The 127528-nt window shown below is 36.7% G+C and overlaps 8 protein-coding genes across 12 annotated transcripts; 4 read left to right on the top strand and 4 right to left on the bottom strand.

The window, feature by feature from the left end:
• The first annotated feature begins 30032 nt into the window (after positions 1 to 30032).
• On the top strand, positions 30033 to 32791 carry LOC113120982 (connective tissue growth factor-like). The gene is made up of 5 exons (XM_026291157.1): positions 30033 to 30338; positions 30512 to 30728; positions 30820 to 31071; positions 31264 to 31475; positions 31593 to 32791. The coding sequence occupies exons 1-5, from the start codon at positions 30279 to 30281 to the stop codon at positions 31887 to 31889; spliced, it is 1038 nt and encodes a 345-aa protein (XP_026146942.1). The 5' UTR covers positions 30033 to 30278; the 3' UTR covers positions 31890 to 32791.
• Positions 32792 to 35510: 2719 nt separating this feature from the next.
• LOC113037835 (uncharacterized) lies at positions 35511 to 38568 on the bottom strand. Of its 2 annotated transcripts, XM_026195180.1 has the most exons (8): positions 38519 to 38568; positions 38133 to 38185; positions 38012 to 38030; positions 37878 to 37924; positions 37574 to 37643; positions 37259 to 37387; positions 36827 to 37039; positions 35511 to 35635 (listed from the first exon to the last, which is right to left on the bottom strand). In XM_026195180.1, exons 1-7 carry the CDS (start codon positions 38524 to 38526, stop codon positions 36841 to 36843), a joined length of 525 nt encoding a protein of 174 aa, XP_026050965.1. In that variant the 5' UTR covers positions 38527 to 38568; the 3' UTR covers positions 35511 to 35635; positions 36827 to 36840. The 2 variants fall into 2 exon arrangements, with proteins under 2 accessions (XP_026050965.1, XP_026050964.1); XM_026195179.1 differs by having other exon boundaries at positions 37574 to 37924.
• Positions 38569 to 39815: 1247 nt separating this feature from the next.
• Positions 39816 to 44935, top strand: LOC113037834 (protein FAM228B-like). The gene is made up of 8 exons (XM_026195178.1): positions 39816 to 40040; positions 42631 to 42775; positions 42861 to 42938; positions 43019 to 43213; positions 44124 to 44204; positions 44314 to 44401; positions 44513 to 44657; positions 44752 to 44935. Exons 2-8 carry the CDS (start codon positions 42707 to 42709, stop codon positions 44822 to 44824), a joined length of 729 nt encoding a protein of 242 aa, XP_026050963.1. The 5' UTR covers positions 39816 to 40040; positions 42631 to 42706; the 3' UTR covers positions 44825 to 44935.
• A 280-nt stretch (positions 44936 to 45215) lies between these two features.
• On the bottom strand, positions 45216 to 87510 carry LOC113120981 (intersectin-2). Of its 2 annotated transcripts, XM_026291155.1 has the most exons (40): positions 87326 to 87510; positions 75052 to 75112; positions 70058 to 70150; positions 69872 to 69935; positions 69142 to 69305; positions 68224 to 68415; positions 67962 to 68022; positions 66211 to 66353; positions 66055 to 66118; positions 65530 to 65667; positions 65348 to 65442; positions 64231 to 64526; positions 63059 to 63196; positions 62784 to 62924; positions 62421 to 62505; positions 62132 to 62271; positions 61561 to 61641; positions 60525 to 60853; positions 59905 to 60152; positions 58706 to 58827; positions 58452 to 58615; positions 57262 to 57334; positions 56926 to 57104; positions 54026 to 54081; positions 53743 to 53909; positions 53521 to 53554; positions 53298 to 53419; positions 52955 to 53051; positions 52633 to 52824; positions 51204 to 51325; positions 50978 to 51084; positions 50652 to 50835; positions 50209 to 50307; positions 49319 to 49486; positions 48995 to 49204; positions 48786 to 48907; positions 48505 to 48587; positions 48347 to 48430; positions 46300 to 46473; positions 45216 to 46211 (listed from the first exon to the last, which is right to left on the bottom strand). In XM_026291155.1, exons 2-40 carry the CDS (start codon positions 75056 to 75058, stop codon positions 46054 to 46056), a joined length of 5196 nt encoding a protein of 1731 aa, XP_026146940.1. In that variant the 5' UTR covers positions 75059 to 75112; positions 87326 to 87510; the 3' UTR covers positions 45216 to 46053. The 2 variants fall into 2 exon arrangements, with proteins under 2 accessions (XP_026146940.1, XP_026146941.1); XM_026291156.1 differs by lacking the exon at positions 61561 to 61641.
• A 1401-nt stretch (positions 87511 to 88911) lies between these two features.
• On the bottom strand, positions 88912 to 91194 carry LOC113120980 (39S ribosomal protein L19, mitochondrial-like). Its single transcript, XM_026291154.1, has 6 exons — positions 91066 to 91194; positions 90737 to 90854; positions 90255 to 90373; positions 89998 to 90132; positions 89512 to 89693; positions 88912 to 89402 (listed from the first exon to the last, which is right to left on the bottom strand). The coding sequence occupies exons 1-6, from the start codon at positions 91142 to 91144 to the stop codon at positions 89181 to 89183; spliced, it is 855 nt and encodes a 284-aa protein (XP_026146939.1). The 5' UTR covers positions 91145 to 91194; the 3' UTR covers positions 88912 to 89180.
• A 527-nt stretch (positions 91195 to 91721) lies between these two features.
• On the top strand, positions 91722 to 107096 carry LOC113120978 (phosphoribosylformylglycinamidine synthase-like). The gene is made up of 29 exons (XM_026291151.1): positions 91722 to 91874; positions 92518 to 92645; positions 93072 to 93204; positions 93302 to 93407; positions 93494 to 93692; positions 96653 to 96758; positions 96853 to 96993; positions 97078 to 97202; positions 97676 to 97804; positions 97877 to 98008; positions 98100 to 98228; positions 98675 to 98748; positions 98931 to 99087; positions 99177 to 99238; positions 99323 to 99484; positions 99569 to 99673; positions 99879 to 100010; positions 100113 to 100343; positions 100925 to 101105; positions 101474 to 101557; positions 101669 to 101824; positions 102012 to 102131; positions 102888 to 103033; positions 103158 to 103365; positions 103451 to 103542; positions 103747 to 103861; positions 104113 to 104259; positions 104379 to 104519; positions 106323 to 107096. The coding sequence occupies exons 2-29, from the start codon at positions 92522 to 92524 to the stop codon at positions 106628 to 106630; spliced, it is 3945 nt and encodes a 1314-aa protein (XP_026146936.1). The 5' UTR covers positions 91722 to 91874; positions 92518 to 92521; the 3' UTR covers positions 106631 to 107096.
• LOC113120979 (E3 ubiquitin-protein ligase RNF170-like) lies at positions 106961 to 111164 on the bottom strand. 2 transcript variants are annotated; one of them, XM_026291152.1, is made up of 6 exons: positions 111051 to 111164; positions 110082 to 110148; positions 109655 to 109763; positions 108713 to 108786; positions 108245 to 108355; positions 106961 to 107786 (listed from the first exon to the last, which is right to left on the bottom strand). In XM_026291152.1, exons 1-6 carry the CDS (start codon positions 111077 to 111079, stop codon positions 107481 to 107483), a joined length of 696 nt encoding a protein of 231 aa, XP_026146937.1. In that variant the 5' UTR covers positions 111080 to 111164; the 3' UTR covers positions 106961 to 107480. The 2 variants fall into 2 exon arrangements, with proteins under 2 accessions (XP_026146937.1, XP_026146938.1); XM_026291153.1 differs by having other exon boundaries at positions 110082 to 110129; positions 111051 to 111093.
• A 2026-nt stretch (positions 111165 to 113190) lies between these two features.
• Positions 113191 to 125792, top strand: LOC113120972 (protein Hook homolog 1). 2 transcript variants are annotated; one of them, XM_026291143.1, is made up of 23 exons: positions 113191 to 113453; positions 114856 to 114941; positions 115494 to 115566; positions 115676 to 115726; positions 116276 to 116305; positions 116888 to 117020; positions 117148 to 117215; positions 117345 to 117407; positions 117523 to 117606; positions 119977 to 120140; positions 120326 to 120466; positions 120558 to 120759; positions 120847 to 120957; positions 121038 to 121125; positions 121459 to 121525; positions 121947 to 122087; positions 122179 to 122266; positions 122427 to 122458; positions 122563 to 122645; positions 122858 to 122958; positions 123244 to 123345; positions 123463 to 123531; positions 124144 to 125792. In XM_026291143.1, exons 1-23 carry the CDS (start codon positions 113409 to 113411, stop codon positions 124297 to 124299), a joined length of 2178 nt encoding a protein of 725 aa, XP_026146928.1. In that variant the 5' UTR covers positions 113191 to 113408; the 3' UTR covers positions 124300 to 125792. The 2 variants fall into 2 exon arrangements, with proteins under 2 accessions (XP_026146928.1, XP_026146929.1); XM_026291144.1 differs by lacking the exon at positions 116276 to 116305.
• The last annotated feature ends 1736 nt before the right edge of the window (positions 125793 to 127528 follow it).

The raw sequence follows: 127528 nt of genomic DNA, 5'->3' as shown, positions 1-127528 counted from the left end.
TAATTTCCACTGAGATTAAGATGATGGGCCAATGTTGACAGACATCCTGCACCAGGAGGTGGTCCAGACTCCAGATTCCTCAAATAATGCAGGTTTACATTGATGCTAATTCATTTAAGTTCACCATTAAGGCATGGCACAAAAGATGAATGAGAAGACAACAGAATTTGGAGGATCTCAATTTAGAACTGGTTCAACACTGCAGCTGGAATTGCTTGCCTATTTCGCAGTGACCAAGCCTTTGCTAAGGAGCATGTTGTTTGGAGATTAGTGATGAGGGCAAGTTTAATTAATTTGGATCTGATGGGAAATATTATGTTTGTCGTCAAACTGGGGAAAGACTGAAGCCGAAGTGCATAATCTGTGAAGAAGGAAAGGAAATTGGGAGATGTTTTCTTCAGCAGGAGTTGGGTCTCTTCATGTCATCTACACATTCATGTCAGGGTGAATGCAAATGTTTATCAGAAACTCTTTCAGAAACATGCAGTTCCTTCGCTGTAAGCATTTCCCAATCAGCCAGCAGTTATCATGTGAGACAATATTACTGTCACGCTGCAGAATGGGTAAAGCAGTTCCTTGAAGCCGAAAACACTGAAATGGTAGGGCCAGTATCCTGATCTAAACGCAACTGAAATTCTCTGGAAAATCGTTGGCGACTAAGTTATGGTTAAGAAACTGAACTGTGGAAGAGAGTAGAAGAGTGGACCAAGATCACACTAGAGCTGTGTGAGAAACTAGTGATGTCCTTCTGTTGCAAATGTGCTCAAGTCATTCAAAGCAAGGTCCTCTGCATTTCCTACAAATTTCTGACAGCTGTAACGCTCCAAATTTTAAATTGAAATCTTCTATGCTACAGCGGTTATTGTTAACTTAGATCACTGTGTTTTCCACAAAATAACGGTTTTTGTTGAAAAGCCTACAGCTGATACTGCTTCAAATTCTGAACAAAGAAAATGAACAAAATATATACATTTCTATAAATCAAGTATTTATAAATTGTTCTCTAATTTCATCGCCACTGTATTGGAGATGGTGAAGTTGAAGCTGAAGGAATGTGATTGTTCTGAAGGCTCGCAGTAGATTTATCCAGTGTTACAGTGGGGTACTGTAAGCCTACTGTTACCGCCTGGGAGTCCCTGGTACAGCACGGAACATCTCTTGTTAAGGCCTCCAGGCTCTCTCACTCTCACACACACCAACACAGCAAAAATGTGCCAATGTGTGCTTGAGAATGCCATAGACTGGTGTCCTTCCCTCAGTCTCTCATTTCCTTCAGAAACTCTTTCCAACCAGCCCCAAGATGTTCTTCAAGAGCGGTAAGATTTGTTATTTGTTTACTGTTTCCAGCTTAGCCCATGATGGCCCTAATGAAGGGCTAGTTGTGTTGAAAAGATGACTGTACCACAGTTGACAACCTGAGAATGAAAGAGGGAGAGAAAGGAAATATGATCTCACTTCTTTTTCCTTTCTCTTCCAAAGAATATTTTTATACCTCATGTCTTTTATGTTGGTGTGTTTAGTCATATTCGGCATATGGAAAACAACAGCCAGGCATCATGGGTCTTAGTAGTTCATGCTTAATAGTTAATGGCCTGCTACAGGAGGTTGCGGACAAATCAGAGTTTAGGAGAGGAAGTCACTGATGTAATACAAGTACAATAGCCTTTGGTTTGGGACTACACGTATTCTTCTTGTCAGCTGGAGCCGTGAAAAGAGTTTTTGTGACTGAGACTTTCCAGGCTTTGGTGTGGGAAAACCGATCTTCAGATCCTCAGTTGAGCCACATGACAGGAACCACAGATGCTTAGATGGTATCCAAAATATCAACTAATGTAAAGAAACAAGGATTAAAAGACAGAATTTTTAAACATTTACAGTATTTGTGGTTGAGTTATTGTTTGTACTGTGGCCTAAACTGAGTTATATAAAGTAGAAAGGATTAGTTGGAAAAAGTCATGTTTGGGAGTCTAACGGTCTGAACTGAACTTTAGCTGAGGTTTAGATTCTTGTAAAGGAACATCTCATACAGTTGAGATTATGGCAGGGTAATGAGAAAGCTAACACATCCTGTACTGCCAAGACAACTTCCTGTTGGTTTTGTTTCCATTTTGACTAAGGCTTTATAAAAGCTTTGCTTTGCTGACCTCTATGGTTTTAAAAATGCATGTCCTACCAACTGTTTGGCTTGAAAACATTGTGTAACATTAATGTTGTTGACGTTATTATTGATAAATTCTTAATATTTTTAAATTATGTGGACTACTGAAAACCTGACGAGATTTTTGGGCATTTTGTGTAGCTAAACGGTATTTCAGATCATTCCCATAAAAGCCAGCAGAGGGCAGTGTTTGCCAGGGATGAAATTTACTTACTGGTTCCTTTCCGTCTCAGTGATCTCTAAACTCTGAATTGAAGACTAGAGAAAAGTGTTTACTAGTGTTTACAGCATAATGTTTCTAGTATGTTTTATGTATAAACCTATATTGACATGATACTTTGTTAGTATAAAAATGGTTCCACTGTGTCTTTTGGACATGATACCATGTTTGGACATTAACCATGATATATTTTTTAAGTATGTTGGTGTACCATTTGAATACAATGGTATATAAATTGTACTATTTTATTTTTGTATTGCTATTTAAAATGGCACATGTCCAAAAAAAAACATGGTAGTACTATAAGCAAGTTCATTTAAATATTTAAAGATTGTTCAATGATTTTCTTACGCAACAATTCTACCTTTTATTAGTTGGCTTGTAATATCTACATAGTTTAAAGCTATTTTTTTGTTCCATCTAAAATCCTTTGCTAAAGTACGCTTGTAAATGACAAATCCTAAATGCTCCTTTAGTACATTCTGTCCCTGCTCATGTACTTTTTTTTATTCTGCCAGTAATTCATGTTGCTGAAACTCAGAATAACCAGATAAAAATATTCTATATGTCACTTTAAGGTTTAACTATGTTACAAAATATTTGAAGCATTACTATAATTCGTCCCTGAACAACAGTTGACTAAGACTGTTTGCTTAGAATAGATGTCATATTCATTCAACATTCTCAGAAGTTTATAACACACCATTAGATTTATATAAATATTATATGACTTTGGGAATTAGGAGCTTTGAGGCACAGCACATGCTCCAATCTACTGTCACTGAGGTAAAACCCACTGTTTGTCTCCCAATCTTGGTTTCCTCATTAGGAGTTTGAGGTCAGCGTTTAGAATGTAACCAGAATACTGTAGTCTGGGAGCACACTGACCTAAATATTCCTCTATAGACCTAAAACCAAACTTTTACTGTTTTCCAGTAAATGGTCCTGTTGATAGAGAAAGAGAGGGGGGGGGGGGATTTAAACCAGCCTAATTAGCTGGTCAAGCTAGTTTCCATAGACTAACTAATATTAAGGATATTTCACCCAAAAATTTTAATTCTGTCATAAATACTCACCCTCATTTCTTTCCAAACCCTGTAATCCATTTGTCATCTTGTATTTTATTTCCTTTTTATTCAGAACTTGATGCATGACATCCATCCATGAAACAGTATGAATGATAAATGGTATGAATATAGTGTTATCAGTACAGATTTGATACAAGACATGTCACAAAAAATGACTCGCAATAAGCGGTGCTGTATTAAAAGGACTTTTGTTTAGAATAGTGTTGTCACGATACCAAAATTATTCTTTCGATACCGATACCTAGTCAAGATTTCAATACTTTTTCGATACTTTTCCGGAAAAGGGAAAATACACTCTCAAATATCATTGATGTGCTTTATTTTAAAACCGGGACAACATTCTAATCATTTAACACACTAATAAATGAACAGATGAACAGCAGATATATTAAACATTTGAACAAAATATGAAATATAAAAATAGAAAAAATAAAATAGAGCAATGACATTCAAGGTAAAGAATAAATTTAGCAGCATTTTCTCAGTTATCATAAGAAACATAAGAGTAATACATTTATCTTGATTCTGAACTTTGAATAAAAATATGAACAGTGATTATATTAAACAATGTTTCTGAACTCAGAAGATTAAATGTCAAAAGGTAAATAATATCAATTTAAGCAATTGCATTCAAGTTAAAAAAAGAAAAATTAGCAGCAATATCTCAGATATTGTAACTTAGGAGAAAACTCAGCCAGTGACTGGCTTCAGTGTAGTCAGGTTGACCTTTGACCTCTGATCTCTTAGACTGTTTGTTATTCTCCATGTAACTACCCCTACAGACCTAGACACATGAAGTAACTGATGGAATAGAATAGAATAGAATAGAATAGAATAGAATAGAATGTTAAGTCATTTAAACACAACAAACTCTCACAGAAGCATTTGCCAAATTTCTAGGAGATGTGTGACAAATGAACACATTATGTGCTCTAAAATCATCTTGCACTTGCATTATGTGCTCTAAAACTTGTTTGATCTTTGTTGATTGGAAAAAATCATAGGGCAAAAAATCTGTGCCCGTCGTACACCACACAGTTTTCAGAAATCTGTCAACTCTGACCGCCCAAAACCTGTAGACTGGCTTTGACTTTTAGTAACTAACATTGTATAGGAGTATGACGTATAACTTTGAGTATAGGAGCATGGACATTATTAAAATCAACTATAATTGTATGAAGCACAATAAACAAAAAATATTCTCTTTGCTTCACGAAATTTTGGTTGAACCACTGATGCGACGTGACTATTTTAACAATGTCCTTGGTACGTTTCTGGACCTTGAGCATGGTAGTTGCTTTGCTGTCTATGAAGGGTAAGAAAACTCTCAGATTTCATCAAAAATGTCTTAATTTGTGTTCTGAAGATGAAGAAAAGTCTTTGGGGTTTGGAACGGCATGAAGGTGGGTAATTAATGACAGTATTTTAATTTTTCATATATAAATAATACTAAATAAAACAGCAAAAAAATAATTATAATAATAATATACAATAAGATATATGCCCCCCCCCCCAACCCCCCTTTTCATTGTGGACTTGAGAGCAGAACTCGTGCCCAGCTTCATTTGTCTTTGATTCCTGAATCCCACTGAGAGCTGGGCCAAATGTAGCAGAGTGTTCTGCCAGCCATATTTTTAGACACTGTGCCAGCCCACGGGAAATAGATTTCTGTATTTATCTTTATCCGGAGGGAAAGGAAATAACTGCAAACCAAAAAACTCGAGTTTGAAATGTACATTCCTCTACTGCCCAATGAAACGGTTCCAGCTAGGATTCGTATACGGGCGGATTCAAGGGGCTCCTACACAACACATTCTGTCAAATTCATTAAAACCTCCACGGAATGCAAACTTTACTTTGGAGCGATCGCGTTGTCCGTGTTGTAGCAGCTCCATGTGTGCAGAAACTGTGTATTTGCTTATGAAAGGGCATATTTGAGCTCTGTAAAAAAACAGTTTTCATCTTGCCTCAGGCCTCAAGCCTTGGTACTTGAAGGACAGGACCTTTGAGTTAAGTTTAGGACGAGGGTTAGTCTACTCCACAGTGTTTTTGAGTCTGGCAACATGGCCTCGGGATGGTCAGGATTCCTCTCAGGTCTGCAAGGAATGTGGAACATCTGATGTGCCAACGCTAGTGACGCACACGACTGACGGCAAACATTTCCTTTCACCTGTCCTTCTCCCTTCTAGCTGGGGGCCTGTCCAGAAAAAACATGTTGGATGGCATCGTTTTATTGTATCTTGTTCAGACGACTCAGCGTTGGAATTTATCTTGGATTAGGGAGTTAAATGACTCGTGTATTTCATGTTCGGCTGACTGGACTGCGCCACATAGTGCCAGAAGAAATCACGGCATATTGCGTCAAAGCAAACAGAAAAATGGATAGAAATGAATGATGTAAATCAGGTCCACCCTGCCAAATGAGTGACATCAACTTTGCCAGAGTAAACCATTATGGCCCATGTTACCATGTCAGCAGACACTGTTTGTTTTTAAAATCGCATGGTGGAAACTCAAAACACAGAGCGCCGCTGAGCTGTTGTCCTTGCAGAACCAGCTTACTTTCCACTTCCAGACAATATCACTTTCAGACTCAGGACCCAAATGCCCTGAGTTCAGCGCCTTAGGGCAATATTAACAAATACCACTTTTCCTTTTCCTGTTCTCCATCATGGTAAGAACTGCCTCTAACATTAGGCCAGACACAGCACTGCCTTGACCAGGAATATGCTTTAAGACAGTTCAGCCAGAAATGAAATTGCGGTCTTCATTTGCTCACTCTGATTTTGTTCCATATACATTATTTCATCCATGGAACACAAAAAGGAGAAGGTTTGTAAACTGTCAGTGCTGCTTTCTTGCGTACAATAAAAATGGATGGGGACCAGAGGAAATCAAGTTTAAAAAATAATGGCAAAAAGGCATTAAAAAAAAAGTTTATATGTGTGCACTATTCTGTCTTTGAAGCCATACAATAGCTTTCTGTGAGAAAGAAACTGAAATTTAAATAAAAAAATCTTGGCAACTAGACCAAACTTTTTGTTAATAATATTATTATTACTGACCCTTTCTTAATTTTGGGTTAACTTTTCCTCATATTTGGAATACACTATACAAATCTTTCCTAGATTTTTTTTTTTCTATTTCTTTTTTGACATTTTTGCCTTTATTATGAAAGGAAAGATCAGAGCTGACCGGAAGCAAGGTGGAAGAATGATAGGGGGTAGGATTGGGAAATGGCCTTGAGTTTCGAACTCGGGACACCCATAGCCCAACAGATTCCCAGATTTTTGCCCTAGTTTGTAGTCTTGAGGAGTCAGCATTAGTTACTGAAAGTCAAAGCCAGTCTGCAGGTTTTGGGCAGTTGGAGTTGACAGATTTCTGAAAATCGTGTGGTGTATGATGGGAACAGATTTCTAGCCTTAGACTATGATTTCTTTCCAGTCAGAAAATATCAAATATGTTTAGTATTTTGAGCTGATTTTAGAAAAAAATATAAAATGCTCAAAGGCAAATGTTTCAGTGAGAGTTTGTTGTGTTTTAAACTATTCTATTCTATTCTATTCCATCAGTTACTTCCTGTGTCTAGGGTAGTTACATGGAGAATAACAGACAGTCTAAGAGATCAGAGGTCAAAGGTCAACCTGACTACACTGAAGCCAGTCAGAAAGAAGTTGTTTTCTATGTCCGTCTCACACATATCAGATGCCTCTTATTAAGCACAACATCATATTCTAAACAAAAATCCAAATAATACAGCACCGCTTAGTGCGTGTCTTTTGTTGTGAGGTGTCTGGTAGCAAATCTGTACTGATAGCATAAACTATATTCATACAACGTTTCATTCATACTGTTTCGGTTTGCATCCATCAAGTTTCAAATAACAAGGCATATGATCCAGTGAAAGGAAGTTCTTATTTTTATTGGAAATGTGCAATAAATGTAAAAAAATAAAATAAAAATACACACACACATATATAAAATCTAAAAGTCAGTAAAAACAGACACTGAAGTTGCTTTCTGACCCCTGAGCTTTCCAGAGAGCCCTGTTCTAAGAACACATATTCAGGGTTCCCAGATGGACACACTCTCTCACACTCACACACAGATTCCCCCACAGCATAGAATTTATTGACTCACAGCATACTGTTACTTTCGTCATGTAACGCCTCCAAACTCACGCAGGCTACTCCGTTTCCGTTTTGTGGTTGTTTTCCATCTCTCTTACCTCCATCCAGACAGATTAACAAAAAATGCAGACGGGCTAGAAAGATCAAGATTGCGTGTCTGAGGAAGTGAGGTGGCATTGTGTGTGAATTCGACAGGTGAGTGTGTGCGAATACTGTACGTCTCACTTACATCCTGGGCAAACAGGGATGGATGGCAAAAATGCTCCATGAGCTCAAACCGTAGTTGTGAACTGGGCCTATTTACAGCCGCTTCGTTCATTCGCCACAAAGCGTTGTTTCTCCTCGCAAACCAGTTTGAGCCGACCCCACTGCTGGACATAGCTTCAGCATCAAAAGATATTTTTAATAAAGTGGTCAACAGCAGTTGCGCAAACATTCTAAAGTAGCTTACGAAAACAGCCGCTTGAACAGCCGTAGAGAGAGAAGCCTTCTAATGTCCGCTGGAATGTTCGTAGGGCCCCGTTTCACCACCCTCACAGACACAGGGGCTCTTTGTAACCGTTCACTGACCACACGGTACACCAGATCGCTCTGGAATTCTGGGGTTGTTTGTCCTGCAGCATGCAGGACCTGTTTATTTTCTTTGACATTTTTCAATACAGTATGTACTATTGGAGTTTGTCTAGCTGTCGCAGTTAATCCTGGGAACCTTATGAAGTAAAATCAGAAATAAACTTTATAGGGCTTCTGAAGTTAGCTAGGGAAATGTTTGCCTTTAGTTTCGAAGTTCACGTTTGAATATGGTGGCCTGCTATTAACGGCTCCAGAGGTGATGAGGAGAAATCAGTGTGACATTTCAGAGCTCTCACGGATGTTGTGTGTGATATGTGAAAAATCTTGGTTCTCGGAAGTGTTTTCTAACCTTTAATGCCCTCAAATTTTGAAAAAATCTCCTTTAAATCTTTAACACGAGAAAATGATTAGAGGGCCCCTGTCGGGCCTAATGCGAGTCATTCACTGACGGATAGACTCCGGAAGCTGGAGAGATACCAAGAGTTATCCAAAGGTGAACATATCATTTATACACTCCTTGCATATAATCAGGATTTTTTTTTTTTTTACTGTTAATTTACCATAATTATTTACCCAACCTGAATCATTTTTCATTTAAATACTCTGTGGGTGTATTTGGCATGTTGCAATAAACTAATTTGTGTGTGTATGCATATGTATATATATATATATATATATATATATATGTGTGTGTGTGTGTGTGTGTGTGTGTGTGCGTGCATGTGTGTGTATACGTATATAGGTATCATATATAAAATAATAAAAAGGACATTTAAATTAATGGTAATTAAAATACATTAATTAAAAGTTGACTTTAAATGTGTGTAGACTGATTTGATTATATAAATCGTATGATAACATAAAATCTTATGTACTTTTGGAATGTGCATAATCTTTCTTAATCCTGATTACTTATGGAGTATGACTTCCTAGTTTATTTTCTGTAAATGACTTCAAATCACATGTAAGATATATTGCTTCTCTGCGCCTTTGAAATAAACGCAGACATCTGGCGACGGAACTGTTGCTATCCGAGGTGTCTGGGGCAGTGAATAACTATTGAATGACATCTAAACAGAGTTGCTCTGATGCAAGGCCTGTTTTAAACTTCACCAATGATATACGCCTTAACGTCACATGCCTCTCTTCCTCGGTTCCTCTTTGGCAGCCTAAACAATTACAATGACTTCACCCCCTCTCAAGTTCTGCCATAATAATAGCAGGGTATGTGTGTGTGAGTGTCTGCACATCCTGGAAGCAGTCTGTTTGTTTTATTTGAACTGCATTAAGTGGGGCTAATACTTGGAGCAGTGACTAACCGATCTATGATTAAAGAATGCAGGGCTTTTAGTCCACATTGTTACTGTGTGCGCTGCAATGCGGAGAATTATCCCATTTCCCAAGCTTTCCATTCAGCACTGCGCCAAAGACGTTTGAAACAGCACGTACTCTAATCACGGGAGAACTTCGGTTGGGTTTCATTCCACAAAGAGTATGATAAATTAAAGAAGAACTAATTCCACAAAAAAAAGTGTTAGCTACAGTACTTGTTTTCATCTGGCTATGTAAGGTACTCCCATCTGGATTAATCAGATCAGGCACTACATGTATTTTTCAGGAACTCGGGGTCAAGAGGTGGCAGAGTTATTGAACGCACGGTTATCTCTGGAAATGAACGTGTGGGAGAAAATATGTTTTTGAGAGATTAAAATAGCCCATAAAAGACTGTTTTTTTCTCTTCTCTGCCAATCAGAGAGAGCAGATGTAAAGTACCCACACAGGGAGGCCGTAAATCACTCTCCCAAAGTCGGAATGTCCCCTTTCTGGGCAAACAGTACACACTGTAGTGCAAACAGTCCTGGCATTTACTATGAAGATTTTAACCTCATTGTGCCAAAATGTAAAAAAAAAAAAAAAAAAAAAAAAAAAATTTATCATGTCAAAAACATACTCGGGCCGTGCATGCTTATGTTTGCCCACTGGGGCCTGTCCTGTCTGAGCTTATCAGGCTGGGTCACTGTTTATTACTAAAACAATGCAAATATATAGATATTTATAATTATTTAAAACGAATTACTAAAACTAAATAAAATCAAAATGAAACTACATTTACAAAAAATTCCACACATGTCCCATGAGGCCATGAAAGAGGAGTTGTATGGCAGTTGTACAACACATAGGATACTGTAGGTCACTACTATAACATGACTAATGTCTAAATCTTGTTGTGAATATTTTTTTACATTTAGTGAAAGCCGGCCCTTACACACTAGACTAACTATATGAGGTTTTCCGATTCTATAGGCCTCCTGGTCATTTAAAACCTGTGTGAAATGACTAACATGAATGAACGAGTAATTTAACCTGGCAAAAATAAGTCCTTGTCTGGATGTTATTTATCAGACTTTGTCAGGCCTTGAAATCTTTTAATGGTTAGCAGAGCGATTTGGCTTAAAACTATAAACCCAAGCATCTTGATATGTTTCGAAGAGGATTTTGAACATTTTTCACTGCATGTCTGGAACTGAGAGATGTTCTTGTGCCATAGAGACTCAGTAACATTGCTGAATGAAGTGAGAGCCCCAGGGGTTTCACAGATGAAAGTTGTTTGTTTCAAGATCAGGGATCAGACTATAGGCAGGACGAATGAGTGGTGGTGAACTCACGGCATAACTGTTTTTATATTCTCACCCTCTTCTCAGGGATCCAGTTATTAAACTCTAAACGAATGAGACCCAGACCTGACTTCTAGCCGCCTTTTTATCTTGATCCCCAGGCACTGAGATATGAATCTGAAATATACAAGTCTCAGAGGATGCAGAGAGGGTATTTCCCAAGTTTCTGCTGACTTCTATTCAAGGTTCGCACCTCTGAAACAATGACTTCAACATGGAGGTTGATACGCACACACACAAGAAGCTGAAGTTCCATCTGATATTTTCATCTCAAATGAGCCTTTTTTATAAATTGAGCATCAGGCTGCTATGTTTAAGTTCAGTAATTTGACTCTAATGGCAATTTATAGATACATTTATATGCAATTAAAGTGGGGCCGGATAAAAATGCTAATTTTAGAAGAAAACTTTTTTTGCACTTTTTGTATTAATATGTATTAAATTATCTCAAAGTGCAAATGCATTCTTTACTAATGGTAAAAATAGACTGATTTGCCTTACTTCTGTGCCCTGACCTTTCAAAACATGCTGTTTGTGTTCTTATATCAAAATCTGTCTTCAGGTCCAGATGACTGTGACTGATATCAACCTTTAGTGGCAAACCAAAGACGACCATCAGAAAGCATTGCAACGTCATTGCATTACATCAGCTAAGTTCATAAGTTCAGAGTGCTATCTGGTCATTTTCTGAATCTCACCTACTTGAGCTCACAAAAATACATGCGTCATTGCGTCATGCGAATCGAAATGTGTTTAGAGTGACCTGAAGGCCCGAACTCTTGACACAAAGCAGAATAATCAAGACGAAACCCACATACACCGTGTCTCTGTAATGGCCATGTAACTAATAACAGCACAGCACAAATGTACTGGTACAGACAGTTCAAGAAGACCCAACATCTGCACTGCCGCCTGCACGTGTCCTTGCTTTTGCAAGACGACTTCTTTGGAGGTTGTTTCCGCCACCCACCGCCGCCGTGTGTGGCTGAGGAGGCCTCAAGACCTCCAGCATGTTCTTGGAACTGTTGCTTAGTAACTTGTGACATGCCTAGGAGAAATAAGTAACTAAAAGGACAGCATAGTGCTATTATGACAACAACAGTGGTTAAGGCTGCATGAAGCGCACTGTTTTATATGAAGTAACTTTATTCTTTTTGTCAAACATTGTTCTTGTTGGCATCTCTATATAAATTACACACTCAAGGCTCACGCAGCCTTCCTGTTCCCTTTCAATCTCTGCATCATCATACCACACACAGGTTTGCACAGATACTAAAACGCATACTGCTATTATTAGGACCGACAGACGCAATCACACGTATGCAAAACGCATTAGCACTTTTGCCAGTAATGTTACGATATATGGTTTTTACCCAAAGTGGTTTCAGGATAAAACCAAAGCAACATTTGCCTGCTATTATTCAGTCAGTCGTGTGTAAAAAAGGCAGACCTGCTGTTTAGTGTGCGACCAACTTACCACCAGCAATTCTATGGTGGAGAATGCTAACAGGCTGCTGAAACAGATGGTAACGCATGCACATGCTGCAGCAGACAGAAGCAGACATCCGTTGTGCATCCCCTGTGTGGGCCAATGGTTTCAGGTCAGGTAAGTGATGTAACGGATGTGAGCAGGAACTGTTCATTCATAGACAGCTGATGCCTTGGGGTCTTAAGACTCTAAAAATAGCTCTGTTTAGATTCAGCCGACTGACTGAGGAATCTCTTCTTTATTTTTATTAGTCTGTTTCGACCTCCCCTGCTGAGTTCCCTCTCTTTTATTCCATTCTTGCTCTCATCTGTTTCTAAGACTACGGATGTCCAGCTGAATATAAAAAGACAGTTGTGCACCAATTTAAAAATGTTTGCGCATTTCTGTACTTAAAAATTATGCAAAACTTTGAACTGAGTTAGCTAACAGATTGGAGAATTGAAATATAATAGAATAAAATTAATCGAAATTCCAAATAAATGTTTATGCTCAATTTAACAATTAAAGAAGCACGATCAAGTGAAGTTTAAAAGGAAAAAGTTAAAAAAAAAAAAAACTCTGCTGTTTGAAAGTTCATTGGCATATGGATGAAATGAACAATAAAAACAGTGAATGACAGAAATAATGAGCGAACGACAAATGGCTGGCTGGATGGTTGGATGGTTGGATGGATGGATGGATGGACTGACAAATAGGTACAGTAGATCAATAGACAGATCTTTGGATAGACAGGTAGAATGATAAACAGAATTAAATAATGAAATATTAAATTTACTTGTAGGCAGAGTGACAGATAGACAGAGGCAGTCCAATCCAGGGGACGGACGGACAGACGGACGGACGGACGGACGGACGGACAGATAGATAGATAGATAGATAGATAGATAGATAGATAGATAGATAGATAGATAGATGCCTACTGAGCCTGCCAAATGAATGAATATAAAAAAATACTAATAATATGAATGTGAAAAGTGTATACTGTATGGTTTATAGAAAACATTGCATGTGTGCATGCAATCCAAGAAATCCTCATGTGAGAGAGTATGTGATCTATTCAGGTGTTTACAGATCACAGAGGCAGTCTAAAAGTTTCATCTGTGACCTTTAACCTGTGGTGAAGGTGAGGAAGAGTTGAGTGAATGGTGTGGAAGCGCTCAATGAGGGGTGTGTGAGGAGTGCTGGGTCGTTAAAGCAGCAGTCTAGCCATACGCCACACAGCTCTAAGATTCCCATAAGGCAGGAAATTCCTCCTATGGGCCGTTCCACACCTGCACAAACATATCGTGCCATAGCGCGAGCAAAACTCTACTACTGACACCCAAACAGGTCATGCAAACCACACAGACTAGATTTAAGATATGTCTGCACTTTATTCTCACTCATGTAAACACACACAATGATTCTGAAGGTCCTAAGAGTATGAATGTATGCATTTTATACAGCAGAGTTTAAGAAAATGAATACATTCATTTTCTTTGCCATTACTGAATAAATGCTAGAAAAAGTAAATATTATTTTCTATATTTATGCTTTTAGCACGCTTTTCCAAAGCAACTTTCAGTGCATTCAAGTTAACATTTTTTACCTGTTTCCTAGGAATTGAACCCACAACCTTTCGCGCTGCTAACGCAATGCTCTACCACTGAGCCACAGGAACATTATACAGTCTTCAATTTATTTACCGTGATGTCAAAACCAGTATGACTTTTTTTCTCCCATGGAACACATGATTTCTATGAATATCCTGTCCATTCTTTTCAATATAATGACAGTAAATGAGGACTGGGGCTGTCAAGCATCAAAGTGATAAGAAATAACAATAAGGCTATCATAACAATAGCTCATAAGTCTCCTGAAATCACATGATAGGTCAATGAAGAACAGACTAAATTTTTTTAATGAAAATCTTGTTATCTGCCCTAGCTCTCCTTGGTAAATTAATGTGATAAATGGTGATGTCTGATTTCTGAACAGATCATTCTTTTAAATCAGATCTTTTCAACGAATCAATCGATTCAGTTCACAAAACATGACTGATTCATTCACAAATTGGATTTGCTTTCTCAAGTTTAACTCACTGACTCTGTTTCTCACACAAAGCTATAGTTGAACTTCAGAAGATTTTTAAATATATTGTTAAGTTAGTATGCAATACTTTTGTTACTTTTATGTCAAGTCCTTATCTAATCTTAAAAAACCCAATCCACGTGCTCTGCATTTGCACAGAAAATAACCAGCACATTCTTCAAAACAGGAAACAAATAAAATAAAATCATACAGTTTGGAATTACATAAAAATTATCGATTTATGACAATTTAAATGTATGGGCAAACTATACCTTTAACTTCATCTGCTATAGTATGTTTGTAATACAGCTGACCATGGAAGCTAAAATTTCCTTCTTTTTGAAAACACATTAAAGAATTTACAATTAAATAAACAATAAACAATTAAAGAAATTACATACGAGGGAAAAAGTTCCTGTGCAAATTAGAAGCAACTGACCGAGAAGAGTGCCAACGTTTCGTTATTTCTTTTGCTTTTAATTTAAATTTGACTTGTCAGTCAAACAATGACATTACAGTTTTTACATCATGTCAAATGTTAAAATGAATTTGCTTGCTGGTAAAATTTAAAAGCTGTAACACACCAAAATCCTGCAAAATGTGTTTTCTGAAACATAAACACTGCTTGCTATTTCCCTTCATATAATTTGCTATCAGGCCATTCCTCCGTCTCAGTCTCCCTTCTATATCTTTTTTTTTCTGTTATTTTTTTCCCTGTAGGCCCTGCTGTGAGTTATTAAGGCACTTGGGTCTGTCTGGTTTTATTTCCAGAGTCTCGTTTTTCTTCAGCAACAGCAGCTGGAAACAGTGCCGCCTGACACACTGCCAGCTCTCACCGACCGGTTCCTCTGCTTCCCTCTGACAGGAGCGAAGGCTACGGCTAGTAAGCCCAATGCTTACTCAGAAACAGAGACCCTGAGGTACCAGACATGGAGAGATAGACAGGATATAGGGATTCCAGACGTGTCTCAAAATCAGGAGACGCTACAGTATGGACCTAACCCGGAGCAGGACCTCCTTTACATGAAAATGTTTTAACCAAACAGCATCAAGTCCTATCTACTGTAATACAGAGTGATCGACATGCTGGCTTGGATAACAAGCATTGCTTCATCATTAAGTAATGTACAACATAAGTTAAGATGTTCTTAAGAGCATGATTTGTAATTGTATCGGAAATCCAGCTTAAGTCTTTTATTAACATTCCCTCTGATTCCGTCTGACCTGTGGATGGAGGGCCGTGTGAGTGTGGCAGTGAGTGAGTTTATGGTGAGAGAAGTCAACAGCGAGCTGTGAGAATGAGTGGAGAGTAAACACACATGCAGTATACCAACATCACTGCAGACGTCATTAGGACCAAACATGAGAAAGTGTAAAATCCCTGTCTCATCTCAAAAGTAAATGGTCCAATAAAGACAAGTTACGCATCAGTACAGCAGTATGGGATCAGTATGGGATCAGTATGGGATCAGTATGGGATATTTGAATAAAGAACTGGACAGCTGTGTGCATTTTTACTGTAGAGCTCATTGAGTTAATCATATATACCTTGTCAAATTAATATTAGGGCTGTAAATAAACGAATTAAATGACAGTGCATTACATAAAAAAAACACATTAACATATTTCTTCGCTTCTTGACTAAATAAAAATTAAATGTAGTATTTTATAAAAGAAAAGTATTGCATAATTTATAAAAATTGTATATTGTATAAAAATTTATAGTGTAAATTCTATTTTTTATGTTGTATAAATGTAGGAAATACCTATAAAATAAAATTGCTATTTAGCTTTTTAATTTGTTTTTATTTTAGTTTTAGTAATTTTAGTACTTAAACATTTTAGTTAGTTGCCACGACAACATTGCTGAGTTTGTTTTTTTAATTTAATATTTACATTATTTTATTCTGGCGTTATTTCAGTTAATGAAAACTAATTTGAATAGTTTTGAACTACAACTGCTTCACAAACTGCCACCAGGTATCAAGAACAGGACAAACTGTGTCCAACCTTAAAGCTTCACGTCATTTTGAGCTATTTCCAGAGCATAAATCTCAGGCTTTTAGCACCATTACACATATATGCACGCAAGAAAACAGGCAATTTGACTGAACCATGGGAGATCCTAAACAGAAACAGACCTGCTTTTCAAAAGCTCACGCAAATTTTACGTAACTCTCACCTAAATGCCATAGGTTAAATCTTGCTGGAGGGAGAAAAACCCCTTCGTGAGGCCCTAAGATTAAAAAATTGAATAAGAGTTGATTTTAAATCGTAGGGTCATATTAGCATTACCTGTAGCTCTATTCAATTCAATTCAATTCAAGTTTATTTGTATAGCGCTTTTTACTATACAAAGCAACTTTACAGAAAATTAAGTTTCTGCAGCATTTAGTAGTAGCTTATAAATGGTGACTGTCAGTTTATGTGCATATGACAGGAATTTTCAGAAGAATTAATACAAGACATAGTCAACCAGATGAAGAATACTATTAACAGCAATTATTATGTGATTGCATAGTAAGTATGTAGCAACATTTGTTAGTTCTCTAGAGCTCAGCTGTGACATCCACTGTCACATATTTACTGAGTCTTCACTAGATTCCACATTCCACAAAAAAAGAACATACTGTAGTGCACAATGAAAGATTTTGATGAGACTGTAGGAGGGACTCGGGGGGTTGATTTTTGCAGACCACTGACTAGGTTTAGTGAAGGTAAAAGCATACTGTTTAGTATGAGTCATGCCCAGACAGACAGTTCTGCTCTCAGGGGCTCCTTCACTGACACAGACAATACTACTCTGCATCCAAATGGGTGTCTGCCAGACACATCAGCCAGATAGATCCAGATTCCAAACAGGTCATGTAATCCACCCATTTGCCTTAGTCCCTGGCTTTGGCTGAAAAAGCAACACAAATAATCAGAGCCAAGCTTTATAAATGATAGGTTCACTTACACGACAGTCTCAGGCAACTTAAAAAATGTTTTAATTATGTGTATTTTTAGTATTATTTATTAATTAATTCAAATGTAATTGAACATTTTTTGGGACTGACCAAATTTGTGCATTTGAATAAATTGATTCTTTCATCGTTTTACACACACACACCAAGTTTTACATTTACAGTACATTTACATTTAGTCATTTTGCGGAGGCCTTTAATCCAAAGCGACTTACAATTGCGGAATACATAAAGCGATTCTCCTTAAAGAGGCAAACAGACACAGGAAGTGCTTGTAATACCAAGTTTTAGACATTCAAATAATGTTCAAATAAGTACAAGCTAGAAAAGGAAGGAATAAATAAAAGGGAAGGTTTTTTTATGATGATGAAGTCTAGTAGCTTCAAAAGAGATTAGTTTTCATTTGTTGCTTGAAAATTGCCAAGGATTCATCATTCCGTATAGGGGTGGGAAGATCTTTCCACCAGCCTGGAATGGTGAACGAGAATGTTCTGGAAATTATGTTTTTAATTCATTATGAAACATAATAGTTCAACGTATTTACATTATGTGATAGATTTTTTTAATGTTGTGTACATTATGGGACTTTTTATTATAAAAAAAAACAGTCAAATGGAACACAAAAAGTTTGAAGCTCAATATCTCAAAACTACTCGGAATGCAGATAGAACCTTATAATTCCAAGGGGACGATATATCTATCTATCTATCTATCTATCTATCTATCTATCTATCTATCTATCTATCTATCTATCTGTACATATATATATATATATATATATATATATATATATATATATATATATATATATATATATATATATATATATATATATATATATATATATATACATACATATGGTTATGACACTTCTGCTGGGTTTTAAGAAAAATAAGTTTTGTTAAGTTCTAAATTCACAGCTGTGTGAGTGTCAGTGGAATGTGCACATAATTATTCAGCTTTGTTTGACTGTGAGGAAAAACACACCTGTTAATAACCTCCAAAACCCAAGGTCAAATGCAATGGGTCAAAAGATCTATCTCTGTTTCCTCATCTCAGTGAATGTGATGAAACTTCACTCATCAGGTGGAAAGTTTGATTCCCTTGAGTTGAGACACAATATATTTAGAACCTTTCCATTCCAGGAAAAAAATAAATAAATAAATAATGAAGAGCAGTGAGTAAACTAGTGCTTAAGTCATAAAATGACTTATCCACTATTATCTAATATCAGAATTATCCTACTATTATTTATTTTTCTTAAAACCACATTACTGATTACTTATGTATGATAAACTTTTCCATTTTCTATTTTCCACATATCTATTTTGGAGGCAAAAATGCAGCCTCCAGAACTAAATTAAGACATAAAAACATATAATTTATGTAACACTTTTAGAGCTGATGGGGAGTTAATTCTATAGCCTGCATTTATGTCTATAATTATCTATAATTATTCAATTACAGAGCCATATGATGACATCTTGCATTTAACTTAATTAGTCAATTAAGACCCACAAACTCAAGTACATATCCCAGTGTTCATAGTGCAGCAAGAGTTTATCATAAAGAACACATGTACCTTTCAAAGGTCACATTTACCATTGTTCTGTAAATTTTGACAGGCAAAATTTCAATATAAATCCATGAGAATGAGAATTTTGCAAGAGGGTGAAAGATTATCCAAGATTTGCCAAAGTTTCTGACCAACAGAAAGCTGCTTGGTTTGAAAGTGACTTCTGTGGGAGCTGTGCTTTAATACATTTCTTCAAACTGACAATAAACAATGGTACTTTTTGCTGAGAAATGGACCAAAGATTTTGCCAATGTGACCGCACCTTAACTGTTTTGATATCAGGAGCTAAATGACTATGTTCGTTCAAGTCTTTCAACTTTCTTGTTTTGCCTTTAAAAATCTTCAAAGTATGTTGATGGTCAATATGAGCTGGAGTTAATCAGGCATTGTCAGGAAGATCTGAGAGGTGATATTACCACTGGAATGAGGGTGTTCAAAACAAAACATACTATGGACTTGGACGATGACTCAAAAACTCAAGGGCGGGCCCCTGGGTTTTTGATATTTTGCGGAAAACGTGCTATGCAATACCGTTTTTCAAAGGCTCATGATCATTCAAGGCTGAGTGACCACATTGCATTAAGACTTTCACCCGGTTACACCCTTAAGACACACAATCAAGCCTGTCTTCTCTTTCCACAGGTCTGGGTTCTAAGCCTATCACATCTCATCTGATTCAGCAGCAGTGAGGTGGAGCTCTAATCTGAGCGGTGGCACAAATGTGCAGCATCAGCTAATAAAGTTCAACATCTGATCCAGCATCTGTATCAGATTTGGGTCAGCTGCGTAGACTAAACAGGTGTCGGTTTTTCTCGCTCTTATGATTTTCAGTCTTAGAAAAAGATTCAGAAGGTGTCCAGCGTTATGACTATAGTTTCAGATGTTTAATGCTGACAATGCTATTAAAGCATGATGTCATTGTGTAACACTGTGTTGCCAAGCATTAAGCATGATATAACTGAGATTTTTATTGTGTTGTCGTAACTATGCATGATATAAACAGGAAACCATGCACAGAGAGCCACAAAAATGAGAGTATCTGTGTACTGTACTGTAGATGTCATATGCTATTTATCGTGTGTTTTTTCTCACAATGGCTATTTAAAACCATTTACTCTGCACAGTGCATGTTAGTTATATTGTATATGTGTTTGACGCTTTACAAGGCCTAGTTGCTAGTGCTTCCATTACTGAAAAAAAACATGATGTGCTTTATGAACAATGACATTAAGGGTTGTTTACACAGCCGCTCTCGTTAACTATATCCTCTACACATCCCTGAAGCCCAAAAGAGAGCTTATCTAATCAGGACAGTTGACTCTAAATGGTAAACATTTTTCAAATCATTAAAAATATATGCAGAAATAATTCAATCAATTGAAGAATGGGCTTGTTTTCTGTCATGTTTTAATACTCCACATATTATTGTTGTTATTTCCCATTTAAAATAAAGAAATAAAGAGCTTCAAATTGTCTGAATGTAAATTCTATTTCTAATATAATTCATAAAAGGTGTAAAAAAAAAAAAATAAAAAAATAAAAATAAAAAAAAAACCGACCTAATTTCTTTACTGTTAACATACCTGAATGTATTTGAAGTGAGAAGTGAATGTTATTCAAAGTCTGACTGTGACCATTAAATAAATAAGCCGTAACACCTGTAAGCCTTTTTAGGCTGTCAGACTCTGACAGCTCCTTCAGGAAAGGCAAAGCCACATGAATTTACTAGGTGAATGCAATGTTTTGAACTAAATATTCATTGGGGAAAAAAACAACATACCAGGTTCCTTTGATATCTTTGGATTAGGAGCAGTCAAATTGGGAAGGATAGCCGCGTATCACGCTATGAAACACCTGTTTTGGAAAAAATGGTAAAGACAAACAGTTAAGTCACACTCCCTATAAATGAAACATTTACCTTGGAACATAATGAAACAAAATAGGTAGATTTGACCAACAGTACTCAAAGGGTTTTCAGGAAATCAGTTAGGAGTACTTGCCAAATTACAACGAGAAAGAAAGAGAAAATGGTATTCCTGTTAAATCACCCAAAAGCAAACAACCGATGTCGGCTTATGAAAAACGGATAATGACTGTTTGGCTACACGGCTTCCTCGCTTCTAAACGAATGGGGCAAATTACAGAAATAAATGAAAGGAAGTCAAGTTTCCGTCTCTCTTATTTTCATGCAGTCCATTGAATGCCAAATGAAGTTAACACCTGGGCAAATTGGAGAACTTGAAAGAAAGAGAGAGAGGAAAAGGGTTATTTTTTGGAGCCCAGAAGACTGAACGTTCGTGACCTACTCTGCAACTTAATGTCTGAAGATGGCATGCAAGACTGAAGACACTGAAAGAAAACAGAGACTGTAGGATTGACATCTGGCAGGGTAGCGTGCAAGATTGGACGAGTTGTTAGTAGGTCAAGACTCGACAGCTGTCTGGAAAACGTCTCTTTTTTGGGGGGCACCGCTTTTGCCTGCTTTAAGATTTTTTCCACAAACATGAGTTGCAAGCTATAGCAGCAAGCGTAATGATCTAGGTCTGAACCATCACGAAGACAACTGCAAATGCTTTTTCATGTTGTTAACTCTTGACGCCACCTTCGTATTCGACATTCTGTTTTCGTTCTGTAATATCATGTACGGATAACACTGTGTGTCTTCTTTTGTACAGAACAGTAATCTTGGCCGTGGAAGCAATCCTGCCCATGAACCCACATGAATTGCCTTTTAAGGGAAAGTTAGGCACAAAGATGGCCCAAGCTGAATAAGATGCCTTTCCAATGAGGGATTCACCACAAGCAATGCTGCTAAAATAAAGACAAAGCTTTTTTGTGCACATCCTGTATTTTGATAACTTGGAATTTTCCAATTTTGTAACACACAAAGTCTAATCTGATCTGTGAATAAAAAGTTAACCACAGATACTTTAGGCATTTTATTGCATCAATATTGATTAAACAGGACAGAAAAAACTTAGCTCTGAATAATCGAGTGCACTAGCATATAAAACAAAAGTGCATAATTATGAGAAACATATCTTAGATTTCAAAACTGACAAATCAGATGTAACAGTAGTTGTGCTTTTAATATATTTACATCTCACTGTCTTGAAAGCCACGAGAATTGCTTTAACAAAGTTGCACTCAGGCTTTCAACTTGCTATGACAGTTTAAAGCCAGTAAACCAGCTAACGTTCATTGAATACAATACTAAAAGGGATATCATGTAAGGGAACATCATGCTATACAGTAGATGTGCTATTTACGTCCCTGCTAGAAAAAAAAACACAACAACAACAATAGAAACCATTGCAGAAATTCTAACGGTTTCCACTATAAACATCTATACAAACCATCAATTTTTAACCATTAAAACCATTGAAAAATTGTTTCCTGTAGTGTGTGTTGGGACATATTCCATTAGGATTTAGTGGTTTTGACAAACAACCAACAGAAGCCAAACAGTTACCAGTAGGATCCCTGTAGTCCACTAAAGTTTTCATTAAAACCAATTCTAAGTAAAACCATTACAAATATTTTGTTTTTTCAGCAGGGGAGGAATTATCTGGAAAGAATGATACAGTACAACCATGAAACACCATTATGCCTTTAAATAATAATACATAATAAATAACAGTTTTTTTTAAGTATAAATATAATTAACAACTACAACCAACACTTATTTTGTTAAATAATGTAAAGCCATTAAATATGGCTTAAGTGTACTAAAACTTTCAACATCAAGCACACGCTACATTCTGGCACTTTTTTTATTTTGCGCTTGGCTTAAAACACGTTTGTATAATAATTAAGATAGCTAGCATTTAGCATGTGTGGATAGACATTAACTTGTGTTGAACCCGGAACATTCCTTTACACAAACTGCTGAATGATGCAGTCGAGCCATGAATCATCAGGAAAATGCTGTTGAAGACAGGCCCCTGTGTTGAACGACAGGGCGAGGCGCATTTAAGCAGTCATGTTTGTGAGGATTAGCGGACAGTAAGCTAGCAGTGATAGATTCCTCACCGAATGGGCAGACACTTTCACTCTTTCCTAACCTCACCTCTGCTCTGCTCTGACTCATAAAATTTCTGTTATTCAGACTTTCTGCTTGATTATGAGTGGGGATATACTGGAAAATACTCCTCATTTGCCATGTTACCGTTACCTGTGTGACTGCGCTGTTTTGCTAATCTCCATTTTGGGCAGAGACTTTAAAACACTATGTGTGAGTTTGTATATGCTGTGTTAAATAGGCTGTGATGTGTTGTTAACTTAGCTGTTTGTCATGTTCTTTATGACTGATGTGGTTGTGTTATGCCACATGTTATTGACCTTCATTGTTTATTATTTTAACTGTAAGGTATGGATGCATCAGACCTGAGTTGGTGGCTAAGAGATGTGTGTTTTTGTGTGTGTTGTGTGTCACCCGTCTACTATTTTTGCCCTGTTTTGGAGTAACATTCCTGTTCTGCTTGTGTTGGCACTGAAACTCTGTCCTGTACTGGTCACATGAATCAGAGCTTTTCATGGCTGCTGCCACAGACATCCACCCTTCGCTCTCTGAACACACTCTAGAAGGCCAACATTACACATCTAAATGAAGATCCACAAAGAGCAATTATATAACAGCTAACAGAGAGAACGGACAGCAAATACTGTATGTACTGCAGTGAACTTAATGACTTACCAGAATCATTGCACTAAATACAAATATATATATATATATATATATATATATATATATATACACATATATATATATATATATATATATATATATATATATATATATATATATATATATATATATATAATTATTTTTTTTATTTTTTTGTACAAAACTTTTAATTAGAAATGTTTTCTGAGCGGTAAATCAGCATATTAGAAATATTTATGAAGAATCGAGGGTAATGGAAAACTGGAGTAATGGCTGCTGAAAATACAGCTTTGCCATCAATGAAATAAATTACATTTTAAAATATAATAAAATATTTCACTTATTTACTACTTAAAAATCATAATAATATTTCACAATATCAATTTATTTTTATTTATTTTTTTATTAAATATTACATTTAAGCGTGGTTACAGCAGACATACTTTTTATCCACTGAGTTTAAATAAAGAATGCCATAGTCTTACAAATTACAAATTAATAATTTTATGTGTAATTTACCTATACTTATACAATACGTCTCTTATCTTCCATAAACAGCCAATCACTGTCCAATTTAGAAGACCATAAGAGCAAAGACTGGGAAACAGCCTATAAATGTATAGAGTCCACTGGTACTAACTTATCTTCTTGTAAAAGCGTCTTTCATTATGGGTGTCTAAATACACACGGCTTCAGACGCCATAGGACAAAGCCATCCTATTTGCATGAGGTTTGCCGAGGCTTCTGCAAACAGCCGATCTCTCTGAGAGATTGAAAATATGAAGCCACATCTATAGAAGGTTCTAGTAACTGCTCTGTGGGGGCAGGAGGAGATGCATACCTTGGCGTTGTCTGGTGAAATAGTAATGTTGGTGTATGTCTAGGGGAATGGGCTGTTCAGAGGCCTATATTTGGATCATTGTTCTTTGTCGTGACAGCATTAAAACCACGACCTGAATTCCAGGAGAAGAGAGGACTCAATAAACTAAGTAAACTCAGTCAGGCGGCCGTATGGAATATCACTCAGTGTGATTGGTGGACAGCAGGACATTGCACTGGTTTATCACTGTTACTGTGGAGACTTTCCCTCTGCTGTAAATCGTACAAGAACACAAAGAAGACCTTTTTAACTTGAAAAATACCTTAGATGTTTACTGACCATGATCATATTTCTTCCAAGGACTCACATTTATCACCATAGCCAAAAGTAGTTTAACTACTGTAACTAAGCTGAAGCTATGAGGGGTCATTGTCTTTTGAAACAGAAATATTAAATGATGTACAAGATTTTGAAAACAGCTGAACTACTCAATGTAGTTAATTTCATAGTGTACTAGTGTCCCGAAGTCTCAACACTGCTCAGTAAAACTGAACTAAACACAAACAGATGGTTACTATAGTCCAAGGCCTTTAGAAACAAGAGCTTAGTTGCCACTGTTAAGTTTATTGGCTACTGTTATCCAAGCTATGAAAAAGATTTTCTCAAGTTCTGACCTAAACCCAATGCTTCACTTAGATGCTGGTAACAGTAGACACCTTCAAAAATGGGCTTGTGGCACGGATGAAACTTAACTGGTTTGCTCATATTCCAGCTTCCTCACTCAGATCAAACCTTTCAACAAATCAACCACTGTTTCCCACCACATTCCATCCCTAAAGTTTCAAACAAAACAAAACACTCAATCCTTGATAGCCTTTTCCACAACCCACCCACCCCATCGTGCCCCTTTACTTGTCTCATAAATCAAGCAACCCTTTCTGAGGGACCCAATTTCTACATTTTTTGCTCTCAGACTACCCTAAATGATCTAATGAGCAGTGTGGGTTTTTGCTTCTAGACATGTGATGTTGTACGGTGGGCTCGGGCCAGTCTGGACTTTGAATCAATGCAGTCTGACCCAGCCGCACCATTTCAAAGGGCCCAAACTGCAGCCCGTAACCACCATTAACTCCGTTTGCGGTGTCTGCCACATGTGGTATTTAAACTGAGGCTGAGGGAGGGTCAGTTTGAAGTTTCAAAGTGCGGAACATTCTTTTAACGGCCAGCCAGAAGCCAATTATAGAGTCAGTCGCTTTAGATGGGGTGGCTCAAATAATCTTTCTTAATTTCCTAATTTATGTTGTTACATTAAATCCCTCTGCAATATAGTTTGATCAAGCAGAAGCAATCAAATATGCAAACTGAAATGTACTCATGTAATAATTAATTACCCTAATTTATAATGGTTGGTTATTTGGCGTCTGCTGATACTTGCAATCTTCAAATCAATACAGTTCCAGTCTCTGTTCCGTTCCACTGTTCTTTTCTGCCACTGTTCAGACCCATTCTGTTGACAAAAAAAAACATACTTGTCACCTGAATTATGATTCATGTTACACTGGGAAACTTGGGCAGCAGGGGTGTTAAGTGTGGATTTTATGCCTTCCATATGGTCAATCCCACAGAAGCATTTGTCAATTGTTGTGGTTCAGATACCATGAGGCAAGTTGGAAAATATGGATCTTTTTTTGGCATTTCTATAAACATAAAGTTAGCATACTTAATCAAAGCTTGAACCTTCAACACATGTGAGCCCACTCAACCTATAGTAGACTCTTGTGAGAAATCATAAAATATAGGTATATTTAATGAATTCTATACAATTGTACAAAAAGTACACAATTTGCTGTCATATTTGTTGATTGACCACAAGGCTTCAACTAAGCCATCATCACAGATAGGATGGGCGGAGTGGAGAGCTGATGATGTAACTAGAGGAGAAGTGAGAGATGCATGGGCGCGAGGAACGTCAGGAAAATCCCATGAGGAATGCTCCACTGAATCCCACAGGAATGTGGCCGCAAAAACCTCTGCTGCACAACAACCAAGCAAATGAGGGCATCCCTCTACCACCACCACCTCGCCGGCCAGACATAGGAAGCTCTGAACAGGAAGTGACTTAACAAACCACAACATAGGATTTCCAACTGCTTCATTTCCAGTGTTTACCCTTTCAAACAGCATTAATCCTTCTTTGATACTTGCTAAAGTCCATGTCAAAAGCCAAATATCTGTTAAATAGGAACATTTGTGTATGGGAGTGGTTAATATATATAGCTTATCACCAGCACATGACCAGCTCATGACCAGCTTAAACCAGCAACCATGCTTCAAAACATACTTAACTAGCATATGCTGGATTTTTCAACAGGGTTATTTGTGAAGTTCTGTAGACTGTAGCCATAGCAGGCCTGTTTTCCATCTTTTCAGCCCTCTGTGCAATTATCTTGATACATGATCTCTTTACATGTATATTCAAACATCCTTGTTTGTTTTTTTGGACAGGTCCAATCACTTTTCACCCATCACATTATACTAGACAAAGAGCCAGTCCAAAACAAAGACTTGGTTTGGGTAAAAACACCAGTACTGTATAGAGGCATATTTTGGTTGAACATTGGTAATCCGAGCACTCAAATTAACTGGTCTGGGGGCTGTCCAGACAGAAAGAAAATGAGATGTTGGAATTTTTTAGCGATGGAAAATTGCTTCTGGCAGCCAGAATATGGCTCTAAAGTATTCAGGCTTTGTTCACTTTTGCCTAGAGAACAATAAACAGGCTCCAAATTATGTGCAGAACACCCACCTGCCTCCTAACCCTGACCCTACACGTCTTGGAAGAAAGTGAAATGAAGTCATGTGACCACACAGCCCACTGACTTCTGTCAACAGGTTTTCATTTCCCTAATGCCGGGAGTCTTTTCCATTACATCATTAGATAGTGACCTTTGACATTTCTCAGGGACTGATACATGCATACTGTCTTAGCTGCCCAAATTTAGTCCTGTTTGCTAGTCGCATTAATACCAGTTTTAGAATCGGGTGGTCATTTACAGGCACCTTTAACCCCCAGTCATCCAGCCCATTCTTTAAACAGTTACATTTTTCACTGTTTTATGACATCACTTTTCCATAATCTTTTTTGGAGCAGTGTGCCAGCTTGAATAAACTCTTTGAGGGAGGTTACATATATGTTTCTGTTCAAAGAGCTGGCAGAAAGTTGTTTCTGAAATATTCTGTTGGTGGTAAAGTTTCAGTCCTCCTTCATCCTCCTAGGGAGGTAGCAAGCATGACATTAAAGTTTAGCAGAGCTGAAAGTATTTATCTTTGCTTCATTGAGGCAGGAATGTAGCTGCAGGCACTAAAAGAGCTTAATGCAGAGTATACGAAGGTAAGAACGCGATTCTTACACACACCTGAATTGAACCACACACAGCTATGTTTATTTAGCCACCAGACTGTGGGCACAGTCCATCCTGCAAAAAATTAGCATGGACCAACACACGCATAGCACATTGGTACTGACAGTCAATAAGATATTATGCTTATATTAACCACATAATATGTACGTTAAGAAATGTATAAACTGATTGAACATGTACTTTCATCTGATGAAGCTCAAAAAAAGTAAGACAAAACCTGATGTGGCCTCTGTTAGTTTTGACTCAAAAAGCCATGCAACAATTTCATAACCTCATCAGTTCAAGAAAAAAATAAATAAAAAAACAAAAAAACTGCTGGCCCATTCGATTCAGTCAAACTGTACTTTACCATAAAAAACTGTAAATCCTTATGTAATTTTTAGCAAATGTCTTTTAATATGTACCATAAAAAAATAAATATTTATTTCTATCATTAAACTGATGAAAAATAATAATAATGTGGAGGAGCTACAGTAGGAATTCATAAAATGTATGATTTCTATATAATATAGCAGTTGCTGTATAGACTCATACTGATTCTGCTCATATGAACACAGTAATCTGCCATTTAATATTAAATTATAAATAAATGATATGAATAATGATCAATTGTATTTTATATTTAATTGTATGTAAGTATATTAACGTTAAAAAAATATTTGTGTTATCAGCATTTTGTTGTAGAACTCCATAGCATCATGATGATCACAATCTCATCTGTAAGTGGGGTGGAGGGGGGTGGCAGCAGCTGTCAGCCCTGCTGGAATGAGAAGTCGTTGACAGACGGGGCACATTACAATCCTCAACACCGGCAACACTGTTTTTTTCTAGACTAGAGATAAAGAGTATGGACAAGAGAATGAGCGGCGGGGGGAGCGAGCCTAGAGTGAAGATTCCCATATAAGGCAAGTCTTCCTCTGAGACTGTGTGCATGTAGTAACAGTATGTCTGCTGGCAGAGGGATAACATTCCTTTACCTCCCGTTTCTTCTCTGGGAGTTTTTCATTTCCGATTCGCCGGCTGGCAAGAAGCAGTGCTCCCTTTCATAAGAGTGAGGAAAGGAGTCTGGGGATCCTTCTTCTTTTTTTTCTTTTTGCTAAAAAAAATATGCAAACGTTAAAGTCTAGCCACTTTCCTGCTGCCTTTCTGTCTGTGCTCTGTCTGCTGTCTGAAGGCGCAAAATAGAATCGCACCTGCACTGTAAAACACACAGCTGACTAAACGTTATTAGCCAGGTGAAAGCATGCAATTGCAGAAAACTTTTTGATTAAAGCAATAGGTCAGAATTCGTTTCTTAAAAAGTTACGTTCAGTTTTATAAAGTTATGTTCCATAAGAATCCAGACAGAGATCAAGTGCCACAAGAAAACTTATGTAAGATGTGCAAAAAGTGTTTTATGCAAGTCTAATATTACTAATACATCACAAAGAATTAAGAATAAATATATTCAACATCTATGTTTAGCATTTTTTGTACGTAAAAGGATAATTCACCAACAAATTTAAATTGCTCTCATTGTGTTCTAAACCTGTGTGAATTAATTTTTTTTTGTGGAAAAAAAATAAAAATACATTTTATAAGAACTGTTTTTATAATGAAAATCAGTGGGGTCCAAAACAACACAAGACGCCACTGACTTTCATTGTATAACCAAAAAAAAAAAACATATATTTACATGTCTTCTTTTAAATTTCTTAGAAAAAAATGAAGGTGAGTAAATACCGAGCAGACTTAAATAATGATGTTCATTTATAGGTAAATTGTCTTTAACTGATGCATATCGGACATTAATAAACTAACAGTGTAGTTATCTTAAACTGTCCATCACCACATAGTAATTAAGAGGACAAGACATTGAAGGGGAAGATCTAGTCTTATTATCTAAAAATAAAAATAAATAAAAAAACATGCAGACATTTATTTATAAGACAAATTGCTTAGACTACAACCAAGCAACGCAAGGTAATGCCAAGACTGTACTTTTATTTTGCTATGTGACAGCCCAGGAATGTAGGATGGCAGTGGGTGCAGGTTTAGTGGAGGGGGAGAGGGGAGTGGAGAGTGGAGGGGGGCAGGAAACTAGGAAAGAATGCCAGGAATGCCCATGTTTATCCAGCGTTCCATTGAGGTGGAGGCAGTCCACCGCAGCGCAGCGTGTATAAAGGTAGCTCAGCTGCTGCTGGAGAATCAGAACACTCCAAGTCCTCCAGAGAGAAGCAACAGTCGCTCGACACGGCTCAGCCTAAACTCCATACCGAAGCTAAACTCTAGCTTTCACTCGGCACGATCAGGAGGAACTAGAAACTACACAACGAGATCGCCTTGATCAAATCTGAAGAGAAGACTGCATTACAGCAGCAAGACGTTGTAGGATCCCAAAAGAAGATTTTTCTTTTGTAAAAGAGATTGGAAAGAAGAAGTCATCATGTTTTCTGGAATGAATCTAAGGGTGATTGCTCTGCTGTGCCTGACTTTCTGTGGATGGGTAAGTGCTTTTAATGCACTGTTATGAGAAAGAGACCACTATCCTGTTTAAATGCATCTAGAGATCCAGGCTATTAAGAATTAAATTCAGTCTTTTACCAGACTCAAACAGCTTATAAGTCATTGTTGAGCAAATGTACAACGTCTTACAAGAGCATGTGTCTTATTCCTCAGGCTGTGGCTCAGGAGTGCAGTGGACAATGTCAATGTCCTGATGTACCACCCCAGTGTTCGCCCGGTGTGAGCCTGGTGCCAGACACCTGTGGGTGCTGCCGGGTGTGTGCCAAGCAACTGGGCGAACTTTGCACAGAGCGAGATGTCTGCGACCCCCACAAAGGCCTTTACTGTGACTACGGCTCCCCAAGCAACCGTCGTATTGGGGTCTGCACAGGTAAGGGTCTTGACCATTGACATACAGACACTGAATCCACAGTTGTTGAGTTGAGTCAGAGTTGTAACCAGCTTCTATCTCTGTCCCACAGCAAGAGAAGGTGCCACTTGCGTGTTCAGTGGGATGGTGTACCGCAGCGGAGAGTCCTTCCAGAGCAGTTGTAAATACCAGTGCACGTGTCTGGACGGTGCCGTAGGGTGCGTGCCCCTCTGTGGAATGGACATCAGGCTCCCCAGCCCTGACTGCCCTATGCCCCGCAGGGTGAAGGTCCCAGGAAAGTGCTGCGAGGAGTGGGTGTGCGACTCCCCTCATCAGAAAACCTTTGTGGGATCAGCTTTGGCAGGTGAGCATTTTTTGATCTCAACTGTTCCCTGAGTCAGAATAGACAAAGTGGTTATTCAGACACAGTAATGGTTTCAAGTAAGGAATGCTGGTTTGAATGAATTCTGGTGCGATGATGTAATGATATGAACAGTAGGATGACATAATGCTGCTGGAAGGAATGTGTTAAGTAACGTCTTGTCTTGTCTTGTAGCTTACAGAGAGGAGGAGACATACGGGCCTGATCCCTCCATGATGAGAGAGAACTGCCTGGTTCAGACCACAGAATGGAGCGCATGCTCAAAAACCTGTGGATTGGGAATCTCTACCCGTGTCACCAATGACAACCGCGAGTGCCGTCTTGAGAAGCAGTCCCGCCTCTGCATGGTCCGCCCTTGCGAGTCACACCTGGAGGAGAAAATCAGGGTAAGAAGCAACTTACCTCCCTTACCAATCACAACGCAGCTCACTCTTGGTTCCATTGACGCATGATGATGACATCACAGAACGTCCTGGCTAAATTTTCATTCTTTGTCTTTACAGAAAGGGAAGAAGTGCATCCGCACCCCCCGTGTCTCCAAACCCATGAAGTTTGAGATTTCTGGCTGCACCACTACCAAGTCTTACAGGCCCAAGTTCTGCGGCGTTTGCACGGACGGTCGCTGCTGCACCCCTCACAGAACCGCCACCTTGCCCATGGAGTTCAAGTGCCCCGATGGCCAAGTCATGAAGAAGCAAATGATGTTCATCAAGACCTGCGCATGCCACTACAACTGCCCTGGGGAGAACGACATCTTTGAGTCCATGTATTACAAGAAGATGTTCGGTGACATGGCGTAAGGAGACAGCGGCAGCGACGCCAAGGAGTTCCACGCAGTGACTGTCCACTTGAATTGAACAGATATCCATCTCATATCTCAGCACAAAGTACTTGTTTGTCTTTTTATGGTTTGTTGCTTTCATTTTGAATCTTTTTGTGTGTATGTGTCTGTATCTTGTACATTGACTCTGGATTTATATGCTGTATGTGTATTCATTTGTCAAGGTGGATGTCTGAGGCTAGGGGGTTGGGATTGTAAAATGACGGGGCTCTGTTCGGACACCCCCTAAAAAACAGTACTGCACTATAGTCTGACTCTGTGACGCCCAACGTCACTGATTGGCAGATGACGCCAAGCCCCTCCCATTAACTGTGGTGGGCAGATTCAGATTCTGAGAGCGAAAATAGTAAGAAACAGAAGGCAGCTTTTAACCCCAGAAGCTTATCGCCTCGCCAAGCCGAAAGAATGAGACAGAGAGTAACTGATGTGCTCTTATGTTTTAGTTGATTTTGTCAGCTCAGAGTTTGATTAAGCTGAAACTGAGACATGAAGTTTGGCCAAGATCTATGAAGGTTAATATAGCACTGAGTGTTTGATTTCGACTGTCTGGCCCCTCCTGATGGGAGAGCGTCAGTACCCCTGTCAAAAAGACTGGATGAATTGTAGCTTCATTCTTTTTTTATTACTGTATCTATTTTTTGAAAGCTGTAAATAATGTACATATTTTGTACAGCTTAAGTTAATTTAAATTCAAAGCATTTGATGTCTGTCTTATTTTCTTGCTTCACCATGTTTAATAATAGCTTCATGTACTGACTTGACTGTTCTTCTTACAGTTTGTCCAATGTTTTATTGAGAAGTGTGACCAAAAAGTTACATGTTTTCACTTTTGTAGTTTGAAATAAAATATTCTATTTTTTATATAAGCATTGTCATCTTTTGAGTAATTTTCACCCTGATATAACAGAGTTTCTTTTAATGGTAACTGTTCATCTGACGTGAACACCACCATGTTTTCATAAAAGCCTATCATTTTCACACTTACTTCAATACCATTTTTTACATCTCCATTGCAAACAACTAAGATGCATAGTGTGCTGTCCCTCAAGACTACACACAGGGTCCTGACATATGAATATATCCACTGTACATACATAGATAATGCATAAAACAGTGACTAATGTATAGAGACTCACATTCCATCTGGCAGGCGTTACAGGAGCTAACCCTTCTGAACTCCACACCAACAATCTAACCTGCAACCTGCTTTCTTACTGCACTGGTCACAGTACTTTACATATATGTATGTTGTTCAAGCTATTACACTGTAAACCGTCTAACGTTTTTACTGTACAATAGACAGTAAACTATTTCTATAAAAAATTATTATTGCACTAATGACAGTGCATAGAATACATTGTTTAACAATACTTTTGTACATTCAACCAGCTGTATTTATTACCACTGTTCTTATGTTGCTGCTGTTCTTAATGTACATACTTCATTGGATTCCTATTTATATTCTGTACATAAGATACATAATACTGTATATAGCATCTCCACTGTACATTCTGTAAATCATAGCTTCACTTACTCTGCACTTTTATGTAAGTTAAACACTACATTCTGGCACTTCTGGTTAGACACGAACTCTATTTCATTAGCTCTGTACTTGTACTCTGCATAATGACAATGAAGTTTAATCTAATCTAATCTAATATGCACAGCTATTATAAACATAAACTGATATGTTCTACCATTCAAAAGTTTGGGTCAGTAAGATTTTTTAGAGTTTGAAACAAATCTCTTATGCTCAATATGCTCATTTATTTGAGTAAAATACAGTGGGAAAAAAATTATACTGTGAAATATTATTATGATTTTAAACAATTATTTTAATGTATTTTTAGTTGGATTTTCAGCAGCTACCCACATTATCCTTCAGAGATCAATGTAATATGCTGATTTGGTGCTTGACGTTTACATTTATGCATTTAACAGACGCTTTTATCCAAAGCGACTTACAGTGCAATCAGGATATTAATTTTACCCGTATGTAAACACATTGAGTAACATTTATTATTATTATCAAAACTGAAAACAGTGCTGCTTAATATGGATGGATGGATGGATGGATAGATAGATATTTTGTGGAAATATCAAAAGAACGTCATTTGCAGAGTGCAAAGTGCAAAAGAAACACGATACAAGGGACAAGGTAAACATTCAGTCAAGTTTACAGTTAGTGAACAGGTGATGATAAATGGTTTTAAGAAAGGACAAGAAAAAAATTGTGGCGCCACTGTTTAAGAGGCTGTAACTGTGTTACAGAGGAGCTGAGCTCTTTTAATGAGACGGTCTAATGAAGACTGTTAAAGAATATAACATGTGAAATATATTTAATAATAGAAATAATAAATATAAAAACTTACCTAATTGCTTGTTTTTCGAAAAAAAATTCCAAATGAATTTGGCACCCCACAGTCACATTTACTCTATCCGTTGGATTTGCAAACAAACCATTGTAATGAAATGTAAAATTAGCGCCATCTAGTGCATTGACTGTAGTAGTAAAATATTTGTGTCCTTATACTGTATTTCAATACAACTTTCACAATACTTTATGGACTGTAGTTCATTATCATATAGGCCTACTAAAGACGTTAAGTGCTCAGTCTTTTTGTTAATGGCTTAAATCTTTTTAGGAGTTTTGGTAATAGTAAATTGTAGGGGGGGGAATCTATATCTCTGAGGTATGTCTTAGTAAGATTATATTTAAAAGCTTATTTTAAAGTTCAAAGATATGCAGTTTTATTTGTTAAAATTTTATGTTGGGGCAGGGGGCATAATGATAAAGAGATGTACAAATAATCTACATTTAGAGGCCATGTAAATTTGCATATCAAATATGACACAGCAGACTTCATAGGGTTAATAAAACTTAATCTTTATCTGTAAACTTGCCTTACAATACATGTCATTTTATGTCATGATGTAAACTTCTACTGTATTTCTTACTACATTTGTACAATGTGTTTCATTCAATCTATTAATCAAGCTTTAACAGTTAACATTATTGTTCTGTGTATTTATTGTTTTGTTTACCCTGCATGTGTATGTTTGCCTGTGTTCCATTTTTGTATTAGTTGTTATGGTTTCTGATTAGTATGTACCTGTTTCCTTTCCTGTTGATTAACTAGATTGTTTATTTAAGCCCTTAGTTCTCTTTCTTCTAGGTTGGGTCTTGTTTAAAGTAATGTGTAGTTCAATTCAATTCAATTCAAGTTTATTTGTATAGCGCTTTTTACAATACGAATCGTTACAAAGCAACTTTACAGAAAATTATGTTTCTACAATATTTAGTAATAGCTTATGGTGGTGACTGTCAGTTTGTGCACGTTTGACAGGATTTTTAGAAAAAATGAATACAAGACGTAGTCAGCTAGACGATGGACATTATTAATATTATTAATTAATAATTGTTATATGATGCAGTCACATTTGTGGCAATATTTGTGTTGAGGGTCAGCATAGTGTATAATAGTGTATTGCTTTGTTTCCTGTGTTTATTAAAAATGCTTTTTTTGGATTAATACACAGAAACATTACACAACCAAGCCAAGTCATCATTTTTGTTTTGTATTTTTATTTATTTAATCATGAAACTTGCTCAATCAGAGTGTTCCTTTCTATAATTGTTAGAGCCATGGGACAAATTAAAAGGAATGGTCCCATAGTGTCCCTCTTCAGGAAGTTCGAATGGCACTGGTAAAAAGAAGAAAAAATCACAAATGAGACTCTACAGTATGGACTCAGCTATCATTTAAATTTTCTTTATATTGAACTACATTTAATGAAACGTTAAGGATTAAATGTGGAAACTGGACCTATGTAGACTTCAGGTAAGTATGAATGTACTGTATACATAAAATGATTTTTTTTTTTAAATCTCCATTAAACCAAATCAGTCTCATTATACATGTCACTTTGAAAAGTCTATGAATGGCGGCAAAACTGGCGTATTTAAGAATAGAGTGAAAGCAGCACTACACACGACATGGAAACAGTGGTACAGCCTGTGTTTATCGTAGCAGGGCAACATACAGTATCATAGGAATTCTGTGAGCGGTGGAAGAGGTTAGAAGAAATCTCAAGCATTAATTCTGATCATGGCTTGTCCTCATAACAAAGACAATTTAACGTTCATCGCAGAAGTCGCACTGTAGGACTGTGCACCAAATCTTTTGACACTGCCAGAATTACCAAAACTGCCATAACGGCCATTAATCAGCTCTGAGGAATCTTTTAGGATTTGTGAAATTTGTCTCAGACAGCCAAATCATGGCCAGAATCGTACAGTGCCATTCCTTTGCTATGATAAACGGCAGTTACACTGCTTTTTTTGTTTAAGTGTGTAGTGCTCTTCTTAAAATTCACCTGAATTGCTGCCAGTCATGGACTTTTCATGATAGCCATTCAGTCCGCATGCAATGCAACTCAAGTCACTGAATGTGTATGGGCTGATATGGTCAAGTTTTCTTGCATGTACCAATTTTTAACACCTCTTGAATGTAGTGTGACATATAATGACAATTAAGATCCCACAGTGTGACATGTTCATCATGTTCGTACAGCCTGACAATCAACAATCGTAAAGGACACTTATAAATCGTGCAGTGTGCACATGGCTTAAGGCAGTGGTTTTCAATCCTTTTTTCTGGGGACCCATGCTCAGCAGATTTTGTAGCCTATGTCTCCTTATTGAACCTGATTCAGATCATAAGCTGATTAGGCAAGTGTGTCAACTAAGGGAGACAAACAAAATGTGCAGAGCAGTTGTCCCCAGGACCAGGATTGAAAACCGCTGCTCTAAAATGTGTCTTTTGGGGCTTTTGTACCTTGTAAGTTTAAGAAACTTTTTTTCTGACAGAACAGTGAAATTATCAATAAACATACCTTCTCTATAATGGTCATCTTGGTGCTACATTAACATAGCCTATAAGCAGGATGGTGAAATCTCCTCTAAAATCAGCATTCTTGGGATTAAAGTGATCAAATGGTAACTTTGAATTATCATAGAGAATCCATCGATCAAATAAGTTTAACCCCACAATCATATGAGTAGGGAGGGATGTCCTCGTCATCAGCAAAAACTGAAGTTCAAATGCCCTAAAAGAAAAGACATTAAAAAAATTCAGTGGAGATGTTATGCAAATCTTAAATTTTTCTTTGCTAGTTTGCTCATTAGCAGCTAGAGCTGACCGTACAGTGTGAAAACAGAAAAACAGCTTGACCAAGAAACACTAGGTTACAAAATCTGATATGGCAGATGTTGTGATGCTCTAAAATAGGTTTGAGAACCACTGTAAGATAATTTGTAGCCTTTACCTGTGGTAATCATCATCAATGTATAGGGGTGGCGCTGTATCCATTGCCTGATTTATTTCCACTAGAACAAGCAAAGGATGCAGATCACTGATACCCAGGGCATGCACATTGCCAAGACGTTCAAATGTGCTGGTTAGAGAAAAGAATAAAGTTAAATGACGTGGCTCATGTTGGCTCACTTTTAAGGTTTGGTAATGTAAATTCCACAGTGTGTTCTTATACTGTACACTTTTACATGATGAAAATTCCAGAAATATTGATTTTATTTCAAAGGTGATTAGTTCAGAAAGTGAAAAAAATAGGAAATGCAATTACCTCAGTTTGTTGTTGCTCACTATAAGTTCATCAAACATGTGTAAATGATCCTTTGGGTTACTCCAAGCATCTGTTACATACTTGTTTTCAGTATATTCGGTCACAGTGCCATTACACCAATATAACCAAGATGCTTTGGCCTCATTATACATTCTAGCTCTTAAAAAGACCATAGGTGCCCTCAGTTTTTCAAAAGAGTTAAATAGAGATGCAATATGGATATTTTGAGTACAGCAAATATATATGGCCATCAGAAATGAATCAGGAACACATGTGTTAATGAACTTGATTGGGCCAAACTGACCATCATCTTTCAAATAGATGGAGTAGATATTGGGCCAACATTCAAGCCTATGGGAAAAAAAGTAAAAATTTAGCAAAAGTAATGAGATAATAATTGATAGAAAGAATGTTTTACCATAAATTTACAACTCTGACCTTGAAAAAATCTTCTCGGCTGTTAGAAAAAAAGCATATGTTCATATTTAATATAGAAATTAATTTACATTATTTAATCCTAATAGCATACTTATTTGATGTGGCTGGTGTCATTTCATACCTTTTCTTAAGAGTTCGTGGTATTCTTTTTCTATCCAGGAATATAAATCAAATCTATTTGAAAAAAGTAAACACAGTGTTTACACTTTTTGAAGGAATCAAATAAAAGTCTTTTAGTGGAATGAAAAATGAGTGAATGTCAGTGAATCTTCATCTTTATCCACTTAAGAAGTAAAAAGATGGTTCAATTTTATGTTAAAAATGAAAGTCTCTTCATTTGTTTTGACTACGGAAAACTGCTCTCCGTTCACTGAGCATGCTGAATGCACATATTTTTAGCTTGCCCTAAGCAATACATTATATAATCTTTCCAATAATACACCTGATGAAGGATCTACTGTAATCATCTATTCTTACTTTGACTTTTTAGGTAATGTTTATACTTACCTTAACATCTTCAAATCAATGCCACAGAGCGTTTTGTTTGACGTGGTCAAGTGAGCTGCTCCGGAAGTACATCCTCGGTTAAGTCACATGACAGGTATGACTCAAACATGTACCACATACCGTTTATATCACAACGAGCCAATACAAGTTTGATTTTCATAATCTATTCTCTGTTTTTACATATTGTATGCACTTGAGCTGTTCATTGTCAGGATTTTCATTGTTGCCTAGTGTTTCATGAATTTCACTCTCTGATGAGGAGTAAAAAGGTTGTTTTTGTGATTTGAGTTCTTGGGCTTAAATTTTTGGGGGCTACTACATTTCAAGTATTGTAATTTAAATGCTTTTCACATGAGGGACCTAAGCCAACAGTTCTCAACAATGGGACCAGGGGAGAAAACCCTCAGTTAGAAAACCCTTCCAAAACCACTGTGTGTTGTGAGCTTGGCATAATTCACCAATCAAGCATCAAAAATGACAGATTTTATTTTATTATTATTATTCAGTTTTCTTTATCTTTTGCATTTTGCAGGGGAAGCCAATTTTGGTCCAAGAAGTCCCTCGATGCTCCAAAGGTTTCTGCCACAGACAACTGTGTCCCAAAGATCCAGGCCACCCTAAAGGTTCCTGACGCTGCTGTCCCAGAACCGGCTGAGGTCAGACAGGGTCACAGGCAGGCACCACAGAGATTACTTGACAATATAACTTTCAAGAGCTTATTGTCCCGGTCAGAATGATTTTCATACTGTTTTCCTGATAAAACTACACATTTTTACAAACACTGACAAGAAACTCTGAGGACATGAGAAGATCATTTGAAGCAGTTGAGAAAGAAACCTCTGTGACCAGAGTGGCTTCAGCAGGACCCTGGGACCAGCCATGGAGAGCTTTTGCTGAAACGCTGGGGCAGCCTTGACTGTAACCTCTTTGGCAGCCATGGCATGAATCACTGGGAAGCATTGAAATGGACCCTGCTACAACAGAGAACTCTGGAACAGTTGCAGGTCTCGGGGCTGCAGCAGCAAGAACTGGATAGTAACTGTTCATGCTTAAGTTTCTGAAAGGTTAAGCTTCTCATTGGACCAGTTAATATTTTTAATTTACCTGACTTATAGAATAAACAAGTAGGGCAAGGTATCTAGCCCTTTAATCAGATCTTTCTCTAGATTTTATAATTGTTTGATTTAATAATTATAATTTTATGTGGCTGCATCAGAAAGCTGCCTTGCTGAATTTAACGCCAGTTCATTTGCAGGCAGAGTTTGTAAACGGAGGTACCTCAACTCACAAAACTGATTGCTTACAAATTTCTAAAGGGTAACCGTTTAATGATCTACAGCTAAATAAAGAGTTTCGTGATAACTAAAAGCAAATATTGAGCCCAATGTCTGAAAATATCAGCGTCTGAAGAAGCGCGCGCACGATTCCTTTGAGTTTGAGAAACGTCACCATAGCAACACAAGGGGCGCGCATCAGCGAAGAAGTCGCGTGCTGTTGATGTCCTCGTCATTTCGACGACGCAGTGAGTATGAACATTAAATATGTGTAGCGATTCCTTTTTTCATGTCAATGACTATACTAATAGGGTAAAGTCCACAGATACCCCATCATTCATCATTAACTTGCTTGCATAGTTTTTCACATTTATGTTAATTGGTCTTAAATTAATTTACTGTAAATAATTAGTAAATAATTTGAGAGAGCCCGTTTTAATAGTTGGCCGTATTAAACCTTTTTTAATCTTTAATAAAGAAGTTGTTTTATTTTTGTTATCAGAGTAATTAAACCTTAAGCTGCTGCTTAGTAATTATTTATCAGACAGGTACAATGAGGGCAGCTTGATGTACAGTATTTGTCTGAATGCAGGAAACACTTGCCCAGCCCAACATAAGTCATTACAAGCTCCTATTTATAGTGGAGAACATTCTTTGGGACTGCCTTTAAGATATGTGCAGGCACTTTGGCTTGGAATTTCAATTAAATATTGTTTGCTTTTCATTTGCCATTTAATTTAGTAGAAGGCTGTTAGTCCTGTCTAGATTACTGTGCATGGGTGGTCCTGCCAAGTGGAGTCTTTCAGCACTGTACAGATCAGGACTTTATGCATGGATACCTTTTCTTTCTTCCCTGTATGTAAAGAGCGGTGTCAGGGTGTTCTGTGCTGAAAACCACTGGGGATTAGATGCCACACTTCAGGTTACAGTCACTGAACGCAACCTCCCTGTGATGTAAATGGAGACAAGATGTATTATTTAAGTCAAATTAAGCTTACAATAGGAGTAAACTAAGTGTGGTTGTTCAAATAATTAGAGTGTGGTTGTACTGAATAATTATTTTCTGAAATTATAGTCATTATAATTTTATTGGATCATTACATTAAGGAGTAAATATTGAGATGTCCATTGCAGTAAAGCATGGCATATACATATACACACACACACACACACACACACACACACACACCCACATATATATATATATATATATATATATATATATATATATATATATATATATATATATATATATATATATATATATATATATATAATATGTATATATATATATATATATATATATATATACATATTGTTATAAGGAGGTAAGGGAGGAACTCATACGCAGACAGGAATCACTACACAGAGGGTTTATTAAAGATAAAAGGGAAACAAAACCCACGAGGGGGAAAACAACGACTGGGGCAGAGACTAAATAACTTAACAGGACTGGGTTGACACGATAAACAAAGACTCTAAACACTAGAACACTAACTACAGACGAACACTCACGGGTAATACAAAGACTTCTCAATGATACAATATCTCACTAGGAATCAATCACAATATAGAAACAATGAACCGCAAAAGACAGAGCACACTAGGGGATATAAATAAGACTAATCAAGACACAACAGGTACGGCAATCACGACAAAACTAGGATAACAAGGGGGGCGGGGCAAATTTATTTATTTATTTTTCAATTTGGTGCAGTTGCTGATATATTTATATTGCCAAAAGGTAAGATTAGATTTGCATAGCTTGTAATGTAAAGCAGTTACAGCTTTATAACAGTATAGCAGACTATTAACATGAAAATGCATAAAAATATCAGTTGTTATCGTCTCTCTCTATATATATCTCTATACAGTATGTATCTCCCAATTATGTCTTACTAATATATAAATTATTCGTTTTCTAAACAAAAATCTGTAGTTGTAACTGTGTGGAAAACATAAAAGGCAATGCAATATAATGATCATTAGAAAGGTCAAAAAAAATAAATGTGCTTCTAAAGCCTGATGTATCATATTTGAAACATTTTAACATGATTTTTATGAATAATTATGTACAGGTAATCTGATATTACTAAAAACATAAAAGTTATTATGTTTACTTTTATAAATTCTTCTATTGTAATTCCTCATATTCTGGAATTTCCCAGTCCTCTATTACAAGGCTTCAAATGGTTCAAAACGCTCCAACCAGATTTCTAACTTGAGTCCGCAAACGTCAACATATTACTCCTATTTTAATGGTTCTAGCATCATAGAATTGATTTCAAAATATTGATCTTTGTTTTAAAATCTCCAAAGTGTCTTGCACCCTCATACCTGTCTGAACTTTTAAATCTGAACACATCAGGCAGGTGTCTACGGTCCACAGACCGAGTCAAGAGGGCATTGTGTGTTTGTTATTGTTGGAGCTAGGCTCTGGAATAGCCTTCCCTTTTATCTTAGATCACTGTCCTTAAATCAAAGTTAAAATCTTATCTCCTGGCCCGAGCATTTAGCAATTCTTATTTTGTTTTCTGTAAACTATCAATCAGTTGACAAAAGGCATATAGTAAATTGTGGGTTTATCAGCAAAATGTTAATCATGTTGATAATTTAGACGCCTTGAGTATTAAAATATGCTATGGTCGGCTTTAAAGGGCATATTCAGAAGAATATTATAGGATTTTAGAAAGTCAAAAGTCAAAAATTAAACTATGTTTTGCATATATTTAGTGAGTAATGACTGTAGTTTCAGAACATCAGACTGTTTTGAAATTTTTCTATATTTCCAACAGTGCTATAAATGTCACTTTTGTAACTTGTTGCTTTTGTGTCAAGAGTGTCTTCAAGTGGCTGTCATCAGTGAACTTGTCAGACTGCAAATCTAAGTAATAATCTCTGACCTACTAGTACAATGGCACATACAAAGACTGCAGATGACATGCAACATACCCTTTCTCTCAGCTCAAAAAAACAACTACAGGTACACCCACATTTGCATGCAAACTGACCACATATTATATAAACAGGCTGTCCTCTCATCCAACTCTCTGTTTGTTCACCCGCAGGAACAATTACACTCTGAACAGCAAGAAGTTGATGCCATTATACAGCCGCTGCTGGAGACTGAGGCTGGATTCATAAAGGTAATATTATTGGTGGCCTTTCAGACTTGAATCTTTGTGTTACCTCAGAATCATTTGTGTTTGTGTGTGTGTCAGTACAGAACCTGGATCACTACCTTACTCACAGAGGCACACTGGACCTGAGGAAACGCAAACTGCTCCATAAGCGCTGGACACAGAGTGTGTGGCTTCCGGTACAGCAGAGCATTGAGCAACATTTTACAAACCATGGCTATACTGAGACACAGAAGCTGAGGAGCATGCATGCACACTACATTAACTACTGTAATGCAAAGGTACAGGTACAGTATTAGAAGCAATTAGAATAACCATACTGTTACAGTAGCAATGTACTGTAACCTTGAAATACTTAAGTTACAGAACAAAATAGAAAAATCAATACACTCTGCCATTTCATAGTAACCCTTTCCGAAAATTTCCTAAATTAAGCTTATAAAGTACAGAAAAGCAGTTAACAATAAAAATATCGATAATAATCATTTTTTTGTTCTAGTAAAAAATTTATAATTCTGTCTATTTTCTTGTTGCAAGGCAGATTTGATTTAGATTTACAGATTTACAAACTTGATTAATTGTATCATCGTACCATGAATAAAAAACTGAGTTACATAATCTAATTACTTTTTAACTAGTAAAGTAAGTTTTTTAAGAAGTAATGCAAGGTACTTTGTATTCCAATTTATTCACTGAAACCTCTTCTGTGCCCGTGTTGAGAGAAATTAGGAATGATGTGCAGAGACAGAGGCAGTTCCTTCAGGTTAACGATTATTAATTTAATTTGTGTGTGTGCGTGTGTGTATGTGTGAGGGCCTTTATTGTTGCCAAAAAAAAAAAAGAGTTGTGTTTTTTTGTTATAAAAAAATTAATACGCAGTCCCAGCTCAGGTGACAAAACGTAACATAATGCATTACTTTTCATAAAAAGTAAGTAATGCACTTAATTCATGTTTTTTTATGGAGTAACACATTATCGTAATGCATTACATTTAAAAGTAACTTTCCTCAGCACTGGTGAATGAGAAGATAAATACACTTTATACTGGCATGGTGTCATTACAAATTGAGAAATATTATGTTTTAAATGTAATTTCTATGAAAAATTCACATTTTCCTTTTAAAATATTCATAAAAACGTGAAGTATTTCCAAAACCTTCCTAATAATTAAAATGTATATTGTGTTTTCAGGGTTTTGTGTTTCTAGAGAGTTATGATCCTCTGGAGTACAACCCCTTCCTGCACCACTTCAACACACCACATTATCGCAAAGTGATTCATATCATCTTTTTAATGTTAATAGTTAAACAACAAAATGCATTAACAATGGTATGCAATTGATTTAGTGAAGGATAAAAACACCTTTCTGTTTTCTGTCCAGATTTCCACCCCAACACTGGAGGATCCCTTGTCTCTTCAGTCACGAGCCAGGATTAAAGAAAAGACAGCAATACTTCGTTGCCAAACAGGTGCCGTCAACTAATAATTAGTTTTACAAATCTCTTTGCTGTTATTCATGACCAGGCAATTAAACTGCTTCGGGGTGGCTTTTGTTATTAGCTTTAAACTGTGTATTCTAGGTCATGTATATCCCCGTCAACAAGTGGAGGAACTTCTCCAGAGACCTCCTGTTTCCCAACAGAGCCGTAAACAGTCACGGGCCAAAGTCTCCAGAGATACTTCCCCAGAGAGACTTTGGGAGAACCGCAGTCGGTTTAAATCAAGGTACTTGCTTCAGGGTCACTGTTGAGCTGCTTTTGTGTCATTCATTATTCTAGTGCTTGTTTCAGTAATGCTGAGGTCATTTCTCACTGTTTAGGAGTACATGCACTCCACATTCAGCTTTGGCAGTGAGAGGGTGCATCCTCCCTCAGTGCCTGTCCTGTTGTTGATGACTGCGTTCAATAGGGCCTTGTTGACAGGAGTTTGTATATACACATGGGGCTTCCATTACTGAGAATGGTGCTTGTTATACCAATACAGTGCAATAAATAATGAGGTGTACAGTGTGTAATGTGTCTCGTGTTTATTGAACAATAATTATTCTGTGTTCTGCAGTATCCGGAAACAGTAAGATGATCAGATTTTGACAATTAAATGTAATTAGAGGCATGCTGAAGAGAAAAAAAATGAAATTATATATATATATATATATATATATATACACACATAGGTGTGTTTATATATATATAATAAATTATGTGAAATAAGAAAATAATTTTTTTGAGAAAATATCAAAGCAAGCAAACTTTAGAAAACATTTATTTTATGATAAGCATTGTTAATATTCTGTTGTTGTTTTTTTGTCTTTGTTATACAGTAAATGAATTACACCCAAAACCATACAATAATCTATTCCCATAGACGTTTTATATATTAAACAAATAACATAACAAAGAAAAAATAACACAATAACTTTCGACATTCATCATCAACAACTCAAATGTACAACATCCAGACCCAGTCTGTTCATAAAACCAAATGCTATTATTAAAATCATCATAGGAAAATCATAAGACCCATATTATACATTCTTAAAGATTTTATAAATCTTCCCTAAATTTGTACAATTGAGAAGTTAAAGCATAATTTGTGTTGCGTCACAAAATTTTAGATAACATTATATATAATTTGGTCTTTATATAATTAAATATATTACAGTGTTTTTAAAACTGTGTTTCAGTATTTAATAATAAAACAATTAAACCGGAAAGAGGTTAGGGAAGCATATGTATGATTGGCTTTGTGGAATCAACAAATTACTGAACTGTAGCAATTTCAGTGACATAATTTGAGTCTTTTTATACTTAGGAAGCAACAGTACAGATTACTAATACATTTTTAAAATGTACAAATTCGAAAGTAAAAACCAGTTCCTGTCCCAAACAAATCATCATGTTATTACCCAATGTTTCTCATTATACAACATCAAGCATCTGTGAGAGTAAATGAGACTACCAGCTTCTATTTCACTGCATATAAACATATGCTAAGTGGTTCACCTTTTTCATATCAAAAGTGTACCGAGTCACTCCTATACTTTTACAAATTAACACCAATGAATAAACTTGTATTAAGTGGTCTGTTAAATATTGTAGTGCTAATGAAACAGATGTGGAGTTCATGGTTGAGGTGTTTGATCATAAAGCTGCAGGTCAAGCCGCACTTTGACCTCTCCAGTTGGAACTTCATGAAGCAGCAGACGACGTGCCAGTGGACCTTTACCATCTTGATCCTTCTTTATTGTTGCTACAGGAACTTCAGTACGACCTAGAAAATCTGTATTGAAAGCACAATATGTAAAAGAAAAATACATATGTTTTTGGGTATGTATATTTTGTGTGTGTGGTGCCACATAAAAGCCCACCGTCGGGAGAGAACTGGTCCCTCTCAAAGATGGTGAGACAGAGGACGTCCTGATACAGGTCTTTTATGAAGAAGTGGCAGTTGAAGTTCCATTTGGGGTTGAGTGTGTCGGGCTGATGGCGGGACGTGTAGCACTGAGCACCCATCGTTAGCTCACAGTATGGGTTACTCTTCCCTAAAAACACACATCATTTCCTACTTAGTATTTTGGCTTGTTCTCCAGTATTAATATCTAATCATCCTTAAAACTAGATGTATACAGCACTAGAGAAGCAAAACAATGGCATAACTGTACAGCTTCCTGCGATACATACAGTTAGCAATTCCACATGTTTGATTACCAAAGAATGGAGGAAATGTATACTTTTAATGCAATTTAAGTCACTTTGGATGAAATGTTTATGCCAAATTGACATTTAGTGAGGTTGCTTAATAAAATTTCAAGTAATAATTTGGATATGATTTTTATTAAACTGGAACAAACTGAACAAACTAAAATAAACTAAAATACTTTATTTTTTGATTTCTTAAAAAGAAAGAAAATGTGTATATATTTTTTAATATTTAAACACGTGAATGAGCTGTGTTCAACCAAGTCTCTGCTTTTCTCACAAAGAACAATCTCCTCGAGAGCAACCAGTCTGGTTTCAAAAGTGGACATTCAACCAAGACTACCTTGCTCTCTTTTGTTGAAGCCCTAAGACAGGCAAGAATGGATTACAAATCTTCAATACTTATCTTGCTGGATCTTCCCACTGCTTTTGACACAGTTAACCACCAGATTCTCCTGTCAAACTTATTGGGAAAGGTCATTTAAGGAACCTTACTCCAGTGGTCTGAGTCTTACCTCTCAGATAGGTCCTTCAAAGTATCTTGGAGAGGTGAGGTGTCCAAGTTGTAGCATCTAACTACTGGGGTGCCTCAGGGCTTAGGTCTTGGACCACTTCTCTTCACTTTCTACATGGCATCCCTAGGTTCTGTCTTTCAGAAACATGGCTTTTTATATCACTGCTATGCTAAAGACACTCATCTCTACCTCTCATTCGATCCTGATGATCCAATAATCCAATGATCCTGCTCGCATCTCAGCTTGTCTAACAGACATTTCTTGCTGGATGAAGGACCATCACCTTTAACTCAACGTTGCCAAGACAGAACTGCTTGTGGTTCCATCTACCCCATCTACCCCACTATCACTATCAATGATCATATGATCGATGATCAGATAAGTATCTCAGACCACATCGCTAAAACTGCCCAGTCCTTCATATTTGCATATTTGCTTTTTCAACATCAAGAAGATCAGGCCCTTTCTTTCGGAACATGCTTCTCAACTCCTTGTTCAAGCTCTTGTTTTGTACAGGCTGGACTATTGCAATGCTCTCCTGGCAGGTCTTCCAACCAGTTCTATCAAACCTTTACAATTAATCCAGAACGCAGCAGCAAGATTCATTTTTAATAAGCCGAAAAGAATTCAAGTCACACCTATTTATCAATTTGCACTGGCTTCCAATAGCTGTTCACAAGTGAATAAGTGGATAAAAGCATCTGTTAAATTATTAAATGTAAATCTACATCTTATTTCTGAGAAATATTAAGGTTTAGTGAGGTCTGTGCTTAAAATAATAATAAAATAATAATACTCAGTTTAATATAAATCTCATTCGGTTAGAACAAACTGCAATACATTTGACTTCAAAACTTGTTAAAATAAAACATACTGTAGGTATTTAAAAACGTTTTTACAGCTAATCTGCGTTAGAAATAAAAATGCCACTGGCTAATAAGATTGTGCTTTGAAATGTAGCACAATTTTTAAACATTTAAAAATAATGGCTGTTAAAATAACAAAACTAAAACTACAAAAACTGAAACTACAAAAAAAAAAAAAAAAAATTAAATTGAATGAAAAATATGAATTTAGATTAGTTGAAAAAAAAAAAAACCGTACAAATGAAAACTATAATAACCCCTGAGGTCAATGACTAATGAAGCAACTCTGTGTTGTGTGAACAGAGCCCAGATTGTTTGTGTGTAGTTTGTCTAACCGTTTGGTTTGCAGGGCTTCAACTCTGTCGCCTCCAGGACCGTTACTAACAGTCGCCCGATTCCACTGTTCTTCTGCGAGCGAGCTAGACAACACACACAGGCTTTTATCAATAAAGCTTCATTCAATCACAGTTGACTCTTAATATTCATCAATAACCTTGGTATGCTTTCTCTCTTTTCAGCTTCTCAGTCTCTATGAAGTTGTCAGATGCTGCTTTGATCTTCTGTACCCATGTAGTCCTAATTCAACAAGAAATGATCAATACTGTTGTACAACAAGTACTCGCTGTAATAAATAGTATTTTTGCTTTATACTCTAAAATGAATGATTTATAGCCTTTATTTTACTTTAAGTTCAGTGGATCATCTGCATGTATGATTGCAGATTTAGGCCTTTATCTAAGCATTTTTGCTTGAATGTTGGTAAAGTAGGTGTACCTCTCATTAATGGTGTCAGCCTTAAGAGTGTAAACGCGATCAATGTGTGAGATGTGAAAAACTGGATAATCACTGGAAGGGTCAGAGGGCATTTTTACCAAGACCTCATTCAGAAACACTGGCTAGAATAAGAGAGACAAAGTGTCAGATTGAGACTTTTACAGAGAGTTAAAACAAGCTCCAGATTGACACCAGTCATGTTGCTTTACCGTTTTATACATCTTGTACTGTGCATTTGAGTTGGGGTTGAAGAGTCTGTCAGGCCCAGATGAGAACTGTTTGGAGGTGTAGGTGAGGAGCAGGAAGTCGTTAAACAGGAAGGCCCAAAGCTCCTTGCTGCTCTTGGTCTTATGTAGTTTGCCGCTGTGCAGCAATTTTCGAGGGCCCAGGCAGTTCGTCAAAGAGTTAAATACGAGGTGCTAAAATGAGAATAACACACAAAACATATTCATAAATACCATAACACATAATAAAAGCTGTTGTTTTACACTTGGGAGTCATTATGTAGCACATAAGGGTCAACAGCAGCTCACCTCAATGACTCCATCACACAGCACATGGTTCTGGATCCATTCCAACCGGTCAGAGTTCTCCTTCTCTCTCACACCCTCGTTCACCTGTGAGCACAACTCCTCGGCCTGCTCCAGCGCCGCCCGCAGGTTTGCGTGATCTGCGTGAGTTGGAGGGGTATTCTCCAGAATCTATAATCAGATTTCAGAAAGAAACAAACAAATGATTTGCTTACATAAACATCATGTTTATTACTTAATTAAAGAAATGTAAAAAAAAAAAAAACTGTATTAATGTTGATAATTTTGTCAATTTTGTTATTCCATATACAATACAATTGATTTTTTTTTGTGGAAACATTTTACAGTATTTATTGTGCATAACTTTTTTCAGAATTAACTAAAGAATGAAAAGCTTAAGAGCATTTAATAAAAAAAAATGTGTAACAATGTTAAAGTCTTAACTGTCACCTTTAATCATCATGTCTTTGATAAAAAGATGTTTTTTTTTTTAATCTTAGGAACCCTTACAAATTTTTTATTTAAATGTGTGTGTGTGTGTGTGTGTGTGTGTGTGTAAATAATTTATGCATTTAGCGGATGCTTTTATCCAAAGCGACTTAGAGTGCATTCAAGCTATCAATTTTTACCTATCATGTGTTCCTGGGGAATCGAACCCCCAACATTGCCCTTGATAGCGCAGTGCTCTACCAAAAAGATATAATAATATATATATACACACACATATTATTTAATTGTATTATCTTTAAGAAATTTGCTCTATTTTATCTTTCATAATCTTATTTTTTAATAACTTCCTATTTCCTCTGACTTTCTATAATAGCTGCTATTTCTCATATCATTCTATTGTTAAATTTCCCATAGTTAATGTCTGTAGGAGCGGCTTCTCATACGTTCTTGATCAGCAGTGGGTAGCGTGTGATTCTCTGCATGGGTTTCAGGAGGAAGCTGGACAGTGGCATTCCTTTACAGCGGTAATTACTGGCAATTTTCTATGAAAAAGATAAAGACACAATGAAGAGAAGGTAAAGGGTCTAATAATGTCTTATCGCTATCAACAGTGAATTCATCCACAGTATTCCACAAGAAAGTAGAAATCAACGGCACCATCTTGTGGACTACTGTGAAAAATATACAACTGGTTTTTCTTCAGTACACAGATCATGCAGCAAAACAACACTAGATCAAAATAACTTATTGTAAAAGTTTACTGTGCACTGTTCTACTATTCACTGTTTAATAAAGTCTAAGGTTAACGCTATACCTGTCTGAAAGTAGTAGAATGTAAAAACGTGTGCTGTTTTTCTGTTACTAGAATGTACTGCAATCCATTAACCTTCAGAAAGAGTTTGAAGTCAGGTGATTTGTCTGTTTTCTGCTGCAGCAGGGCCGCAGCATTGAGCTGGCAGCTGCAGAAGCGAATGTAGGCCTGCATGTGAGAGAGCTCTGAGGACAGAATATCCCCCACCACCTGCACGGGCATCCGCTCTCCAGCCATCTTCTTACGGACACGCAGAGCTCTGAAAAAAAACACATAATATACACTGAATACATTTGCTTTTGTTGGTCTATGAATCACTTGAAATATGATATTAGACTAAAAAATTCAAACCAGCCACTAAACATTCCCCAGATGTACTCTAGCAGTCAGTGTTGACTCACTTTAGGAGTTTGGTGCTGCACATGATCAGTTCCCGCCAGTTCACAAAGATCATGCTCATCTCAGCCTCCGTTAGCCGCCCTGACTCTGCCATTGGTTTATAGAACACCTGAATGTTCATTAACACAGAAAACAAATGAACATATTTTTTTTAAGAGTCCAAACAAATAGCGCTGCTTTTCAAAAGTGAATATATAATAAACATTGTTGATGCAGCTGATGCTTCACCTCTAGTGCCAGCTCCAGGTCCTCCAGATAGGACTCTTCTGTCTGAATGAGCTCATGGATGTAGCCTTGCCTCTTCCTCTCCTCAGTGCACATAGTGTCTAAACTGAGCAGATCAGCACACCCTACACACACACAAACACATACACACATGCAGGACAAGCCACACATGCACAAGCACTCATCAGCGACCACATCACAACAGCATCTCACAATTAAAAACTTTATTTGTGAAATTCTGCTTCATATAATTGTGAATACTTTCCATACAAAAATGCATCCAAAGCAAAGGTTATGACATTCATAGCGAACTCTCTAAGATCTCTAAGGTCACGATTGTTAGCTGGCTGCATAGCTGGTCAATATGAGGGCAACACGTGTTGCTGGTCATCAGTTCCTTTGACTACATTTAAACACGCAGAGGCAGACTAATAATCTTGTCATATACAAATATGATTGTGCTGATGAACAGTACTGACTTTAAAGGGGGTAGTGTACTTTAAAGGGGCCATGTGATATACACTGTTTTATTGTTCATTTTTTCACCCTGTGGTCCATTTATAATGTTAGTTAAGGTTCTTGTGCCCAAATCTGGTGTTTTTAGCCATGTTTTTCATGTTAAAATGAAACAAGCTGTTTTAGTGGTTACCAAATATGATCTTTAGCTACTGACGTTGTTTTGGGACTGGACAAGAAGTTTAGAGTTTAAATTTACAAAATATGCAAGGAAAGTTCAGTTACTCATGATATGGCCCCTTTAATTCATGTCACTTCCTAAAGTAAACAGAGAAAAGAAGCAAGTGATATCTTTTTCCGATTAAACAACAAGAAAAATATGTCCTAAAGCCAGTGGAGGTAAATTCATGGGTTCATTTGTGATTTAAGCCAAGTCTAAACAGAAATAGTAGAAGAGGAGGGGTTCAATCCAAACAAATCTAGTCAGTCTTGAGTCTTGAGGCTGCTTCCTGGACCAGAGCAGTGTTCTGATTGGTCCAGAAAAGAGAGGAGCAAGAGGAAGGAGGGACCAGAGCTATCATCCTACAATAAAACACAGATGAGGCGAATGACGTGGAAAAAGGGCAAAAGAGAGTAGAGAATGAATAATGAAGAGATGGATTGAGAATATATTAGATTCCAAGTTGTTGGAAAGAAAGAAAGAAAGAAAGAAAGAAAGAAAGAAAGAAAGAAAGAAAGAAAGAAAGAAAGAAAGAAAGAAAGAAAGAAAGAAAGAAAGAAAGAGAAAATGGACAAAAAGTCTCTGTCCATCACCAAAATTAAAAAAGTAAAACATCTTTTTATTTACTCTTTTTAAAATGTTATTTCCAACACAATTCATTTAAACCAATTCATCTTTTATTTTCCCCACCCTTGCCTTATAAACAAACAACTCTGATGTGAAACAGGAACTTATTCGGTAACTCATAGTACTCACATTGCTGGCTGGGATCACATTCTGTGGTCATCTTCACATAATTAGTTGGAAACAGCCCTATGACCCCAGCGACCTCTCCTTTCCACCAGTCAGGGTTGTCCTTGTTGAGTACGGTGATCAGCTGACCTTTTTGGAAGCTCATTTCATCCTTATTGGCTGCTTTGTAGTCATACATTGCAATAACCTGACACACTACAGAGGGAAGAGCAGAAAAGTCGAAGAGAAATGGAGCAGAATGGGAAAACAACACATACATGCAGCCACATACAGTACAAAAGAACATGAATGAAAGAGAGTGTGTGTGTGTGTGTGTGTATCTTACATGGCTGAGATGCTGGAGTTATTTTTCCGCTGTTAGCTTCCAGTAATCTGACATTAGAGGAGTGGAACCAGCCCTTTTTACGCTTTTTACCCCGTGCCTACAAGCACACACATTTGTTAGGTCATTTTCCATTCCTTCTCTTGTTTTTTATACTAAGCTATGAAACTGTCTTGTTTTTATACTAAGCTATGAAACTGCCTAATATCTATCTATCTATCTATCTATCTATCTATCTATCTATCTATCTATACATTGATATGCATTTATATGCACTATATTGCACAATAAGCAAATGCTGTCCTGTGGTTAGGCTAAGTCTGGTTATGTGATATACAGTGCTAACCTGTAGTTCACCCAGCCACCAGCTGTTAGAGTTCTTATGCAGCACCACAATAAGCTGACCAGGTGTCAGACTCAGTTGTTCTGGTGTTTTGGCAGCACTGGCTGTAGTCACCTGAGCAATCTCTGAAGACCAGTGAAGATGGCAAATAAATAAGAACTCAAATGTGAAACCACCAGCCTTCATTTTTGCTTCTGTGTGACGGTACTATGGTCTCAATTCTCACCTGGCTTTTTACCGGGAACTCCAGGATTGGCAGTCTAAAATAATAACACAGTGAGCAATCATTATCAAAATGCATACCAACTTAAATGTCTCTGAAAACTAATTATAATTATGGAGAAAAGAATGTCATTTATGAAAATTAAGTCAAGAATTTAATAAATACCTAATATTCAAAAGGCAACTATAAATGCATAATAATATACAATTATCTGAATATGCATACATCAGGCTCTTTGGGTTTAACGTAGTTGGAAGGGAAGAGGCCAGACTGGTCACCGATGCACCCTCTCCACCATTCTCCTTCCCTCTCTGTTACCAGGACAACATCATCCGTGCAGAACGTCAGGTCACCTGACTCTGGACTCTCATATGTGTACAGAGCCACATACTCTAATAAGATCAAAACAAATAGAAAATGATGTTTCAATTTAATCAAAATATTTCCTCATACTATCTCGTCTGAATAACTAGAGATGGCTGTATAAAAACAGAAACAGAAACCTCACCCTCAAAAGGACCAGAATCTGAAACTTCTATCTCATCCACAGTAGAAAGCAACGGCCTAGAAGAGACACAAACAACACCAAAGCTTTAGGTTTATTAAGCATATATTTATTGGCTACTAATTAAATACATCATTTATTCTAAATGATTGATAAGATTAAAACATCAGAGCATTCAAGCATTCAAGCCTTGCATGAACTGTACCGCAAATCTAGCTTATATATAAAAATTAAAAAAAAAAAAGCTGTATATTGAATTCAATGCATAGTTTAATATATTTTACAATCATCCCTGGATTTCCTCTTGTAATAGTTTTTCCCTTTATATGGAACTACTTAGGGCTGTGCAAAAAATCAAATGCTATTTTCATGCGCATCTCATCAGTAAAGACGCTCCTGTAATTAGAAGTATATCTCCAGCACATGCATTAAGATCAGGGTTGCCAGGTTTTCACAATAAATCCTGCCCAGTTGCTTCTGTAAGGGAAACAGGTCAATTTAGCTCAAAGGGAATCATTTAAGACTTTAAAGGGAATTTGAACAGAATCACTGTTTCACGGCTATTCACGGAGACGCCCTGCGATTCAGTGAACTAGCCGTTTAACATCAAATCTGCGCTGGATACTAATATCCAAACTACAGTGAAACACTATTAATTAGCACAGTGACAAGATCGGCAGTTTAAGACATTAACTTGTAAGCACAAAACACAAGATACTTCTCTTTTCAATATGAATAAGGCTTTCTTAGATAAATCTAAGACATATAAACTAATCTAACACATAAACGCACGCACTCACACATTCACACAAGTTGCAGGAAGATCGACAGTTAGGAAAAGATGAGTTTAAGAGAATGGAAATATGGAATCCCAAGTTTACAGCAATACGTTAAATTGCATAGACATGAACAACCATCAATCACGTAATTAGCGCTCGCACTGAGTTCCTCAATGGGGTTACAATTATATTAGATACACCAGCACAACAAATATCTGGGAATACGTTGCCTTCGTTTGCTGTGAAAGGGACTCCCGTTGAAAGGGGTATCCCGGTGTCGCTGATTGGCTGGAAGTTCAGTTGGCTAAAGTGACGTCTTGGGGAGCCCGTGCTTGGGCGTTGGCTGAAGCTGGAGTTGTGTGGCTGGTTGGAGTTCAAACGCACAGACGAGGTCGACGTTACAAAACTTAACTCAGAACACGAAACTCTCAAACGGAAAAGAAAAGAAATAAAGTTTGAGGAGACTAGGTTGTGTTCCTTCTCATTGTGGCATAGTAGCAAGCAGGCAGGCACTCTGGAACCGCGCTCAAAGAACAATGATGACTAACCGCATGGCTAGATGCTACAAGCTAAAGCTAGGTAGCAAAGCTACAAGCTAAAAGCTAAGAGCAGGCATGACTAATAGCATGACTGATAGCACGAGCAAGGCTGGAACTAAAAGCAGACTAAAAGCGAAATTACATCGTGTCCAAATTATTTAAACTTCCTTGTTGGCCACCCCTCAAATGTTGCCTTGACCAATCAGATATGGTCTTGGGTCTGGGGTCATAAATCATTTGTTTATCTTACCAAGCATGTGGTTCTTGCCTCACAGGATCTAATTTTGGACATGATTCCTATAACACAATTATGATATATTTTACAAATAAATGATTGTCAGGACAATATCAAGCAAGAAAATTCGATTATGTCAATACTAGACATGACTATGTATCCTATAGTTATCAAAAGACATACACAATAAGTGATTATACATGATAGTCAAATGTGTGGGTTACACGTAAATGAATATGGAGTTAAGCAATGGAACGATTCATTTATAAGTCTTTTTGAGTTCATTCTGGTCCATATATAATGTACAACAAGCAGTTTCTTTGCCATTCTCTGGCAAAGGGACTTTTCTGTGAAGACAAAGGTTTAAAGCCCTTCCCCCTTAGGAATTTCAGTCTGGTTCTGCCTGATGGGGGAAGTCAGTGCAAGTATTTAACATGATCTCCTGGGTTTACATGTGATGTCCAGCGTTGCATTTCAATCACGAACAATAAATTTGACAATCTCTTCTTCGAATTAAAATTGTTAATAATTGTTCTATTGGTGTTAATGTTGAAAGCTGTTGTGTGAACAAGTTGGTTGGTTGGTTATCTTGCTTGGTTCTTGTGGCACTAGAACTGATTTATGACTTCCTGAGGAATTCAGCTCATGTTTCAATGCACACAGCTCTGATAGACTATTTAATTTGTCTGTTCGACTCATTTCTGCTACACTTCTCAGAAACTAGTCCAAAACTAGCCCAGTCGCATTTCCAGGAGGTTCCCCGATAAAATTGCTTCCCGGGGTTAAAAGATAAGTTTTTTGGCAGGGTTGCCTTGGTAAAATTCACATTTTAGGGGCTAAATATCACGTTATTGGTATTGTCACTTCGACCCGCGGACATGAAAAACAACAACAGACTTGGCAACACTGGTTGGCATTTACTACACACAGAGCCGTAATTCACTGACAATCTACACAAAATTGATTTTAAAATCGCGGCCGATTCTTTGTCGATTTTGAAAGCGATTTTGTGTTAGTTGTCGGTAGACTACGGCTCTGTGTAGTAACTGCCGCTCCACCTGAACCAGTGTTGTCAAGTCTGTGGTTGTTTTTTCGTGTCCTCGGGTTGAAGGGACCCCAGTACCAATAACATGATATTTAGCCCCTAAAATGCGAATTTTACCATGGCAACCCTGATCTGAACGCACGTGCTGAAGATATACTTCTAATTACAGGAGTGAGATGCACATGAAAATCTTTAATACTGTAATATATCAGGCACAATGTCATAATCAACTGTCTTTAATTACTTGATTAATTATTTGATTAAGCAAGTTTATGAGGTTGCATGAGAGGTATCCCATTTCTTACTCAGTCTGTGTGTTATTGGTGATAACCATGGAGACATATGAGCAAGGGAACCAGCCCCGGCTCTCGTTGAGCTCTCCGTAGCACCAGTTCTCCTGCTTCTCCAGAACCGTGATGACGTCATCTTTAGAGAAGCCCAGGTGACTGTCAGTCATAGCGCTCCATTCACACAGAGCTACAGCCTACAGCACAAAAACAGAAGAAATGATGTTCAGGGGCAAATATCAGTGTATCATGATGATCATATTCATACCAATTATCATATTCCTCCCAGTGATCAAAAAAACTAAGTTGTGTGTAAGATATATGGTATGTCTGTGTATATGCACATATGCCCACCTGTGAGTGTTGTGTGTTTGAAGACGCTGGTGTGTGTGTTGGTGTTGGTCCTTCTATGTCCACCCGAGGAATTCTGGGGGGAAAAAAGGATTTTAAAGGATTATTCATTCATCTTTTAAATAAATCCATTACATAAAACTAATAACATAACCCTAAACCAACTTTAAATATAAGTTAGTCTGTTAAGTTCGTGTCCCACCAGCTCTATAGCAGTCAAGGATGTCACACCTACCGAATGCTGCAGAATCTCTGACAAAAGTCTTTCACATTCACTGATTAAGAAAAGAAGAGCGGTGACAGTCTGAACGACTGCATCTGAATCTTTTTTCGGAATGTCTGACACATACTGACACCGCTTTTTAGGCAACAAATGTGAAGCTCATCAAAACAATATGTATGTTATTATTGGGCTGGGCAATAAATTAAATATCCACAATATATTTGTGTTGTTATATACAATTTTTATATTACATTATGAATATTGAGATTGTGTCTTTTGAGATCTTTTGAGATCTTTTTATATGGCAATCAAGTTTGATTAGACTAGTTTTACAATCCTTCTTTGGCTGTTGTAATTTCTGTGAATCACTTCAAACATCTGATTGTATGATTAATTTGCATCATAACTTTATAGTTATGATAGTCTCTATATGATATTTTATAGGGAATAGTGAAATGGTGTTAGTAAAAATATTTAGCTGTTTATTGTTATATTTTGGCATATAACAAAAAAACATGAATTTGATTTTTTCTATTATTTTTTCTTTAGAGTGGAAAAAAAATCCTTGATTGTGTTTAACTTGTTTTTGTGTGTAACTTCAATAATAATATTAATACATTTTAATTTACTTGGCTACAACAGATGAACGATTGAAAAGGATGTTTTATTTAACTCAACTATTGTTTAAAAATGACTGTATTTCTTGTTTAAAATGATCCCAGAATAGGTTGGAAATTAACATTTATGTTAATAATGAGCATTAATTAATAAGTTTAATAAATAATAATTACATAATAAACATTCATTAAATTGCTTTTTAATATATGCTCACCTTTTGATTATAAATTTTTAAACAACAATTGAATTAAAGTAAAACTACCCAACAGGTTGGTCAAACATTTAACCCAAGTTGGGTTGTCTTTAACCCAGTATTTATTAGAGTGATAACAGAGTAGTTTTAGTGCCATACCCAGGGTAGCTGGTAGAGGGAGCCGTGGATTGTGAATCGGCTGCAGTCGGTTCAGTCTGAGTGTCTTTACTGCATCTCTCAGCATAACTCTCTGGAAACCAGCCGCTGTTACCACAGTAACTCCCATACAGCCAGCCGGTCTCTCTAACTGTCGATTCATCTACCTATGGATCCACAGGAAGCCAAATTATATGTGTACTCCAATGAGTCAATTTACAGTTGTATGAGTGAATGTGTTGACATATGTAGTGAACCTCGATCAGACAGTCTGCCTCCAGTGTGAGCTCGTCAGAGTTGCGTGCGGTGAAGGGATAGAGAGCTCTGTAGGTGGTGAGGGCAGCACATGTAGCTTCAGTAGTCACCACTGGCTGCAAGCCTGAAAAAAAAAAACACAGTCACCTTATCACATCCATCTCACAACCATTTGGCATATTAACAAATGCATATTTCAACATATAAAAACATCTTCACAACAGAAAGCCCACATCAGCAAACATCATTTTATATGTCTCTCAATAATTGTACCGCTCTCTTCACTGAAACATTCTATTAACATTAAAACACTGCAATATCCCATTTAATACTCCATTGTGAGTTACAGCTGATTTATTTAATGAATCTACTGAACAAACTGGTCTGTATGATTCATTCACATATTGTTGGACTGATGTGGGTTTTTTCAGGCTCACTGAGAAGCCCATATTAAATCATTGAACAATAAATATGATTGCATTTAATTGGTTACATTTGAATATGCTTCTCAAATTGAATTCAGAAGGCTAGTGCACAAATTTTATGGGAAAAAAAGTTACCAGTACAGTGACTAAGACATGTGTAATAAGTAAAAAGTACTAAAGGAATAGTCCACCCCAAAATGAAAATATAGTCATAATTTGCTCACCTTCATGTCATTCCAAACCTGTATAAGTTTCTTTCTCATGTTGAACAGAAAAAAATATATTTTGAAGAACTAAACAGTTGTTTGCCCCCATTGACTTTCATAGTAGGGAAAAAAATCAGTGGAAGTCAATGAGGACCATCAACTGTTTGATTAGCAGCATTCTTCAAAATATCTTCTTATGTGTTGAACGTAAAAAAGAAATTCATAAAGGTCTGGAAAGGCATGAACGTGAGTAAATGATTTTACTATAGTATATTATGTGAAATTAAAATATACATAAACATATATTGTATGCAACTCTGTGTTTAGCAGCCTATTACCTTCCTTCTCTCAAAACACTCACATTCCACTGGAGTCTGTTATATTAACTTGGATAATTAATGGCAGGTAATAAGAGTTAATCATGAAGCTATGAGTAACGACACCCTTTACTATGAATATAATGGAAACATCATATTCATAGGCCAGCTTGATGATTACAAGCCATTTTTAACTTCAGCAAAGCACCTCACCCATTCTCACACACACACGCACACACAAACACACACTCACTTTTGTTCTCTGTGATATTGTATGTCATGGAGGGCTGAGTGTGTAGAGCCAGTTCATTCCTTTCTCCTTCCTTCTCCTCCCTCTGTCTCTCCTCCGCCCTCCTCTTCTCCTCTTTCTCTCGAGCCTGCTCCTGGGCTTCCTGAAGTCGGGCTTGGGCCTGACGCTGCTGTTCTTCCCTGAGTTTGGCTTCTCGCTCCTGGGCAAGCATCCTCTGACGCTCTGCTTCCTCCTGCTCCAGCTTCACCTGTCTAATGTACACATAAGCAAAATGTTGAGTGGGTAAAAGAATGGGAGTTTAATCTAGCCCTTTTAGAGGAAATATCACAAGAATAGAAATCTGATGCAGAAGAAAACTATACAGAGAAACAAGGGTGATAAATGAACTAAAGTTTTTTTTTTTTTTTTTTTACAAACCTGAACCTAAACAGAACATAACTATAAAACAAACTATTATATATTCTACAAAACTATAATATATTTACAGAAATGTACATGATTTTTTAAAAGCCTATATTTCTCAAATATCTTACCTTAATATTTCCATGTTGTTCGTTTATGTTGGAAAGCTGTAGATGGCTTGTTAAATATGCATGTCTGTGTGTGTGAAATCAAAATTTTACCTGGCAGCCTCCTCCTCTTTCTTCCTCTTCCTCTCCTCCTCCTCTTTCTTCCTCTTCCTCTCCTCCTCCTCTTTCTTCCTCTGCCTCTCCTCCTCCTCTTTCTTCCTCTTCCTCTCCTCCTCTTCTTTCTTCCTCTGCCTCTCCTCCTCCTCTTTCTTTCTCTTCCTCTCCTCCTCCTCTTTCTTCCTCTGCCTCTCCTCCTCCTCTTTCTTCCTCTTCCTCTCCTCCTCCTCTTTCCTGTGTCTCTGTAGCTCTTTGAGTTTCTCAGATCTCACCCTCCTGAGCTGCTCTAGGACGTCCTGCTGCTGGCTCTGCCTCTGTCTCAATTCCTACAATGTTACCCACACAATTCTTTAACACAAACATCATGTTTATAACAAAACTTAGAATAATATTGTGCAGGTTCAAATGCAAAGTATGTGGTTTTGCATTATGCCAGCTTTACGGACTGCTAAAATGAACACACATTACCAATACTGAGTGATACTGAGCTCCTATAAATGATCTGTTCCATGAATGTTATTTCACAAATATAATAAATAAATATACAATAAACATTTATTAAAATAAATGCATTAAATAGAGCAAAAAAATTTGTATTTTAATACATTTAAAAATGTAAATAAATTTTGAGTTTTTTTTTTTTTGTTTTTGCTTCTAACTTTGCAAAAACATTAAACATCTAATTGGCATAGTATATATACATACATATACATATATATATATATATATATATATATATATATATATATATACACACACACACACACACACACACACACACACACACTTTTTTTATTTTTAGGTATTGAGTAGAAATCTTTAGTGTAATTAATGACACCATATGAGGTGATGAAATGGCACGGACACATAGATGTTATAAGATCATGAGGTCAGACATTGAAGCTCATTACAGTATACTATGGGTAAAGTGAGATTTCATCCTTGAAGAATGACTAGGGCGAAAGGTGAAATGAATGAAAGGCAGGCAGTTTTGAGATGAGTGTGAGTTAAGGAAAGATAAAGACAGGTCAACCTTTATTAGAAGGAAGAGATTGGTTAGGCAACCCAGCAAAGAGAGAAGTCCTTGAAGCACACAGTCATCCATTTCTACAAACTATAAAGTCAGCCGGGGGGAAAAGAGGAAGAGAAGAAAGAGGAGAGATACAGTGGGAAGAAAGAAAACAATAAAGTGAGCAAAAAGAAAGAAAAAGTAGAGGCTTGGAGCAGAAAACATTAGACGTGTACTGAACAATAGCTGATTACCACATGTAAAATACTCAGGTTTCCGATCCAACCAGCCGGTGCAGTAAGTGTGTTAGTGACAGTGTTTGTTGTGTTGAGATTTCTTTAGTGTGAACTGTGTGAACGTTAGTGTGTAATGAAGTGCTCAATCCTCTGCCTTCAGGGCTGGGAGTTGAACTGTAGGTTTTAATCACAGGAACATAGAGAACAGTGAACTACTGAGTCCCTCAAAGGGACATTAAGGTTTAAAATCAATTTGAAGAGTGCAAAACCCCACCCAAAGCCAATATGAGCTTTAATCAAAACACGGCACTTTAAATGTTTTTGAGGTTTACACTGGGACTGTAAGAGAAGCCGCTGACCTTGATTTCTCTGTTGTACTGCTCCATTTGTGAGAGTTTCACAGTGGTCTCTCTCTCCAAAACATCCAGCTGCTCCTTCAGCTTCCGACAGCTCAGATCTTTCTCGCACAAACTCTGTTTCACATAATTTATCAAAGGACCTGAAAGGGGAAATAGAATGAGAGAAAGAAGAACATAAAAACGTCAATGTTCCCAGGCCTTGGATTCAAGCGGGATGAAACGGACACAGTTAAAATGAGTCATCCACCCGTCTATTCACTGATTGCTTCGGGTCTATGTGAGTGCTCACTTGAGTTGTTTTGGGTAAGATGTAGAAGTCTCTCTGTCAGTCGCTGCTTCTCAGGACCAAGATGACTCAGCTGCCTCTGAATTTCCTGCAAAAACACATTCACATAGGCTATTATTTTATTTATTTGAAAGATTTTCACTACCTCATTCTTCAGTGTCACATGATCCTTCAGAAATCATTCTTATATGCTGATTTTCTGCTCAAGAAACATTTCTTATTATTATCAATGTTGAAAACAGTGCTGCTTAATTTGATTTGATTTTTTTTACTGATCACACGTTTACACAGTAGTCTACAATAATTAAAGAAAAAGAGGATAAAATGAACGAATGCAATGCTAGTCATGCAAAAAAAAAACACTACCTCAAACTGCAACTGTAGAGAATTGATATCTATAATACGACTATCTCTCTTCTGATTGATCAAGTCTAGCTCGGTCCGCTGGATCTGCCTCTTACTCTTGGCGTCCCGCAGCCTATCAGAGATCTGCTTATGCTTGTTACCCTAAGGGAAGAAAAGACTGATATGTTTTTAATTTGTAATATAACATTATCATCATTCCCTAGAGAACAGGGTGTTTGATAGGGAACAGGTATATGGAAGAAGAAACAAAAAGAAAGAAGAAATGGCAATCTGACCACCGCCTCCAGCTCCATCTCGAGACTCCTCTTCCTGTCTTTAAGTCTCTGTATGTCACTCTGCTCTTTTTCTCTCTGTGTCTGAAGCTCCACTCGTTTACTCTTCTCCCATTCCATTCGCCTCTGTCGCTCCGCTTCCTGAGAGAGCGATAAAGAGAAGGAGAGGTTAATCAACAGATGTACGGTCTAATCACTCATTCTGATGTGAATGTCTACATATCAATCAATCACCTTTATTTACATATAATTATATACGCTACCATCATTTTTCCTAGGGCGAGGAACTGGTACAGTGGTACAGTATATATTAGGGTTAACTCATGAGTTAATTAAATATATCTAACACCATTACATTTTTTTAAGCAATTAACCTCATTTCCTACTTTTGATATTACAACAGTTACATTTTGTTCATCGTGATTTCCAAAGACCACCAGGATAGGCAATCAACCCACACATTTTGCTTGTGTAATGAAATGTAGCATTAGAGAAGCACTAAACTTTGTCATGAAAGAGTACATAAATTACAGTCAAGTAAACAATCACAAGTTTTTCGATTTCTAATAATAATTTAATATTTTTTTATTTATTGATGTGTTATTTTATTAACCACAATATTCCTAACTTAATATTTTAACAATTGATTTAATTACATTATTTATGCAAATGCAGTAAATTTATAAGTACTTGTAAATGCATTTTTGCTGTTTTTATAGCTGTTTATATATATATATATATATATATATATATATATATATATATATATATATATGTGTGTGTGTGTGTGTGTGTGTGTGTACTGTATATATAAACACACAGACACACACACACAAACACACACACACACACACATATATAACAGCATTAAAAATATATAACTACACATATATGCACAAAATTAATATATTCTTTTGCATTATATTTTGTACATAATTTTGTACACTAAAGAATAAACTGTATAAAAACTCTCAACATATTTGCTTATCATATTTAAAGGAAAAAGATACTGAAAAAGAAAATGTATTAACTACAAACCTTCATAAGATTAATAAAGATTTAGATTTTCTGATATAGTGTATAAACAATTGATTTATTCAACATGTATACATGTGGAAAAAGCGTGAGGCTTTGCTGTAATATTCTAGTGGTCTGCCCTTGCATGCTCCACTTGCCTCTCGTCGCTCTAATTCTTTCAGTCTTTCTTCTTCTCTCTGTCGCTCCAGCTCTCTCTGCCTCTCCATCCTCCTCTCCTCCTCCCTCTGTCTCCTCAGCTCCATCTCCCGGGCTTCTCTCTCCTTTTGTTCTCTTTCCTCCCGCTCCTTCTGTCGTCTCCTCTCCTCCTCTCGTCTCTCCTCTTCTCTCCTCCTCTCCTCCTCTCTCTTTTGTTCCTCCTGCAGAGCCAGACGTCGTTTTTCCAGCTCTGTGTTTCCTCTCTGGAAATTCTCCTTTAGTTTATCCTCAAATGACACTGACAGAGACAGACAGAAAGGTGATGTACATAAGTGTTATCAAAATCAACAAAATAAAAAAAATATTATTTAAAAAAATATATATATTATAAAATATTACAGAACAGACGAGTGTTCATTTAAAAAAAAAAAGGTTACATTTAAGGCATTTAATCTAAAAACTTAAACTTAAAAGAGACTGTTTACCTGAATCAGCAATATTTAGAAAGATCATTTACAAAACTATGTAGAAATAAGGACAGTTTGTGCTTGTGACCTGAGTGTGTATTTGCATAATTTATTCCGCAAGGATGCATTAAATCGATCAAAAGTGACAGTAAAGATATTCAATATGTTACAAAAAAATTCAAATAAATGCTGTCCTTTTGAACTTTTCATTCATTATATAATCCTAAAAAAATATCACGGTTTCCATAAAAATATTAAGCAGCACAACGGTTTTTAACACTGATAATAATAAGAAATGTTCCTTAAGCACTAAATCAGCATATTAGAATGATCTCTGAAGGATCATGATGATAACTATGAACATAGATAATGATTATTTTAATGGCTTTCAATGTGAGCATAATGAACCAGGTAAATACATTAATAAGGTACTACAGTAAATGCATGTCTTTTATAGATCAGGTTTAAAATGCAACACACACTTTTGATTATTAAATGTATTTTTAAATTGAGCAATTCTGTATATAGCTCATATAGCATCATTAAAATGCATTTTAAATACATCATATATATTATATAGTATATATGCAATATATTGGAAGCCAAAAATCTCTTGACCACCAGTACGTATGGTTTATGTATATGCAAATACCATTACTCTTGCTTTTCTGTGGATGTTCTGGCTCAATCAGCTCAGTGTTAATCAAAGGAACAGGTCCGTTCAGCAGGTCACATGACTTCACTTGTCTGAAAACAAACACACACTCACAGAATAAACACAGTCTCCTCCATATCTTACTAATTCCAGCATGGGCGGGTCTATGTGTGTCTCACCTGAGTGAAGGTGGCACAAGGTCAGGAGGTAGAGTCAGAGGTAAGGGCCGCCCAGTCTTGGCCATATCAACCAGGTGCATTGCTAGAATAAACTCTTCCGCTCTCAACTGCCCATCACGATCTACATCAGCAAGAGCCCTGAGCAAGAGCGATATATACACATAACATTACCCACCCACAAGCACACACATTTGTGATTGACCTGGAAGCATTTCAAATGTTTAATAGATGAATCAGTTCCTAATTATCCAACTGGCACCTAAACAGCAGATGCAACACTGGAAGTAGGTGTTTAACACACCGCTTCAAGCAATAAAGTGTGATCCAGGGTTTAATGTGTGCGAGTGATTAATGCATGGGTTTTCAACAAGTTTTTACCTATTTGACACAATTAAAAAAACAAAATTTGGAAACATGTATTAACCAACACAAAGTGCGGAGGATGTCTAATAATGTAATTAAGACATGTTCTTCATGAGATCAATGAGTGTTTCATATGATGAGTACAGTGTTTCATGAACTCACCATATAGTGGCAAGCTGTGTTTGTGTGAGGTTTGATGCTGTGAGGGCATTTCTGACCTGGGGACCTTCAAATAAACACAAAAGAATTAATGCATGACACGTATGCAGGGATGCTATCATATGCAAACACTTCCATTGCCTACAAACACACACTCACCTGACAGGTATCCACTCATCAGCTTGTCTAGACTGTTGAACTGCTGTCTGTATTTCAGACGGGATGACTGAGGCACCGCCCAATCAGATGCATTCATTTTGGGGGAATTACTTGCAAGGGAGGTGGTGGAGGAAGAGTTAGAACTGTGGAAATTTTGAAAAAAATTATTAGTATGCTTTTCTATAAAAGCGATCATTTAATATGTAATGCTTTTTTGCACCTAATAACCAAATGTATGGTTTTCTTGAATGCATTAACTAATGCTTAATATAGATCCTCTTCATTCTCCAAATCTGCATGTGCTCATATAATTCCTGGGAGTTTTCACTTGTGCAGCACTCTTGAAATTGCATTTGCATTCCAAATTCTTTTCAAATGAGCTCCATTTAGCAGCTGCTCATTAACACTAATATAATCCTCTCATGAACCAATAACCTAGACCATCATAAAGCACAGACAACTGGTCTCAGGCTAGCTGCAGGAACAGCTTTTCCTTTAGTGCTGTAAGATTCTGCTGTGACATTATACTTTAAACAATTGATATGTCTGAGCAACATTTGTTGAATCCTTGTTAGTGCAGTAATTACCACTACCAGGGCCATTAAAATCATAATTAACACTCATAGTTATGAGCAATTCCGCAGTATTCTGACTCACTGCTGTCAGTTTACTGATTTTTAAATATTCTGAGATAACACTAACAGGATTCAGCAGCCTTCTGCATTTCGGCATGCGCTGGAATGACAGACAGAACAGGATGAGAGGTTCAGAGAGTGAGATATCATCCTGGTGATTGGCTAATACCCTTACAAACTAAAACAAACACATATTTGCAACACAAGGCTTAGCAGTGTAGCCAGAAATATAGATTTTTCACTCTTTTGAGTTAAAATTTGAAACAATTCTTTAAAACGGACAGATGTCATGGAAATGGAAACTTAGGCAAGTTTATGGCTAAATAAAAAGTGCATTAAAATGACTGCGACATACATGATGTTGCCTAACTCTATATTGCCAAGATAATCATTCCAAATGTATAAAGTGAAGTGAAGTGACATTCAGCCAAGTATGGTGACCCATACTCAGAATTTGTGCTCTGCATTTAACCCATCCGAAATGCACACACACAGAGCAGTGAACACACACACACACACTGTGAGCACACACCCGGGGCAGTGGGCAGCCATTTATGCTGCGGCGCCCGGGGAGCAGTTGGGGGTTCAATGCCTTGCTCAAGGGCACCTAAGTCATGGTATTGAAGGTAGAGAGAGAACTGTACATGCACTCCCCCCACCCACAATTCCTGCCGGCCCGGGACTAGAACTCACAACCCTTCGATTGGGAGTCCAACCCTCTAACCATTAGGCCACGACTTAAATGTTAAATGTATACAGCCTTAGACCCAAATTCATTCAGGCACTGTTTAAATAATCCTTTATTACAGGATTCTTTACAAACGTGTGGAGGACGGATGACTCTCAGAGGAACCCTAACAAGATCCTATTAAGATTCAAGGAGACAGCTGTGCTATTCAAGCACTCTGTCAGCAAACACACTCTTATTTACTACAAACTTCTAGTGCTGGCAAAACAAGCCCAGAGTAACAGGGTGTCTCAGAGCACAGTTCTAAGAAAATCACTGTCTTTTTTTTGCTATCACTGAAACAAACGCTCAAACACTTGCATGCAACAGATATTACACCCAACTCTAATACAAACATCGGCGTTGAACTTAGTATGCATGCTTCACACCTGCTAGAGCCAAGGTCCAAGAGCGAGTGAGATTTACTCAATCCACTGGAGACTGAGAATGCTGGAATGTTAACAGAAGAAAGAGAATTACTTAAAGCAAATGCAAACTTTGTAACTGTGTTATAGATTACGCAATATATCAATGTTTGAGTCTCATTGCATCTACAGTAGATTTATTAGTACATGCATACTGAATGCTAACTTGTGCAAAATGGTGGATTGCACTTTGTGCATGAATTTAGGATAGAAGGTGTTACAGTACCTGGTGTTGGTGTGAGGAGAGTTGCATTGCCGTTAGGTAAAGCTGGCACACTGAGAGAGTTGGGCATCTGAGGCAATGGTCCTGACATCACGGTGGGTACAGGAACCAAAGGGGTCATAACAGGGGCTGTGGGGATGGCAGTTAGGATGGGCATCACTGACATGGCAGACAGATTTGGCATGGAGCCCATACCTGAAACACATCAAAGCCAGATTAAATAGGATAATTTCTATGTGATATACTTGTACCATATTGATTGTCAGCTGATTTGATATTAATTTGTATGGATGTCACATTTTACTATACTGTATACTGGATTTTTAGCTGTTCATGCTCATTTATGCATTTCTTCTACTTTTGCTATCATCTAACGCTCGGTTTAGAATCATTTTTAAAATATTAAAAAAATAATGCAATGCAAAATATCATGTTAAATAACACATTTTCACATTGTACATTCACATTTAGTATTAAAAATGATTTTAGTGTTTTATTTGTAAATGTTTTTATTTATATAAATAAATAATATTCTATTTAAATGCAATTTTTCTTATTATTTATATTCTATCCTAATATTTATTAATATTACTTTTTTATTTCAGTCTTAGTAATGTTTGTAGGCCTACTTCAACTTAACATTATTCAATTAGTTGCCAAGACAACATTTCTAATTTTCACTTAAGTTTTAAGTTTAGCTTTTTCATCTATTTATTTATTTCATAGTATTAGACAGACAGCTCGTACAGTTACACATTTCTGAGATTTTATATTAAAATAATATTATATGTCTTAGTACGTCTTCCTCATCTTCAAAACCTGTAGTATGTGTGTCCCAACCTGTAGTATGAGGCTCAGTAAACCTGTTAACACAGCAAACAAACCTCACATGGCGTTACATAACTAGTTATTAACTCATACCAAAGCGTAATGATGGTGTCATAACATGGGTAGGTGTCTGCTTCATGATGATTGGCAGGCTGGACGGGAGGGGTTGACCCTGCAGCTGCAGTTTAATTAGTTTCATTGCAATGGAGAATTCCAATCTGTCCATCTTTCCATCCTTTCCTATATCCGCCAATGCCCTGAAATAAAGGCAGCAGATATTCTCATCAAAACGGCTTACAGAGCACTAATTGCTAGGAAAATCCCCACGGAAAAACACAGAAGTTGGTTTGTGATGACTGACCAGCATTATTGTGGCCTCAGATCTTGTTATGCTACCATATTTATTTAAGAACAAGAGAATTTTAGAACAAGCAAACACTATAAACTCAAATCAGACATTCTGTATCCTGTATCAGTAAATCTACATCCTGTTTGTGGATGGGCGACAGTGTTTACACCAGTAGACTAACCACAGACAGGAAGAGGTTACTTTTGGGAACCACCACCCTCCAGAGATGGCTTCAATTGCACACTGTCCCACACACATTCATTTAAAATGTATTATGACATATCCTGAAATGGCAAACACAATCACATAGGAACATAAATATATCAATGGGGTCAAAAATAGAAAGTGCAACTAATGAAAATGCTACTTAAATGATCTTAGAGATGAAAGAAATGGGAAGGGTTATACAGTTATCTGAAACTGGATTTAGTGTGTGTGTACATTAAGGGTGTGTGTACATGTGTGTATATTTACCAGATGCCTGCTAGGACTGCTGTGGGAAGACCAGACTGTAGGAAGAAAGTTCGAGCTTGATCTCCTAGAAAGAAAGAAAAATTATGTGCAGTATATATAGAGGATAATTTGCATGTTCATACACCACCTTACAAAGGTTTTGGGTGACGTGTATGAACAGTGGTGTATGTATGTGTGTGCTCTTACCTGACAAATAACCCAGAGTGGGTGCCAGAGAGTCAAACTGTTTGTCATGTTTCCCCCTCTCTTCTGGAGTTATAGCCCAAATATTAAAACCAACTGCGACAATGACAGGGACAGAGAAAGTGAAACAAACGTTATTTCTTTTGATTATTATATTCGGTCTTCTCAAATCTCATCCTGGATCAGCTGTTGTGTTTCTCCTTTCTGGGTCTTGAAGCTCCTGCCAGTTCTCTTCGAGTTTGTCTGTTTCTTTGACAAAGGCTGTTGGCTTGTGTGATCCAGGCATTAGAGATGTCTGGCTGGAGAGAGGCTGCACATTTTACTTATTTAAATGGAATGACAGTGCCATTAATAATTATTTCCTATTTATTGTGAACCATGATGTCTCGCAGAGGCAGTAGGCAAAGATCTATCAAAAATGTCAGTGTCCAATAACAACTTGCTCCAATTAAAATGCTCAAAGTGAGTCAATCAGCTGTGTAGCTGCTCTGACTATGTGGATTCCTTCAAAAAGGAACTTTATATAGTTGAGGGAATAGTTCATCCAGAAATGAAAATTTACTCACACTTAGGCCACCCAAGACATACTGAAGCTGTCAAATGTAACACATCAGAGAGGCAAAACTGACGTCTATTTGCGAAAATGTGCTTTGATGCGCTTGTTTGATAACTTGTGGTTAAGGCGCCACCCAGCGGTCAAACGCTGCAAATGCATTCTACAGACGCCGCGGCGGCAGTACGTGCGACGGTAAAAAGGGCCTTTAGGCTGTCCACCCACTGTAGATGAGACTGTTTCTTCATTGGAATAAATTTTGAGACATTTAGAATTACAGCATTTACTCACTAATTGATCCTCTGCAGTGAATGGGTGCCGTCAGAATAAAAATCCAAACATTTTATAAAACAGCACAATAATCCACCAACTCAAGACCATCAATTAATGTCTTATGTAGGTGAAAAGCTGCATCTATGTAAGAAATAAATGCTCATTAAGGAATTTTAACTTTATTCCATTTCAACTTGCCAATGTGCAGCACAAAACTGAACTGTGCATATTTCTCTCCTGTTTTAGAATGGACGATTATTAAGTGGGGAAAGCAGAAAGCAATGTTAGGAATAGAGGAAGTTAAAAACATCTTAAAAATTAATTTATTTTTATATTTATTTTTTCCTTCACAAGATATTAAGTGGTGGGCCAGAGTCTTGTGGATTTTTGTGATGTTTTTATTAGATGTTTGGACTCTCATTCTGATGGCACCCATTCACTGCAGAGGATCGATTAGAAATCAAGTGATGCTAAATTTCTCCAAATTTGGTGCAAAGAAGAAACAAACTCATCTACATCTGAGTGTACATTTTTAGCAAATTATAACTCTTGGGTGAACTATTCCTGTAATGAAAGAATGGGGCAAAATGTTAACACTCCCTCTTGTTCATTCTTTCTTTCTCAGCCTTTCTTTTTCTCTGGGGAGGAAACAAACTACTTTCAGCTCACGATTCCTGCATTGTCAGCAGAGCTAAGATTCTGAAAAAGGCCATCATGATTAATTAAGCGCAGGTCTGTGGATTCATGTGATGTCTTTCTTCACATTAATTTAGCTCATTCAACAAAAGATAAAAGCTGTTTGACAGTTTGAGATAATCAGCCTTTACTTCAGGAAAATGGAGCTACTTTTTATGACATAAAAGGAGCAATTAGTCCAACTTTCAACAAACTAGTAGCACTAGATAAAAAAAATATTAAACTCTAAAGAAATCAATAGTACTTTGAATATTCACTCACACGACTATGATTTATAAGTAGTTTAACAGTCAGCAGATTTATTTTATTAATACATTAATCTGGCCCTGTCCTTATGGGAGCCAATGTCTTGATGGTGAATCTGAAATGTTCTAAACAATGAAAAAATATTTTACATTGTAAAACTGATTTACTGTAGGCTGATTTGTGCTAAAACTATTTGCAATAACAAAGCAACATCTTATTTTTCACTGCAATGTCATTCTATTGTGAAGCACATATGATACCAAAGGCAGTAACTACAAGGACACTGAGGATCCTCGATGTTAAGTCAGTGAGCCTAAAAGCAGAACCCAGGACATATTTACATTTTTGGTGGAATTGTTGGGACACAGCTCATGAAGCAGAAGCATGAATACATTTTACACAGTATTCAAGGACAAACGGTTCCACAATCAGGTCATTTGGCAACGGACTGTGTCAGTGTGGGAATCAGGCAGTCTGGTGTGTTCAGGTGCTCCTTTGGGAAATTTTAATCACTCCAGGCCACACAGTGAAGCATTTACTTGAGGTTTATAACTAATTCAGGCCCAATTAGCAATTAATGTGGTAAGAGTAAGTGCTTCTCTGTTTCGAAGATTTAGTAGGTTTGCATTTAGCATTAGCGCTCAAGACAGAAACAACTACACAAATTTAAGATCCCAGCTGATATATGCAATTTACAGAAGCATATAAACTTAAAGCATCCAAAAATACCAAACATTATAAGCAAACAATATCGGTTTCTCACTTTGCACTTCCAGGCTCATTAAACCGTGAAGAGGCAACCCTTTACCAAAAGCACTGAGAGGATTAACCACTACATAAACAAATGAACAAGTATTCGCAGAGACAAAATAAGCTTGCAGACAAACACACACACACACACACACACACAAACACATTCCTGAAAATGTCCAAAATGTTCTTTACAGTGCTGATATTAGCATTTATTTGGAATGATAAAGCAATTTAGCTTCAGCCCACAGTATATAGCTATTTACACAAATATGACTTATGTCAGGAACCTACCAGCAGTATTTAAACCTACAACCTCAGCTTTTCCTACTTTTACCACCACCATCATCGTGCAGCCTTCAACAAATATTTGTTATTATTTTCTTAAAAGCCAGGAAATTGTGCTAAAGAATAAATGCTTCAGTTTTACTTCACTTTAAAATCACACATCAAAACACACTCAAGATATTAAACAAACTCCACTCACCCTGCCTGCTCTCTTTCTCTAGTTATCTTGGACTGAAAGATGAATATTTTATAAAAACCTGAACAAGAGCTGACATGAACCACATCAGACGAGTGTCTCAATCAGTACATTTGAAAGGCTCCTTCAGATTTAACTCACAAACAACTATAAAGGTATTACACATTTTTTGGAATACAAATGGATTTTGATTATAGGGGCTGCATAGACTAGTCAACTAATACACTAGTCGACCGAATAAATGCATACTCCGAAAGAACTCCACAAGACATGCGTGATTATACCATCTGGATGGTTGAAATTGAGAAGGAGAATGCACATTTAAAACACCTTATTGTGCAGGTAAGTTAATCGGCGTAGAATTTATTCCCACAAGCAAGTATCTGATTTAGAACGAGCAGAAATCTGTGAGAATCATAATGACCCAAAGACAAAAGAATTGATAAAAATGAGCAGCAGCGCTGTGTCATATGCCGTAGCTGTGCACAAGGTGTTCGAGTCTCAGCTCCAGGTTCTGGCTTATTTGTTCATTAATGACGTCATCAACGACTAGTCGACGCTCACATAAATGTTGACTTTTAAAAATCTGAAGTCATTTAACCCCTAATTTTGATATTCATTCATTGTACAGAATTTGTTTGCCGCTTTTATTCAAAGTATCGTTCACTGCATTCTTTTTTGCAGGTAATACAGTATACCATTGTAAAACTATGACATTGAATGAAGTACCATGTAAAAACTATTAAATATTAATATTATAGCGATTCAGTATGATGGTATCATTTAAAGTAACCATGGTACTGTATTACTATGCTTTACCATCACTGTAGAATGGTGCCACCACAATTGCGATGTAACTGAAGTAGTGACAGTCTTTTCTTCTTCATCGAGACATACATCTGAGTGAAATTGATTATTAAGAAGAAAAAATGTAGGGCAGGTCCAAATCATCGTTTTTTATTGGATGGAGGCATATCAAAAAGCTTGCCATCGATTGTAAGGGACAGGGTTTAAGCGGATGGAAGTTTAACATATGCATAGATTATTCATTCATGATAAAATCAATAATATGCATTTAGAAAAGAGATGGAGTGATTTCCTTTAACCTACAAATGTGGTCCATGTTGTAACATTCAAATGTATCAAATTAAAAAAAATTTACCTTATTTTATTTCACCAAAAATATTAAGTTGTAAAAATATTACACATACTTACAAAAGGTACCTCATCTAGGTAATTTTGAATAAAAATTTCCTTTAAAGAGTTTAGCAAATATTAGTCTGTCCCTATATAAATAAGGAAGCAGTCTTTAACAACTTTCAACTGGGTGTGTTCTGTACAAACCCTGCGCTGAATCTCAAAAATATGAACAGTCTGATCACTAAGAGTCTGTTCAGCCTTAGAAGATTCAACAACACAAGAACTTCTCATGTTTTTCTCATAAGTGCAGCTCTGCAATGAACTATGCTGTAATGATTCAGCTCAGAAGCCAAATGAGCTGCATCTGAATTTTTCTCCATAGCCTCCTTCATCCTTCATCCTTTTAAAGGCATAGGTTCAACCAAAATTACATTTCGTCATCATTTACTCACCCCCATGTTGTTCCAAATCTGTATGACCTTCTTTTTGCAGAACACATAAGAAATTGTCAGAGCTGCTCCCTTTTATAATGAAAGTGTATGGAGACCAGAAGCTGACAAGCTCCACACTAAAATGGTCATAAAAATGGTTCATATGACAGATCTCTATTTAAAAAAAATGAAGTGACATTTTTAAGTGATTCATCAAAAGTCAAGTCTTGGCAGTCATGGAAAACATTTACAGTACTTTCATTGTGTGGAAAAGAGCAGCTTGAGCATTCTCCTACACATCTCCTTTTGTGTTCCACAGAAGACAGAACACTATATGAGTTTTAAAAGACATAAGGGTGAGTAAATGATCATGGGATTTTTTTTTAATCCATGCCCCTGACACACAAAAGAGCTGTGTTCTTACCATTCATGACTGCAGGTGGGATGTGAGGGACCCTCTACTCGACCGGCTGGCTAATACTCATCTGGAGAAACAGAGAAAGAAAGGATTTTACAAGCAGACAAGCAACAGAGGGCACACTATGATGGGAATAGAAAGAGGTGAAGTGAGAGAGAGACTGTGAATAAGTGAAAAGGATAAAATGGTAAGAAGAGAACAAGTAGAGAGTAATGAGAATGGAAAAGAGGGCTTTTAAAGGATGGACAGAGGGAGATGCACCTCTTCTCAACTGCTCTTGAACATTTTGGCCATTGTTTCTATCCATTTTCCTCTTATACTCAATCATGTTGTTTGCCAAAACACACACACACACACACACACACACACATACAACAAGCCACATCCCCTTTGCTCCATCACGCACTCACACACAAACAGGATATTGATTGTGCCAGTGCGTTTTCGCCTAATGCAAAGCAACTGTTGGTCTCTGTCTTTGCTCTAAAGCTCTTTCTGGGAAATCAGCCCTGCGTCTCACAGCTAAATCTGAGACAGTGCTCCATGGACAGATTGAACAAACACAAGCGAAACAAACTCCCATTACAGCTGAGGAGGTCTGAGCCCGTTTAAACACTTACTGAAAAAATCTAGAAGTCCAGTAAGGGTGAGAGTTGCGGTGACCACAGCTACATTCACACAGCAGCAGGTTGTCAGTCCTTGAAGTACTATATAGTACTCTAAATAGTCCTTTTTTCCTTTTTTGTTTTATGTGCTGCATGCATTCACAAATGAAAACAGTCACAAATGTTAAGGCTTTTAATCTTAATAAATCTTCTGTAACATCATAAAATGTCTTTACTGTCATTTTGATCAATTTAATAAATCCTTGCTAAATAAATGTATTTGTTTATTCATTAAAAAATTTCATAAAGTGACCCCAATCAGTAAGTCAATCCCAAACACTGACTGTGTGCATATTTAGTTTCATAGTTGCATGTACTGCAGAAGAACTGTTTTCATTTTGCCTAAAAGCTGTAAACCTGTAGAACCTGGCTAGAGACAGATTCTTCCTAGTTAAACTGTCACCAGTGCGAGAAAGTTTCATGTGTACAAACAAACACTAAAAAAAGTTGGAAGGTGATTTAGTCAGTGACATTACACACTAATATATTTGTTTACAAGAGAGCACAGCTTAAGGCAATGTTTTAAAGTAGGCCTACTTCAAATGAGTTTACCTTTTTATATACTTGACAGTTTACGTAATTGCAGGCAACATACAGGTTTATGAAAAGTAATCCATCAGTTACAGTAATGTTGACTGCATTTTTGTGTAGCATTCCCAAAGAAAAAGATATTTAAACAGTTCAGCATCAGTCTGTCTAATGGTCACTTTAGAGCCATTTTCACATAGTTGATTTAAGTTCAAATTCCATAACTTATCTTTTATTTTTAAATGGAAGTCACTGGAATGTTTTCAAACGGATTGGCAGTATTTCAGCTGCTATGGGGGAGGCAGTAGTGGTGCGGCTCGGTTGTTATCCACCCAGGAGTGAGAGACAAAATATTACATCTTTCAATAACTGCTCTGTTATGCTAGAGTGCATTAGTATACAAATCAGCACGTCTCTGCACTTCAGCTGTCAGCAAATTTTCCTGCAGCATTGGGAGTATTTGAATCTACTTTTTCAACTTCTCATTAGTCTTGCATGCCAGTGACTCAAGTAGCGCACAAACCTCTTCTTGCTCATTTTCTCTAATACTGATCAGTCTACTACATCCAGGCAGCAAATATCTGATTATCATTTGGCTGAGAATATACTATGCACCACAATTACTCACTTCTAATGTCCTACAGATCACTGTATTTGGTATTATCAGTCAAGCCCAGTTTCTGAGTCATTAGGCCATTCAAATTCGAAGATAAGAATTAGTTCTTGTCTCTGAATTTGATTTGCTTAATGGCTCAGAAATGAACTAATTTCTTATAAAAAAAAATATTTAAAAAAACCCTCACACTGATATATGAAAGGTTTAGACGCTCAAAATGAAATATTACTTTAGACTTACAGCATAAAACTTTACATTTACTCCAATATTAATAAATTATCATAGTTTTTACAATCCTTCTTGGTTAAAAATGTTGGTTAGAAACAGATTTTCAAAGCTCTTTACACTGCAAAAAGCGCTTTCCTTTCACAGTAGGAATTTCAGTTACATTTAGCATTAATAACTGACAAAAACAAAGACTTTCATATGTAATGTTCCTTTTTTTTTTTTTTTTTTTTTTTGTCTGCTTAGCACAACAGTCTCAACTTACAATGCCACAAACAGCTTAGCATGTCCGCACTTACAAAACAGCTCTGCATTATTGCATTGCACTGTGTTGTGCTGCTTTTATGGCTCCCGGGAGAATCAGAGCTCTGTTGACTGCTGGATTATCTTTGCTTTTATGCATTAATCACATTTTAGATAGTAAATGATTTCACACCATTAGTATACAGTACCTTTTGTTACCTCTGCGATGCAATAACAGCAAGTTACTAGAGTTGAAAATGTCACCCAACAGAATGAACAGATAAAACTATGCAAAACAGCACAGTGCAAAAGATCTACAAGTTCTGCTCCTTTTTCTAAAGTCCAAAAGCCTTAATAAAAAGTAACCTGAGTTTAAATCCCTATATGTACTCTCCAAATATTGTTTTCCTCTCTCTTTTCCCATTGCTTTGTGTCTAGACTTCATTGTTCTATCTAATTTATAATGCGAATGAAGAAGAGAGGCATCATCAGTTTTGCATTAAGCAGTACCAAGGCTTATGTGCTTAGAGCTATATCTCCGAATATGATTCATGAACAGCAGAGTATCATTCATTTCTGCAGACTACAGAGGTTAACAGTATCATTACAGTGTAACTGAAGGGATCAGATATAAAGGACTGTTCATCTCGGGTTTCGTGTCATGAAGTCGAATCAAAAGCTTATGTTTGACCTTAAATCCATCCATCACATGTGCTTTGATTGATCTCGCTCATTATAAAACATTTCCAAAGTTAAAGGAAAGCCTTTTGGCATATCAAACTTACTTTTAAAATCAGCAATAATAATAGTAAAAGTATTTAGGCCTAATTGTGGTTCATTCAGACTGTGGAAATGCTTAAAAACACACTAAGTTATAACATCTTTGTAGTGTTCTTCTTAATATGAGCTGACACTCTTGAGATTGCCATTTGATGCAGAAGAGAAGAGAGATGGAGGTAATGAGACTGAAGGTGTGACCCAGGGTTCTCGTCCCCTACTAATCTATTTTGTGCAAATAAAGAGTCCATTACAAATCAATAAATGGAGGGTTAATAGACTGATGGATAGATTAAAGAGCTGAAAGCTGAGGCAGACAGAATCTGTGGTCTAACACTGAAACTCCAAACTTCTTTAGGCTGCTGTGATTGCTTTTACAACATAAGAATGCTCTTCAGTCTTTTACTTTGCCGTACTTTGCATTTCATATTAAACCTTCTGTCCAATCACCTCACTCAATGCCTGCTTTAAATAATAATAAAACACAAAAAATATATTATCATTATTAATATTCGCTGTAATCGCATTTATCTCTTTCAGTTTTAAAGTGATAGTTAAAAAAAAAAAAATTCTGTGATTAATTGGTCACCCTCATGTCGTTCCAAACCTGTAAGACCTTCGTTAATCTTCGGAACACAGATTAAGATATTTTCATTGAAATCCAAGACCCTGCATAGACAATACCGCAACTACCACGTTCAAGGTCCAGAAAGGTATGTGACATCAATGGTTCAACTAATTTTATGAAGCTACAAGTCTGCAAGGGCTGAGACGATTAGTCGACATTATCGACAAGGTCGGCAATAAATAATAGTCGACAAATATTTTTGTTGTCGAATAGCCATTTGACCTCATTTGACCTAATGTAAAGGCTTGCAGTAACATGGCTTGACCATTGTTACGCTGTAGTGCAAGACTGTAATTCAGCCAACCCGGATGCAGTTCAAGAGAAGAAGACAAACACAGTTTATGAGGGTCAGAGCGTAAACACAGCTGAACCAGATGCTCTCAAAAACAAAAATGACAGAGGTGAGACAACAGCAGTTAAGAAAGCATCTGATCATAGCAATGCGTGAATGTTTGCAGGAGCTCTGCAATCGGCATTCACATCACGTTTATTTATATAGTGCTTTATACATGAGACTGATTTAAAGGAAGCAGCTTTACAGTATTAAACATGAAAAAAACTATGTCCTTGACATTTTCTGTTATAAATCAGCTATCCATTGTGGAGCAACCTAAAAATCTTTTATTACTAAATGCAAAAAAAAAAAAAATGTATTAATTTAAAAAACTTTATTACACTAAAGTTATAGTTTTATTGGCAAAGATTAAAGATTAATCTAGCTCAGCACAGTTTTCATCATTATAACAATATAAGGTGTTTTAAGAGAGCTAATGTTTTAAATAATATTAATCTAAGTCTTATCACTATTATTTTGTTCCATATCCATATGAATTACAAAAGAATGTCTCTGTCTATCATCTCATTTTGTGTGCCAAATATTTGTATTGTAAAAAAAAAAACTGCATAACAATTTCAACTAATTGTACAATAGTATAAATATATAACGTAACATTTATATATAAATGTTTGAAATTCTAGAGAATTTCAAGAGCTTTTCAAGATTGAAGAGCTGAAATGATTGCCTTATTTATTAGTTAGAATAAGTATAACTCAATATTTTATGTAATTGTACAATTGAACAAAGCCTACTGATTAATCTGTGAAATAATCAACAATGTCGATTAATCATTGTAATAATCATTAGATAAATCATCAAAATAATAATTTGTTGCAACCCATAGCTTCGAGAATACTCTATGCTCAAAGAAAGCAAAAATGAACCCCCACATTCAACAATTCATTTTCTTTACGTAATGTGCATTGAAGACTGACAAGAATATAATTTTTTTTATAAAGTCATTATTTTGGTTTTCTTTGCACACAAAAAGTATTGTCGTAGCTTCATAAAAATTCAGGTTGAACCACTGATGTCACATGGACTGTTTTAACAATGTCCTTACTACCTTTTCCGGGTCTTGAACATGGTAGTCCCCTTAATGTCTATGCAGGATCAGATAGTTCTCAGATTTCATAAAAAATATCTTAATTAGTGTTCCAAAGATGAACGAAGGTCTTACAGGTTTGCAACAGCATGAGGGTTAGTAATTAATGGCAGAATTTTTGGGTGGACTATCCCTTTAAATATATCACACAATAACATACACGGTTCAACATGCAAGTCATCAAGCTAGTGGACTCAATATGAGAAGAAGGTGAAGTGGATCTCAGTCACAAAGACAAAGCCCTTTATCACACATATACAGACCACATCCACATACCTACATACACAGACAAACATTCTTCTAATTCAGTTTAATCCAATTATTTAATTTAGGGCCTAAACTGGGACTTTATTCCAGAGGTCAATATAAGGGAATTAGCATTAATATATGCTCCAGTTTTCCTTTTGATAAAGCTAAAACTAAAACATAAAAAAAGGATATCCAATTGCCATTTATCATTGAACTTAAAATAATTATCTTTAGGAACAAGAGAAAGTCATAATTATTATAAATTCCAGGCTCTGGGTAATATTTGCAGAAAAACTTCCCTATTACATATTAGAGAGTATAAGAGAGATTTAAACATGATGTTCAAAGCTAAAGTGACTGTTCAACTTTTGTTCAGTGTGTGTGTGTGTGTGTGTGTGTGTATATATATATATATATATATATATATATATATATATATATATATATATATATATATATATATAAAACATCCACTGAAAACACAAAACTAAATGTCAAAGAAAAAACACACAGTCATGGAATTCTTAGCTCATTTATATGCACATAGTCAATACCTGACATTTACATGTCATTACTAGTTGAACAGGGGGAATATTCTGATTAATTTCTAAATCAGTTTATATAATCCTCCAAATAATTTGCATAAAACCTCACAGACAAACAAATATCATCCACAGTCCATTCAGACACATTGTTCACGATAACTGAAGTGTTTATGGGAATCAGGGAGGGAATTTTTTCTAGAACATCTTGTGCTCTAGAGATGTGGCTCGGGCTCGGGATGTGGATGAGAGGTTCAGAGGTGTAATGGACCCAGGATGAATTGCTTATTAAAAACTGCTCTCTAAATTCCATTCTCAATTTCACTGTTCTCATGTAGACTAAACTAGATTGAATATTAAATTGGATCTCTCTATCTAATGCTGCAGAGATGAACATAGAGAAAAAGAAGAGAGGACTTTGTACATCAGTGATCTTGTAGCACAGCCTGCAGATCCATGTTTATTAGAGTAACTCTAATATACCTCTCTTGCTTTTTCTTGCCACGTACACACTGCAGCTAAATACATTGTCACTCTTATTCTGAGTGCTTAATCCTATTCTATGAGTGAAAACCACATTCTATATCTGAATTCACACAGGACCAATCAAATGCTAACACAAGTAACACTGTTAGGTTTTTTTTTTTCTTTTTTTTGCCTGTCTTGACAGTAGTTTACTTAAAAAGCCAGACTCTGTGATTTCAGGAATGGCTCTTAAAATCTGTAAACAGAGCAATAATTTGGAGTGAATCCCCACATTCATCTATGCAATGCTCTTTCTAACTGGAGTTAAAGTCACTGTGAGTCTCACGGTAAGTCTCACAATAAATTTAAGATGGGCAGCAGCAACATTTCTATTTACACCCACACAAATATGTCTCCCCGAAGCTCTGAGAAAACATTGCTTGAGATTTGGGCTGCACAAATACAAAAACTGGTCACTACAAAGACAGAGAGACATAAAGTCAGAAACTGCCCCTTCTCTGAATCAATTAGTCTCTTTATAACAACCAAGGGGTTTCATTAGTATAAACATGGAGAGGAAGATACTGTATATTTTATGGTGTATTTCTAAAATAATGCATTGGTACCAAGATCGTGAATTGTGGAAACCAATAAAATGAAACTTTTGGATGATAAACCTAAATGTACATACCTGAAATAAAGATTATTATCATGAAACTATATATAGTAATTATTATATTAATCTATACTATGAAGTTGTAGTTTAAAAACTATATATATATATATACTGTATATATGTAAAAATATAAATAAGTCTATATTAAGGCTGTCAACAGTTATACAAATTACACTTGTTCATACATAATTTACATACACAAAAAAATAGTAAATATTTTATATGCCTATGATATATATTTATGTGTAGATTTCCTATTTCCTTAACTTTAAATATCTTTAATTTAATGTCCAATTCAGAGATTAAGCTGCTTGCTGAGTTTGTTTTTTACCTATAGCATAGATTGTTTGAAAGAGTAATAATGACTACATTAAGCATGCTTAATAAGATACATTTCTGGTTTGTTCTCAAAAGGAGTATTGAATTGGGTATTGAGTCTTACTGTGGGGTACTACAAAGCCTTTAATTGTCAATTGTTACCTTGAACACTTCCTCATTTGCGTCAGTATGGACAATATCACTATTATGCATGCAGTGTGAATGTGTGTTTCTGTATGTGTAAGACCAGAGTTGGCGTTACAACTGCAAACAGAGTCTGAGCCTTCCAGCCATGAACATGATATAAGCTCTCCTTTACATACACAAACAGACTAACACGCCACCCCGTCCAAAATCTTTCAGTCAAAACAGTCCCAAACCTCATAATCAGCAATACTCATGGCAGAAACAACAGGTAACTCGAAATTCTACCGGTGCGTGTTCTCCTAGAAACCTTCCTCTCTCTTTCATTGTGCAAAAGGACTGTCTGTGCCATCCTTCTACAGTACTTCACTTCATCTTGCACAACCTAATACAAATGTCCCTTGAAATGCTAGTGATGGACACCTGCGGCACTGGCAAATCAGCATTCAACATATCACTCTCCTCACACAGCACATGTCTGTTTTTGAGTGTACTACCCAGAATGCTTTGTGCAAAGAAGGGGAATAAGGACTCCTCTGTCCAAACAGGAAACAAGCATATGAAACATGCCAGCAGAGACCACACTAGCCATTCAGAGAGTTGTAGCCTACTGAATGATGCTGCAGAGGTGAAAAAGGGAACAGCAAAACACCAACACAAACTTAAACAGAGAGGCAAATCTCTATATTATATCCGTATGATTAGCAGACTTATATTTATCTCCAGACGCTGGCAAAATAAACAGCAGGGCATTCACAAGTGAAAAGCGAGACAGCTAAATGAATGCTGTTCTATGAATGCTAATACTATAGTACTTATTTTACTATACCACTGTTTTCAGATTTTCTTGCTGAATTTATAGCCATTGTTGAAACTAAATCTTTTCATTTTGAAGATTTCTGTTTTTATCCCCATTAAAAAGATGTAAACTGCATGTACACTACTTAATTTGTGTCAATTTGGGGCTTATTCGCTAATGGGAGGCTAATTCGCTCCGTTAATACTGCTTGAAGAAGTTTTACATCACTAATTTTATTCAAAAAGCACACCTTAACCAAGAAATTTGGAAACAATTTGTGTTTTAAAATGTTAAGATGTTGCCCTACATGTATGATTAGTCAAAAACATCAGCTCAATATTCTTATTTAGCAACAGTTAAGCACATTTTTAAACAGCAGCTTTAAAAAAACACGTTTGAGATATTACTGTGTGTAATTAATGTTGCACAGACCAAAATTATTCAAAATACATAATAAATTTACTCACATACATAATAATAATACTAATAAAAGCTTTTCGAAAACCATGTTAAAAATCCCACTAGCTTAAATTTGTAACCCAGGCTCACTGGAAAAACGTTATTGCCAAATAATATTGCGATGGTTCTTGTACATTTTGTGACACTTTTAAAGTTAAATGTCCAGTGAATGTCATTAAAAGTATGATCAATTTTATCTGAAATAGATGAACATGAATCTGGCAGCATTTAATTACATTGGTTGCGGCAGATCTAAAATGAAATGTCTGGTGAGTGGAGCTAAAAGGGTAAAGCGCTATCCTTTTTAAAAAATAATGTACCACCTACACTAAACCCTACCAATAGCGGTAACAACTGAAAACATGAGACAAAAACGAGTTGTTTATAAACAGCTGTTTGGTACAGTTTTGTATTGAATATCTCCATTACTCACATAAAAAGGAGCAGCCAAATATTGTTATCAAGATGACTGCCAGATGAAATTAACGGACTGGAAGGGAATTTGTCTAAACATGACAGTGAGTCACAAGTACTCCAAGTGCATTTCTATATACACTTTTTTATTAATAGTAATGCAGTCAGGAGAACTGCAGCAACAGATCTTATACCTCTCTTATAAGTATCTAAAGTGGAGTTACACTAATAACGCTTGTGCTTCAGTTCCCTTTAGCATGCTTTTCCTCACAGTTCACAGCATGCGTGTCTGTACAAACAGTAGCACAGAAGGCGGGGGCCACGTTCTCTTGAAAGTGCACATTCAAGGAACCACTTGTCTTCTCTACTGCACTTCATTTTACTCAAGTCCACCATCCAACTTGCAAACATCTTTTACAAGTTCAGAGAAGCCTGTCCATTATTCTTATTCCAAGCAGAATATATTTTTTTCCTTAGAAGAGGTGCACAGCAACCTTAGAGAAACTTTTTATATTTGAATGTGAACAAGAACAGTAGTTAAGCTTTGTAACTGCAACTCAGTAACTCGATTCATATTCAGAGTACGAGATTTTGGTGTTCTGGATGACGCAAGAGAATTTGACTTTCGCAGATTTGATTATATTAATAAGTGTTTTGAGGACACATTGTCACAACACACCATTTCATTCCCTTTCTTTATCCCTTTCTCTCCTCTTCATATCTCTCTCTGGTAAACTCTCTCTCTCACACACACACACATACACACTACTATTGGTATTTAGGGCAGCCAGCATCCTCTAGTAGGAATCAATCCTCTGTGTGTGTGTGTGTGTGTGTGTGTGTGTGTGTGTGTGTGTGTGTGTGTGTGTGTGTGTGTGACATATAAGACATATTTCTGGGGCACTCCACCCTGTTCCCACTGGGACATTTGCGCACACACACACACACACACAAGTACTCACACAGAACATGGATGGTTGGCATTAAAGAGTGAAAAATCTTACGAATGAGATATGAAACTCAAATAGAAAGCATGTCACATCAACCATTCACATACACACTTAGTCTTAGGCACTTACTTCATACTGCCTGCAAATCTCTGCCTGAGATTGTCAATTCATTTTAAAGACAAATTCACAATATTTTAAATAATTTACTTCAGTGCATTCTGGGTTATTCATACATACACATTACATACACTCTAATTCAAAAGTTTGGGATCAGTAAGATTTGTTAATGGTTTTGAATGCAGTCTCTCATGCTCTCTAAGGCTGCATTTATTTAATAAAAATGCAGAGAACACGGTAATATTGTAGAAATTTCATCGCATTTTCAAAATAACTGCGTTCTATATGAATACATTTCTAAATGTAATTTATTCCTGTGATGCAAAGCTGAATTTTCGGCAGACATTAAACCAGTTTTAAGTGTCATATGATCCTTCAGGAATCAGCCTAATATGCTGATTTGGTAATCAGTTTGAGAACAGTTATTATGCTTAATATTTTTGTGGAAACAGATAAAAATATTTCTGAACAACACCATCAAAAGTACTGCATCCTTGCTGAATAAAAGTGTTAATTTCTTTTAAAAACAAACAAACAAAAAATCGTACTGACCCCAAACGATAGTGTACGCAGCAATATGATGCATCATACATGAACATTACCACTATTAATCTTTCAGGAAATATCATCTGCATAGATGCTTTAGATAAAGTCCTTGTCTGCATGCATGTGATGTCATTACAATTCTGACTTGCAAACGATTTACGTTTTCCAAGAACAATCGCAATAAGGTATAAATTCTGCTGACATTTACACAAAGATTAGGCCTCAAAAATATCAGAGAGAATCTAAGCGAACATTAAAACAACACAGCATTATTGCAGACCACTGATGCTTTTAAAACAAAACAACTGATTGCCACCCAAGATCATTACATACAAAGCCAAGTCTGTCAGTAAATTAACAACAACTGACAATGATAAATGTAGCCATCTTGATGTATTTCACAGTGGTGAGTTTATCACCGTACCGATAAGAGAAAATAAATGATGGTCAGCATATTTCTTCTGACCAGACTCATGCATTCATCACGCAGGTTATTTACTACTGCAACTGGCCCATGCCCCACATACTGAGAGGATGCAAGAACCGAAACAGATTGTAGCCTCTGTGCTTTGATGAACAGCGCTAGCCTTGGAGGGAAAGCATTACGAGAATATATGGCGGTAGGCACACACTACATAACCTACTTCTACAACAGTCTGTGAATCTAAAAACCTTCAAAGGAAATAGCCTGGGTCACACTTCACATTACAAGGTAATCTTATGAGTAAGTTCTGAGTAATACTTTAATGAACGACATGATGAAACCAAAATTTATTTTCTGACTCACAGCTAGGTCTCACAAAGTTGTGTTGGCCCTCTTGATGCTTTTACAACATGGTTCTATTTTGTTTATAACACATTAGTTAACATTAACCATCAGTTATGTTCTCAGTTGTATTGCTCATTGTTAATAAGTGCATTTACTAGGACCTCATTGAAACTGAAAATATCTCATTTTTAAATTACTCATGTAAAAAAGCGTTAATTTTATTAATAAATGAGCCCTCTGTTATCCAACTAAAAGTAGATTTTCTATATGGACTGAGGCTGGATGATAAGAGTCATTGTAAACACAGGTATCCTGGAGGCAGGTGCAGTGGGACAGGTGTGTTGCATCCCTGACGACTCTTTCAGCGTCCCACTGGGAAGAAACACTTACAATGATCCAGCTCTTATGTTTCAGCTTATTATACAGCTTAAACCAGATTGAGTTGCTGTATAAGTTCACAACCTGCACAACAAGTTTGTCCGTTATGTGATTGAAATCAATGACTGCGATTCCGTTCCTTTTCGAACACGTTTCGGGCTTTTGTTTCGAAACTGCGCTCTTTTCTCTCGGACATAATGAGAAAGCGTTTAAAAATGTTCATTAAACATTGGACATATAGAATAATAACAAATGTTATATTTACAATAGACGGCAACCTCACAGCAAGCATCACTATAGAGTAGCTAATTGCAAAAGATAAACGCTTACCGTGCATATCGAGAAAGAGAACGACAGTTTTATTGTGATTTCATATAAACAGAGCCAGCGTAACCGAAAATATCCTCGGGTAACGGGAGACGTGTTGTTTTGGCATCCAGGTGAAGGAGCGGCTGTACCTGCTCACTGCAGAATAGACCGTGGACTGCGGCGTCGTTTCACTATCCACAAGTGATGATGGGGCTGACGTCACTGACAACAGCAGGGTGGGCGGAGCTTCGCGCGCACAGATGTGCACGAGGATTAGGACAAAATACCATGTCACTAAAATAATGTGACAAGTTCACGCTGTGGATTATAAATATCGAGCAGAGGGTCTGAACTGAAATAGCACGCCTGGAGATTAGAAGTCACTGATATGAATATCTGTGCACATCTTAAGTGTATTTTAGCGAGATCTTCATTGAGCAGACACTGTATTTCAAGACGTTGCGGATTTTGTATTAAAACACTCCACTGTAAAACATAGCCTACTAAACCATCTTAAATTCGTCTGCTGCTGTCCCAGCCTTGGTTTAGTTAAGTTAGCTTTGGGTTGAAAAGTGTCCAGAACTACTCTAAAGTCATCTTCTCATAATGGTTTAAATTGTTTTACTCGGCTATTAAACTATGAATATGAATTGAACGTACATTAGAATATTAATAGAATATTAAAGAGGAAATAAATATTAATTTACCCTATACCATAGAGTAAATAAACATGCATGTTTCTCTTTAATAGTCTTTAACCTATACATAGAAGTAACTGGGTCATATTAAGAGCTGTGTTTATATAATCTATGACCTCAGTTTCTTAATATTATTCCATGAATTCCATTCCATGTATAAAACACCCGAAAACTGCCTCCTACTTTTTATTTAGATGATTCAAAAGCTTGGGGTCAGTAAGATTTTTAAATGTTTTACCAAGGCTCCATTTATTTACCTTTAAAAAAGCCAAGAAAAGAAATGGTAAAAACATTCATATTAATAAATATTATAAAAGTTTCCGATTTTAATATATGTTATGTAATAATACATGTACTGAATTAAGCGGAGACTTGTCATAGCACTTGCATATCATTGCTCTTTTGTTGGTTTTGATTGCTTCCGTTGTCCTCATTTGTAAGTCATTTATAAAAGCTTCTCCCGAATGACTAAATGTAAATTAAATTTTTTTGTGAGTCTCTGATCAACAAAAAAAGGTTAAAACTACATTTATTTGAATACAAAATCTTATGTAACACTATAAATGTGGTTTATTGTCACTTTATCAATTTAATGCATCCTTGCTGTATAAAAAATTGATCTCTTTAAAAAAAATGTTTTTTACTAATCCCTTTATGTAGTCATCTAATTTATTTTCAGAATGTAAACAACTGCAAAATTAGACTACATGAAATAACTTTAATCAATTTATTTATTATTATTAAGGATATATAATTTGCTATTCAGATATCAATTTACATTTCTTTGGAGTGTTCTCTGCTGCCCTCTATTGCTAACAGTGACTAATTGCAAGGCAGCGGTCTTACAGCCTGCACAACTGCATTTGCAGACACTAATGGCACAAACATAAGACGATAAACAACAGCAAAGCAATTTAATTGAGGATGTTTATTTGAAGATAAGCAGTTGAGATGGTGAGAAGCATGTAAAATACACACACATGAAAAGTTCCGATGTATCTGAAGTCATCTAAATGTATCTCCAGAATCCATTTTGAGGCAAACCCCAGAACCAGAACCACATCAGCATGTCTCACCAAAGTCAGATCTTTTCAGCATCTTTAAAGGGGTCCCCTCAGCCTCATGTCCCTTTGAAGGGATTGTCTCTGTCCAGGCTGGAAGTGGTTTCTAAAGACTGTTCACTTTCGGAGATTTTCCTGTACCTCCTTGAAGATCTGCTCCTCTAGACTGGATGTGTCATACTCCTTCAGCATATCATACGGCCTCCACGGTTCTGCCCACTTCTGAGCATGCTCCATCATCTCCGGGGTCAAACATAGGTCAAAGCGGATACCCATAATGTTAAACTTGGGGCGCTCCCAACGTTTAGACCATGGCTTTGGCTTCATTTTTACTTTTAACTACAAGAGAAAGAGAGAAACAGACAGGAAACTATTTAAATGTAGTGGCTGAAAACCACAGGTGTACAATTTATCATTACTGAATGTTACAGATGATAAAAATCCTTACCGGATTGACCGCAACATCTCCTGTTATTTCATAATGTACAGGTTGCATGTCAAAGTCGAACGAGCTGTACTCAGGAAGAGCATCTCTCAAGTACATGAGATTGTCATCCATTCTCTTTTCCAGCTTCAACACTTCAATCTTACGCAGACGTGGATTGTACAATTCAAAGCATATCTCCACTCCTACAGTGAATGAAAATTTATTACTGTGCATTTGATAACAAAATGGCAACAAAATTCAAAAAGCATTAGATTCCATGCATAGTGGAAAATGACTAAAGTGAAACCAGTACAAATCAGAACAGTAGGGTTGCAATTGCGGATTATGTTGATAATCAATTAATCTGTCAATTATGTCTTTTAATAATTTTTACTCTAGCATTTATTTTTATTTTTTTTATTAATTGTTGCAGCAACAGAACATATAATGCAACAAAACTAAAACAAATTAAAATGAAGCATCACAAGTTGTTTTTTTGTTTTTTACCTTGGCCATCAACAACATTCCGGAGTATAAAAGTAGCACCCAATCCTTTTCCAGAGCGCTGAATGCAGATTCCAACAAAGCGATTTAAGTTCTTATTCGCATGAACATCAGTCATGGTCACTGCTAAAATACTGCCTACATGAAACAATAAAGATAATATATAAGGAGGAACAGCAAAGGAAATTTTTCAATCACAAATCACCATAAAACGGAGGAGTCTTGCAGTGTAGTGTGTTACAATCATCAGTATTTCTTACCAACGTAAAACTCCGGAATGTTGAGAACTTTCCGTCTCTGTATCATGTCTTTCCGCTCTGCTGAAAATTTCACAGGGTTTGTGCGCTGACGAGGAGGGATGAACTCTGGACTCAAAAACCTAATCAGACATGTATTTTGTGAAGCAACTAAATTATGAAACATGCTACTATTAAACAGTTTATGATAGAAATATTAAACAGCTGACAGTAACATCCAGTGATGCAAACTTTGTCAAAAATTGGAAAATTCAGGCTACCTTTTAAATGGTTCATGGTATTTTCAACATTTTGGGCAATGCGAATGTTTGCATAGTTTGAAATAAAAATATTAATGGCAAACAGCTCAAAATGACTACAGTAAATTAATTATTTTATTATTCCTTTAACAGTTACAGTCTTGCTTAAATTATGTTTTACCTAAAGAAGCTGTCAGGTGTAAACTAAAGTATAATCATATGCATTTACTCAAGATCAACACATACCTTCGCAGAGATGCTTCTTTCTGTGTTTTGTCTATGATAACTGGTTTGGATGGAGGAGTGAATTTCGGAGGTCCATCTGACGCTGCTGCGTGCCTCGGTACTGACGTCGACAGAAGTCCTAGGAATAAAATAAATACGATGCATGTGTACAAATCATGTCAGGTATCAGTAATAGTAAACGTATTCATTACAACGGGCTGTAAACTCAAACTAACGCAGAGTTATTCACTTGAGTTTTAATGATCGTCTCATTAGAGGTCTTTTCTGTTTGTACTATGTACTGTCTAATATGGACTTGGTAATAGGGAATACAAAGCACAGTAACATACGTTGGTTCTGAGGGAAATGCCTTGAAATTCGTAGCAAGCTCATAATTTCTCTCGTCCTCCTTGTGCACGCCGCCATCATGTTCGACCTCTGACAGAGGAGTGTGTACAAGAAACATTCTGATTGGCCGTCTAACTTCAAGAACGATGACGATGACTGGCTGGATGATGTGAAAACTTAAATGTTTTATGCAGTATTAACTATTTTTATGCTAAATCTTTTGGAGCTCTAAACATGAGTGAAATTAATGTAACAAATTAGAAAATTCACTGTGTCACAATGAAGAATATATTCCATATTAGACCGTCCCAAACCAGATTTGGCTGTTATAAAGTATTCTCCAAGATTCATATAACGTTAGTGTATACAGGACAAAGGTGTCAGTGACGTGCCAGTGGCCAACTACCCACCCTCATATAGCCCTGAACTTTCATTTGAAGTCGTCTAAATTAATCTTTCATATGATTGGCCCTCAATTATCAGTCTCTCCATTTACTGTTTCCATTCAGATGAGATAGAGTCAGTTCCTGCGTCCCAATGTGCATACTATCCACCATATCTGCCCTAAATAGCATTGAAAATTACTTATATCACATATAATTTAGAATGGATAGTGTGCACTTAGTGACACAGGCAGTGATATTTCTACAGATATGTGCGCATGCGCATAGAGGCTGGCCCTTGTGGCGGAAGGTTCGTGTTTAATCCACATGCGCACGTGGATCTGAGTGCCGTCTGCACTCTGCAGTGGTCAACATCATTCATTACACATCTGACGAGTCTACCAGAGAACAACTCGAGCAGCACTTGAGTAAGATACTTGCTTGCCATTTGGATGCATATACAAGTTATAAACATATTGGTTTTGCTATGTTACCATTACAGTATTTATTGTTAATAGCTGTGATATAATATGCACCGAAAAGTTTGTAAACTACTCGCAGGCTGTTAGTTACTTCTCGACAAACTTCTCAGTGTTCATTTGGTACTTATTAGTATATGATTTCTTATTGTTTACAGTGCATACTTTTAAGAGTGTTTGTCGTTGTATTATTCATTTATTCGTGCCATTTAAATTAAGTTGACCTTTCAGTCTAACCCATTAACACTATACTTTTAACTGAATAGGTGACCTCTGACTAGGCTGAGGTGATTGTCTGCCTTGTGATGCAACCCACAAATTATTTGTTTGACCCCTGACTTAGTTCATCCCTTATTCAACAAAGAAGCCAATTTTTACTAGTAGGCTAAAACATTTCTCTTTGAAATGAATTGACTAAGCAGAGATTCTTCTTCTTCTTCTTCTTCTTCTTCTTCTTCTTATTATTATTATTATTAACTGCTGATAAATTAAAGGTAAGTCGGGAAATGCTTTCCCTATTATGCCCCAGTATACATTGTGAAAATAGTATTCAGCACTAGTTATTAATAGTCTTTTTCTGTCTTTCTTTCAGGATCATGCCTGTCGTGCGGCTCTACAGAAGAGAGGAGACTGGGAAGTTTCGGCTTATACGAAGAATCGCACAACTGTTTCCAGATGTCACAATAACATCAGAGCTTTGCTACAATGTAGAGCTGGATGGTGAGAGAATATTGTTCAGAAATAGCAAAAAGGTTACATCACATTTATTTGCATTGCATTTCACAATACATATTGTTTCAAAGCCATAATAAAAGAAAAATAACAGTCTAAATGCTGCAAAGTTCTTCAGTAGTGAAATGAATACAGTTATAGCTGTAAAGCAGCTCTAAAAACACTAGACATTATTCAACTCGCTTTTATAGCTAATCTATTTCAGCTTAAACTAGTTTAGTGTTGATAAAGTTTAGTTCAATAACTGTCATGGTTTTAGAGTTGATCAGTTATGACACATTAAATTCAGCCATAAAGCAGATCTAAGGAAAGCAATAGTGTCATCATGTGGCTCAGTTTTGTTCAAGTGTTGTTCTCATACATTAGTGTATTTCTTCATCTTTGTTATCTCATTATCATCTCTTTCTCTCCCAGGGTCTGACTCTTTGAGTGTGGAGCATAAAGATATTTTGTGCTGGTTGTTCAGTCCTCCTTATTCTGTCAGTCTGTCTGAGAAGCCTACTTTAAAGCCAGAGGATGGGGCAAGACTGGTGGAGATTGGACCCAGGTAACCTTTACCTACCACTGTCTTATCATGATGGTAAGGTATTGTGATCTTTATTAATACTCACTCACTTTTTTCAATTATATCTTGACCTTTGTAGGTTGAACTTCTCCACTGCTTGGTCCACCAATGCAGTGTCCATCTGCAGAAGTGCAGGCCTGAGCCGGGTGACGAGAGTGGAGCTCTCCCGCCGTCATTTGATCAAGGTCAGCAGAACAGCTTTAAATAGCTTTACATGTCAGTAAGATTTTTTTTCCACCCATTTTGATTAAAAGCTCTCTCTTTCATCTAGCCCCAGGAAGGACATAATGGTGTATTGAAGGAGGGAGAGATGGAGAGACTGATTTGCTGCTTGTATGACAGTATGACCGAATGCATTTACTCCCAGCCAATCACGTCTTTTGCTGTTGATATTCGGCCACAGGAAGTATTCGAGGTGGACATTCTAGGAAAAGGTCGTACTGCCTTAGAGAAGGCCAATGATGAACTTGGTAAGAAATGTTTTTGTAGTCTGAACCACATTTCCTCTTAAGAAAAAAACAAACAAAACCTTGATACTGAGAAACTTGGAGTAGTGTTGTCAAAAGGCCTGGTACTTCGATACCAGGTCGGTAAAAAAAAAAAAATGTTTGGACCAAGGTTTTTTAAGTACCGGTGGTACCGAGTACCCGGTCAACCCGGTTCTTTATGCACTATCCAAAAGGTGCGTAGATGCGCTCTCTTCATAAAAGCACTGAGATGTGACAACATCCAAAGGAGGAAAAACACCAACTAACAAAATACTTTAAAGACAGACACTCAGATAAAATGAAAGTTCTAGCAAGTTAGTTTAATTGTGTTTCCCATACATTTATTTATTTGTGCCCACATTATCAAAACTGACAGCCACAGATAGATTTTCCAAAAGGCTTTGACTTTGTTGAAAAAAACATGAGCACTGTATGAGACAAAGTCGAAAAACAACGTGGGTGTTTTTATATCACTGTATATCTTAGTGGTCGACCGATATATCGCCTAGGCCGATATTGGCATTTATCAAATATCGGCATCAGCAGATACGTTTTTCTGCTTGGTCGATGTGTTTGAGGCGGGACTTTTATTTTGATGGCACACCTGAGCCCACACACTGCTCACACTCTCTCTCTTGTTCGTCGTCGCCGTTAACAGTTCTGTCTAATACGGATAGAAGTCTGTCTAATTATCAGATAGAAAGGTCAAACAAAGGAATGAATGTATAGAGAAAGTATTATAACGATTGCTTTTATATCAGGCCTATTAGTAATAGAAAGGCAAACATTATTACTTTCTCGTTTGACATCATTATTAAGCAAATATGCATTTATATAATTTAAACAAATCTTTAAATGTCTAATGAACATTTAATTTCACAAACCTTGCAAACTCAGTCGAATCCAGTTGTATGTGTATCCAGCATGATCGTGTGTTCTCTGTGTGACAGTCTGTCCATGTCAATCGAATGCTTTAAACTTAAACTCGTGAGCAGTTCTGGGCTTTTTTTTTTTTATTTTATTTTTTAGCTAACTTATGTTATTCTTGGCTTTAAAATTCAAAAGCCCTTTAAAATTAAATATGTACACAGTTTGGTTTAAATAAAAATATAGTAAAAAAAAAAATTTAATTGGCATGTTTTTGTGTTTTGCTTTGGTACCGAAATTGGTACAGAGAGAACCGTGGATTTTCACTGGTATCAGTACCAAATCCTGAAATTTTGGTACTGTAACAACAGTACCTTGGAGTACCATGGTTTTACCTAATGAGAGACAGATTTATCAGCCTATAGTTAGTCTTTAAGACACTATCCACATCATCCCATTGGCAAAATAACAGAAGATGAAAAATATGGGAAAATTCCCATATTAAAATCTGTTAAGTACTAGAATAACCATCTGATGATGTCGTCTTTTGATTTTAACATTATATTACAAATACAAGGATATAAAACCAGTTGCAGTATCACATGAATTACATCAAAATGACATTATTCTTAAAGACTAAAGAGACTGTAATATTGGAAAAATGATTTAATCAACTACTTTAAGAACTGTGTGTAGTCAGTATTCAGTGATGAGATCGGCAACTCTTCTACAAATAATGATGCAGTATTTTAAGGTCACATGAGACTTAACATGATTAGAGGAAGGGAAGATGTCACGAGATAAGAGGGGCCTATTTGATTAGATCACGAGGTGTGTGAAAGGAAAGAATGAATGACTGTTTGAGAGACGGTATGCCGGTTGGTCACACCAAAGCTCATTGCCTACATCTCAGATTAAAGAAGGACTACAAGCATGTGATATCCTTAACAGTCCTTTAAAATGTAAATGTAGGCCTATTTCTGTTTTAAGAAGGAGTCAGAATAGGTTTTCTACATAGAATTGGCCTTTTTATTTAGTCTGACCATTTTCTCAGATGAGGTTTTGTTCTTTGATGCTGTACACTACTGTTTAAAAGTTTGGCATCAGTAAGTTAAATTTTTTTGTAAAGAAATAAATATTTGTATTCAGCAAGGAGTAAAGCCCAAATTAAATTGATCAAAAATGGCATTAATGATGTTAACATTATAAAATAATAAAATATGTGCTGTTCTTTGAACATTCTGTTAAGCAGCTGTTTTCTGTTTTCAACAATAATAATAATAAGAAATGTTTCTTTAGCACCAAATCAGCATATTAGAATGATTTCTAAAGGATCATGTGACACTGGATTAATGGATTCTGATCATTCAGATTTACCATTGCAGAAAGAAATGATATTTCAAGATATATTCAAATATAAACTCATTTTAAATTGCAGTGATATTTCACAGTGTTACAAAATTTACTGTATTAGTCTCACCATCGTCAAACGTTTGAACAAAAGTTTATGAAATATCTCTCTGTTTTGATAGTTTTAACTGCAGTTTTACTTCAATTATCCAAAAAAGCAGTACAGATTTGTATGTGTCGCTTACAATAGCACTTTTTTTTAAAACAGTTAATTTGTTTATGCTATTATTACAAATCAATGTAAACATCATTATTGTAGTATCAAAAGTAACCGTTTCCAGTACAATAGTAAATGCATTAAGAACAGTTTAATGCACTTACAGAAATTGTATGACTTGTAATAATGTTCCTGTCTACTTTATATTTCCCTTAAGAGCAGGCGCTGCCATTTGTAAATTTTATGGGACTTGCTTCTGGTGTCATTCACTTCCAGCCTTTTTTTTGCTTTAACGGCTTGTTTTACTGTTTGATATTGCAAACTGGTGTCTTGTCTTATATTGTTTTAATGTGTTATATTAATAATGAACTAACTAGTTTGTAGTGTAAACAGTTTAGCCATTTACTGCACTTTGGTAGTCTTCTCATTATTTCCCCACTGTCGCTAATGAACTGGAAGTCTCACACGTTCACAGAACGTCTGTCTCTTTTTCTGCATGTATGAGCAGGGTTGGCGTTCGACTCTTGGGATCTGGACTACTACACTGCACTCTTCCAGAGGGTGAGAAGGAATCCCACCAGTGTAGAATGCTTTGATCTGGCTCAGTCCAACAGGTGCGTGCTCTCCAGAGAATAAACACCAAGGGAAGTCTTTAATCTGCAATAGACATGGACAATGACAATCTCATGCTCTCTCTCTGTCCTGCAGTGAGCACAGCCGCCACTGGTTCTTCCGAGGGCGAATGATCATTGATGGAGAAGCGCAGGAAGAGACACTCTTTAGTCTTATTATGGGCACTCAGCACCATAGCAACCAGAACAATGTCATCAGATTCTGTGACAACAGCAGGTTAGATGCTTCACTGTGAAAGTCAACCCATTTAAACAGTGCTTGGGCAGAATGTCTCAATATGTGGTTCTTGTGTGTTTGTAGTGGCATTAAAGGCATGGAGATGGAGTGTATGTATCCCACAAACCCTGCGCAGGCCTGTCCATATAAAACCCGGCATGCTACCCGACACATCATCTTCACTGCAGAGACGCACAACTTCCCCACTGGTCTGAGCCTAAATACGTTTAACCTGATTGCTTATTTACAAATGTGCAGAGGCCAACCTAAATAATTTAAATGAGAATTAAAATAGTTATTACTGACAGCATGGTGAATAAGCAAAATATTAATTGCAGCAATTAAGCATTGAAATATTTTTGCTAATATTTCAATAATATAATGCATCAATCAGTGCTATGCTTTAGTAATAGTAATAATTATATAATTTACAGTATTTTTATATCTAGAATTTTCTTTCATTTGTATATTTTTAGTTTATTTTAATTTCTTAAAATAACTTCAATAGTTTTCTTAATTTTGTGCTTTTGTTTTTGAAAATATTTCTGTCACGTGAATTCATTTTATTTTGTGCAATATAATATTTTATGATTTCTTTATTTTTATTTTTTATTTTTTGTTGACAATTTCAACAATAATAAAGTTTATATTTGTGTCATAAAATGCTGTTTATTATGCGCAGGTGTTGCTCCATTCAGCGGAGCCACCACAGGTACTGGTGGACGGATCAGAGATGTGCAGAGTGCTGGAAAGGGTGGTCATGTGATCGCAGGCACTGCTGGGTACTGCTTCGGCAACCTGCATATCCCAGGTAAACCCTAAAACTCAGCTATTTTGTTTTCAAAAGCAAACATTCCCATATCTGGATCTTTTCTCTTCTCAGGGTTTGTGCTCCCGTGGGAGGAGGAAGGATGGGAGTACCCATCCAGCTTTGCTCCTCCACTCCAGGTGGCCATAGAGGCCAGTGATGGAGCCTCTGACTACGGAAATAAGTTTGGGGAGCCAGTTCTAGCAGGTGAAATAGAACAGGACAGTTGTCATCTGGTTATTTGGAGTTATTCGCTTGTATTTACAGTTGTTTATTCGTTCTTTTGTTTCCCATTAAGGCTTTGCTCGTTCCTTTGGGATGCGTTTGGCTAACGGTGAACGACGGGAGTGGATCAAGCCGATCATGTTCAGTGGTGGGCTAGGCTCTATTGAGGACCAGCATGTGAAGAAAGAACAGGCTTCACCAGGTACACAAGGAGTAATATACACCTAATGCACCATAATTAGTTTCAGAATTTCCATTTAGAAATTGATTGATTTATTTCTGTAGTGGCGAAGCTGAATCTTCTGCCACCATTACTCAAGTGTTCACTGTCACATGATCTTTCAAAAATCATTCTGATGTGCTAATTTTGGTGTTCAAGAGTCATTTCTTTATATCAATGCTGAAAACAGTTACTGCTATTTTGTGGAAACCATAATACAATTTTCAGTTCAAAAGAAACAATATTTATCTGTACCGCTGCTTTCATTTCATTTCATTCATTTCATTTAATGCATCGTTTTTGAATAAAAGTATTAATTTCTTTAAAAAAAAAAAAAAATGTAATGACAACAAACTGCACGGTAGTATATACAAACTGCTTTTTTCTCTTTATTCTTTCTGCCATTTTTTTCCTCTTGTCCGGGGCAGGTATGGAGGTGGTGAAAATTGGAGGTCCTGTATACAGGATCGGTGTTGGTGGGGGAGCTGCCTCTTCTGTACAGGTACACCAAAATTTCCACATTAAAATTAATTTACAAGATGCTCTAAAGTTCAAGGTTTTATGTGTTTACAGAGAATGTGTAGGTGTTGCATATTTTTTCAAAGACTTTGCAATGAACCTAATATGTACATATATGTATGTATGTATGTATGTATGTATGTATGTATGTATGTATTATTGTAGGTTCAAGGTGATAACTCCAGTGCCAGGGATCTTGGCGCAGTCCAAAGAGGAGATGCTGAAATGGAGCAAAAGATGAACCGGGCTCTTAGGGCCTGCCTGGAGAGAGAGGAAGGAAACCCCATCTGCAGCATTCATGACCAGGGTGCTGGGGGTAATGGTACGGATGAAATAATTTTTTTTAATTTTATTTCCCTACTCAACAACACATGTGTTATAATGTATAAAAACATCTTGTTATTTGTGTAGGTAATGTGTTAAAGGAGCTGAGTGAGCCTGCTGGTGCCATTATCTATACTAGCAAGTTTAAGGTGAGATAAAGTCTTTAATAAAATGTCTGTATCTTCATTTTCATGTCAAAATATTTAATATACATATTTTACCTAAATATTCAGAGAGGTGACCCCACCCTCAGTGTTTTGGAGCTGTGGGGGGCGGAGTATCAGGAAAGTAATGCTCTGTTGCTCCGCCCATCTGACCGGAGCTTCCTCGAGAGGGTCTGTCAGAGGGAGAAATGTCCTGTCGACTTTGTGGGCAAGATAACTGGTGATGGCAAGGTGAGTCAAACTATCTTTTTGTAGCTAAAAATGTTTTTTGGGCCACTTCTTGACACTTTCTCATGTAAATGTATTGCTCTTTAGATTTTGTTGGTGGATGACCTGTGTAAACAGACCAATGAGCTTGATACTGGCCGGTGCCCTGTGGATCTGGAGCTGGATTGGGTCTTGGGAAAGATGCCACAAAAGGTTTAAACTTTACCAGACATGGCCTAAATCTGCTCAAGTCTTCATTAAGAAATTGACAAAGTTAGAAATTGTGGTACAGTGCACCCTCTCTTGGCTGGTTTTTGTACTGCAGTGTCTAGTCTCCCAAATTTAAGTGATCAAATTACACTTTTTGGATTTACTTTTATATTGCTTTCCACTCAATCAGGTCTACATATCGTTTTAGGAGTTTGTATTGGAGCGAATGGCTGTGTCTCTGCAGCCTCTCTCTCTTCCTGTGGGTCTCTCTGTTCTTCCAGCTCTGGAGAGAGTTCTCCGGCTGCCTGCAGTGGCCAGTAAGCGCTACCTCACCAACAAGGTACAATACTCACTGCTTAGCACATGCATAATAATATATGACTTTTGCATTACATGTTAAAAATTAAATGTAATCCATTTTACGCAAAACCCTCTGTTCCAGGTTGATCGATCTGTGACTGGTCTGGTTGCTCAGCAGCAGTGTGTGGGTCCTCTTCACACTCCACTGGCTGATGTAGCTGTTGTTGCCCTGTCTCCGTTCAGCCTCCAGGGAGCAGCCACGGCGATAGGCGAGCAGCCAATCAAAGGGCTGGTGTCACCAGCAGCTGGGGCTCGTATGGCTGTGGGAGAAGCTCTCACTAACCTGGTGTTTGCAAGAGTGTCTGCTCTCAAGGTGAAGAAGCCTTTGCATTTTTTAACATGTTAAAGGTATGGTTCATCCAAAAAAAATTCAAATTCTGTCATTAACTATTCATCCTCGTGTGGTTTCAAACCCAGAAGATCTTCAAAACACAAATGAACATATTTTTGATTAAAAGAAAATAATTTATTCAACATTTTCTTTTCATGTCAGTCTTTGATGTGCATTCACAACAGTACCACTGCATGAAACAGAAGAGAAGAAATTGTTGAAAAAAGTCATTATTTTTGTTTTCTTGGTGCAAAAAGTATTTTTGTGGATTCATAAAAATACGGATGAACCACTGATGGCACATGGACTATTTTAACGATGCGCCTACTACCTTCCTGGGCCTTTAACATTAGTACCATTGCTGTTTATGCAGGGTCTGAAAGCTCTCGGGTTTCATCAAAATTATGTGTTCCAAAGACTAAGTTCTTGCAGGTTTGGAATAACACGAGTAATTAATGAGAGAATTAAAATTTTTGAGTGAAAAATTAAGTGACTGGTGCATTAAAACTGGGGGAAAAAAACAAGTACTTGTCACCTAAGGATATCTGTGCATATCTTCTCAGGATGTAAAGTGCAGCGGTAACTGGATGTGGGCTGCCAAGCTGCCAGGAGAGGGAGCGTGCCTGTGGGAGGCGTGTCAGGCCATGTGTATAGTGATGGGTCAGCTGGGAGTGGCTGTGGATGGGGGAAAAGATTCACTCAGCATGGCTGCACGTGTCAGTGGAGAAACTGTCAAGGCCCCAGGTACCAGTGTTAAGCGTATCTGAAGTAGGGATGGAAAATAGTCGATTCTTCTAACACACAAAAAATGAAAGTTGGTCACGTCACTTGTTTTATATGCTGTTCTTTAAAATTCAAGGTTAGTAAGATACGTTTTTATTAATAAATTTAATAAATTAAAAATCGAAGTAAATGCTGTTCTTTTGAACACACTATTCATCTGAGAATCCTGAAATAAATGTATCACAGCTGTTTTACTTCAGTTGGGTTCACTAGTACTCAACTAGACACCTGCCCTACCTAGTTGTATGTGATTTTTATTCTACAGTAAATAAGACATTTCCTGCATGCATTTTATGCCAGACTACAAACTGCTCTCCTTGTGTTTTTAGGCTCGCTGGTTATCTCTGTGTATGCTGTGTGTCCTGATATCACAGCTACTGTGACCCCTGACCTGGACGACCCTGATGGCAAAGGTTGATCCTAAATCTTTACCACTTTTGGCACTTTTAACCTCTCATATCTTATATTTCTGCTAGTCGATACTAGTGTGTTCATCTCTCACATGCACTCTCTTCCTTTATCAGGTGTGCTTCTGTATGTGCCAGTGAGCTCAGGTAAATACAGGCTGGGCGGCTCTGCTCTAGCTCAGTGTTATGGGCAACTTGGAGACAGCAGTCCAGATCTGGATCAGCCAGAAAAACTCTCTGCTTGCTTCAACACAACACAAGCATTGATTCAGGGTCCGTATGTGCTGCTATTATATATATATATATATATATATATATATATTTTTTTTTTTTACTTTATCCATTAACTGATCTAGGAACAGTTTTTGCTCCTTCTCAAATAGGGCCAACTCTGTCAATTCCCAAAGCACAACAGCATTTTGTCCCTATACAATCTGTTGATTTTAATTTTATATTGCAGATCGACTACTGACTGCAGGACATGATGTCAGTGATGGAGGGCTCATTTCCTGTCTACTGGAGATGGCCTTTGCAGGGAATCGTGGGATAGATGTTGACATGCCTTTAGAAGGCGTTGATGGTTAGTAAAAAAAAAAAAAATTTAATTAAAGCTACTTGTGTCAGCCATCATAAGCCAGTTTCCATCTACTTTTCGTTACAGTCTGTATAGGTTTTTTTCACCTAAAATGAGTAAACTGATTTGAGGTTTGAGGTGTCTCCGAAAAAAAAGTATTTTGGTATTATTTATGTGCTATTAGCGTATTCATATTTTTAGTTAGTTTTTATGTAAATCTGTGTTTTACTAGTCTACTAGTCACTTAACTGTGCACATCCTTATTTGTGTGTGATTATAATTTTTTTATTATTTTGTTTATTTTTTTATCCAAGGGAAGACGTTTCATTATCTTTATTAAGGAAATATGAAAGATACCCCATGATTTACTCAGACTCAAGCCATCTTAGGTGTACAGTAAATTACTTTTCTTCTTTCAGACGAATACAATTAAAGTTATATTAAAATTGTCCTGGCTCTTTCAAAGTTTAGAATGACAGTGAATAGGAATATTCCACACAGCTCTAGTGGTTTAATAAAAGCCTTCTGAAGCGAAGCGATTCATTTGTGCAAGAAAAATATTCTTAATTAAATTCTTATAAAATATAATCTCTAGCTACCGCTAACTGTTGCACGCCTGTTCATAAGAGTGTGGCAAATTAGTGCGAGTGTGTGTGTGTGGGGTGGGGTTCAGATTATTAGAATTTTTCACAAGATTTGCAGCTTCAATGGAAACATAACTATAGATATTTACTCATGTACCTCCTCATTCCTCTCTTTCAGTGATGGAGGCTCTTTTTTCAGAGGAGCTAGGTCTGGTTTTGGAAGTGTGTGAGCGAAACGCATCGACTGTCTGTCAGAGATACACACATGCTGGTCTCCGATGTCACAGAATTGGCAGAACATCTGGTTTTGGACCCGATGCCAGGGTGAGCGGAGTCACCTAAAAGCATATGCATGGATTAATGGAGCTCAGTGGAATATTATTGGAGCTCAGTGATTGCAGAGAAAGCATTTAAAAACTGCTGATTTCTTCTCCATATGGTCTTGTAGGTCAAAGTGTGGGTGTGTGGACAGGAAGTGCTGAATGAGCGTCTACCCACACTTCGGGCGATATGGGAAAGCACTAGTTTTCAGCTGGAGCGATTGCAGGCTAATCCACTGTGTGTCCAAGAGGAAGAAGAAGGGCTTGCTTCTCGCACACAGCAGTACCTCAAGCTCACCTTTGACCCCTCCCAAACACCCGTCATTAAAGAGCTCTGTGAGACCATGAACCCATTTCACAATCTTGAATCTTTCCCATATTCATACTTGACCTTTATGTTAAAATATATGACTTGTTTCAGCTTCAGGGAAACCTTGCGCAGCTGTTATGAGAGAGGAAGGCAGTAACGGAGACAGAGAGATGTCTGCTTCTCTGTTCATGGCTGGATTCGAGGTAAAGATACACCTACACAAAGAAAGATTCAATATTCATTCAAATTCAATATTTTTTAATATATTCAAATAATTTAGGTGTAATGTTTGTTCACCAATATCACATATGCTGCTTGTTTGCTTTTAAACTTTTTCATTTTACACTGCTAACAAGGCTGAGTTGAATTATTTTGACATTTGACTTTTTTTCTTGTATGATCTGTAGGTGTGGGATGTCACGATGCAGGACCTGTGCTCAGGCTCCATGACCCTTGACCCCTTTCGAGCTGTGGTGTTTGTGGGTGGTTTTAGCTACGCAGATGTGCTGGGCTCAGCTAAAGGTGAAAATCACACTATTGCATGTTGCAGCAATCTTACATATCACTGCTGAACTGTCTGTTAGTTTTGCTCCATAATGATAACAAGCATTAACTCATTCCCACCATTGAATGTTCATATGACCTTAGATTTGTGACTCAGGTCATAGGTTATTTAGTAGTGGCCTTGACACTCTGGCGACTGAAAATGTCTGCATCTTAGCACTTGTTCTCCAGCTGATGATCAAAAGCTTTGACTTTTTCTTATTCACCAGGGTGGGCTGCCACAGTGACCTTTAACCCCAAGGCTCGTGAGGAGTTTGAGCGCTTCCGCAATCGTGATGACACTCTAAGTCTAGGAGTGTGTAATGGGTGTCAGCTCATGGCTTTGCTTGGCTGGGTGGGTGAACGTGAGGATGGAGGTGAGAGAGAAACATTTTAGTTTCGCCATATGTAAATACCAACAACAGCCTCAAGAATTTACCTTGTCCCTACTTTTATTTTAATAAATGACATATTTTTTTGTGCATTTTTATCGTAGGTTCTGATGTTACTCTGACCCATAATAAGTCTGGTCGGTTCGAATCGAGGTTTGTGAGTGTAGGTATCCTGCCCTCTCCAGCCATCATGCTTGAGGGAATGGAGGGATCTGCTCTGGGCGTTTGGGTCGCACATGGAGAAGGTTAGAAATATGTTCATTGTAACACTATACTTGACAGCTGCATTTACTGCTGTTGCAAGTGAGTTCCAAATGTATGAGACCACTAGAAAAATAAGGAAAAGATCATATTTTTTTGTTTTATATAAGATGTACTTTTTAATCACATATTTTTTTTAATGATAAATTATTAGACTTTTTAATAATTATTTTTATTATAAATCATTATAAATAGTAGTGGCCAAAATTAGAACACCTGACAGGTCTAAAAATATTAGCTTTTTATTTGTTTTTTTGGCCTCCAAAACCAATGTTCATGAAACATGCAAATGGTTAGAAATATCAGATGAATTGAGTTGTACTGTTTTTATCCCCTTTTAACTTTAATATTTGATATGTCCACCTTTTGCAGCAATTACATCTCTCTGTAGGTGTCAATATATTTCCTGAGAATTTCAACACTAATGTTATCCCATGCCTTCTGCAGCTCTAGCCAAAGGCTTTCCTTTGAATGTATCAAAGATTTGTCCAGTTTATTTTCAAACTCAACTCAAATTTGCTCGATGGGGTTGAGGTCCGAATTTGAGGGGGCTATTCCATCATTTTCAATGTTTCCTTCCATCGCAGGTATTTCTGGCAATAGTTAGAAGGATGATTAGTCATTTTCCTCTAGGAAAAATAAATCCAGTCCCAATAAGATGACTCCTAGAAGGTACTCTGTGCCTCACCAGAATATTGTGGTATAGTTTCTTATCCATGGTGCCATCAATGTTCACTCAGTCACCTGTTCCTGAGGCTGAAATGACACCCCACACCATAATACTAACCCCTTCATGTTTTTTTTTTTTTTATCTCTACCTTTCCCTCTGTCAAACATGCGCTCTACGCTTGCTCTGTTCAAACTTGGACTCATCACTCCACAACACATTATGCCAATCTTCCTTTGTCCGTTTTTTTTGTGTTCTTTTGCAAATTCAAGCATATCACTCTATTTTTCTCTTTCAGTGATGGCTTTTTTACTTCTATTCTGCGAACAAGTCCTCCTTCTCCCAGTTTCCAGTGCACGGTTCTTGAAGGGTCTGTCTGAAAGTTTCAGTTCTGGTGTGAATTGGTGGCATCAAGGTGGTCTAAAGTCTGAGTGCTTGGACTACATCTCACATCCTTGGCTATGTGGCAGTAACTCCAGCCAGCATCAAAATGGGGCTTTATTTGAACCTGTTGCTCACTCATTAGCTCCTTCTTCACCTTAGCCATGTTCAAAGAGCAACATGTGCTCTGTACATCATAGGCTTTGTACATCCAAAAGATTCACACAGCTGTGTCCTAAGACTCTTGCCTCACCATCAGTTTAACCACGATCACACCTGACAATGATTACACAAGTAATTTGGCTTCTTCTGTGAAGGAACATGATTGTGTGACATTGACAGTGGAATAGGCCTAGCTTGTTTTTTTTTTGTAAGGAAAATGACCTAAATCTCCTAATGATGGCTTTATTCTATGGTTTATAGAGCATAATGATGACTTAATATAATAATTGCTGTTAATGGTGTTCATAGTCTGTTTGATTTCATCTTTAATTGATTTTTTTCCATTTAATTGATTTTCTTCGCTCTGGAATGGCATTCCTTCTCCTGATGACGTCAGTTTAACAGCTTGGCAAACTTCACCAACTGTTAGTGAGAGACGGAGAAGATAAGGGTTAAAATAAACCCCGACCTCTATTCAATATTCTGTTTCAGTTGGAAATATGTCACTACACTGAAGTAAAGTTGGCAGCAATTTCTGGTTCACAGACTTTAAAAACTCCTCTCTTTTTTTCTACAGGTCTGATGCAGTTTCGTTCTCCTGAGGCTCAGAAGAAGCTGATCGGTGCCTCTTTGGCTCCTCTGCGTTATGTGGATGATTTGGGAACCCCGACTGAAATCTATCCCATGAACCCCAACGGTTCTGCTCAAGGCATTGCAGGCATCTGCTCAGCAGATGGCCGTCACCTGGCTATGATGCCCCATCCAGAGCGGGCCGTGCTGGGCTGGCAGTGGGCTTGGGCCCCTCAGCACCTCAGGGGATCAATTGAGGCCTCACCGTGGCTTAGCATGTTCCGTAATGCTGCAGTCTGGTGTCAGAGCTCCTAGAGATTTGCTACTGTACAGTTGTGTCAGACAACTAAACAAATAGGCTAACTAGACAACTTTAAGGGATAGTTCACCCAAAAAAATTTTGAGATCCTTCATTCCAACATACAGACTTAGTTTGTATTCAAGTAGACTTCAGAAGTAAAGTCCTGCTGGAAACTGATGCCTCAACATATACATCTTTATTGAGCATTTTTGAAATATAATTCAAATTTAATGGCTGATTATGACCCATTTTCCATTTAAAAATCCAGAATATACATTCCAGAAATTAACTTTGCACTGAGAAAAGTTTTGTTTCTAAAACACTAAATTAACGTGCTACATGAATTGCATTATCACCATTTATTTAAAAAAGCAAAATATACATTGCTGAAAATATTCAACTACAAGTATTTGATGAAACGCTGCAAACACACTTCAAAGCATTAAATTCAAAGCATTCAATAAATTCCTGATTATAAAATGTTTGGTGTGTGTGTGTGTGTGTGTGTGTTTAAGGGAAAATGCGCAGCTAGAATCAAGTATTCAGACACCATAAAAAAATATTCAATGTGTGTGTGTGTATATATATATACATATAAATATTTATTGGAAACTTGCATACAGTATTTACAAAACCGCTTTACATTTATTATATACAATCTGTCTTTAATAAAACACCTTTAATTTCTGTTTTTAAAACATAAGAAATCCTCTCATTTAGTGCTGTATGTCTATTCTAGACACCATCATTGAAAATCCATGTTCAATAAAATCAAAGTGCAGCAATCCATAACACTGTTAACCTTTGCCAACAAGGTTGATTGGTGTGATTTCAACATGCTAGTAAGCACATCATCACTGTCCTCTACAATGTGTCGGTCAGCACACCCTGTGTGACGGAGTGTGTTCTTGTCCTCTGCTGCCCCATCTGCTGGTTGATGTTGATAATGCAAATGAGAAGAAGGAAGACCACTACAAAATCATCCAGCGTGCTCAGCACACTGCTCAGTGGTCCAGGAAGAGTCTCCGGTGGGGAGGCCAAAGACATGGCAGCGCCAAATCCACAGACTGCCACCCTCAAGAGAAACAGACACACCAGGCCGCCCATGTTTCCCAGCCATCGCCCCAGAAAGAGCAGGAACAGGGGTGTATCACACAGGTAATCCTTTACCTAAAAAAGGAAAAGATGACAATCATACTGTAGCATTTGACCTAACACGCAGATATCAGTGTGTGCTGCATTTCTGAACAATAAAAACATGTCTATGGGTGTCTTCCAACTGTAGGAAACTATGTCCTTCCAGGCCTGAGGTTTCACAAGCTTTGTGGCATCAGGAACTAAAATAGGTGTGGTGATGTGATATAGTCCAGAGCAAATAAATTGACAAACTCTCTGCTGAGAAGTAACAATGGTAACTGTACAAATGTACTGGGAGTGGCACAAGTTTTTATCAACACAAAGAATGGTTATATAATGTAGTTTTTCAAGTCAGCCATCACCTGGTTTTGGGAGCATTACAGTAGCTACAATCACATTGTATCCCAAAAAACAGATATGTTTTCTGTCTGACATGGCATATAAAAAAGACACACTATTGTTTTAGACCAACTTTAAGCAAGTGTTTGTACCTGTCTTGGTGCTCCGGAGTAGCGCTTGTTATATTCTCTGACATGTTTGAGCACTTCTGTCTCTTTACAGTCAGTTCTGGTCTCTCTGAAGAGATGGCACATCTTATTTACCTGAGAATAAAGAAAGAATAAAAGATAAATAAAATGAGAGCTTTACTTTTTCTGTATATACAGTGTATATATATATATATATATATATATATATATATATATATACTCCAGTCTTTATTTTCACACAATCCTTGAGAAATCATTCTAATATGCTGATTTGGTTCCTTAAGAAACATTAATTATTATTGTTAATGTTGAAAACAGATGTGCAGCTTAATCGATTTGCAGAAAAATGTCATTCACTACCATTTAAACATTTAGGGTAAGTAAGATTTAAGAGAAAATTGAACTAAAATATAAAATACAATAGAATACTTTTTTTTTCAGGAAGCGTGTATCAGCTAGGAAATCTCTTACCGTCTGTCTGCACAAAGGACAGCTGATGGCATCTAACCAGGAGCAATGTTTCCAGTAAGATATCAGACATGGTGCTAGAGAGGGAAAGAGACAGAAGACAGATAAGCGTGGGCCTCTCCTTTACCATGCACCAGAAATGTGTTGTTATTTTCAATAGGTCATTCTAAACTATTTTTATCAAAAATAAATGTGCTTTTCCACTGAATTGCATTGGCTTCAGTAATTCAGAAATGTCATTTGGATTCCAACATTCACACCACGTCAAAACCACACAAAAAAAATGTGGTTTGTTGCTATTTATGTTTTGATTCAGGTAAATCTGGTAAATATTCAATAAAAACATTTTTTTCAATAGCAGGTATTTAACATAAAGTAGCTGATTGGGTTCACTACTTTTTATTAATTTCGTAGAGTTGATGTGACTAGATGGAATAATAATAATAAATATTGAACAAGTAATCAAACCTGAAAGAGACATGCAGCACATATTATTTTTGTTGCTTGTATTACCTTTAATGTGCTGATTTAAAGCCTGTGGTGCAAGGATTACGAACCGTTTCAAATTTTATATTAACCTTGTAGTTTACTATTGTCATAAATCTACAAACATTCCCTCTCTGAGTGTGTATTCACGTGATCTGGGTCAAGTGAGAGGCTCGGCTATCGTAACTATGGCAACAGTATAATATTAAACTCCATATACAACACTGTAGAGTCACATGACTGGGTAAGTGTTCAGTGCTTGGAGTGTAAACGGCCACCACCATCTGCTCTCTCACAGTACGCAGTTACATTAGTCTAAAGCACCTTCAGCTAAAGTAAACCAGCATGATGATTAACACTGTAAAACACTGAAATGAGATACTGTTATGCAAATACTCTTTTTATTATTTATTTGTTCCTTTTTGCATTGATGTGTGTTTTAAGTAGGTTGATACACACCACAGAATAGATGCCCACAGTTGGTCTCTACAGGATAGATGGCAATCTGTAAACAGACAGGGCAGTGATTGTCCGTGTTGCCTGCTGGCAACCACATTTTAGGTAAATCCTGCAAGCATGAAATTACGATTATTTATCTGGATTAATATTCACTTTCTAAATTCTTAGAGTAACACTATTTAAAAAAAGCAATAAATGAAATTTATCTATTTTTTACAAATATTGTTCTGTTGCATGTGTCATTTATTTCCAGGATAATGTTTGATTTTGTAGCATTGCAGTAACTTACTGAAATAGACATTTCTAATCAAAAATGCTGCATTTAATTGTAAATAATGAAATAAAATACACTATATAAGAATTTTTCTAGTAGTCCTCAGACTTTTGGAGGCCAGTACATGATATGTCTGGGAATGTGTGTATTCACCTCTCTTTTGTTCACGTGAGGATTGTGTGGCTGGCTTTGACTCCTTATCTTTGAGAAAAGAGAGGACCTTCACAGGTGAGAGATGCAGTTATAAAATGCAGTTCTGTGGATTTTGTGTTCAACCATTCTGTTGAACTGAGAGACTTCAAATCACAATGCAGGACCTACAGATTTTCTTTTTTGAAATTCTGAGTAAACTGTATTAAAAATTACCTAATTCCTCTTCATTAGAATACAAACATTTATTCATCTCAAACTTTTGTTACAAAATGTATTACACTTTTTATCAATGAGTAGTCTGTATAGGCTGACTAAGTCTGGAAGAGCATGTATGAAATCTAAATCTAGCTGTCTGACACACCTGTGTGTTTTACTCATGCCAGACATCGCAACATCAGACAGCCTTGAAGTTCATCAGCCTTTGAAATATGTCAGTACTGAACTAACATTTGCCTTTGATATGAAAAGAACTACATTTGCATCTTATTATAGATTGATATCCTGCAGTTGTTATCTTATATCATCCTATGTCGTTTAAAAAGCACAACATTGTGAAAATGATTAGTATTTGAGAATTGTAAGACTCTGAGTTCAGTTTAGAATTGAATAAAGTTAGACTGACATGACTAAACTGTCTGATGTCATACTATTTTTAGTTTCTGTGTGGTGCCTTTTATTGCCTCACAATACTATAACACAGTTAACCTGCAGTCTCAGGACACAACACTTCATCATAATACAATAACACATGTATAGCTATAAATAAACATTTCATTATTTATAACATGAATAATGTTGCATATCATTCAAACATTTAAATATAGCCTTATATCAGATAAAATCCTCCATTAGGGAGCATTTAAACAATCAATTTACACAGCAGATCGTTTCAGATTGGATTAATGGGCACAAAAATGTGCATGAAATGTAATTAATACAAATCTAACACAAATAGTTTGTCTCTCTCACCTGTTGTTGAAGCTGTGACTGGTTGGCATGTTTCTTGTTCGTAATTCAGTTGCTTTCTCTTGTGGAAGGCAGAGACTGGAGTGCTTTTTCACTGTTCCATTGTACAAAGTAAATTTAACAGACGGGTTAATCATTAACCAGGACATCAGTAGCCTTTTTTGGAGATTAGGTAACTACAATGATTCCCTGTTGGATTTTCGAAATTCAGGAAACCTGCTTGCAACCTTACAGGCCTTTACAATATGTTAATGCATGTCAAAATCTGTTTATTGACTGTATTTACACTGAACAAAGCCATGGCCTTTTCTCGGTCTGCAGTGTTGTATTTTTGTCATGTGACCACTGTCGTATGTTCAAAGACACAGGTTGTAAGTCTCCTCCTATTTTAAGTAGGTTAGGTGTCTGGTTAATCTGTCAGTGGTTTACTGTAAGTTTACACATCTACGCTGTCCCATATGGATGACCAAAGAAAGGCATTTGATTTCACTGGGGTGCCTGGAACAATCATGCAGGGCAATCCAGCAGCTTAAAACAATCTACACCTGCTTTAATACTATACTAATACTATAGGCTTATTATAATACACATCGAGCCTCAAATATATTGTATCATGTGTGGGTTATTTGCATTGTTTCTTATATCTATCAGCATTTTTTATTGATGAGACCGCTTTAGTATCTTAGCTACCCAACTTCCAAATTGGCTCCATATCAGTGCATTTGCCCTGGAGCTTTATGCTAAAAATTTCTCAAGCTAATATTTACCTTTCTACTTTTGCCTAAACCGCAAGGTCGTTGTGGCTGAAAATAGCAGTTGATCTACAAACCCATGGCCCAATTGAGAATCTGGAGGCTGTCATGGTTTAAAGTCCAGTGTCATGTTAGTCAAGGAATACTTCCACCAGTTACGCTGTCCCATGTGGTTAACAGGTTGAAGATGAAATAGAAACTTTTTGGCTTATTTCAGACTGGCATATCCATTGAGCTTAAGTTGTTTTAATGTTTAATAATAAATATATTAAATAAAATAAATAGTTTATCTAAACTTTGAATGTATGCAGTTTAGTTTATTTATATATTATACAATTGTTTGCAAGATAGGCGCCAATGCGTCTCTTATTTTGTATATGAAGTATTCCTACATGTGCCCATCCCATAATGTGTAAACGCATATGACTTCACATCACAATCTTATTTTATGTTTTTATTACGAAAAGGTCATAAAACGCTTGAGAGAACTTAATGTTAATGTTTAACAACAGAAAACACAAAATAGTGTAATTCCAAAGTATGTACATCCTTATTTCAATTTTGTATTTATTTATTTTTTTAAGTTCATTTGAAGGTTTAGTCACCTTTTTTGACAAACCATTAGGGTAGCTTAACTCATATTTGTATAAGTGGCAGTGGCAATAAAATAAATAAATGGCTACTTAAAAAAAAAAAGAAGAAACCTGTATTTTTGGGAGCTGTTGATCATGAAGCATCTGTGCACAAAAGTGATTGTCCCTATGGGATGCCAAGTGGAAAAAAAATAATAACTAGGCAACATTAAAACAAATAAAAAATTGTGAGATTTACCCAACAAGCATTGAAAAATAATGATTTACAGGATTTGGAACATGATTGAATGGTTTCTGGTCATAGCTGGAACAAGTCAATCTTTAGGCTACCTGGTCAAAGATGATCATTATGGCGATAGCTGATCATGTTTTTGGATGACTAACTACTAGGCTACATTTCAGATTGACCACCTTTGGTTTGTTTGTTGGTCCAAGATGGTAAATCATCTTTAATTAGCATTTTAAATATGTCATTAAAGGTGTATATATATATATATATATATATATATATATATATATATATATATATTATTTTTTTTTTTTTTTTTTTTTTTTTTTTTTTACGTGCTCATTTGGATGAATCTGGGCATTTTGATGATAAATGTGACAGTATTTTATAACATATTGTAGGCTATTTTATATTCACGTTTTTAGGTGCCCATAGTCTGTTCAGCTTTTAATGTGGAAACCCAAGCCCAACGATTACACCACATGATCCGTGTTCTCTGCTCTGCCAGTCTCCTCGGATCTCTCTTTTGATTGGCTACACGGTGTCCTGAACTCAGTACACCATTGGTGTTTTATTTCTTGCTGTTGCTCTCTTAAAATCCTTATCAACGCAGGACGCGCTGTGTCCGCGGCGGACATTCACGAAGCCTTTACGTATCAATCAATGCGTAGACGCAATAGACGTGAACGCAGCGCTGGTGAGCGCTAGGCAAACACACGCAGGTGGGAAGGGGAAGCGCATTGTTGACAGGTGGACGGAAATATTTTCCCGATAACCCAGAGGAGATATGGATTTAAATAAAACGGTGCTGTGCGAGAGCCTGATTATTTGGGTAAGATCCCATCTTTCAGTTCAGCTCTAAAGGTCACTGGAATCAGGAATCGTTTATTTATCTACGGTCATATCCTTGACCATAGCGTTACCTGTCTCAGGTAGTCGTTTTCTTCGGAAGGTCGCCATGGTCAAATACCGGAAATAAGACATTTAAATGTGTGCACTTGCTCTTGTAAACCAAACAGGCTCTGCGGTGCATCAACCTTTAAAAATGCGCTCATTTCTCCAAGCGGCTCCCGTTCAACACGCGACACCAATATATACAAAAATCATAAAGACGAACAAGACTCAGAATGCTGTTAGACATGATGTAAACAACACCAACAGTCACGGCCAACTCCATCCTCATCCGATTAAGACGTCTAATCTGGTTAGCTAGAGTATTTGTGGAATGTGTTTTATGCAATCAGATATTCCCCGTCTCAGTTTAATATGATGGCGTTTTGATTCTTGACTGCGGTGTGTGATCGCGATTCTCTGTATTTGGCTCTGATCCATGACTGTGTTTACATTGCGTTTACACCAAGGGCCCTCCTGGATAGTTTTCACAAAGACTTGTAAAATGAAACATACAGTGTGTGTGTGTGTGTGTGTGTGTGTGTGTGTGTGTGTGTGTGTGTGTGACACTGGAGAAAAAATGTAATGCAGTGCAAAAAATATTTAGTTAATATATCCCTTAACAACAAGATGGAGCATTTTGTTAATGTTAATTGTATTTTTCTTTAGTGGGAGTGCTATATGCTATGCAGTTCGAATGACAAAACCGAAATGTACAAACCTCCAGGATTTTCTATTAAATATACTATCATGCTGTCAGTAGTGATTTTGCCTTTTATTGTAGTAATGCAGGGTTTCCTAAATGACAAGTTGATAAGAAACTAATAATTAAATCAAATGTAAAATTAACCTTCGTGCTTTGTTGAAAATGCTTTTTCCAAATTTGGTGTTTACGGTTAAAAATGACCGGCCCTAAAAATTACTACTTTCTTCTTTTTTCTTTTTTTCTTTTTTCAAAAAGTGCAAAAAGGGTCAATCAATCAATTAATCATTAAATCAATCAATCAATATTTAGGATGTTGTTATAGACTGTGTGAGAAAAAAAGTTTAGACTAATATGAACATTAACAAGCATTTTCAGGAAAAAGAAATTGTGCCAAAATGACTACACAACAATTATTTCAAAATAAAACTGAAAAAGTTTTTAACAATTATAGGTAACAATATTAATGTAATTTTTTTTTTAACATATTAACAATATCTCAAGTAGCCTTAATATTTTACGTATAAGGTGGTTCAGCGGACAGAAAAGTTTGGGAACCCCTTATGTCATGCATATTCTTTGTATTTTATCATTGTTTATTATAGTACTACGTCTGTTTCTTTATTTGTATATGCCTCAGCTGCAAACCTTCAAAACTGCAGCCCCCTGTAAAACAGTGGAGGATCTGACCTCAGGGGCAGCCATGTCTCAGGCTCTGCATCAGATGTGAGTGTGTTTACATTTATTCACTGGCAGATGCTTTTATTCAATGCAACTTGCTTTCGTTGTATTTATTTCATTACCCATGAGTCATGACTTCAAACGTTGCTAGTGCCATGTACTACCCGTTGATCTGCAGTTTCTTTGGCTCATTCTTTCATACTTAACTGTTGTTTACATTTCTCACTTCCCCCCATTTTTTGCTTCCCTCCTTGCTCTCCTAAATCAGATTAGTTTTTTCCAGGCCAGCATTACAGATTTATATCTCAGCTTGTCAGAGTGTGAATATTTTATGACTTGCATTGGGTTGTGGGAAGTCCTCAGAGTCATATTACCTGAAACCTTATTATTTGTTGAATAAACATTCAAGTTTACTTACATTTATATATTGTTATCAGAAAGCCTGAGAGTGTGAGGTAATTCTGATTATATTAAAGAAGGAAGGGATAAGATCAAAATGTATTTGATTTCATTTTGCCATCTGATCTGAATGAAAGCATCTAAAAGTATCTGAATTAGATAAAATGTGCTGCAATGATCAATATATTTCAATTACAGAGATCCTTCATGGTTCAATGAGAGCTGGCTGGCCCGCATTAAAGAGGATGTTGGAGATAATGTGAGACTCAAGGTAGACTTATTTTTCTTTTATGCCTTTGTGCTTAAAGCTAATTTTGAGAACATGCCAAATATAATGTGTTAGTCATAGCTAAAGTCTTTGTTTCTCTCCATTTTTACAGATGAACAATCTCAAAAAGATCCTGCAGATGATTGTCGATTATTATAATGAGGTAAAAGACACACTGTTTCAGATATCATCAGTCAGGCTTTAAGTCTTTCAGCTGACACAATGCATTCTGAATTTACACATATTTCTACAGTCACATGATGGGTGGTTTATGTGTATGACCGTGTTAATGCCTGCAATTTTTTTCAATTTGTTTTCATAATTTATTTTAAAGATATAATAACCATGCTTAACAGAGGCGTCATGTCCATTTAAAGTGAGGGTGCATGTACCCCCCCAGATTTGAGCTGAGTGGATTTTGAATGCAGCTTCCAAAAGACAAAAAAAATAGCCAAATAATAGTTTTATATATATATATATTTGATCCAATTACACCGTTATGATTAGATTGTTCAGTGTGGCACAGCATCAGCTGCTAAATCCAAATCTGGCTGACGCTAAGCCAGAGACAGATGAGTTTGAACAGCGCAGCATTATAACCAATCAAACATGATTCTGTTGAGCTTATGAATGCATTGGCCAATCAGAGACGTTCAGATGAGTTTTGTTCACTTGCTCACTGACTGAATTCTCTGGCGAATTCTCTCATCAGAAACAACAAAGTGCAGATGTGCATACGAATGTAAGTAAGATATTCATTTCACAGTGTAAAGAGCTTCAGTGATTATAATGGGAGTTTTTTGAGAGTGCCTGAACTCTGGATAGACTGAATAAAAATGTTATTTATTATGTAAATGTAATGTAACTCTGTAAAATAAAAAAAGTAACTTTCAAAATTGTTATTAAAATTCATATTAAATACAAATAAAGTTGTATTAAAAATATTTTATGGCATGACACCCATATCTGGCACTTAGGTAAAAAGTCAGATTTTTATGTGTAGTTTATAGATTACACAATTAGTCTACTTTGTCCATCTCCATTTATTGATCAAATAACAACCTATAAAAGGTGCGAAACGCATTTACTTAGGCTACACATATTTGAGAATCGGGATATTTCATAATATAATTTACATGTTTGGAAATATTTCGAATAAAAAGGAAAAAATTTAAATAAAACATAATCCTATATGAATTATACAGTGCTATCCCCCACCCCCTACCCCCCACGGGCCCCCTCAAAAATCATTGTCCATGATGCCCCGATGCTTAAACTGATTGATTGTAATAATGCGTATGTGTTCTGATCGCTCCGGGCTCAGGTTTTGGCTCAGCAGATCACAGATTTCCCTCTGCCTGATCTGATGCGTGTGGTAGAGCAGTCTGATCAGGTAGAGCTGGGACGCCTCCTACAGCTCATCCTGGGGTGTGCAATCAAATGTGACAGGAAACAAGGTACTTAAATGGATAGTTCACCCGAACCTTAAAATGTTGTTATTTACTATCATTGTATACTGCCATTTTCCTGGTGATCCATATATATTTCATTATTTTAACTTAGCAAGATGGTTTTGTTGTTCAGAGTATGTCCAGATTATCATGACTTTGGAGGAATCTGTACAGCATGTGGTGATGACTGCTATTCAGGAGGTCAGATTCATTTTATTCAGGTTTTTTTATGTGGTCATATATATATATATATTATATATATATATATATATATATATATATATATATATATATATAATATGAATTTCAAAGCTTTTTTATTCATTACAGCTTATGAACAGGGAGACTATGTCTCAGTTAGGAACAGAACATCCTGGAGATGTTGAACAACAGGTAAGAAATACAGACATATAACATCATCACAGTGTCAGTGTGAGAAAGTCAGAGCATCGATGTTGTTAAATGTAGTATCTTGTAGTATTGTTCAATGATGCTGGTTTTTTGGTAGTTAAAGAAAGCCTTGGGGGATCTGACTGAAGTCATGGCAGAGAAAGAAGAGTTGGCACAGCGCTGTCAGGAGCTCGACATGCAGGTGAGGGGTTTGTATTAACAAAGATATAATAATATTATCACATAGTTATATACAGTAATACACAGATTTCAAAGGACCTTACAGTAATAAACAGGAAATAAGTGTTCAAATTAATCAGTTCTGAAATGACTTCAATTTCAGTTCTACAAGAAGAAATGTCATTATTCATTTCAATTTAGTGGATTCAATTCAGTTCTATAACCGTGAAACTGAAGCAAATATTATAAGTTATGAACTCAATTCTGCTATAAAGCTGCTTGACAACTGTTGATACTTTTGTGACAGTCTTAAGTAAGATTGTGGCAAAAATCTTTCAAGCATCGAAAACCAAAATGGCACATAAATATTATTACTATTTTTACTATTATTACTTGTTTTAGATATGAATATACACCAGTGCTGAAAGAAACACCAGTGCTGAAATATTTATAAGCTGCCTACATAAAAAAGGCATTGGTCAAAGAAATCCAGAGATAGCATTTGTTTAAGTGGCTGTGTTTGCAGACTGTAATTGTCAGTGAACAGCATTTCTGATTTCTGCTGTTCTGTTCATTCACCTTCACGGATGGACAGATTTTGCCTTGAATGCAAGCATTTTTTCTTTGTCTCTGCAGAGGCTGATGTATTTTAGCTTTTCAAAGAAATAATCTGTCATGTACAGTATTTTATAAAATGTTTAGGTATATATTTCCCTTTTGGGAATTGTGATGAATATAGTACATTTAAAGGTCATTTGCAGGATTTGAACTGCTATGTTAATTTTCCTGTGCACACACAGTAAATGGGTTAGAAATTGATGTGTTGCTGATTCTTGACAGATTAAGTTGTAAAAGTATCCATGACCTATGAGAGGTAAGTCTAAACAAATGCATGGCAACCTAGGCTAACTAAAACTAAAACACTGCATTGACACTAACCAATCTAACCACTGAAAAACGGGTCTTATCTGGGGTTTTTTGTTGCAAAAAGAGCTCATAGATTCAGAGCTGAAATTACTGGGTTATATTTTGGCGCACACTCTAAAACAAAAATAATATGCATTTGCTTTTGGAGTGTGGGAGGTTTAACATGCTTAACATTAACAGTGGAATTGTTTCATTTAATTTGCAAATTTAATATAAAGTTGCATCAATTTAGAGTTTATACACACAATTGTAATGGATAAATTGTTTAATGTTTAGTTAGTTTTGAAAGTGTTTATTTTTTGTAAACTGGTTTACTTTTTATTTCCTTCTGTGGTAAGTAGTGGTGCAGCACAATGTTTATTTAAATGCAAATCTAGTTGTAATCTGTTATAATTTAATATAATATAATTTAGAATAATCATGCTGTATATATACACTACCATTCAAAAGTTTGAGGTCAGCAAGATTTTTGAAGAAATTAATTTATTTATTCAGCAAGGATGCATTAAATCGATCAAAAGTGACTGTAAATGTAGTTTTAATGTAAAAATGTATCGCATGTTCCACAAACATTTTAATGTAATATTAAAGCTGCGGCAGGGAACTTTTGACGCTCTAGCGGTTAATAAACAGAACTGCTTGCGTTTTGCGGAAGAACATCGTAGCCGGAACTACTTCTCTCTGTTTATGTCTTTGAAGAATCACAAAGGTACTGGGTTACTCCGCCGCGGTATCCCCGAAGCAATCTAAAATAGTCAGAATATAAACACTTATTATAGGTGCACCCTAGTGATTCAGGACAAGCCAAAAACATGGTTTGGAAAATGGATTCATGGTGTACTCGCTTATTATATACATTTTTCTACATTTTGAACACAAACAAAGTTATGGACCGCAGCTCTGATTGGTTGTTTTTTACCGGGAGCGATGGTTTCTGCAAATGGCAATAGGACCACTGGGAGGAGCCAGAGGAGCTTGATTTTTTTCACAGATTATCTGTCTCATATTCTACTGTCAGGACATAATGACAGGTTTAATAAATATGTAAAAAAAATTTTTTTACCAAAGTTCCCTACAGCACCTTTAAGACGTGTTTCACAAAATATTCAAATGGTTTCTGAAAGATCGTGTGATGTGAAGTCTGGATCAGTGGCTGTTGAAAATACAGCTTTGCCATCGCCAAAATAAACTACATTTTAATATATATTAAAATAGAAAACATAAATTGTAGTTTTAAATTGTAATAATTCTTAATGTATTTTTGATCAATTAAATGCAGCTTTGGTGGGCATAGGATACTGACCCCAAACATTGGAACGGTAGTGTACATAATACAGTACAACCCTACATACAATCCTATGTTCAAATATGCCACACCTGTCATATGCACTCACTGTAGGTCATACATCATCAGGTTTTCCATAAATAATTCCAGAGATGTTTGACCTTTTTGCCATTTAAACAGGTGACAATGCTACAGGAGGAAAGGAACAGCCTCCTGGCAGAAAATGACCTCTTGACTGATCGAGCCAGTCAGCTTGATACTTTTGATGACCCCAGTACTCCATCAGGGAGGAAGCACAGCCAGCTACAACTACAGCTAGAGCAGCTTCAGGAGGAGAACTTCAGGTAGACACAGTGGGACTTTCCAAATATTGTCTGAAACTTGCTTGATATTAACTTGCTGATGTTCTGAATATTGTTGATGAAGCAGACAAGCATTGAAATAATGAACCAAGGGTGGCTAGAATGTCTCAGTTTGAAATGGCATGCAGTGTAAATAATGAAAGTGTGTGTATGTGTGTAATAACCAGGCTTGAGGCAGCTAAAGATGATTACCGCATCCACTGTGAAGAGCTGGAGAAACAACTAGTGGAGCTTCAGCATCGTAACGATGAACTGACCAGCCTGGCAGAGGAGTCGCGGTCGCTTAAAGATGAATTAGACATATTAAGGTGTGTGCTCGGTCATATTTTAACAAGTCGTTTTTGCCAGCATCCTCTTTGGGTGTTTTGGGAAGTCACCAGGATTGATCTGTTTGTTTAGGAGCTGCTCTGACAGGGCAGTCAAGCTAGAGGCCTCTGTTGAGACGTACAGGAAGAAGTTAGAAGATCTAAGTGACCTCAGACGGCAAGTGAAAGTTCTGGAGGAGAAGAACATGACCTACATGCACAACACAGTCAGCCTTGAAGAGGAGCTACGCAAAGCTAACGCTGCAAGAGCTCAGTTAGAGACTTACAAGAGACAGGTATAAACGTGCTAGCAGTTTTCCTTTCAGGTGATAAGTGAAATATGAACATAAAAGATAAACACTACTTTGTTTTTGGAACTTCAGGGTCAGGAGCTCCACAGGAAACTCTCTGATGAGTCCCGTAGGGCTGATAACCTCGTTTTCGAGATGAAGAAATTTCAGGAGAAATATGATACTTTACTAAAGGAGAAAGAGGTAGACTGACATATTCACCTGCAATTACTCATACACATGCCAAAACCTTGTGACCACTGTGTTTGTGTGTGATTCATCAGAGGATCAGCATTGAGCGGGACACTCTCCGAGAGACTAATGAGGAGCTGCGATGCACTCAGGCCCAACAGGCCCAGCTTTTACAAGCAGGTATGTTTGCAGACCCCACATCTGGCGATAGTGCCGTGTGCCACTAGGAAAAGATTGCATTTGAATGAAGACTGCTGCTCACAGACATGAGTCAGTGCAGGCGGGCTCTGCTGAGAGAGATAACAGTTCCTCCACTCCTGTGATTCATTTGGCATAGCCAATTTAAATTCAAGCAAATCTGCTGGTTCAGAGGCAGTACAGCCTGTTAGATTTATATTCCGACCACAGTGCAGCCTTGAGCCCAGCTCAAGCGATCTGTCTGGGTCACTTCACAGCTCAGTTAACACAAACTGAAAAAGAAACTTGAACGTGTGCTTATTTCACACTTCACAGGCAAGTATCAAACAGGAAGTCCAAGCCATGACAACCTAGCAGCTGAGATGTTGCCCATTGAGTACAGGTATGTTATATATAGGAAGTATAGCATACAAAATTGCACATTTTTCCATAAATGCCCTTTATTCCTGGAAGGGTAAAGTAGATTTTTTTTCAACAACGATTATTACTGCAGTCTCAAGTGTCACATGATTCAGAGATCATTCTGAAATGCTGATTTGTTGTGGAAAGTTGATATTAACTTTGTGCAGAAATGTCTTCATATTTGGTAGTCTGATCAAAAAATGAGCAAAGATTGAGATGGTTTTGTTTACTACTGTTTTAAATAACACACTTCAAACAGAAGGTGAATAGCAAGACTAGTATACTGAACCTAATGTCTAATGTGATTCACATTTATCTTTAGTGCGCATCAAATCTTAGCTATCATTGTAGTATAAATATGTGCGTTTTGTATATGTTGATGTGTATTTCTGCATCTCCAGGGAGAAGTTCATTCGTCTGCAGCATGAGAACAAGATGTTGCAGCTGCAGCATGAGGAGTCTGAGAACGAGCGCATGACTGAGCTGCAGATGCTGCTGGAGGAGGCCCGGCGCGGACGCAGCCAGCTGGACACTGACAACAGGTACAGACTGACATAATATATCAAATGTATACGTAACCAACTATACAGTAGCTTTTCTACATGTGAACCTGTGTTGTTTATGTGTATTAAGGTTAAACAGAGAAAGAATCAGTGAACTCCAGCAGCAGGTAGAGGATCTACAGAAGGCCTTGCAGACACAAGGAGCCAAACCTGAAGATGTAAGTGTGTTTGAGCCACTTGGTGGTGCTGTTTTTGCACATTTGTGTCAGTTATACAAGAGAGCATGTGCTTTGCAAATGATCTAGTTTTTTTTTTTTTTTCATTCTGGATGTAGTATTTTTTATTAAAAAGTTGCATTATATGTTTGCTTTCATACAGTCTCATCTGAAAAGGAAGCTGGATGCTCATATGTAAGTTTAGACAATTTATCAAATTTGATTTCTTTGTTGTTTTAGCTATTTTTGAGCATGCACTTTGTGAAATGGATGGTCCTTATGTTTTTTTTTTTTCCCAGGGTGCAACTGAATGAAGCACAAGATGAAATCATGAAGAAGAAAGAGCTGTTGGAGGACCTCCAGCCAGATGCCACTCAAACCAGTTAGCCTTTAACTCTCGACCTGACCCTATATTTTTATCCCACATTGCTTTTCATGACCTCAGAAAGTCACATATACGCACTCAAACCATCAACTTTGTGTCAAACTGTGAACCTTGATGTCCATGATCTAGAATGATGTTCTGATCCTCTTTAAGACAAACAAAAAGTCTTTAAAGTTCCTCTCAGTTTTAGAGATAAATGTCACTTTCAGGTGTGAAGATGGATGAGCTGGTTGCAGCACTGAAGAAGAAAGATGAGGACATGAGGGCGATGGAGGATCGATACAAGATGTACCTGGAGAAAGCCCGTGATGTATTTACAAGAACTTCAGCTCTTAAATGCATACCTTGTTTTACCACTGACTGTCTTTTGCTCTGGTCTGGTACAGATTTGTAGGCATTTTGAAGTCCTCTGTATTTTTCTGTTATTGAATCATAAACTTGATATATTCTGTCATTCTCTGCACATCAAATAACTACAGGTTTAACCAGCCAATATATGCATTCTTGCTTAATTTTGAGCTCTTTTACATGCCTTAATATAACAGTTATTACTCATCATTTCCAATGATTACACATCATATTGTGCATTTCTAAGGTGATTCGAGCTCTGGATCCCAAGCTAAATCCAGCCTCAGCCGAGATTCAGTCACTGAAAGCGCAGCTCTCTGAGAAAGAGAAGAAGATCATTGCTCTGGAGGTAGAGCAGCCATCTTTTCTCTGTTATTTATATCTAGCGGTTTGAAGATTTACTTTCTCACTCACAACTAAATTACTTTCTACTCATGTCTGTTCCCATCCTCTCTTCTTTACTCAGCGGGAGTGTGAGCAGGCCAAACTGAAGGAATACGAGGAGAAGTTAATTGTGACAGCTTGGTATAATAAGGTACAGTGACATGACTCAATAGTTTACAAAGTACAGTGTAAATTAAATATGCTGTTATTTATTTAGATTTAAGATTCTGTAAGCCATTTCTTTGTTTGTATATTTCAATTTAAGGTGCTGCAATTAAAGATGATATAAAAATTATTTATGCATGTATGTGTGAGCATGTTTGTTATTATTTTTATTTAAAGGCACAGTTCACCCCAAAAACAAAAATTGTCAACTTATTGTTCCAAACCTTGTAAGAGTTTCTTTGTTCTGCTGAACCCAAAGAAGCTATTTTAAAGAATTTTTGTAACAAAACAGTTGAAAGTAGCTATAGACATATATTAGCGATATTGTCTACCATCACCTATTAGGTTACCAACATTCTTAAAAATAGCTTATTTTGTGTTCAACAGAACACAAAAACTTTAGGTTTGAAACAAGTAAAAGATCATTAAATGGTGACATGATACATTTTTGGTTGAACTATCCCTTTATGGAATGTCACTTAAAATGTCCCTGTTAATTGTTAAATGTCTTATAATATCTAAAACATGAAAAGAAACAGTCTGCAGTAATTTGCTTGATGTTCTGGAATTTTTTCTCCTCATATTGTGCAAAACACAGAGTTTGAACTTCCAGAAGATGGCGATCGAGTCACGGCTTAGTGGGCGATCCAGTTCTCTAGTGCCGCCCGGCCAGTCTTTCCTGGCTCAGCAGCGTCAGGTGACCAACGCCCGGCGCACCATGTCCATCAACGTGCCTGCCGCTTCTTCCAAGTAACCTTGTTCCCGAGTATCTCCCCAACTTCCTGCTCTTCTCCTTCTTTCCCTCACATGAACACTCAAGTGACCTTAAGTACACTTCAAACAAGGGGACAAGCATGCCATGATGAACATTAGGGTCTCCCCGTCTGATCACTCTCTACAGTTACACATGTATAATAATGTACAAGGGACTGAACTCTGTTGAAAGTTACTCAATCAGCACACAATTATGTACAGTAGCAGTCTTTTTCACTTTCAGTACTAAACACACACCTGTGACAGTCTGCAGCAGGGTCACTTCTGAACCAGCATCCATTCTAAAGGTCACACAGGTCAGTCCTTTGTCAGGCTCACTCAGATTGTGTGGAAAGAAATGCATTTAATGTGTCCTGTAAGGATAGCATGCATGCTTTTGCTAGAAAATGACTTCCAACGATACACTATGCAGCCGTGGAATATATTTGTAATCGTGCAGGCATGTTATATAAAACATTGACAAGTATATGCAGACACATTTTACCCTAGCCAATCAAAATCCGTCGATCAGGATGATGAGGTATTTGGTGCTGGACACCAAAGTTCTTAGTTTGTTCCTATTACAGTGACTTTCTCAAACAACAACATGCGTTGAAACTACATTAATGTATATATTTGAAGTAGATCAAAACAGTTCAAGGTTGTCCTAAGACAAGGACGCATTTTGGTTTTAGGACAACTTGATGAAAGGTTTTGACCCACTTCAAATGTTGACTAGTGTACATTAAAAAGACATGAATATAATCACTCTTAATCTGAATCCAGGTGCTTCATTCAGTTGGTTATGGTATTTTATATTCAGTTGACTGTGATGGGACTCTTGCATGCTCTTTAAACAAGCAGAAGGGCCTTTTTTATCCACTTAATGTTCTCTGTCTGTGTGAATACCTCAAGTATCAGGATTTAAACACCAGCACGGAATTATAACAGGCCATCGTAAACTGCTGTGATGGCTTTGAATGTGTTGTATGCCAATCTTAAAATATACATGCGTGACTTGTAAAATATAGCTGCATTTTGAAATGGCTTTTGCTGTATTGTGAAAATCTGCTCCTGCTTAGATTGACCCGAATGAGCTTTCTGCTAATAGACGAGCTGTTGCGTTTCGAATAAAATACACTCTGTTTATGTTGGGAGATAAAGTACTATTAATTCAGTTTTAAGTGGTAAGGTTAATCATTGCTGTTCTGATTTGTCTTTTCTGGTGTTTTATTCAACAAGGCTTTTTGGCCTGTGAGGGGTAAATGTTAAGGTTTTTTTTTTGTTTTTTTTTTACTGCTAATGTTTCTGTATGATGTGTCCCAAGGAAGAATTCTTAAATTAGTGTACTCTATTTTATGAGCACTGTCATTGTTTGTGAGAGATGATAAATAATAAGATTGAATTCAAATGATATTAGAATAATATTTGGAGTTAAAGAGCACTTGAAAACTTCAGTTACATGTGATGAATAAACAGTTTGTTTTGCATTACCGCCTTTTTGCTTTTTATTGTTTAAGTTTCCACTCAAATCTCACCGATAGATGTCGACTAATATAAACGTTTCCCGTTACATGTCGCTAATGGTGCTGAATATACACACAATTTTTAAAGATCTCAGATTTGATTTATTTTGAATAAATTAAATATTTGAAAACAAAAAAACTTTGTGTTATATTTTGCATGGATAGCATTTTCCCTCACATGAATACACAATGAAATGCGTGTTGCAAGGATCTGAAATCCAGCCAATACAAATGGATGATGCAATATTTCCTCAGTCTTGAGAGGGCACACGAAAAATTCAACACAAACAAATTGTGACAATATGGATTTCAACATTATTTATTATCACAGAAAAACCTTGCTTATGTTTGCTGACTAATGTCTTTCTCTATGCATTATCTTTCACCTTAAAACCTTTAACTTCATCCCAGTCTTCTGAAATCAGTGCAACACGTAGATGATTCTATAATGTTTAACTTGTTGCTATGACCTTGCCTCTGTTGTTTTCTAGGGCAATGTTCATCCAGCACTATTAGTTTTTGTAAACTAGGCATTACTGAGCAGGTTTTTGCAGGTTTGATTTGGGAACTAAAGATGAAGGCCATTCTCTCACACCGGTTAATCAAACAAGAAGTGAGTCGCAAAAGAAAGGCATAATCTCCACCTATCTGTTTTCTTATACAGGTTAAACAGACATAATGTCATATTAATTAATCTGTATTATATAATTTTTTATAATATTGAATTATTGCTATAAAAGAATTCTGATAGTGAGTATGGTTTGTTCAGCGTGTCATTGCATGGATCTTGAAGGGGTTTGGAGTGTGTGTTACTCCTATCATTCCATCAAGGTTGAGTTTCTCACCTTCTGCAGCTGAAAATCAAAATGTTCTTAATAAAATGATAAAGAACAGGAAGAGGTCCATTCTAGAGAGCTGCTCCTCCATTTAGACCCTCTTTCCTATGAGGAATTCCTTTAAAATTTAATAATTAATAATTTAAGCATTCATTACTTCAGTCACAATTATCCTTCAGAAGTCATTCTACTTTGACAATTTGGACAATAAAAACAAAATTAAAAACTGTAATACTTTTTTTAGGATTCCTTGGTGAATAGAGAGTTCAAAAGAACTGGGTTTATTTAAAATATAAACTTTCTTAAAAAGTCTTTAATGTCACATTACCTCTGAATAAAAGTATACTAGTGTAAATACTTCATAATAAAGTCTCTTTTTGTACTTCTGTTTTCACTTTACCTTCAGGAAAGGGCATGAATGCATCCTGCCTCACAAACTTACCCTCTTTGTCTAAGAAGTGCCCAGTATTGTCTCCCATTCATTCTCATCAAAGAGAACAGAGTGCAATATGGGTAAAATTGCTGTACCCTGGTTGAAACAATAATTTAACTGAAAAATAATAATAATAATAATAATGTATTGAATTAACAGTGCTTGCATGTTAATCCCTTGTATTTCCAGGGCTGGCATTTTCAGTTCCTGGAATTTAACATAATTATTTTATCTGTGAACATTTCAATTCAAAATATTTCACACATTTTCATAATTAAACTTTCAATAATTAACATTCACCTTCCTAAATATTCAGTCTGTTTCAAAATATGATTTGTAATATTCGACAGGAACATTTTGGTCAAATTTGGTCAATTTTTTCACAAATTGACTGGTCAATATTGTCTGCTCAATTTTGTCAGATGTTTATGTGGC

Source organism: Carassius auratus, chromosome 20 (assembly GCF_003368295.1).
Source record: "Carassius auratus strain Wakin chromosome 20, ASM336829v1, whole genome shotgun sequence".
Lineage (NCBI taxonomy): Eukaryota > Metazoa > Chordata > Actinopteri > Cypriniformes > Cyprinidae > Carassius > Carassius auratus.
This window is presented reverse-complemented; position numbering and strand designations above follow the sequence as displayed.

Coding starts and splice junctions, on each gene's coding strand:
- LOC113120982 (XM_026291157.1), top strand. CDS start 30,279: ATGTTTTCTGGAATGAATCTAAGGGTGATTGCTCTGCTGTGCCTGACT. Junction 30,339..30,511: donor GCCTGACTTTCTGTGGATGG/GTAAGTGCTTTT, acceptor CTTATTCCTCAG/GCTGTGGCTCAGGAGTGCAG. Junction 31,072..31,263: donor TGTGGGATCAGCTTTGGCAG/GTGAGCATTTTT, acceptor CTTGTCTTGTAG/CTTACAGAGAGGAGGAGACA.
- LOC113037835 (XM_026195179.1), bottom strand. Junction 37,388..37,573: donor GTGAGCAACAACAAACTGAG/GTAATTGCATTT, acceptor TTCTCTAACCAG/CACATTTGAACGTCTTGGCA. Junction 37,040..37,258: donor ATTGATGATGATTACCACAG/GTAAAGGCTACA, acceptor CTTTTCTTTTAG/GGCATTTGAACTTCAGTTTT.
- LOC113037834 (XM_026195178.1), top strand. CDS start 42,707: ATGGCACATACAAAGACTGCAGATGACATGCAACATACCCTTTCTCTC. Junction 42,939..43,018: donor CTGAGGCTGGATTCATAAAG/GTAATATTATTG, acceptor GTGTCAGTACAG/AACCTGGATCACTACCTTAC. Junction 43,214..44,123: donor TTAACTACTGTAATGCAAAG/GTACAGGTACAG, acceptor TTGTGTTTTCAG/GGTTTTGTGTTTCTAGAGAG.
- LOC113120981 (XM_026291155.1), bottom strand. Junction 53,910..54,025: donor AGATTCTGGTCCTTTTGAGG/GTGAGGTTTCTG, acceptor TGATCTTATTAG/AGTATGTGGCTCTGTACACA. Junction 53,052..53,297: donor GGTGGCTGGGTGAACTACAG/GTTAGCACTGTA, acceptor GTGTGCTTGTAG/GCACGGGGTAAAAAGCGTAA.
- LOC113120980 (XM_026291154.1), bottom strand. CDS start 91,144: ATGATGGCGGCGTGCACAAGGAGGACGAGAGAAATTATGAGCTTGCTA. Junction 90,133..90,254: donor CATTCCGGAGTTTTACGTTG/GTAAGAAATACT, acceptor TGTTTCATGTAG/GCAGTATTTTAGCAGTGACC. Junction 89,403..89,511: donor GAGATGTTGCGGTCAATCCG/GTAAGGATTTTT, acceptor TTTCTCTTGTAG/TTAAAAGTAAAAATGAAGCC.
- LOC113120978 (XM_026291151.1), top strand. CDS start 92,522: ATGCCTGTCGTGCGGCTCTACAGAAGAGAGGAGACTGGGAAGTTTCGG. Junction 93,205..93,301: donor CTGGTGGAGATTGGACCCAG/GTAACCTTTACC, acceptor TGACCTTTGTAG/GTTGAACTTCTCCACTGCTT. Junction 103,543..103,746: donor TGTTCATGGCTGGATTCGAG/GTAAAGATACAC, acceptor TATGATCTGTAG/GTGTGGGATGTCACGATGCA.
- LOC113120979 (XM_026291152.1), bottom strand. CDS start 111,079: ATGCCAACCAGTCACAGCTTCAACAACAG. Junction 109,764..110,081: donor CTCACGTGAACAAAAGAGAG/GTGAATACACAC, acceptor TCATGCTTGCAG/GATTTACCTAAAATGTGGTT. Junction 108,356..108,712: donor GTCCTTTGTGCAGACAGACG/GTAAGAGATTTC, acceptor CTTTATTCTCAG/GTAAATAAGATGTGCCATCT.
- LOC113120972 (XM_026291143.1), top strand. CDS start 113,409: ATGGATTTAAATAAAACGGTGCTGTGCGAGAGCCTGATTATTTGG. Junction 117,408..117,522: donor CTGGAGATGTTGAACAACAG/GTAAGAAATACA, acceptor GTTTTTTGGTAG/TTAAAGAAAGCCTTGGGGGA. Junction 122,088..122,178: donor CAGCTGGACACTGACAACAG/GTACAGACTGAC, acceptor ATGTGTATTAAG/GTTAAACAGAGAAAGAATCA.